Genomic DNA, 138554 nt, shown 5'->3' with positions numbered 1-138554 from the left:
GTCCTGGGGCCTGTGTTGTTCAACATATTTATAAACTAGTAATCAAGCCCGCTGTACATAAAATACAGCGGGCGCTAGGCATGGGAGCCCCCGGCAGCCGCGCTCCACGCAACCGCCAGGGGCTCCCTTGGTCAGTGGCCTGACGCGGCGCGTCAGGCCGCCAGCAAAGTGCCAACTGTGAGCCTCACTGCGCACGGCTCTCAGTTGCTCTGGCAGGGGCTCGGAGGGACCAATCGGCAGGCGCTCCGCGCCTGCCCATTGGTCCCTCCAGTAGTCTGTCCAGAGGAAGGGGCCAATCGGCACCCTTCCTCATCACGGACACATCCCGCCTCCCAAGCCCTTATCCTTTTATTTAGTCAGCGGCGCGGGCTGTGTTAAGATGATTTGGATAAGGGATTAGTTGTTGTTATTGTTGTTAGGTGTGAAGTCGTGTCCGACCCATCGTGACCCCAGGGACAATGATCCTTCAGGCCTTCCTGTCCTCCAACATTCCTCGAAGTCCATTTAAGTTTGCACCGACTGCTTCAGTGACTCCATCCATCCACCTCATTCTCTGTCGTCCCCTTCTTCTTTTGCCCTCAATTGCTCCCAGCATTGGGCTCTTCTCCAGGGAGTCCTTCCTTCTCATGAGGTGGCCAAAGTATTTGAGTTTCATCTTCAGGATCTGACTTTCTAAGGAGCAGGCAGGGCTGATCTCCTCTAGGACTGACCGGTTTGTTCGCCTTGCAGTCCAAGGGACTCACAAGAGTCTTCTCCAGCACCAGAGTTTAAAAGCCTCAATTCTTTGACGCTCGGCCTTCCTTATGGTCCAACTTTCACAGCCATACATTGCAACTGGGAAGACCATGACTAGACGCACTTCAGTGAGCTACGCAAGCCCCCTCGCCACGTCAAGGTAGCGATCCTTGAAGGGGTGAGGGATTAGAGGGGATACTTATTAAATTTGCAGATGATACTAAACTGGGAGAGGTAGCAAACACAACTGAAGACAGCAACAGAATACAGGATGATCTTGATCTGATAACCATCTTCAAGTATTTAAAAGGGTGCCATATGGAGGATGGAGCAGAATTGTTCTCTCTTACTCCAGAGGGACAGACCAGAACGAATGGGATTAAATTAATTCAAAAGAAATTCCCTCTAAACATCCGGAAGAAGTTCCTGACAGTCAGAGTGGTTCCTCAGTGGAACGGGCTTCCTCGGGAGGTGATGGGTTCTCCATCTTTGGACATTTTTAAACAGAGGCTGGAGAGCCATCTGACGGAGAGGCTGATTCTGTGAAGGCAAAGGGGTGGCAGGTTACAGTAGATGAGCGATTGGGTTATGAGTGTCCTGCATAGTGCAGGGGGTTGGACTAGATGACCCAGGAGGTCCCTTCCAACTCTATGATTCTATTTTACTTACGGTCACCCCCTAGGGCAGCCTTTCTCACATCTTTTACCATTGAGAGACCCCTTCTTTTGAGAAACCCCAGAAGTGGCACAATTGTACAGAATACGGTTGGGAAGCAGAATGGTCACGCCCACCCACGCTCCTCCCCTTTTCACTACCAGCAGGACCATCATTGGCCATTGGGGGGGGGGTTGACAGAACCATATATGGTCATATCACCTGATAAATGTTTAACAAATTTTAAAAATGCATTAACTCCCACCCATTCAGGAAACCCTTCCAGGGCCGTCAAGAAACCTCAGGATTTCATGAAACCCTGGTTGAGAAAGCCTGCTGCATGGTTTTCCAGGCAAAATATGGTTTGCCATTGCCTCCCTCTGCAGAGCGACCCTGGAATTCCTTGGTGGTCTTCCATACAAATTTAGATGGCTTGAAAAGGGGATGAAATGCCCTGAGAGAGGATATACCAATTAATGGTTACGCCACCATTGCTAAGCAGAACTTCCAGGTTCAGGTGCAGTGTACCTCTGGGTACCTTCAGGTGCAGTGTACCTCAGTGTACCTCCAATATCTCTTCCACTGACCTGCTTTCCTGGACTCTCATTAAATAATTTCCCCTTAATTTCCCATCTCTGGTAGCTTGTTAGTGTGCCTGATCTATGTTTGTCTATGTCTGCTTTTATTTTAAAGACTGCTTATGATTTTATTTTACTAAATCGTTTGTCTGCCTTGAGTTCTTAAGGGGATAATTACCTGGTAAACATGGGCAATTTGATCCTTCGTTAAGGTTACCTGACCTCTTGCAAGCCATTCACCACTTAACACGTGTCTCCTGATGCATATTTCAGCTTACAGTCAATAAGGCCCCAGGCCAAAACATTTTTCCACTTAAGCTTTTAACTTAGAGGTCTTGTCTTCTTTAAATCTGTTCCATGCTCTGCTCCTAGGCTGAGGACAATTTCACTGACTTTTTTCTAGACCGCTCATTGATTGCTTTGTGCTGCTCTTAGGACCTGACACTTGATCACTGAAGTTGCCTTTAGGACTTTATGCTGAAGTTACCTTTAGGACTTTAGCCCATTTATTTATGGGCTGCTTCAAGCATGACTTTGAAAGGGTGGCGAATAAAGACATACAAACATCAGAAGAGCCCAGCAGGATCAGATCAATGGCCCATCTAGTCCAGCATCCTTTCTCACACAGTGGCCAGCCCATTCCTTAGTTTGAAGGGTCAAGTAAAGGGTAGAGTGGCCTTGGCCTTCCTAAGGACATCAGAAGAGCTCTGCTGGATCAGACCAAAGATCCATGCAGTCCAGCCTCCCATCTCACACAGGGGCCAGCCAGTTCCTCTGGAGGTCCAGCCACAGGTCTTCCCCTGATGTTGTCTCCTCGCACTGAGACTTGGAGGTTGACTGCCTCTGAGCAAGGAGGTTCCCTTAAACTTCATGGCTAGTCGCTACTGACAGACGCTCTGTTCCACGAATCTCTGGCTACCACTGCATCCTCTGGCAGCAAATTCCACATTTTAATCACTTTTGTCCATCCTCAGTCTACAGCCCGTGAACTTAATGGCATGTCCTATACCTTCAGTCTAATCCACTAAGACTTAAAAAAAATGTTTGTGAAAAACCTTGTGGACTAACAGACACCGCATATAGTAGGTGAAACAGTGATGACAGTATTAGAATCAGAGTTGGAAGGGGCCACACAGGCCATCTAGTCCAACCCCCTGCTCAACGCAGGATCAGCCCTAAGCATCCTAAAGCATCCAAGAAAAGTGTGCATCCAACCTTTGCTTGAAGACTGCCAGTGAGGGGGAGCTCACCACCTCCTCAGGCAGCCTATTCCACTGCTGAACTACTCTGACTTAAGAACAGCAGTCTCGTGGCTGGTTTATCCTGGAACTTGGGAGCATATTGCCTGAATTTCGTATTGTGCCTTGGTCTGCCCATCTGCATAACCTAGACACTTTCCAAGTGCCCCTGTGCTTCTGGGTAAGTATAGACAAACTGAAATAGAGGGTATAGATACACCTCATCATGTACAACAATCTGTAGAGGGATGCTGTTATGTGACTGGTGGTCACATGTTCAGACCCACCAGTGCATCATTAAAATACTAGACTCCTAAAACAGAATCCCTTGAAGGCCAAGATTCTTAGGACTCTGAACCCTTTGCCCAGTATTCTTTGCTAGGAATCTGCTCCCAGAGGATGCAGCGATAGCTACACACACAGAGATGGGTCTAAAAGGTTAGATTAATGGAGGAACAGTCTAGCAGTGGCTACTAGACAGGATGGCAAAAGGGAACATCCTCATTCAGAGGCACTAAGCTTCTGAATCCCAGTGCCAGGTGGCGACATCATGCGAAGGTGGCAGCCTGTAGGCCCTGCTGTTGGCCCTCCAGAGGAACTGGCTGGCCCCTGGGTGAGACAGGATGCTAGATGAGATGGGCCCTCCCTGGCCTGACCCAGCAGGGCCCTCCTGATGTCCTTAGGAAGGCCTCAGCCTCTCAGCCCTGTTGTTGTTCCTCCAGAGGAACTGGCTGGCCCCTGCGTGAGACGGGAGGCTGGATTAGATGGACCCCCATGACCCAGCAGCCATCGTCAGCTTGGTTTCCCCCCCTCCTGCTCCTGAGATTGGGCTGGCGGGTCCCGCCTGCATTGATTGTTGAGACAGGATACTGGACTAGATGGACTAGATCAGGGGTAGTCAAACTGCGGCCCTCCAGATGTCCATGGACTACAATTCCCAGGAGCCCCTGCCAGCGAATGCTGGCAGGGGCTCCTGGGAATTGTAGTCCATGGACATCTGGAGGGCTACAGTTTGACTACCCCTGGACTAGATGGGCCGCATGTCTCATTCAGCAGAGCTTTCTATTTTACCAGCTTCTACATTAGTGCTGCAAAAGTAAAATAACAGAGTGTCACTATCTTGTTTTTATAGATTAGGAAACAGCAGCCCTTGAATCTGTTATTAAACCTGTTCCACCACCCTCCCCAAAAAGTTTGGTTGCCCTCCTCTTTTCCTCCACATGTTCTCAGTTTCCAGCACCGCTTGGTACGATAAGAAAACACTGAATACACACATGTACAATGCTTTAGGATAAAATATATATATAATATATATAAAATATATATATATAAAAGTCACAAATACACATTAAAAACGAAAAAAGATATAAAAATATCTTGTAGAAATGATTGTTCCTCGTAAGCTGTGGAGAAAGGCGTGACGGTTGTAGTACCTGGTTGGAAGACGGAGAGCACTCCGGCCCCTCCGTCTGGATCCCATCAGGGAGAAGACAGTGGTGGGAAGGAAGTGCTGGCCCATCTGTTGCCATCTGTGAAGCAATCTCTATCTACGCGGACATCAAAATGTGGTGGATTCCGCTTTCGTTATAAGGAAACAGGCCAAGTGGCTGAGTGGGGAGAACTCCCGGCTGCTAACTCCTTCACCCACCGGACTTCTCTGAATAGGATGCCCCGTGGATCCTGAGGTGCCCCAAACATCCTTTTGGGAGAGAATAAGGAAGGGGCTGCTCAGTGCTAGAGCAGAAGGTCCCAGGTTCATTGCCTGGCACCTCCAGTTAAGAATCAGATAGTAGGGAATGTGAAAGACCTCTGCCTGAATCCCTGAAGAGCCACTGCTACTCTGAGCAGACCGTACGGACTCTGATGGACCACTGGTTAAGATTCAGTGCAAGGCAGATTCACATGCTCAGTGGTGAAAGGAGTCGATTCAAGAAGTCTGACCAGGACACACTGGCTGCAGGGCCTTCCTAGCAGACTTGTTTCGTTTAAGGAAAAGAACCAAGTTTATACCACAAACTGGGACGGAATTGGCATGTTCAGCCCCCACACCAAAGCCCTAACGACACCCACGTCAACCTCATTCATTACCCAAGTTCCCTCAACAATCCATTTGGATGTGGGGCGGGCAAACATTAATACACATTCTTTTTTTTTTAATATAAAAACTTTCATTTTTTTTATCTTCGTGATAAAAAGAACATTAAATATAAAAGGGGATTAAAGAGCTGTCACTGAGTTACAGAAACGATTGGGGGAAGAAGTGGGTTTTAAATGCTTTCTTCTAAAAATAGATTAAATATATATATATGTTTCTCTCTCTCTCTCTCTCTCTTTTTTTTTACATCAGGCCACTTGTGGAATTTATTATCCGTAGGTTTTAGAGGAAACACTGGCCTCGAGATAAACTTATTCAGGATGAACTCAACTTTGCAGTCCTATTTTGAAGGGGCAATAATACAGTCACATCTAAGGTTGTGCGCAGTGGCATCTGAATCGGCTGTTCCACGCCGCCACACACAACTCTAGTCACATCCAGTACCCTGAAATATATAGATCATAAAGCAACACTCCCTCCCAATATATGTATGATTCCTTCTCTCAACTCCAAATATAGGCATCAATTCGCTTAGAGTTCACTTTATCCTGCCTTCAGAAATTGAAAACCTGCAGCTAAAGTCAATTTTGTCTGTACCTTTTAATGGTAAGTTTACCCTATATTAACACACTTCTGCACTGTGTCTATTGAAGTTTTTTGCAGAGGTGACTTGCTATGGCTTTCCTTTGCTCAGAGCCATGGTTAAGAGAGTGGTTAAGAGAGGTGGCCTCTATCTGGAGAACTGGGTTTGATTCCCCATTCCTCTGCGTGCAGCCAACTGAGTGACCTTAGGCCAGTCCCAGTTCTTTCAGAGCTTTCAGAGCCCAGTTCTTTCAGAGCTCTCTCAGCCTCACCTACGTCATAGGATGTCTGTTGTGGGGGAGTGGAAGGGAAAGGCTTTTGTAAGCTGCTTTGGAATTCCTCCAGGCTCTGAAAAGTGGGGTATAAAGCATCAGCTCTTCTTCTTCGCTTCTTCATTTACCCTAGTTTGGCCACTCTTCTACCCTGGCCTAGATAGACAAAGGAGGTAGGAATTTAGTCAGCAATTTCTACCCTGAAGGAATTAAACACACCTGTTCCCTATTTCAGGACTGTATCAGTTTTTTAGTGCCAATTTACAAGGCACGCCCAGCGGAGGCGCACACAATGCTTGCGGACTGCACTGCAAGTCCGCCCATGCCCCAAGCTCAGCAAGGATGAAAAGATTCTCCCTTCCCCTCTGAAGTGGGATCCGGGCATCAGCCCAGCAACTGAGCCCCCCATCCCTAGCACCATATTTGAGGGGAAAAGGACAATTCTCCTTCTAATACATGCTTCTCTCCCACACGTGCACACTGCAATGGTTAACACAAGATCCCTAATCTTGCGTGATGCATCACAAAACGGAAAATTTCTAATAGCCACAGAGGCTGAGCAGGGAATGAAGGAAGGGCGCCCTTCTCCTTGGGGGAAGAAGCACCTTCGTTATCCCGAGACTCCCAGCAAAACTGGAAGCAGCACTTTAATGGCGATCAAATTAGAAGCAGTGCTTTAACGGCAGCTGCAAGGTGTCATTCAGACAAGCTGTTGTGTGTTGTTGGGTGCGTGGGAGGCCATTTCCCCTGCATCCCTTGTGCTGTAGTGTAGTGTTTGTCCCCCCTACAAAACGATGCCTTCACTGTCCTAAAAAGAAGGGAGGGAGGAGGAAAGCATCTAGGAAAGGTTTTTTTCTTATCAAGGCACTTCTGTCATTCCCAAATCAGCAGCCAGTCTGGGCACCGGCAGGAGTGAGAGTGCAGGATTCAGAGTAAGGAAGCAGTTCCACAGGTGAAGCCTGGGGGCAACTGACTTTGCTCGAGTCTGCCCGTTTTCACAAGTCCAGAGGCTCTTCCACCTGAACTGACTGCAGCTGGGTCAGTACCTTCTCGTCAGAGTCGAGGGATTCTGGATCCATGGGGTCACTGCCAGAGGCATCCAGCAAGAGGCCCTCCCCATCTGGGAGCCGAAGCAGACCCCCCTGCTCCTCCATGGGACCCTTGTCCATCTCAAACAGCCCCTCGGAGGTGGGCCCTTGGAGGTCCATGCTGACCGGGCTGGACCAGACCACCTGCTGATGGGACATTGTCAGACTGCTGGGCTGAGAGAAGCTTGAAAGGAGGCTGGTCTGGCCAGAGTCTGTGCTGAACGCCAAGTCTGGTGGCCCGGGGCTGTCCGAGGCTGAAAGAGAGGGGATGGCAGAAGGCAGGATGGGGCTGATCCCAGGAAGTAGCATGTTGCTGGCTTCGTTGTCTTCCAGAGCCGCCGGAGGGGTGGTGGCCGCTTCCTGCTTGATGGGCAGGGCCAGAGAAGGGGCTGCGGAGCCTGACAGGATGGGTGCCATCAACATGCTTGCGGGAAAGGTGGCCGTCAGGATGAGTTTGCCCTGCTGCAGAGCCATGCCAGTAACAATGGTGCCGCTGCCTGTAACTGGATTCGTCAAGAGGATGTTCCCTGGGGTGGAGGGAGAGAGCACAAGGGAAGAAAACAACCTGTACCTCAGGCAAGGAAAGCAGCCCAGAAATCTGGCTTCCAATAACTCCCTGGCCACCCACCAAACACCCTTCTTTAGCCTCCACCTGTCCCCACCAACTTTTAACCAATAAGGGCTCAGTCCCCTTATAGTCTTTCAGCAGGCAATGCCGGCGGCCTGATCTAGAACATTCTACATCCAAATTTGAACCCCTTAGCTCCTTTGAGATCAAGATTTCTTATTTATTACACTAGCTTCAAAGCCCGTTCCTAAGAACGGGCCTTGAAAGGGCCCCCTCCACTGGCCAGGCAGCTTAAGGTGGCTTTGGGCTGCAGCTTGCAGCCAGATCAAGTGGGGTGGGCGGGGGCTGGGCAGCTCATTAGCAGGGGCGGGATAGAGCTCCATAGCAGGCAGTCAGCAGGCCAGGATGCCCTCGTCAGCAGACCCAGCCTAGCAGGCTAAGAGGCCCTCATTAGCAAGGCCTCCACCATGACCTTTTGCCCAGGCCCTCTCCCCTTACCTGCTGCTGACTCCAGGCACTGAGGCGTCTGAGAGCAAAGAGGGCTGAGGGCGGGAGCTGCAGGGGCAGGACAATCAGGACAAAGCTGGCTGCACCCTGATTGGCCCTATCCTAACTTGGACAGCCAGTCTCATCCCACCCCCTAGGCTGTTTCACAAATATATAGAGGAACAATGGATAAGGATTTATATACCACCCTCCCCGGAGGAGATGATGTTCAGGGCATGAGCATTCAACAGCTTTGTTTTTGGGGTATGTGTTTTGAATGGTTAGCAGCCCCTTAGAGACTAGGTTTGAGTTTTCAGACAGAGTCTGGTAACACTTTACAAGATTTTCAGTTACAAGATTAGCAATTTAGCAGCAGAGAGGTTAGAGCAGCCACTGAACTGAAACTGATAATGACACTCAGTTTTGGCTGGTCCTAATCTCTAGCTTTTGGATTTTGCTTTGCCTACCTAAAACTCCAACCAATTATCTGAGAAGGCAACTAGACCTCCCTTTTTCTCCCCCAGTGCTTTTAGAGTTCTTGGTTTAGTGCCGCAATCCCAAGAAATCCCTTTCCTACATCTTCCCTTCCTGCCAACCTTCCCCGACCCTCCTCTGCCCACCGTGGTTACCTGCCGTCGTGGCTGGAAGCTGAAGTGCTGTCATGCTGACGTTGGTGTTGATGAGATGCACGTTACTGTGGCCGAGGTTTCCACATGAGGTCGGTGCCTGGGGTGCCCCTGCCACGGCCCCCACTTTGAGGGGGGCAGAGGTGGTCAGGATCTGGATTGGGCTGCCCATGCCCTGCTGCAGTGTCACAACTTGTGAAGTGGGCACCACTTGGGGGAGAGAAATAATCTGGGATCCCTGGCCCACTTGGGGGAGGGAGACGAGCTGAGGGGCGGAGGCCCCCTGGGGGACGGTGTAGATCTGTGTGGGGGACACGGGCACCATTTGAGACGGGGAAAGCACTTGGGAGCCTGAAACAGGCTGGGACAGAGGCACGACCTGGGAGGGAGGGGAAACCTGGGCGAGGGGGAGCAGAGCGGGGGCAGGAACATGGAGGACCGTAGCCTGGGCTGGAGAGGAGCCCGGAATAGAAAGGAGGGGTGTTGCCGCCATGGGGGGAGGAGGTGTCGGCAAACCAAGCTGCCCGTCAGCTGCTGCCACCGCCACCGGGGGGCTGGGCAGGGCCTGAGTGCTGGGGATTAGTTTAGCAAGAGGAACCATCTGGGGGCTGGGTGTCGAGGCTGGCTGAGCCCCCAGGGGCAGCTGAGCCCCCGCAGGGGTGTCTTCATTTGATGGGACAACTTGGGACATGGGAACGGCGGTCAATATGGTGGCTTTGTGACTGGACAGGAGCGTGGAGGCATCTGAGAGAGACAGAAGAGGTGGGGCAGCCACGGGCCCATCCTCTGACTTCATTTCCACGCCAAAGGCCAGCGCCTCGGCCGCTTCGGACTTCACCTCCCCTGGAAGAGCCGCGGGGCTGAGGATGACGGCAGCTGAGGGAAGGGACTCCTGTGGAGCCTTGGAGGCCTCTGGGCTGCTGGCCACTGACGTTTTGCCACTCAGCATGGTGGCAGAGCCATTCAGGAGGACGGGTGGGCTGGGGGCTGCCACGGGGCTAAGGGTAATGGTTTGGTTGTCCCCGAGAGCCAGCCCGTTCAGGATCACGCCTCCGCTGGGGGTCTGGATCACCGATCCTCCGTTGAGAAGCATGGTCGGGGAGCTGGCCGTGATGAAGTTGCCATTCAAGAGGATGGAAGAGGCACTGGAGCAGGGGGTGGGCAGGAAGAGGCTGCTGGAGGCAGGAATCCCTTCAGGCACAGCCGGGGCTGCTTCCGTTTCCTCCAGGCCACGGCTGGACTCATCCTCCGTGCTGGGATTCCCGTCGGATTCGCTGCAAGAGAGGAAGGGCAAAGAATTCTGAAGGAGGAGCGGGAAAGGCTGAGCCGCCTGCAGAAATGAAGGAGGAGTCGGGACGGGGAACGTTTCATTTGGGTTAGTAAACCTTTGCAGGCCTTTTAGCTCATGAACAGATGTTGAAAAAGAGTGGGGTTTTATAGTCTGCTCTTCTCTACCTGAAGGAGCCTCAAAGCAGCTTCCAATGGCCGTCCCTCCCTCTCCCCCCTGTGATGTAGGTGGGGCTGAGAGAGCTCTGAGAGAACAGCGACTGGTCCAAGGCCACCCAGGTGGCTCTCTTAAAAACAGCAGGCACACCCAAGGGAAAATTTCTCCTGCCACGGTAGCAGGAAGCTGGTGTCTTCCTGTGAGTGATACCAGAGTACAACTTGTTTCACCCACACCTTACTGAAGTTTTCAGACAAGCTTTGTTGTTATACAAACCAGCAAACTCCTTTACATTTTTTCCAGCAAACCACAGTTTGCTCTTCTCTCCAAACAGGCCCTCTCTGCTTCGCGTGTTCCCAGCCAAACAAGATCCCAAAGTCTCATTTAATCTGTTCTGACATAACAGGCAAGCTACGGAATGCTGCAAAAATGAAGCTTTTAATTAGTGGAGCGATGGCGGGGCCTCAGGGGGCAGGAATTCCCCCCTGACAGGGTCTGCTCGAGGGTCAGGGGGCCCGCAAGAAGAGCACCTGGTGCAAAGTAAGGGTCAGGACTCGGCAGAACCATCGTGTACCTAAATGTCTTTCATGGTTGGAAACGTTTGTTCTGCAAAGCACAAGAAGGGGGAAATCTGTAAGATCTGATAGTTTTCAGATTCTGAGCAGGGAGCATGCTGGCTGCCCTGTTTTGCACAGATGCAAATAAAAAAGCAAAAGTCACCAGCAAGGAAATAAATACTAGAGCGTATAAAGGCTGACATTTCACTGGAAGGCAAAGGCACCAAACTCCGGCTCACTTGCTTTGGCCGTATCATGAGATCCAACTCAATGGAGAGAGGAATTATGCTAGGATTGGTCAGTGGACAAAGGAAACCAGGATGGCAAAGAACACGGGGGTCAGAGACGATCTAAACGGACTCTGGTCAGAGCATCATGCAAGCCAAAGAAGTGGTGCAAGATGAAAAAACGTGGCCACACTCGAGCTATAGAATCAGGACATAATCCTCGGGTAAATGTAAAGGTATCCCCTGTGCAAGCACCGAGTCATGTCTGACCCTTGGGGTGACGCCCTCCAGCGTTTTCATGGCAGACTCAATACGGGGTGGTTTGCCAGTGCCTTCCCCAGTCATTACCGTTTACCCCCCAGCAAGCTGGGTACTCATTTTACTGACCTTGGAAGGATGGAAGGCTGAGTCAACCCTGAGCCGGCTGCTGGGATCGAACTCCCAGCCTCATGGGCAGAGCTTTCAGACTGCATGTCAGCTGCCTTACCACTCTGCGCCACAAGAGGCTCTTAAACCTAGTTTTTCAGCACCTTTATAAGCCCTCCTCGGCTTATACGATTGAAATCAAAGCCTTCTCCAGCCAGCCAATCTTTGCATTGCCTTTTGCAAATGTGTACTGCAAGCTGACCTTGCTCTGACTTGTGTTTGTTTTAAAAGTTGATTTTTACAGTTCTTTCAGTGTTCAGTTTTATACAGTTCTTCATATCAGTGTTTTGTTCTGGGGGGAGCACTGCAGTTGTAGTTAGAGTTGTCCATTCTCTGTTTGGTAGCTGTTGTAGTAGGTTGCAAACTTCGGATACTGTTGTTCTGCTCTGGTTTGCTGGCCTAGGGGGCACTGTTTGGTTCTCCTGCCAGAGCTGTTCTCACAAAGCAGTTCTGTCAGAGCTCTCTCAGGGTGTCTGGCATCAAGAGAAGAAGGGAAGGCAATTGTAAGCCGCTTTGAGACTCCTTTGGTTAGTGAAAAGTGGGGTACAAAAGCCAGCAGCTATTCATCCTCTTGACTTTTCTGTATTTGTTGGAGGGGAGGCTAGGTGGGAGAACCTGTAATGATGGAACATTTCCCACCCTCGGCTTATATGCGAGTCAATAAGTTTGCCCAGGTTTTGTGGTGAAATTAGGTGCCTGGGCTTATATACAGATCGCCTTATATACGAGTATATACGGTAGGATCCGATTGTGTAATTTTTGCACCATAGAATCCTAGAGTTGGAAGGGATCTCCAGGGTCATCTAGTCCAAGTCCCTGCAAAGTGCAGGAACTCACAACTACCTGCCCTCCCACTCACAATCTGCCTAAGTTCATAAAATCAGCATTTCTGTCAGATGACTATCTCGCCTCTGTTTAAAAACGTCCAAAGAAAGAGAACTCCTCCTGGATGTTTAGCTGAAAATTCTTTTGAATTAATTTCAACCTATTGGTTCTGGTTCGACTCTCTGAGGCAAGAGAAAACAACTCAGCTCCATCTTCTGTATGACAGCCCTTCAGGTATTTAAAGATGGTTATCATATCCCCTCTTAGTCATCTTCTCTCCAGGTTAAACAGACCAAGCTTCCTCAACCTTTCCTCATACGATTTGGTCTCCAAACCCCTCACCATCTTCGTAGCCCTCCCCTGGACTCCAGTTTCTCTCCATCTTTCTTCAGTTGTGGTGCCCAAAATTGAACACAATATTCCAAGTGAGGTCTAACCAGAGCGGAGTAAAGCGGTAACATCACCTTGCATGATCTGGACACTGTACTTCTTTTAATACAACCCAAAATCCCATTTGCCTTTTTAGCCATCGAGTCACACTGCTGACTCATGTTCAGTGTCTGGTTTACTGAGACCCCCAGATCCTACTGCCAAATCTCACCCATCCTATAGTGATGTATTTGATTTTTCCTACCTAAATGGAGAACTTCACATTATTTATTTATTTATTTATTAATTATTCAATTTAGCCCAATTTTCCAGTCTGTCAAGATCATCTTATATTCTGATTCTGTCTTCTTTTGCTTCTATTCCTTTATCCAAATCATTTATAAATATATTGAACCACACAGGGCCCAGGACAGATCCGTGAGGCACTCCACTCATCACTCCTTTCCAAGAAGATGAGGAACCGTTTACAAGCACCCTTGTCAACCTGTTCTCGATCCACCTAATAGTAATAGGATCCATACTGCATTTTACCAATCTGCCAATAATAACATGAGGAACCTTATCAAAAACCTTACTGAAATCAAGGTAAACAATGTCCACAGCATTCCTAGCAAGGTAGTAACTTTCTCAAAAAAGACATAAGATTAGTCTGACATGACTTGTTCTTGAGAAAGCCATGCTGACCCTTAGTAATTACATCCATCCACTCTAGCTGCTCAAGGACGATGACTCTTAAATCAGAGTCCAGTAGCACCTTTAAGACCAACAAAGATTTATTCAGGGCGTGAGCTTTCGAGTGCAAGCACTCTTCATCAGACACTCCTCGACAGCTCACGCCCTGAATAAATCTTTGTTGGTCTTAAAGGTGCTACTGGACTCTGATTTTATTGTGCTACTTCAGACCAACACGGCGACCCATTTGTATCTATGATGACTCTTAGAAATTACAGCCATCTGCTCTAGCTGCTCAAGGGCTGACTGTTTGATAATTTGTTCTAAAATCCTACCAGCTATAGACATCAAGTTGATGGTTTGCAGATGGGGACATTTTCCTGCCTCCAATTTTCTGGCACCTGTTCTCCAATAACTGTCAAAAATAATGGACAGAGGCTCAGAAACTACATCTCCACGTTCTTTTAGTACCCTTGAATGCAATTCATCTGGCTCAGGGAATTTGGTTTCATTTAAAGAAACTAGGTGTTTATGGACTACCCCCTACAGTGATCCTAGACCACAACTCCCATCCCTCATCACATGAAATGATTTTGCCATGTTGAGCACGATTCCCCTCGCAAGAGAAGACTAAAGAGAAGTAGGAACTGAGCAATTCAGCCCTCTCTTCATGACCTGTTACAATGTCACTTTCTGGTCCCTACAATGGTCCTGCCATGTCCCTATTCTTACGTTACTTTGAATATAACTAAAGAACCTTTTCTTGTTGTTTTTAGCATTTCTTGCTAGCCTAAGCTAGCACTTTCCCTACAAGCCTTGGTTATTTGTTTATATTACTCCTTGGTTATAAGGTCCTCCTTCCTTTTCCTAAATGAGTCTTTTGAAAGTCGTTTATGGAGCCATCCCGGTTTCTTTAGGTTCCTCCCAGTTTTCCTTCTCAGGGGAATTGTCTGTGATTTTGCCTTCAGCATTTCACTTCTGAGAAACTCCCAGACTTCTTGGACTTCCATCTCCTTAAGTTTTCTTGACCATGGGATTCTACCCAACATAACTAAGTTTGTTAAAATTTGTTCTCCTGAAGTCCAGCCTGTAGGTAGGACTATGTGCAGCTTTTCTCTTCCCCAAGATCATACAGTCCAAAATCACATGGTCACGACTACCAAGCTCACCCAGAACTTTTACCTCATCAACCAGTTCTTCCCTATTGTTGAGAATCAAGTCTAAAATACCAGGCCCCCTGGTTGCCCCTTCCACTTTCTGGGAAATCATAGAATAGAGAGTTGGAAGGGGCCATACAGGCCATCTAGTCCAACCCCCTGCTCAAAGCAGGATTAGCCCAAAGCATCCTAAAGCATCCAAGAAAAGTGTGTATCCAACCTTTGCTTGAAGACTGCCAGTGAGGGGGAGCTCACCACCTCCTTAGGCAGCCTATTCCACTGCTGAACTAAAGTTGTCAGCAAGACAAGTCAAGAATTTATTGGTCTTTTCATTTTTAGCCAAGCTGGTCTTCCAAAAGATATCTGGGTCATTGAAATCTCCCATGACCACTATATCATAATCTGGTCTAGGAGCATCTCATCCAAGTCCTGTGTCTGGCCTGGTGGTTTTATGGGTTACGTTATGGGATCCACTATGCTTTGATTCTCTCTTTTAAAATTTCTGGCTGGTTCCAGATCCCAATGCATCATTTGCTGAAATGTCCCGTCCTGTTGAGTGCATTGTATTGTAATCCGCCTGGAGGCCCTGTGATAAAGGCAGACTATAAATAAGGTAAATCTGCTTTACACAGGTAAGGCAACCCTTGAAAATCCTTTGGGAAATGCCAGTGGTGCATCATGGTCAACTCATACTATTCCAATTTTGTGGCCGCTGCACAGGCTGTCAATTGGTTTCTGGATCCAATTCAAGGTGGTGGTGAATGTAAGAAAAGCCATGTTTTTAAATATATATATATATATTGCCAGTTGCTGGAAGAGAGACAGAGTGGGGCTGTAGTTAAGAGCAGTGGCTTCTAGTCTCGTGAGCCGGGTTAAATCCCGTACTCCTCCCCATCCAGCCGGCTGGGTAAACTTGGGCTAGTCACAGTCCTGATAGAGCTATTCTCACAGAGCAGTAATGTCAGAGCTCTCTCAGCCTCACCTCCCTCACAGGGTGTCTGTTGTGGGGAGAGGAAGGGAAGGTGATTGTCATCCACTTTGAGACTCTTTTGGGCAGTGAAAAGCAGGGTATAAAAACAACTCTTATTCTATATCTGTGGTGACTAAAAAACTCCCAATTAAAGACTTGATCTCAAGGAGGTAGCTTAACTGTATCTGGGCTATACCACTTCAGATGACAAGCAAGGACTCATAGGTGCACATGCATCTAATATCTTGCCTTAAAAGAACTAACACATGATGGTTAAGCCTGTGCTAGGACATTTCTGCTTGAATTAACTGCGTTTTCCAAGGGCTGGGAATTGTTATGACACAATCTGCTCTACCTGCACTCCAAAGCACTCCAACTAAGCGGCCAAGGAAGCATTTGGCATTCTTAAGGCAGTGTGGGTGGGTGTGTTTGTGTGTGCGCACGCGCACACACACAGAGGGAGAGAGGGAGGAAGCCGGAGGAAGTTCAGACCCAGCCGGGATTCACATTTCACAACAAAGGGGAAGAGTTGGGGCCCCCCCATTCCACGTTGCTGCACAGCGCAGCTGTCCTGGAACAGAGAAATATGCTAGGATTTGGGGGGCAAGGGGGGGGAACCCAGCTGCAGCAACATCTGGATAAGCCTGCTCCAATTCTCTCCCCCACACCCCTTAAGAGCGGAATGAGCTGAAACTCTCTGGAAGTTAAGTGGTTTCTCCTTTTTGTTTGCCAAAGGAGGGAGAGCAGGCTAGCAAAACAAGACCTTTTGCCTCCAGGGCATGTAGCTGGGAGGAATCCCCCCCCCTTTCCAGGATCATGTACTTCTTTTGTATTCTTATAGGTGCATCTTCCTCCTAAGTCATCAAGTACACAGGGTCTCTAATTCCTTCCTTAGTGACCCCCTGTGGATTGGGCAGAAACAAAATTCATTTGTTTGTGAAGGTCAGTAAAACAGGAGGGAGCAGAGGCTCAGGAAAGACAGCAACATTTTGCCAAGTCTCAAGCTCAGCTCTCCTTAGGGACATCACCTTGATTCGTCCAAGTTCTCTTATTACGGCATGGCACAGTGGTCGAACTACAATCTGGGAATTTCACAGTTCTCCCCTCCTTTCCGCTACGACCTCCCAAGGTGGTCTTCACACAAGCCCCTCTGACTTCATGTTGTAGTGTACAGGTTAATAGTAGCTGGCCAGCTTTGCAGGGTTGTTGTCCAGAAAGCATTGAAAGTGATATACAAATGCCATGAGTTGGTTTGTTGTTAGGTTCTGACAAGTCGTTTCCGACTCATGGTAGCTTTATGAATGAAGGCCTGCCATCTGTTGTATGGGTCGGCACTGGACGTTTTAAGAGCAGATGAAGAACGCTTTGGCTGTCTCATGGTAGCTTTATGAATGAAGGCCTGCCATCTGTTGTATGGGTCGGCACTGGACGTTTTAAGAGCAGATGAAGAACGCTTTGGCTGTCTTCCACGTGCCGAGTGTAATTCTGGGTATAAACTTTGTGTGCATGCACACTCCTTCAGATACTCCGAAAGGAGACTTTCTTAACTATCATTGTGTGGGGTGAAATGCATGAGCACACGACACCTTATGCCCAGAATTCAACTGTATCTGTCTTAAAAGTGACCCTGGACTCAACCTTTGTTCTGATGCTACCCACCTCAGCCTTCCTTCAGTGCTGTAGAATAAACCTTTCGCTGAGGATGCAGAATTCAGAAATCTTTCAAAAGACACTCCCTAAATATCAGGATCCTCTGCGTGATTCAGATTTACACTTGTGGGAAGGGAACTTACTGATTTGTCCTGTTTGGGGCAAGAGGGCAAAATCTGAGGTCTCGCCATCAACTTCGTAACTTGACCTCTCGAGCATGATGTCAGGGGTGGCCAAACTGTGGCTCTTCATGTGCTGTGGCCAGCATGTGCTGGAAAGGGCTCATGGGAATTATAGTCCGTGGACGTCTGAAGAGTCAGTTTGGCCAACCCTGGTTCAGAGACCCAGAAGCCTTGAAAAATCTCTTCTGGAAAGCCCTTGCACTGAACTGCCTAGAATTCAGGAATTTCCCTTTGCTCCCCAGCTCTAGACTTTCCCTAGAACTTGGGAAGACGCTGTTACCCTACACAGCAACTGAAAACATTTCCAACTATGATCACCAGCCTCCTTGAACCACGAGGAAAAGTGGGGAATAGATTGTTTAATAAATAAAATCAATAAATTCCACGCTCCCCCCAAGCCCTGCCCTGGGAACATTGAAGTTCAATCAAGTGACAGCTATACCCCCTAAATCTAGGGCAGCCTTTCTCAACTTTTTTACTGTTGAGAACCCCTTGAAATGTTCTTCAGGCTTTGAGAAACCCCAGAGGTGGTCCAATCGTGCAGAATTTGGTTGGGAAGGACAGCTGTGGACACATTCATCAAGGGCTCCTCCAGGCCATTTTTGTTTCAACGTGTCCATATATGGTTATATCACCTGCTAAATATTTAACATATGCATATATATCTAATGTGTATTTAATGTGTAATGTATTTATATAAATTAATTAATTACCACCATTCAGGAAACCCTTCCAGAGCCACCAAGAAACCCCAGAGTTTCATGAACCCCTGGTTGAAAAAGCTTCATCTAGGGCAGGGGTAGTCAAACTGCAGCCCTCCAGATGTCCATGGACCACAATTCCCATGAGCCCCTGCCAGCATTCGCTGGCAGGGGCTCCTGGGAATTGTAGTCCATGGACATCTGGAGGGCCGCGGTTTGACTACCCCTGATTTAGGGTTTCTACAGAGTGCGCATAAGTATGAGCCCTCCTCGCAGACTGGCTATACCTACCTGATGAGCTTGAGGAGACCCCTAACAAATTTAGGTGGGTCCAGGGCCTCAAGCTACAGGTGCCCAACCTTCTGATTTTAAACGTGTGAATTTGGATGGGCACATCCGCAAGGGCTGTACTGAATCTGCAGCGGTCGACTGAAAGCCCCTAAAAGGCTGGCAAGCAGAGCCCTGAGAGAGAGGAGGTGCTAGTGGTGCAGTGGTAGGAATGTCAACCACTCAAATTCCCTCCACAAAGGTCACTAGAGGGTGCGGTGGAATGATGGGGGAAACGTGCTAAGGAGATGTGGCACAGTGGTAGATCATCTGCTTGGCATGCAGAAGGTCCCAGGTTCAATCCCCAGCATCTCCAGCTAACAAGACCAGGCAGCAGTCAATGTGAAAGACTTTTCTCTGCCCGAGACCCTGGAGCGCTGCTGCCAGTCTGAGCTGGTGATACTGACCTTGCAGGTCTGCCTAATGTAAGGCCACCTTCCTGTGTGTATTCTTTGGCTCAGTGGCAGAGCATCTCCTTGACCTGCACAAGGTCCCAGGCTCCTCTCAACAGCAGCAGGTGGTAAGAGCTGAGAAATAACCTGGCACACTTGAAAGCAGCTGCCAGTCTGAGTAGAAATGCTAACTTTGAGGGACCAAGGGTCTGATTCAGTAGATGGCAGCTTCCTGAAGGAAGATCTGCTTGGCAGAGGACGCCAACGCCCCACCACCATCTCACTGGCATCCAGAGGCAGACCACCCCTGGAGAGAGTGGCTGCCAGCCAGAGCAGACAACACTGATGGACACTATAGGAGCAGGACACTAGACATCAGTGCCAATGTGCTAGGGCAGTTGAAGTGGACAGGCCAGGTCCCTCAACGTCAGCATTGCCCGCTCAGACCGGCAGCAGCTCCCCCTCCAGGTCTTTCTCAGGGCTGAGGACTGATCCTTGATTGGACCCGGCACCTTCTGCGCACCCAGCCGAGGCTCTGGCCCAGGGAGCTTCTGCCGGGGGCTTTCCTGCCCCCTCCCCGCCTCACCTCTTGCTGGGCGTGCTGGGCGTGCCCCCGCCGCCGTTGCCCGCCGCCGCTCCTGCTGCTGCTGCCGCTGCTCCGCCGCCGCTGCTGCGGTCCCTCTGGCGCCGGTTCTTGAACCAGTTGCTGACCTGCGTGAGCGAGAGGCCGGTGTCGCGGGCCAGGCGGCGCTTCTGCTCGGGGCTCGGGTAGCGGCTGCGGCCGTAGGAGTCGCGCAGGGCGGCCCGCGAGCGGCGCTTGAAGCAGTAGACGGTCTCCTCGCCGTCCCAGATGGTGCCGGGCAGCGGGAACTTCTTGCGCAGGCGGTACTTGTCCACGGCGCCCAGCGGCCGGCCCCGGGCAGCCTCGGCCTCGCGGTAGCGCGCGCGCAGGTAGAGGTCCTGCAGGAAGGCGTGGTGGGGCGCGCCGAAGGGCCGGCTCTGCACCAGGCGGTACAGCTCGCCGAAGTCCCCGCGCGCGAAGGCCAGCAGCGCCCGCGCCTTGGCCAGGCTCTCGCCCGCCGCGCCCGCCTGCGCCTCCAAGCGCCGCGCCTCGCCCGCCGCCAGCGAGCCCACGAAGCGGCCCAGCCGGCCCGGGTCGCCCGCCTGCACCAGCGCCTCGCACACGCACGAGACCTGCTCGGCCGAGAAGCGCGGCGGCGGCGGAGACCCCGGGGGGCTGCCCGGAGACGCCCCCGCCGCCCCCTCGCCGCCCCCGCCGCCGCCGCCGGGAGGAGCCTGGCCCGAAGGGGCGGGCGCCAAAGTTTGCACAAGTTTGCGCGCCTCGCCCCCGGCCGCCTCCGCCGCTGCCTCCGCCTCGGCCTCTCCCCGCCCGGGCGCCTCGGCGGGCTCCGCAGGGAAGGAGGCCATCTTCGGGCCCGATTCCCCCTTCCCCCCCCCGCTCCCCTAGCCGCGCGGGTCTCCTCCCCCTCCTGGGCCGCCGGCCCCTTCCCCCATCCTAGAGCGCACGAGCCTCGCGCCCGGCCCCCGCGCCCCCGCGGGCTGCGGCTCCCAAGCCCCTTCCCTCCCTTCCCTTCCCTCCCCTCGGCCCTCCCCCCTCCCCCCGCTAACTTTTCCCTTCCCCTCCCCTCCCTACGCCCCGCCTCCTTTTCCCTCCCGGCGCCGCCCCTTTCGCTCGGCCAGCCTTCCTTCCCTCTCTCTCCTGGCGGGGGGGGGGACCCCTGGGCACCCCCCCCCGCGCCCTTTCTCCCTCCCGTGCACAGTAAGAAGGCCTCTTGCAAAAGTGAACTCTCTGGTCCGAAGTAGCAGCAGAACAAGCACGGAGTCCGGGCAGGCCCCTTGAAGGCCAAGCAACGTTTAGCGAAGGGGTGAGCTTTCGTGGGCTCCCGCTCTTCCTCAGGCGCCAAGCCCCGGAATGCAAGTCATGGGTTCAAAGTAATGAGGCAAAGTGCAGGAGTAAGTTTACACACAGCGTAATAAAACGGCCAGGAAAGTGCCCTCTCTCCCTATCTCCACGAAGGTTAGATAGGGGTGCTCTGTAATGGGGTGCTCTGTTAGGTCCCTCGGTTGGAGGAATCCAGGAGTTCATTTCAACTCCTTATTGGGACAACAGCATCATAGTACAAGAGTCAAAAGTGATCCAAAGAAAACCCACAACCAACCCCAAAAGCCCCAGACTCAATCTTCCCACCAGGGCATGCGATTGGTCAGTTTCACTTTAAACCAGGGCTTCTCAGCCTGGGGGGTCGAACAACCCTTTCATGGGTTGCGGCTGGGCGAGCAGCTTGGGGGGGGGGGGGGGAGGTTGCCTCTGGACTCAATTTTTGTTCTTCCAAATCAGGGGTAGTCAAACTGCGGCCCTCCAGATGTCCATGGACTACAATTCCCAGGAGCCCCCTGCCAGCATTCGCTGGCAGGGGCTCCTGGGAATTGCAGTCCATGGACATCTGGAGGGCCGCAGTTTGACTACCCCTGTTCCAAATCATTGGGGTTTATTAGGAAGAAGAAGAGTTGGTTCTTATGTGCTGCTTTTCCCTACTCGAAGGAGGCTCAAAGCGGCTTTCAATCGCGTTCCCATTCTTCTCCCCACTACAGACACCCTGTGAGGGAGGTGAGGCTGAGAGAACCGTGTTATCACTGCTCGGTCAGAACAGTTTTATCAGTGCCGTGGCGAGCCCAAGGTCACCCAGCTGGCTGAATGTGGAGGAGTGCAGAATCGAAACCAGCATGCCAGATCAGAAGTCCGCACTCCTAACCACTACGCCAAACTGGCTCTCAGTTACTTGGTTCATACCCCGTTCTTTTCTCCAAGGGGGTCCCAAAGTGACTGACATCGCTTCTCTTCCATTTCATCTACACAACAGCCTTGCGGGGTAGATCAAGAGAGCGTCCATCTGGAGCTGCAGAAAAGAACGATATCGGCATGCTAGGACAAGAGGCAGAACAGAACTGAGAAACCCCAGGGGAAAAAACAATTTCTATACAGTCCTGAACAATGGATCTTCACGTCATTGGTCAGTGTCGGTTTAATTTCCGTGAAAGAACCCTTGCATAATTTCATGGTTGGGGGTCACCACAACACGAGGAGGGTCGTGGCATTAGGAAGGTTGAGAACCACTGCTTTAAACTGAGGGGATCTGGCAGACGTAGGCACACATGGGTCAGTTACAGGGCAGGTTGACAGTCCTGCCCGGGACCTCCAGCTTGGTCCTTGGCAGAATTACAGACACAACAAAATGATTGGAAAGATGCATCAGTCAAGAGACGGGGTTTGCGGCTCCTACGGTATATGGCCACCTATCAGTGTACCTATGCTGCAAACCAGGTAGTTTCTACACAACGTAGCACAGTTAAGGGTTGGTAATCTGCTTCAGCTTTGTTTGAGGTTTCTCTTTGTTTCCTGGTTCCTGTAGTCCAAGTCCTCTTGCAGTCTTCACCAGAAGGCCCACCCTGTTCATTGTCCTGTCTCAGCAAGAAAGCTCAATTTACCCCTCAGGAATTTGCAAAAAAAAAAAAATGACACCTTGTGGGATCGTAAGCAGATTTGTTTATGGTATAAACTTCGGCTGGGTCTACTTGATCACATGAAAGGGTATTTTGGGACTCTGGCAGAGAACCACCCAAAGCAGGCTTGAATACACACAAACTGAACATGGCAACTCTATCGCTAGGCAGACACAATCTCCCACACCTATATGTAGGGATAGCAACGACTGGGAAAATTTGGTTTGTTTTGTGGTTTGGTTTGTAAGCTATGAACCAGCACAAACTTTTAGGTATCAATGAACTGGGTTGGTTTGTAATGTGGCAGAATGGACCCCCGGTATGCTAAAGACGCCAAACTCACAGGGGATTCTGACAGGCTCTCTTCTACCCGTCCAAGTTTGGTAAGGATTGGATTTACGGGGTCTGAGTTACCAACTGAGTTACAGCCCCCCAAAGAAGGTGGTTCCAGGAAACTGTTTTCTGGGGAAATGACGGGGCCAGTTTGGGAGTGCATAGAATGGCCCCTGTGCAAACCAGAGACTCCAACCCCCCTATCCTCCTACTTGCCCTTAGGAAGTCTGAGTTGTGCCCTTCCAAAAGGTGCCCCTGAGAATGTGCTTTTAGAGGAAAGGTTAGGTGGGGGTCCAGAAGTGCAAAGAATGGACCCCTAGCAAGCTACCCCCATCAAGCGCACCGGGAACCTCACCCTGCCTTTGAGGTTTGGTAAAGATTATGATTGAGCAGAGACTGTCTGGAAACAGTATCCCACTTGAAAGTTTGTGGGAATTTGTTCCGGTTGGCCTGTCACGAACTTCAGTTTAGTGAACCACGAACCAGCCAAAATTTGTCACAAACTTTTGTTTGTGAGCCAGTTGGTGCCCATCCCTACATCTTTGCACGTGTTTTCAGTCCTGGAGTATGCCCACACAGCTACTTTGCAGCACCTCTACGTTGGCCTTGGGGTGGGTGTGGTCGCTGTGGCTGTTGTGTGCGAAGTGCTGTCAAGTTGTAGCCAACTTACAATGACTCCCTACAGTTTTCAAGGCAACGGGTGTTCAGAGGTGTTCGGCCGCTGCCTGCCTGCGTCTGCGTAGCAATCCTGGGCTTCCTCGGTGGTCTGCATCTAAGGACTAACCACGGTTGACTGTACTTAGCTTCCAAGGGATGGAACGTGTGTTCAAATCACAGCTTCCTTATGGTGACTGTTAGATCTGTGGTGGACCTTGCGGGTCAGTGACTCACAGGCACTGGAATCTCTGCAGCTCTTTATTGGTGCCAGAACATGACACAGGCTGCACCAAGACTGCACTGAGAAACCCACCCAGAACAACTCCGCTTATATACACAATTGACTCAATACACTTCGGTGTGGCTGCGTGTCATTGGCCACATTAGCTCTGATTGGTTTAAACTGATGGGTCAGTTGTGCGTCTGCTTGGAACCTGCCTTGAACTTCAAGCTCAGTCCTTGGCAGATCCACATACACAACACCCCTCCCCCCTAGACAGTCCCTGATCAAATGATGCATGAAGTCCTGTAAATCAGGGGTAGTCAACCTGTGGTCCTCCAGATGTCCATGGACTACAATTCCCATGAGCCCCTGCCAGCGTTGCTGGCAGGGGCTCATGGGAATTGTAGTCCATGGACATCTGGAGGACCACAGGTTGACTACCCCTGCTTTAAATAGCGGGGCATCCCAGGGTGGCGTTCTTGGCATGTCTTGCAGCGGCGGACCCAGGACTCGTCGTCAATCCCAGGCCACCAGATGTGCTGCATGTTGGCACTTTCATGTGCACAATGCTGGGCGCAACTGGAGGGGCACCACGGCTCAGTACCCCCACAGTAGAGAGTCCTTGTGCGCCAACAACTAGGTTTGCTGGGCTATGAAGGGCATGTTGTCTGAGTCCTGTTTGCCAGTAGGCCACCCGGCGAGCATTGGGGACCGGCTCAAGGACGCCTTGCTCAGTTAGCCGATCCAGCTCCACATCGATCTTAGGGGACATGTTGAGCCTTGAGCCGGATTGGGGTGACTTGCGGGTCGAAAGTGAGGGAGACCAGTGGGCTGATGTAGCGTCCCAGCGACCGAGCAAAGATTGCTGGGAACTCCTTGCAAACGTCCATGAGCACGGCAACCTGGAGCTGTTTGATGCCTGTGATGAGAACCCCGAGGTGTTTCATCCCCTCGAGGCCGAGGAGACTGGCGCACTTCCCCTCAGCCACGACCAGCCGCACTGGGCCAGAGAAGGACGTGTACGAGACGAGAAAGTCTTCGATGCCACAGACTGGTACCCGGTTACAGGGGAAATGCTATTCAAACAAATTTCTAAGATGACTTGACTCTGGTGGTAACAAAAGAAATACATTCCACTTACAAAAAAGAAGCCCAGCTTACATGACATATTCATGCAGGTACATCGACTCAAAGAATTAAACACTTGAATTAAGATTGGAGGAAGGAATATAAATTAACCTTCAGTATGCTGATGATACGACCCTCCTCCAGAAACTAGGGAAGGCCCAGAACAGCTGATTACAAAAAATCAGTGACGAAAGCAAGTTCTTAAACATGAAAAAAACAGACTGTCAGACTGGAAATAACTACTTCTATTGAAGAAAGCATTTTATTTTCCAAGCAGATCGATACCTTAGACCAGCGGTCTCCAACCTTTTTGTGGTCGAGGACCGCCTCCGGGGGTGGGAATAGAGCCGGTGGCCTGGGCGCCACGCATGCGTGGCAGCTTGCGCGCAAATGTGCTTGTACAGTTGCCGCACATGTACGTTTTTGCCAGCAGAGGGTGCTAACGCGCATGCACAGGGTTGCTGCGCCTGCTCGATTTCGCCAGCAGGGGGAGCCAAAGCGCATGCACAGCAGCTCCGTGCATGCGCGTTTGCGGTGCTGGCACGCCATCGGCCACACCTGCCTCTTCCCCTCCCTCTCGCAGCAAGAAGATCGCGGGGCCGGCCTGGTGAGCTTCTCGCTGCAGGGGGGGAGGCAGGCACAGCTGCCGGCGGCCCGGTACCGTGGCCTTTGTGGACTGGTAACGGGCCGCCAACCGGGGGTTGATGACCCCTGCCTTAGACGTTCAAGGCTGAAACTGGCTTGCAGTTTCACAATACAGTATTTTTACGCCAAAGTTTCCCACCCAAAGATGTTCTCACTCCCGGAGAGGGCTCCCCTCCCAGGTCCAGGTGCCATCCGGGAAAACAGCCAAGACGATAACCCAAACCTCCACGACCTTGATTCCACCAGCTACAACCACTCACAAAGATAACACTGCCTGGTAATGTTGCAAAGAAGAACAAAACGCATCAGAATTACAGTTCACAGAAGGCCAAAGCAGACAAGCCGGTTATACAAAATCAAAGATGGTTATACTTTGGTTCTCCTAGACCCGGGCAGCCACCACGTGATTCTGACCCAGGCATGTCACAGTAGCAATGGGTGGCGAAGAGTTCAAATATCTTCAAGAATTCATTTTTCCTGGCTCACAAGTGGATCTGAGCGGTGGGTACAGTATTGAAATAAAATGTAGAATTGCCCCAGGTCGCTCAGCTTGAACCGACCATGGAAAGGCAAGGACAGAAGCCTGATCACCAAGTGAGGACTAGTTTGACCTTTCCTATTCTCAATAGCCCCTTATGGCTGTGGAAGGAGGACGATGAAGAATGGGACAGGAGGAGAATGTATTGATTTGGACGCTGGTGCTGGAGAAGGCTTCTGTGGGCTCAAAAAGTCACCAGCGAGGAAATAAATACTAGAGCGCATAAAGGCTGACGTTTCACTGGAAGGCAAAGGCACCAAACTCCGGCTCACTTGCTTTGGCTGGATCACACGACCCAACTCAATGGAGAGAGGAATTATGCTAGGCCTGGCCAGTGGACAAAGGAAACCAGGATGGCAAAGAACACGGGGGTGAGAGACGATCTAAACGGACACTGGCCATTTAGAGCATCATGCAAGCCAAAGAAGCGGTGCAAGATCAGAAGACATGGTGAGCCGCGAGATCGCCAAGAGGCAGACATGACTGAATGGCTAACATCACACTCGACTTATTTTGGACAGAGTAAATTTCAGGAAGGTTAACTTGGCCCAGGTCCGAGAGAGAAGGGAGGTCCTATATATAAGATGAAAAATAGAAGCGAAACCAAAGAGGCTGAACATCTAACTCAGGGGTGGGCAAACTGTGGCCCTCCAGATGTCCATGGACTACAATTCCCATGAGCCCCTGCCAGCATTTCCATCCTAAGAGCACATTTGCTGGCAGGGGCTCATGGGAATTGTAGTCCATGGACATCTGGAGGGCCACAGTTTGCCCACCCCAGATCTAATTGATGGTGAGGGGAGCAACTGCCAAGTGTACCCAAACAGAGAATAGCCCTTTCCCTCCCATAATCTCTTGTGTGTAGAGCTGCCTTCCTCAACTTTTTTACCCTTGAGAAATGCCTGGAACATTCTTCAGGCTTCAAGGAACCCCACAAGTGACACGATGGTGCAGAATAGGGCTGGGAAGCAGAGCTGTGGACACGCCCACCCAGGTCCCTCCGCTCCCAACCCCCTCCAGGCCCCTCATTGACCATGGGAAGGTCAACATGACCATATATGGTCATATCACCCAATAAATGTTTAACCATTTTTTAAAATATATACAAAGTTAATTAACTCCCACCCACTTGGGAAACCCGCTCAGGGCCATCAAGAAACCCCAGGACTTCACAAAACCCTGGTTGAGAAAACCTGGCCTAACCACTATGCCCCACTGCCCCATCTGGGGGCAGCCCAATCCCAGCAGATCTCGGAGGTTAAGCAGGGTTGGCCCTGGCTAACACTTGGAGGAGCACCTCCCCCTGGAATGACAGGGTCGTGACACGGGGGACAGGCAATGGCAAGCTACCTCCAAGCTCCTCCTGCCTGGCTGCTGGACACTGCTGTGGTCTCCTGCCCCCATGGCACACCGGCTGCACAAGAAGAAAATACGTCATGCTGGTTCCAAGCTTTGGTTGCACCTCAGTTAAAATTCAGGCCTACAAACTAGATGCCCCCTGTTTAAAACTCATTTCTGCTTTGAATTCAGTGTGTGGCTTTAAGGAACTTGCTGTCCCTGTCTCTGCCAACCAATACCTCAGCAAATCTCTGTAGCAGGCTTTCTCAAACAGGGTTTTGTGAAACCTCTTCATATTATTCTATGCTATTGAACCTGGGCTTTCCTGATGGCCCTGGAAGCATGCCCTGAATGGGTGCGAGTTAATTAATTTTTTTACATATTTAAGGAGGGGGTGGGAAGGGGAGGGGCCCTGGAGGGCGTGTCCACAGCTATGATTCCCAGCCCTGTTCTGCAGGGTGGTGCCACTTTTGGGGTTTCTCAAAGCCTGACGAATGTTTCAGGTATTTCTCAATGGTCAAAAAGAGGAGACAGGCTGTCCTAGAGACTAGTAATAGTACTCATCGAGGCAAATTTCCTTCATGCCAGACTAGCCAGGGATCCTGGTTGTGTGTGTGGGTCGGAGGCATTGAATTTAGGCCACTGTGAGTGGGCAGGTAGTTTCTTGCATTGTGTAGGGCAGGGGTAGTCAAACTGCGGCCCTCCAGATGTCCATGGACTACAATTCCCAGGAGCCCCTGCCAGCATTCGCTGGCAGGGGCTCCTGGGATTTGTAGTCCATGGACATCTGGAGGGCCGCAGTTTGACTACCCCTGGTGTAGGAGGCTGGAGTAGATGACCCTGGAGGCCCCTTCCAACTCCATGTTTCAATGGAATGCATATAAATTCTCCAAATAAAACGAATGCGAGCCTACCTTGCAGGGATGCTAAAAGGGATTCATGCAATAATGTAAGGGTGGTAGCTTAGAAGGGCTACATCAATGATGCATCCTGCATTTGTCCTCTGACCTTTCCCATAACCTTCCCATAATTTGAAGGTGGCTTGCAATTTCTAGAACAGCCGCAAGGTGCCGCTGCTGCACACGGAAGCTGATCTAGAGTCAAAAACTTGGAGAGGTGCTCTGCAAAATCTAAGGAAGGGCCTCGGGTAAAGGTAAAGGTATCCCCTGTGCAAGCACCGAGTCCTGTCTGACCCTTGGGGTGACGCCCTCCAGCGTTTTCATGGCAGACTCAATACGGGGTGGTTTGCCAGTGCCTTCCCCAGTCAGTACCCAGCTTGCTGGGGGGTAAACGGTAATGACTGGGGAAGGCACTGGCAAACCACCCCGTATTGAGTCTGCCATGCACAGGGGATACCTTTACCTTTACCTTTCCCCAGTCATTACCGTTTACCCCCCAGCAAGGTGGGTACTCATTTTACTGACCTCGGAAGGATGGGAGGCTGAGTCAACCTTGAGCCGGCTGCTGGGATCGAACCCCCAGACTCATGGTCAGAGCTTCAGACAGCATGTTGGCTGCCTTACCATTTGCGCCACAAGAGGCTCATCAGTTTATCCTCAGGTAGCCACCTCTATTTTTCCCTGCAAAATCACAATCGGGGGGGTAAAAGAGCAGAATCATAAGAGCCCCTGAAATGCCTAGCATTGCTGACTTATTTTATGATTCATCCACGCTATTTATTATATTCCCAAATATACCTGTTGTCAGTCAGGAAATATGTCTCCTCTTTTTTTGCTTTGAAAAATATGGTAATCATCTTGTGTGCATGAAGATGCCATCTGTGGAATCAGACTAGTAGTCTGTTCGGGGTCTTTTCGTTCACCTGCAACTTTTCACTGACGATGCCAGGGACTGAACCTGGGACCTTCTGCCTGCCAAGCAGAGACTCCGCCTCTGAGCCACGCCCCCCTTTTCCTGCTGCTACCCTTCCCCAGGTAGCCCATCCATATCCCAAATATGGGGTGGGGGGTGGGAACGATTCAGGAGATGGTGTGCCTTCCCTATGGAGACAGGTTACAGATGTTACGGCTCTTTAGCTTGGAGAAACAGGGATTGAGGGCTGACGTGACAGAGGTTCACAAAGTCAGGCAGGGGAAAGAGAAGGCAGAGAAAGAAATCTTTTTCTCCCTCATGGGCACTCGGTGAAATTAAGGAGCAGTAAGCTTAGGACAGGTCAAAGCGAGTTCTTCTTATTCTTAAAGAATAATCAACACGTGGCACTCGCTGCCACAGGAAGAAGAGGTGGCTACAAGCAGAGGCGGCTTCGGGACTGGATGAACATCTGGAGCAGAGATCCCCCCCCCCGTGGCCATGAGCCACAAGGAACCCTCTGCCTGGGGCAGGGATGCTCTGTCTTCCTGGTGCTTGGGGGGCAACAGTGGGAGGGCTTCTGGAGTCCTGGCTTTGCTGAGGGACCTCCTGACGGCCCCTGGGTTTTGGTCACTGGGTGTGACACAGAGGGTGGGACCGGATGGGCTATTGCCTGATCCAAGATGGCTTCTCTCATATTCTTAAAAGGGTTTTTACTGCTTGCTGTTCACATTGTTCCCCTTTATCAGACCAGGTCTGAGTTATCTGGAAATCTGTGACTATGATGTGGTCTATCTTGCAAATAAAATGGACATCTTTCATTCATGACTCACCGGACGGTAGGCACAGGGAGGAACTGGGACACAGCAAGAGTGAAGGGAACAGCAGGGTTGGGAAATGCCTTTAGATTTTGGAGGTGGCGCCTGGGGCAGGCAGGGAACAAGGCCAGAGAGTTCTCCCTCCAAAGTAGCTACTTTCGCCAGGGGAGCTGATCTTTCTTTGGAGTTCAGTTGTAATTAGGGATGCCAGCCTCCAGGTGGGACCTGGAGACCCCATGGAAATACAGCTCATCTCCAGGCAACAGAGATCAGTTCCCCTGGAGGAAATAACCGTTAGCAGGTGGACCACATGCGTTATACCCATTGGAGCCCCTCCCCTCCCCTAATCCTGTCCTCTGCAGGCTCCCCTCCCAAAGCCTCCAGCTTTTTCCCAACCCTGTTTGGAGATCTCCAGGCCTCACCTGGAGACTGGCAACCCTGGCAACAGCAGATAAGTAGTGATTTCAGCAAAGGAGGGGTGTAGCTGGGGGGGGGTCGTCACTGGGTCCCTCTTACGATCTGTGACATTCCAGGGTGAATGCAAACCTTGTGCTGAACGGACCAACCCAGGTGAGCCTGACCTTCTCAGGTCCTGGTTAGTGCTTGGATGGGAGACCCCCGAGGAAGTCCACGGCTGCTACGCAGAGGCAGGCCACCTCAGAACCTCTCTTGGCTTGAAAGCCCTCCGGGGTCATCATCAACTGACAATGACTTTATTTCTTTGGCATTCCCCCTTTCTCTCCAGGGGGGTCCTAAGTAGCTTAGTCAACCTGCGGTCCTCCAGTCCATGGACTACAATTCCCATGAGCCCCTGGGGCTCATGGGAATTGTAGTCTATGGTCATCTGGAGGACCACAGGTTGACTACCCCTGACTTACAGCATTCTGCTCTCCTCCATCTCCCCCTCCCAGCAACCTCGTCAGGCAGGTTACGCCAAGAGCGTGTGGCCGGCTTAGGGTCACCCCTGAGCTTTCATGGGACAAGCGGGCATTCAGACATGGGTCTCCCTGGCCTTAGTCCTGTGCTCTAACCCAGTGGTCCCCAACCTTTCTGAGGCTGGGGACCAGCAGGGCAGTGGGCCGCGCATGCGCGAATGCGTCATGTGCGGTCGAAATCGCGCATGCGTGGCACTTTTGCGCCACGCATGCGCGATTCCGGCCGCACATGGCGCATTCACGCATGTGCGATGCGCAAGCGCGGCCCTGATTTCCTCTCCCCGCCCTCCTGCAGTAAGAAGCTTCCCGGGCCGCAAGCTTGCGGCCTGGGAAGTTTTTTACTGCAGGGGGGGCGGGGAGAGGGAGCCGCGGCCCGGCGCCATGGCCTTTGCGGCCCGACACCGGGCCGCAGCCCGACACCGGGCCGCGGCCCGCAGGTTGGGAACCACTGCTCTAACTGCTATGTCAGATTGCCTCTCTAACTTGACACCACCACCCAAGGGTGCCTGTGAAGGGCCCTGTGCCCAGAAGGGAGACCAGGCCTTCCACAGCGGCTGGAACGTCTTTATTTCATGTCTGTATTTCTGCCCTTCCCTCCTTCCTTCCTTCCTTCCTTCCTTCCTTCCTTCCTTCCTTCCTTCGCAGGTGGGCTCAGAGCCTCTGCAGTCGTGCCAAAGTGCTTCCGGTCTCAAGCGGATGGGGTTCCCTGCAAAGTTGGAAGGTTTCAACACGTCCCGCGAGTCCTGCCCTCTGCCAGCCAGAAGGCCAGGGAGATAAATTTAAACCAGCTGGGGGGGGGGCAGTGAGCACGAGCTGTGCCCCCAGCAGACAAGAATCCAACCCTGGCCCCCCTGCCAGCTCCGGGAATGTCTCTGTTGTGCTAAACTTAGCTCCATGGAGGGCAGCCAGAGGGAAGAGACAGGTGGAACGGCGGCGGCCCCATTGGAGCAGATGGGGCTCCGTCAGGGTTGCCAGTGGTGGGTCAGGAAATTCCTGTAGTTTTAGGGGGGAGGGGGGAGCCTGGGCAGGGCAGGGAGGGGGGAGGGGTTGGGGCTCTGCCTCACATGATGATGCCCTAGAACCTGCCCTCCAGGGGAACTGACCGTTGTGCTTTGGAGGTCAATGGCAGGAGGTCTTCAGGCTGTGCCTGGAGGTTGGCACCACTGAGATCCTTGCCGGTGCTCCTAGGAAGGGCCAACCCACCCTGGGCTCAGCCTTCGGGAAGCCGATCTTCCTTGGTATGTGGCATTAATTAGATTTTAAAGAATCGGTTTACTTTATTCATGACCTCCCTGTCTTCCAAAGGGGTCTTATGTCTTACGGCGGTCTCTTCCCCTCCATTTTATTCTCACAACAATCCTGTGAGGTAGATGAGGTGGAGTGCGCATGACCAGCCCAAGATCACCCAGCAAGTTTTCATGGCATAAGTGGGGATTCGCACCAGAGTCTGTCAGATCCCAAGACAAGAAAACTGGGGGTACAAATGTAGCAAATGCAATAAACGCCGCTCAGTCAATTAAGAGCCTTGCCCCTCAGTGCAATCCCCCGCAAAGGGGCTGAAAGATACCCCCAAGGGTCATCTAGTTCAGTGGTCCCCAATCCCCAGTTCAGGGACCAGAACTGTAACTGGTCCGTAGATCAGTCGGTACCAGGCCGCGGCTCCTCCTCGTCCTCCTCCCCGGCTGCTGCCTCGGGGGCTGCCCTGCCACTCTGCCGCCAGCTCACCTTTGGTGCTCTCCAGTGGCCGCCTTGGCTGGGGCTCCCCCTTGGCATGGCACTGCTCAGCTGCTGCTGGCAACACCCCCCAGTGGGCGGTGGGAAGTCAGAGGTGCCAGCGGGGAAGCAAGTGGAGCAGGGGCTCAGGCGGCAACGACATCCCTCGGCAAAAGACTACCCCCCCTCAAAATTAAAAGCAGCTTTAAATTAACGTAGGTGATTAGAATTTGTAAACATCTTTTCAAGGTGACAATTATTGCTACATTATTGTTTTTATATAGGAGGTTACCTGCCCTGAACCTTTTGGGAAGGGCAGATTATAAATTAATTAAATTCTTATTCTTATTCTTATTCTTATTCTTATTCTTATTCTTATTCTTATTCTTATTCTTATTCTTATTCTTATTATAATATTTCGAACGGGTGTTGTGATGATTATTCGGATAGGGATTCGTTCCTGTTGAGCTCACAGATGCCACCTCCAGCCATGCGTATTTCAGAAGTCGGCCACAGAGAACCAGGGCTGGCCCACAAGACCAACCCCTGCCTGTGGACAAGGGAGGGATCCTCTTTTGCATTCATGGTCCTGGGTGCAGAGCCGGACGGAGCCGAAGACCAAAGGTGGCATGGAGGGGCCCTTGGCTGGGCAGTTCACATTTGAGGTGGAGCCAGGAGGCCTGTGCTAAGCCCGGGATGCTCAGGGGGGCTGGGGAAGAGGCCCTTCTGCTTCGAGCTCAGGCGCAGGGAAGGAAGGAGTTAAGCCGGGGTGGCTGGTTCCTCCACTCCCTCCTGGCCTCCAGCTCCTTTCCCGGGACCTTTACATGGGCATCGGGCTGTCTTGCGCCCGCCCGCGGCTGTCCAGCTGCCTGGCACAGGGAGGTACCCCTGGCTAGGGAGAGAGGAGAGGAGGGGAGGCAGGGGAGGCCTGCGGGGAGGAGGGCTGAACTGGGGGCACACCGAGCCCCACAAGAAAAAGGAAACGAGAGGGAGTGCGCACTTGTGCCTCCAAAGAAGAGCGAAAGGAGGGAAAGTGGGGCTAGAGGGAGAGGGAGGGATTGGGGCGTGTGTGTCTGTGTGTGTCACACAAATGGGAGGCAGCCAGTGATGGGTGTGGATCTGCCTTCCAGGGAGGAGTGTGGGTGTGTTTGTGGAGCGCTGGAAAGCCAGAGAGGAGCCGGCCAGCAGTGTGGGTGAAGAGGAGAGCCTAAATTCAACTTTGCAAAGAGCACAACCCCCGGCCTGGAAGAGGGGAGTGTTTGCAAGAACTTAGGGATAAAGTCGGGAAGAGAGAGAGAGTTTGTGTGTGTGTGTGTCTGCGCGCACGCAGGAGAGGTGTGCTGCTGACCAGGCAGCTCCAACTTTTGCAAGAACAGTGCTGTGGGCAGTTTGGGAACCAACCCAGAAGACCAGCCCCCTGCGCATCCAAGCAGGAATCAGCCCCGTCCCTCCGCGCTACTCTGGAGCAGCTGGTGGGCTCGAAGAAGCCGGGTTGACCACCCAGGAAGGAGATGACTGTGCCCCCCGTGGGGCAGGGGGGCTCCAGCCCATCATAGGCCCCAACGGCTCCAGCCAGCCGCTGCTGGATGCAGCTGGGGGCGTGGCCGCCGGCGGGGTGCCCCCCGACCCCCCTGCGCCCTGGGCCATGGCAGCCGAGGTGCGGCTGAAGAAGCTGGAGGAGCTGGCCCTGGACCGGCGGGTCGTCGGCTTGGAGACCTTGGTGGATCTTCTGCTCTGCGTGCAGCATGAGTTGAGCACCTCGCCTCTAGCCCAGGAGAAGTACATAATGGAGTTCTTGCAATGGGGTGAGTCTGCGGGGCACTTGGGCCCAGGCCTGGATGGGCCTTCTGGTGGCTCTACTGGGGTGGCACAGCTTGGTAGGGTGACCAGGTCCCTCCTGTCCCCCTGTGATGGGGGGGGGGGGTTGTGAGATCTAGGCTGGGAAACTCCTGGAGATTTGGGGGTGAAGCCTGGGGACAAGGACCTCAGTGGAGTAGATTGCTATGGAGTCTTCCCTCCAAAGCATCCATTTTTCTCCAGAGGAACTAGAATCATAGAGTGGGAAGGGGTCAAAGAGGCCATCCAGTCCAACCCCCTGCTCCATGCAGGATCAGCCTAAAACATCCGGGATCAGTATCTGTCCAGCCGCTGCTTGCAGACCACCAGTGAGGGGGAGCTCCCCACCTCCTCAGGTAGCCAATGTTTGAACTACTCGGACTGTGAAATTTCCCCCCTCTATTATCTTGCCGATACCATTCTACACGTAGCTTAAACTTCGTGACTGCGGCTCCTCTCCTCTGCTGTGGACCAGTGGCTTTCGTAGGCCTAGTTGAAAGCCAGCGTTTTAAGCAGTGCTGTGGAATGGTACGTTCTACCTTACAGGGTTGGGTTACAGAGATCACACAGGAGTGGCTCTGAATGCTGCGGATCAGGATCAGTGCTTTTAGCTGAGTGGGGCCTCAAGTGATGGGATTCAGAGGGTGAGCGCAGGAATCTTCCCTTCTTCCCTTGTTCCCTTTCCAGCACACCCTGCTTCCAATCACACGCAGGAATTCCAGTGGCAAAAAATCTTGTTTCCAGAGTGGGGCTTCCAAGACAGCGTTCAGGGACAGGTGTCCATACGAAAGCGCATCGAAGCAGCCCAGGAAACAGAGGCTCTCTTAGTCGAAAGACAGTGAAAGGGTGGGTGGGGTCGCCTGTGAGTGGCTTCCCGAAATAGACTACTAAGGGTAAAACCAACAAGGACAAGGGTGGGACCTCCCCTCGTGTTCCTGTGGGAGACGATTATTTCATGCAAGGTTAACCATTGTCCAGGCCCAGAAAGGAGAGAGGGGATGATCCCATCTTCCCAGGTGTGAACCTTCAGCAGTCTAAATAAAAGGCCTAATTTTGGGCACGGCGGAAGTGTGATCTGCAGCACATTTTCATGGGGTTGTCCTCCCGTGCGCGAGGAGATTGGCTTCCCAGGAGGCATGCCCATCCTGAGGCGCACCAGGGTTCCCCAGGCTCCTGTGACACCAGGGCATGTCCCTTCGTAAGAACAGCTGGTCTGCTGTACCCAGTTTGGAAACATGACGGCTCTTCCATTCCGCTCTTCCCTGCTTTGTTATGGACAGATGAGGCCCGAGACTTATTTCCCTGGGCCTAAAACAAGCTAGTAGAATCTTCCCCCCCCTCTCCCCATGCCTGTCTTTCCCCTACATATTAACTGTTTTGTTAACTCTATGAACGATTTTTTGGGGAAAAAATGACCTGGTAACTTTTCCTGTCTTTGGCACATGATTCAACCTGGTCCATCCCCCCTCGGAGGAATCTCTGCTATGCAAAAAACCTTCCCCCTCCTCCCTTATATACACAGACCCCTGGGAAAGGGGGGGAGAAGAGTTTGCCCTTTTAAAAACTCTTCCTGCATGGAGGAAATTCTTTCTCCAACCCCAAGTGAATATCAATTTAACAGCATGCATTAAGGCAGGGGTAGTCAAACTGCAGCCCTCCAGATGTCCATGGACTACAATTCCCAGAAGCCCCTGCCAGCATTTGCTGGCAGGGGCTTCTGGGAATTGTGGTCCATGGACATCTGGAGGGCCACAGTTTGACTACTCCTGCATTAAGGGGTGGAAAGCTACCCCCCCCCCTCCCAAGCACCTTTCAGTTTGTTCAGGAAATCAACCAATTCTCCTGGGAAATCCCGGCTGAATTTAAAATGCATTCCAGAACGGGAGTTTCTTACCACAGAAAAATCTTTTGCTGTAAAAGGGATCAGTTTGTGCAGGAAACGCATGCACAGGTCAGGCGCGATGGGGATGTTGAATTTGACTGGAATGTGTGCAGAGAGAGGATTTGGGGCCTTCGTTCATGAGGACAAAGTTCAGTTTCCTAATCCAGCTGAAAAGTACGGATGTTTCAACCGTGAGGACTAGAAACCTGAGCATTCTTTTAGCTGCTCCCTGTGCAGATTCGACAAAAGTCAGGTTAATAGAATTTCTGTGGCTGGTTCTCCGTGCTGATGGGCCTCCGGATGGCCCCTGGGTTTTGGCCACTGTGTGACGGAGTGTTGAACTGGATGGCTTCTCTTAGGTTCTTACTAGAAATAAAGCCCGCTGTCCTCTGAATACAGTGGGTGCTAGGATGTGTAGGCTGGGGGTGCGGGTGGTTGTTGGGTGTAGACTTCAGGGGCCATAGGAAGGGGGTGGAGAGGGTGGCTGGGCGTCGCGGCACAAGTGTGCACCAGTAGAGGCCACAAGGTATAGAGCAGGGGTAGTCAAACTGCGGTCCTCCAGATGTCCATGGACTATAATTCCCATGAGCCCCTGTCTGGGGCAATGATGCTGTGTATCCTTGGCACTTAGGGGCAATAGTGGGAGGGCTGGTGGAATTCCAGCCCTACTGGTAGACCTCCTGATGGCCCCTGAGTTTGGGCCCCTGAATGACCCAGAGTGTTGGACAGGATGGGGGTGATCCAACATGCATTTCTTATGTTCTTATGTCTGGGGCAGGGATGCGCTGTCTTCTTGGTGCTTGGGGGACAACCAGGGAGGGCTTCTGGAGTTCTGGCCCCACTGGTGGGCCTCCTGAGGGCCCCTGGATTTTGTCCAATTTAGGACACAGTGTTGGGCTGGAGGGGCCACTTGCCTGATCCAGCATGGATTCTCTTATGTTCATATTGGCTCTGCTGAAGTGATCATCCATTTTGTGGCAATGACCTCGGCTTTAACCTTTGGCCCTCTTGCTGAGTGGGGGTGGAGGAGGAGAAACAGGAAGGGAAGCTATTAGGCTAAAAAAAAAATCAAAACTTTTATTATAGGCCAAAGGCTTGAGTTAACCGTTGCAATCCTTGAGGGGGGGCATATTAGCCTACTGCACCAAAATGAAAACAGAAGCCAAGTGGTACACAGGTGGGTAGCCATGTTAGTCTGAAGCAGCACAACAAAACAAAATCCAGTTGCATCTTTAAGATCAACAAAGATTTATTCAAGGTGTGAGCTTTCGAGTGCTTGCATACCTTGAATAAATCTTTGCTGGTCTTAAAGGTGCCACCGGACTCTGATTTTGTCTTCAAGTGGTGCTGTTTCGGCCTACCCCTGGATTTTGGTTTTGAAGCCATTCCTCATCAACGATCCACTGGCCACAGCACAGCCTACAAAAGGAGCCCCCGACCCTTTTGAACCTGTGGGATCCTGACACCATTGATGGGCACAAGCACCCAATGGCCACCATGGGTGGCAGCTGCAGCCACAGAGAGGCGTTCTTAGCACGGGCAGAAGAGGGACCATCTTAAAAAATACACCGGAGAAGGGACTGGATCAAACCAACACTGTAATGATTCTCTCTAAAAGCTCTACTGGACTCGGTGGTCAAAGGTGCTACAGGGCCAGTTTCTAAAAGCAGTTGGTGGGCACCAGGAAAAGTGGTCAGCATGATGGCACCCATGGGCACCATCTTGGGGACCCCCAGCCTACAAGGCTGAATGCTCCTGGGCCCCAAGGGGCACTAATTATCCACCTCTGCAGAGGTTTATTTCCAAGAACTGGCTGATGCCAAAGTGAGGCATTTCTGTGTCTTTAATAGCTCTGAATAATTCAACATTTTTGTAGAGATTTGCCTTGAAGTGGTGGATGCGTGTGGTGACAGTTGAGGATGTGATGTTTTTTTAAGTCAAAATGGAAAACAGCCTTGTTTTTGCACAGATCTCTACGAGGCATATTTTGTGTGTTAGTTTCCGAAGGTGATCATGCTGGCCTGCAATAAGACACCTTGATATGAGCCCCCAACACCTTAGGGCAGGGGTAGTCAAACTGCGGCCCTCCAGATGTCCATGGACTACAATTCCCAGGAGCCCCCTGCCAGCATTCGCTGGCAGGGGGCTCCTGGGAATTGTAGTCCATGGACATCTGGAGGGCCACAGTTTGACTACCCCTGCCTTAGGGACAATGATATTTTCACAGTACGAAGCATCCTATAAAAGGAGCCTTGACTCAAAAGTTCATACCCCCAAAATCTTGTTCTTCCCCTGGACTCGAAGTTAGCTATTTTGTGCGTTGGGTTTAATTTGGGATTAGGGGAGGATCCTTATGAATGGATAGAAGATGGGGAGGAAGGGAAACCTCTTGGCTCTAGAGTCCAGCAGGAGGTATCTTGTCTCCTTTTTAAGCTTGCAAGTACCTACATTTAGGACCTGAGAACAGTCTAGCTAAACAGCACTTTGGGTTCAAGCATGTCTGGATATCGACCTTTCTGACCTGGGTGCTCTCTTCCCAACTCCAGCAGGGTGTGTGTACATGATATAGAGAAGGAGAGGGGAGGTAAATCTGCATTTTCTCTAGAGAACTTTTTATGGCTTCCTCTGTGTTGGGGCTTGGCACTGATGCCGTGTACCCTTGGGGTGAGGCACAGTTATCAGGGGCACTGGCTAAAGCATTTTTTTTAATGCTCTGTTTTTTGCCAAGGGAGTCCACCCAGCGTCCGTAAACCCCCCTTTGCAAATTCAGACTGCGTTAGGACTTTTGAATACTTCCTCTAGCAAGCTCTCTGTAGTGGCACTGTGAAAGAGAGAGGGGGAAATCGAGGGCATACGGATTGTTCTGGTAGCTTCCCCTTCAGTGCTGCCACAACAAAGCGCGCACACAGGATCCCACCCCTTGGTGGTGCACACTGCCTTTTGTGGATAAGATGGCATAGCCCTCCCTACGGCCCCTTCCCAGGGAGAGCTGGCTATGTGCGTGTGTGTACTTCCAGGCTTGTGTGATACATTGCTTGGTTGCTGGAACTTCTGCGAAATGCCATAAAAGGCCTGCGTTGCTTCGGACACTGCCTGCCCGCTCTCTTCCTTCTCCCCCCATGCTACTTACCGGGGGCCCAGTTCTAGGCTGAACATCCTGCCCCAAAGCTCGTAAGACACTCATGGCAAAATCGTATCCTGATTTGAGGGCAGCCCGCAATTCAACAGGATATCTAAAAACAGCTGTTTGGATACCTGTTGAAGGGCAAACAAGACTGTCAATTGTTCCGTTTATTATCTGCTATTCCAGATTTTCTCCCTTGGGCACTGAAACATCTTGGATCATCTGTCAGGCAAACTTGGTTCTGTGTTCAAGTGTCGCTTCCTTTGCCGCATCTGTTCACATACACTGGCCAGGTTTACAAAGCGGGTGGGGGGCCTTTCATAGCAACCTGACAAGCAGTGTTGCAACAGATGAAACCTTTCCCCAAGTGGCATCTTTCTGCCTAGAAAGAGTTTAACCTGTTGAATTTCTGCCTGTTGTGGTTAAGTGAATGGGCCTCTCTTTCTGTTGGGGGGTGTCTTGTGTCATCATCAGTCTAAATTCTTTATGCTGCTGGCTTGTAATGGAGCATTTTTCAAATGCATTCAGTGACCGTTTATGCACTGGAGGTTTCATGCCGAGGTGCAGGCTGGAGCTTTAGTCATGGCAGGTTGCCCCACCTCTTCCTTCACCCACATGGGGAGCATTTGGCCCAGTGCACCTCATCTGCCCCCGATTTGTGCTCCTCCATAAGTTCCCAGTGCATAAACAGTCAACGAATCCCTTCCATGATTTTAGGCAGTTCAGAGATTTGACTGCTCAAGGGGAGTGGTGGAATTCTATGAGAAATCTGGAAGTTTCACAAACGTTATTCCGTCCAATCAAAAGGGGAACATACAGTGGCTTCTTGACCTGTTGTGCACGTGTGGCAGGGACAAGGAACGGACCCATTTCAAACTCAAAAACAACCCCAATGGTTCTGGCTTTGGGGTGCCCAGACCCTGTTTCGAGTTCCCTAGAGAAGTCTTTCTCAACCTTTTTACCATTGACAAGTCCCTGAAATATTCTTCAGGCTTCCCTTCAAGAACCCCCAGAAGTGGCGCGATTGGGCACAGTATGGTTGGGAAGCAGAGCTGTGGCCCCTCCCCTTCCCACCCTCTCCAGGCCCATCATTGGCCATTTTGGGAAGGGGGGGCAGGTCGACATGACCATATATGATCATATCACCTGATAAAAGTTGTAACAGTGAAAAAAATGTATTAAAAATTAATTAACTCCCACCCATTCGGGAAACCCTTTGAGGGCCATCAAGAAACCCCAGAGCTTCACAGAACCATGGTGGAGAAAAGCTGCCCTGGAGGCTGTGGGGCTGGGCTAATGGTAACACCTGGTAGGATGTGGCTTGAGCATCCACGGAAGTCCCAGGTATCTGAAAGAGCTCCCCCTTGCTGAGGCTGAATGGACAGGACGTGGGCTGTCTGTATGGGGAGTTCTTGATTCACACACAACCTTTGACTGAATCTAACCTCCAGCCCTTCAAGGTCAGCATTGTCCACTCAGGCTGGCAGGTCCTCTCCAGAGTCTCAGGCAGAGGTCTTTGCCGTCTCCTGTTACCTGGTCCTTTGAACTGGAGATGTCAGGGATTCGACCTGGGGCCTTCTGCGTGCCCTCTCTGGCTCTGGAAATTAGCACCGGGATTGGATCTGGTTTATTCCATTTTTCATTATCGGGAAAAGGGAAATTGGAGACCTTCCTTGGTTTATTTTGGGTGACTAAAAAAGCTGGCACATAGGGCCCTCTGCACGTGCTCCAAGGGCCCTGTACCTGTTATGGTAAAGGTTCCAGAGACCTGGTGCTGGAAAACTTCTGGAGACGGATCCCTCCTGGCCACACCAGCGTTGCTTCTTCCACTTGTGAACCGAAAAGTTTCCATTTGTGGCGCGAGAATCTTTTACGCCCCCCCCTCCTCCCCGAGAATAAGTACTCAGTCTCTGAGGGCCCTGCCTGGAATCTGAGAATCGCAGCAGATGCAGATTCCCAACCCGCCTGGTGCCCGAAATAGGAAACCCACCCAAAGGGACTCGTCGGTTCCAGCAGAACCTGGCAAGAGCCCCGGGCCGGCTGGCAAAGACGTCTCTCCTTGTTCCGAGTTGTGAGGGCGGAATGGTTTCATTATCATATATTTATACTTAAAGTGGCCCTAAATATCTTTGCTTTCTGAGTAATTGGGCGCGCACGTGCTTTGCTATCCGTTGAAGGAGGGAGAAGTTAGCTAACTAAGCAGGGTGCAAACACCGGCAGGAGGGGATTGGGGAGACGGAGGGGGCAGAGGTCCATCACTGGCTGCGTGACGCAAGGGACACTCTGCTGGAGGCAGGGAGGCTCCATCTCCGTGGTGCTTCGGGGGCCACAGTGGGAGGGCTTCTGGAGTCCTGACTCTGCTGGTGGACCTCTGAGGGCCCCTGGGTTTGGGCCACCGGGTGACAACAGAGTGCTGGAGTGGATGGGCACTCTGCACGTGCTCCAAGGGCCCTGTACCTGTTGGTCTGATCTATCTATCTATCTATCTATCTATCTATCTATCTATCTATCTATCTATCTATCTATCTATCTATCTATCTATCTATCTATCTATCTATCTATGGGATGTAGGGCACTGCACTGGGTGGGCCGTGGCTTCTCTTATGCTCTGAGATGCCCCGTGGCTAGGTCTCAGCTTCCAGGCTGTCAGCTCCTGTCAATTAGGATCTTATGAAGGAAAAGAAGGGCACTGTCCCTTGATCTAGTCAGAGCGTGGGAGTGGGGTTCTCAGGAATGCTCCTAAGGATGCAAAGCTACAGTGAATACTTTCCTCCGCATGATCAGAGCAGTGGGGAAACGCTCAGGGGCAGAAAATCCAAGTCAATAGAAACACAGTAGAGCAGTAGTCTCCAACGTTTTTCGGGCCAGAGAGAGGGAGAGGGAGGCCCGGAGACCGGGGTAAGGCACGGGCGTGCCAGTGGGCACAAACGCGGAAGCGTGGCAGCTCCGTGCCTGTGCGTTTGCGCCCGCTGGCACACCAGAGCCCACACCTCCCCCCTGGAGCATGGCGCTTGCTGTGCCGGACCACAGGGGGGAGGAGGGAAGCGTGCCCACCAGCTCCTGCGCCGGTACCCGCTCCTTCCTCCCCCTCCCACCGCAGCTCAGTACCGAGGGGTCCACAGCCCTGTACCAGTCCGCAGCCTGGGGGTTGGGGAACACTGCAGTAGAGATTAATACCATGGATTTCAAGCAAATTGCAGCTACTGTGCATCCACTTCCTAAGACAGCTCTGTATTTGCTTCATTTGTTTTACATACACATGTATTTCAAAACAGTGGTATCTGACAATCAATGCTATGTATTTGGCACAATATCAGACAAGCCACTGGTAAACACTGTATTTCGAAATGTTCTTTGTCAGCAGTAGCCTAAAAACAACAAACATACATTCAAACAGTCATAAACACAACTCACAAAACACTAGTAAACACGCCGCTACGATTTCCGAATGCAAAAACAGAACCCTTCATAGGGGAAAAACCCATTCGGCTCCAAAAGTTATTTGTAATTGTAACATAAACCTTAACGTCTCTGAAAGCAAGCTGTTTGTAACATAATATATTTTAGACTGCTCAGAAATATATCCTTGCCTGTGCGACCCAAATCGCTACATGTTTGCAGGACTGACAGTCATCAATCCTACAGGTTGGTGCCTGATATTGTACCTGTGTATCAGCATTTATATAAAACATTGAAGCAAATGCATTGTATTAGGAAGTGTATGCACCAGGGGCGGCAAATTACCATCTACAGTGAGATAAAAACCCAATGTCTTGATTCAGCCCAGGGTGCGCATGTCCATTGTTCTGAACTTGCAGTGGTGTTATTTGCTTCCCCTTCTCTGTTCAGGCACCGGTGCTTTTTTGCTTGTTCTTGACCTCCTCTGCCCCTTCCCATTAACCAGGGAGCCACGTGTTAATCTGAAACTGAAAGATCAGGCTTCAGCCAAAGCACACCGACCAGTCAATTAAAACTTGATTTTCAGCCCCCTTTCAGCCTAGGCAGTAGGGTCTTGCCATGCAGATCCCAGACTAAAGCAATTGGAGCCTAGGTCCTCTGGATAGTTGGATATACATAGCGCCTGGTTAAGAACACGTTGTTAAAATCATTGGAACTGAAGAAATATATGCCACTGAGGAAGAGATTTCTCTCTGAAAATGCGCTAGATACCGTATCTCATTTTGCCTTGGCTTCCAGTTCTGAGAATGAAGAAGATTCTCTGTTTCTCTGTTTGTATGGAGCTTCTGCCTTGGCTGAGATGCTTCAGCAGCTCCTGGGGGCTTCCTGTTGCACGTGGGCTACTGCCAGTCACACTGAGGCCCATTTAAGCAGGCGTCCATGGAAGACATAATGGGTAGAGGTCCATAGGGCAGGGGTTCCCAGAGTGGGGCTTGTGGGTGCCACTGATACCTCTCCTGGCACCGGCAACCTATTTTGGAAAGTGGGCAGAGCAGGATGGGGTTTGGTGTCATGGTTAAGAGCAGTGGGCTCTAACCAGGGCTGATTCTGCACTTACTTTGTTTATTCCATTGTGGATTCTGCTGAATTCAGATTGATTTGAACTTGGGTCTTCTTCTATCCCCCCCCCCAATTGAAATAGAAAGTGTTCTGCCCTCAATTGGGGAAGCTTGGGGCAGGGGAGGCAAGCGCAGCAGGAGGCTCTTTCTTTTCTTGAATGCAGGGGGAGGGGGAGACAGCAGAGGGGGGGGGGGAACCAAGAGGCAAATTTCTGCTGAGAGAAGTTAGGGCTTCTGGAGCGCAGTCACTTTAAAACAAGCCTTGTAACCAAGAACTGGGAAGTCTTTGAACTGATGCCCTGGCCAATCAGGGAAGACTGCTTTGCTACAGCGTTGGAGGCACGAGGCAGGAAGGTAATTCACAAAATGCAGAGATCTGCCCATTTACTGATGCCGATTTTTCAAATAACGAGGGTTATGTTCACTTCTGGATACCGTGGAGGAAAGGTAGGGTCACTCTGGATCACTCATGCATGTTGCAGAGGGAAAATTTAAAGTGCCCAAAATCAAAATGCAAATTGAATTCAGTGTAGACGGGAGGGATTCATTCGAACTGGGACTGGTTAAAAAGCCCCATGCAGACTGCACCCTGGAGAACCAAGTTTGATTCCTCGCTCCTCCTCCACACGCTAGCTGGCTGGGTGACCTTAGAATCATAGAATCATAGACTCCTAGAATCCTAGAGTGGAAAGGGGGCCATACAGGCCATTTAGTCCAACCCGCTGCTCAACGCAGGATCAGCCTCAAGCATCCTTGGGACAGTCACTGTTTTTTCAGAGATCTCTAAGAGCGTCTGATGTGGGGAGAGGAAGGGAAGGTGATTGTAGGCCGCTTTGAGACCTTCTCAAGCAGCAAAAAGCGGGGTACAAAGAAACTTGCCAAGCAAATCTTCAAATTGGCCACTGGCTGCACAGACTTTAAAAAACATTGCTTGGGTAGCAGCTGCCACCCTAGCACCGGGCTCTTCCCTGTGGGGCTGAATATAAGCTACAGCAGCCATTTTGTCAGAATTCCAAAGGTGCCCGCAATGTCAAAAAAGGTTGAGGATGCCTTCCTTGCGGCGATCAAGCACCTTCCGATTTGAGTGCTTGTCAACCTCCAGGTGGTGGCTGGAGATCTGGAATTACAACCAATCTCCAGGCAACAGAGATCAGTTCCCCTGGAGAAAATGTCCGCTTTGGAAGATGGACACATTGAAGTCCCTCCCCTCCCCAAACCCCACCCTCCTCAGGCTCCACCTCCAAAATCTCCGGCTATTTCCCAACCTGGAGACAATATTAACCCTTGTGTGTAGGACACTGCTCTTGGGGGGCCTTTAATAGGCCTAGGGGCTGGGATTAATGCCTGAAGGCATGGTAGACTTAACATTCCAGTGGTATTCAGGGCAGGCCAAATGGTGGCTCTGCAGATGTCCATGGACTACAATTCCCATGAGCCCCTGCCAGCATGGGACATCTGCAGAGCCACCGTTTGGCCTGCCCTGAACAGGACTTACATGTTTGGCTACCCCTGATGTAGGGGGAAAGAGAAGATAGGGGGGCTAGACAGAGACCCCACAGCTTCTGTCTACTTAACTTTCTTTACTCTGCCCTTCCTGTAAAGAGCTTGAGGCAACCGTGTATGGCATTGTCCTCCTGCATTTCCTCTATACAATTACCCTGCGAGGTAGGCTTGGCTGAGAGAGGCTGGCCCAGGGTAACAGCTCAAGCCAGGCAGTAGGAAGGCCAGCCTCCAGATGGGACCTGGGATCCCCCAGAATTACATCTCCTCTCCAGGACACAGAGATCAGTTCCCCCAGAGGAAATGGGCACTTAGAAGGTGGAATGCATGGCATTATAGTCCACCAAAGCCTCTCCCTTCCCCAAATCCCGACCTCTGCAAAATCCACCCCCAAAGTCTCCAGGTTTCCCCCAACCTGGAGCTGGCAGCCCTACATGGAAGAGTGGGGATTCCTATGGCCAAACGGTGGCTCTGTGGATGTCTGTGGACTTCACTTCCCATGAGCCCCTGCCACAGTTTGGCCGCCCCTGCCTAGTCCGACACGACTAATATGCTGCACCCATATAGCCAGAGGGCCTGAGGCTAGCTCACTGCCGCCTGCCTTTTTATGGGCCTTTTCAGAGATCCCCCCCCCCTTCCTGGCGAAGTTGCTGTTCTCACCATCTCGTTTGAAAGGGGGCCGTGTCTGCAGACTTGGCAAGGCAGGCAGGCTGTCCTCAAGAGACACGCCTGGCTCCGGAAGATTTTCCATGAAGGTTTTTTTGTTTTTGCCATGCCCACATTGGATAATGCACCTTCCATGTTTCCAGTGTGGGACAGGGAAATCGACTTCTAAGACAGGGGTAGTCAGCCTGTGCTCCTCCAGATGTTCATGGACTACAGTTCCCAAGATGGGAAGGTCTTTCCTGAGCCGGTCTCCCTTCTGTCCCTCCAGCTGAGGATCCAGTTAAATTTCCCTCCTGTATGTACTCTGGTTCCCCATTGGTCTAAGCCAGCCTTTCTCAACTCCCTTACCCTTGAGAACCCCCTGAAATATTCTCCAGGAAACCCCACAAGTGGCACCAGCGTGCAGAATACGGTTGGGGAGCCTAGCTGTGGACACGCCCACCCGGGGACCCTCCCCTTCCCACCCCCTCCAGGCCCCTCATTGGCCATTGGGGGGAACGGTTCAACATGACCATATATGATCATATCACCCAATAAATGTTTAACAACCTCATTTGGAAAACCTTTCCAAGGCCGCCAAGAAATGCCAGGATTTCACAAAAGCTTGGTTAAAAAGACCCCTTGACAGTTAAGTTCTGCTGCCTTGGATCTGAGCTGGCTCAGTCCAAGCAAAGCCCTTTGCAGATGGCGGATCAATAAGTCCTCCTTAACAAGAATTAGGGTTGCCAGTTCTGGGTTGGGAAACACCTGGAGAGTCTGGGAGGTGGAGCTTGGGGGGGGGGGCGGGGTATGGAGAGGAGAGACCCAACAGGGTGTTTTGCTATAAAGTTGGCCTTCTGTAGCAGCTGTTTTCTCCGGAGATCAATCATGACAGTATCCACCTGTTATGATGGATCTCCAGAGACATTCCACCTTAGCAGAAATTAGACAAACTTTACTAAAAGTCAAGCTGATAAATAACAGAGCTAAGATCTTGTCACAGAATTTACAAGACGGTAGCTAGCTTGGTGTAGTGGTTAGGAGTGCAGACTTTTAATCTGACGGGCTGGGTTTGATTCCTCGCTCCCCCACATGCAGCCAGCTGGGTGACCTTGGGCTACTCACAGCCCTGATAAATCTGTTCTGATGGAGCAGGAATCTCAGGGCTCTCTCAGCCTCCCCTCCCTCACAGGGTGTCTGTTGTGGGGAGAGAAAAGGGACGGTGACTGTAAGCCGCTTTGAGACTCCTTCGGGTAGAAAAAAGCGGCATATAAGAACTGACTCTTCTTCTTCTTCAGTAATCTCAGGGCTCTCTCAGCCTCCCCTCCCTCACGGCATGTCTATTGTGGGGAGAGGAAAGGGAAGGGGATTGGAAGCCGCTTTGAGACTCCTTCAGATAGAGAAAAGTGGCATATAAGAACCAACTCTTCTTCTTCTTCTTCTTCTTCTTCTTCTTCTTCTTCTTCTTCTTCTTCTTCTTCTTCTTCTTCTTCTTCTTCTTCGTTTCTTTACTAACAGACTTGAAGTAGACAATGCCCGTATTATTATTGTTGTTGTTGTGGTTATTATTATCCCTTCTATCCTAGGGATCCCCAAATTGTTGGAGCCTGTGGGCACCTCTGGAATTCTGGCACAGTCTGGTGGGCATGGCCACAAGATGGCTGACGCAGGAGGCGGAGCCACCCCCCCCCCCAAACTGGCTGCTGCAGCTTCCCTTCAGTCACACAGTGAAAGTCTTGTGGTGTGAAAGCAACATTTCAAAATGCCAATCAAGTTTCAAGTGGCCAATCAGGAGCCTTGGCGGGCACCAGGAAAGGTCAGAGGGCGCCATGGGGGCTGCCTTGGGGACCTCTGAGAGACAGAGTTGTGCTTTAATGCATCAGACGTTTTTTAAAAATGCAGCATGCGTTTAGGCAGGCGATGAGAGGCTTAATGGAGGCATTCAGGTGTTTATCTGAACGGAGCAGAGAAATGCGACATGGCTGGCCTGTCTCTGGACGAGGGGTTTTAAAGGGGTGGGAATAAGGACCTTTGCAGGCCAGTCTGTTTCCCTGCAAGTCAAGTCCCACGGAGACCAAGGGGGGTTAAGTCTCACTGGGCCGGCCGGTGAAGCAGATTACCCCAAAAGGAGAGCAGAATGGAAAGTGGGACACCACGGAGAAGAAGGGCTCCTTCGCTGGTCCAGAGGAGAAAAAAAACAGAGAGCAGAAGATTAGCCCCTTGCCATAATAGTTACATAAGGCACTGAAAAATGGACAATAATGGTGTTGGCTTGACATGTGTGGAGACTTTGGATATTTGAGACTTGAAAAAGTGAATTCTTGGTCTACCCTCTTGGCTTCTTTTCCTCGTTTTTCTTGCCCACGCTCCGTTTTGATTGTTTCGGTCATGTCCCTTGTCCCCCCGACCAAGCGGGAGTGTTTTGCTGCTGTTGCCTAGCAACTTCTGGTGTCCTATTGGGTTGCTTGGGAAGGTCTTCTCCGGTTGCTAGGCAACCACAAAGTGCGCCTTCGATTTCTTCCATCTTTCTATTTCGGGGTTGTCATCTTGGCTAGTCTCACCGCCACACTCCTTTGCCAGGTGTGACATAAGGAACTTTAGCGTGTGAAGGAGTCGGTTTAGGAAGTGGTGGTGGGAAAAACTTGCCAATTCCCTGCGCATCAGGCAACGGGCAAAGGAGCATGTGAGCCGGTTCAGAAGATGGGAACCCCTTTCATGGGAGCCAGCAAAAACAAGGATGCCAGTCCCCAGATGGGCCCTGGGGATCCCCTTGAATTATAGCTCCCCTCCTGACTAAAGAGATCAGTTCCCCCAGAGGAAGTGGCTGCTCGGGAGGGGGGACTCCACAGCATTCAACTCCGCTGGGGTCTCTCCCTGTCCCCAAACCACGTTCAATTTCAGCTCTTCCCCCAAATTCTCCAGGTATCTACCAATTCACTGCCCTAAGACATCACAGCAAGCGGCAGTATATACATTGAATGAATGAATGAATGAATGAATGAATGAATGAATGAATGAATCAATCAATCAATCAATCAATCAATCAATCAATCAATCAATGAATTGGCAACCCTAGCAAATTAGATTCAGGTGGATAGCCAGGTTGTTCTGAAGTAGCAGAACAAATTTAGAGTCCCGGGGCACCATTAAGACCAACCAAGTTTTATTCAAGGTGTGAGCCTTTGTGTGCACATATGCTAACTCAGACAATGGGGGCCACCAGACTAGTCACTTCAAGCATTTGACAGCATTCCAAGAAGCAGGGTCCTCTCTCCTATTCTGTTTAATATCTTCATGCGCCCTCTTGCTCAGCTGGTGCAGAGGTTTGGGCTGGGTTGCCATCAATATGCAGATGACACCCAGCTCTTCCTCCTGATGGAAGACTCTTCCCCAGAAGCATTAGTCAGCTGCCTGGAAGCAGTGACGAGATGGCTCAAGCAGAGTCATCTGAAACTCAACCCTTCAAAGATGGAGGTCCTGTGTTTGAGTAGGAAGAGACCATATGAGGAAGTGCATCTGCCCACCCTGGACGGTGTGCAGCTCCTAGTGACTCACTCTGCCAGGAACCTGGGCGTGATCCTGAATGCTTCCCTTACAATGGAAGCCCAGGTCACAAAGGTAGCATGGCAGGCCTTTTACCACCTCCGCCAAGCCAAGCAACTAGCGTCCTAATTGGCACCAGAACACCTAGCCACAGGGATCCATGTGATGGTCACCTCCGGACTGGACTTCTGCAACTCCCTGTACGCAGGCAAACCCTTATCCTTGATCCGGAAACTACAACTGGTATAGAATGATGCGGCCAGGATTCTCAGACTCACAGAATCATAGGGCCATTCCACACCAGGATCAATGTGGCAAATTGGTTTCGGAAAGAAAAAACGCAATTTTAAATTGTGGAATTCGTCATTATGCATACCTGCCTTTGTAGTGGAATCCAGTTGCGTTTCAATCATTTCCCACAGGTTTCTGGTCTTGGCAAAAATCGCTAGGAAGGGAGCAATATTTGCCGAGCTTTGTCCCGCCCCTGGCCGTCAATCAAATGAGCAGCCAATGGGCGGTTGTTACCAAGCTCCTAAAAAGCCCCTTTGCCTTTAAGAACAAGGTTAAAAAAAAAAGAAACACGTTGCAACGAAACTGCGTTGATTCATTGAGAGACCTAGCTGGCAGGTGGTGTATGAGCTGGCGATTCATCGTTGCCACGCTCCCCTGAGTGAACCCCCCCCCCCCGCATGGGCGCGATTTTCTGCCGAAAATAAAGGGAACTAGCAAACAGGGGTTGGGTTGTGCTTGGTGACTTTAAGAGGCGAGCTTTAAAGCAGCTCTGTGTAGGGACTGCAGCCGGAGAAGCCTCGCTGGGTGAATGAAGGCTCGCCGGTTCGTTGCACTCCGCTCGCTCCGAGAAAAAAAAAAGGCGATCGCCGGAAGATCAGAGGAGAGAGCCAGGGAGAGGGACTTTGCAGAAACCGCAACAATGGTAATGCACAGAACTTTTTCGCTAGGGTTGCAGATTGGTTGCAAGAGTGTAGTGCTTTTCGGAGGGTGAATCCACTTTTTGGGATTTCCCTTTAAGTGCTACAATGAAGCGCTTTTTGCTGATTGGTTTCAGGAGTGTGGCAGATTGTGTGCGACGTCGTGCATAACTGCAATTTAGTAGCAATTACAATATGCCACACTCCTGCTACTTTGAACTCGTGCAGAATGGCGCAGAGTTGGAAGGGGCCATACAGGCCATCTAGTCCAACCCCCTGCTCAACGCAGGATCAGCCCTAAGCATCCTAAAGCATCCAAGAAAAGTGTGTATCCAACCTTTGCTTGAAGACTGCCAGTGAAGACTGGCACTCACTCAGACATCATGGAGATCCCACATCTGGCCAGTTCTCCAACAACTCAGATGGCTCCCAATGGAATTTTGGATCAGGCTTAAAGTTTTGGTTCTCACCTTCAAGGCCATGTGCAGTCTAGGCCCAGTGTACCTGAGGGACCGTCCCTCTGCCTACACCCCCAAAAGAGCCCTACACTCCGCCAACACCAACCGGCTAGTTGGCCCCAAAGAAGCATGTCGGTTCTTCTCTGTCCTGGCCTCCACCTGGTGGAACGAGCTCCCTGGGGAGATCAGGGCCCTACCTGAACTCCCACAATTTTGCAAGGCCTGCAAAAGGGAGCTCCTCCACCAGGCATTCACTTGAGGCCAACCAACCCAACAACATCTGCTGGTGTCCCCCCTCCCCGGACACCCCCTTCCACGACTGAATCTGACCTACCCAAGGGTTCCATTAAAGTTACTGTTTCTGTTGAAATACTGTTCTAGTTGATATTGTTATATTTGTTATGAGGTTCCATGTAATTACCCTATGACGTTTTATGTAAGCCACCCAGAGCCCTATGGAAGGGCCGCATAAAAATCTAAATAAATAACTAAAGGCTAAATAAATAAGCATGGGTCATATACTTTAAAACAAACACTGCAGAAATCAAAATGAAACACAGCAGCAAAATCAAAGGGAGCTGCCAAGACTTCTTGAAAGCAACCCATTTGTGTCACCTGGCACGCAAAACTAGAGGCTGCGGTGCCAATCTGCAGCGGGAGGGGAGCATTCTGTAGATGTGACACTGTTTTTTGTTATTTGGTTTATTATTTGAGAAGGTCACCACCCACTTCCGAGAGGCTGGGTTGCCTGGAGAAGGAGCCCTCCAGGAGATCAGTACAAGTTCCTTCAGGAGGTAGAAGTTCTTTCCGGACCATCGAGAGTCAAAGCAAAGGCCCCTTGGTTGTGTCCAGGAACAAAAGGGTGGTAGCCTCTGCAGTTGTCCCTGCAACCTGTCAACACTCTTGACCGTGTGCTCTTTTGGGGCATGCCGAAGTCCCCAGGGAAAGTGCAGAGAGGCTCCATGTGGCCAGTCAGAAGCCCTGCGAGACAAGAGGCCCATCTGACCCCACCTGCTCTCTAAAAGGAGTGGATGAGCACCAAGAAGGGTGTTGGTGGCCACTGGGGTGTCCAGGGGGGGCCTGAGAGGCCTGGCTGCCATTCCCCCATTCCCAAGCCCTACTCCTGGGGGCTTTAGCAGCAGCCTCATCCAAAGGCAAGCAATGCCCAAGGCCTCGTATCTCGGATCTCGTATCATTGGGAAGACCGTTGTTAAGTAATGGAATTATTTGGGGAAGCAGTGGGGAAGCAGTGGGGCTCTGAAGGCAAGGGAGTAACTGAACAGGACCTCCCCCTCTGGCCAAGGGCTATGTGGTCACCTCTCCTGTTGCCACCTCCCCAAACAAGCCACGATCCCACCCCCGTGGGTCACATTCTCTAGCTATTTATAAACCAGTTCTCTCCCCTTCCGGCTTGTTCTCGCTGCCAAGCCGGCTGAGAGCGCGTCTCGCTTCCAGCTTGGCTTTATCGTTCCGTCGCCATGTGAGGGAATAGCTGAGATCCCTCGGATAGCTTTTGTTCTTCCAACTCCTCCCCCCTCCCCTTCCAACACCGTCACCCCGAATCAGCTGCAGCCGGCCTCGGCAGGGCCTGAGTCACCAGCTTGACGCCGGCTGCTGAGGTCACTTGGCCCCGTTGGCCAGCTGTGCATCACGTGCTCTCCCCGGCCGACCTTGCCCCCCTCCCCAACGGGCCACATGTTTATTTTAAGGCCTATTTACTCCAGCCCGGGGCGGGGAGGGCCTCCCCCGAGAAACCTCTGAGTCATGCCTCCCTCCTGCTCAGCTAGTAGGCATGGCTGTATAAGGGAAGCCATTGGCAGCTATTAATATTCAGTCCGAGGAGCCCAGCTAGGGCCTGCTGGGAAGGGGGCCGCAGAAGACGCTTCTGGCCTCTTGCTCAAAGGACCGTCCATCTTGGAACAATCAGAGCATGAGACTCAAAAGGGCTGACGGGGGAGTGGGGGGAAATCGTCCCATGTTCTCTGGCCACTCACGATAATGTCCAGTATTCATTCTTGCATATCCCCCCAAGCCCTGCTAGCCTGATCATGAGCGATCGTGGAGAGCCAGCGGGATGTCATGGTTAAGGAAAGGCGGACTCCCACCCAGAGAACAAAATCTGAGTCCTCATTCCTCCACAGGCAGCCAGCTGGGTGACCTTGGGCCAGTCAAGGTTCTCTTAGAACTGTCCTTGCAGATCTCCTTCAGCCCCACCTGTCTTACAGAGGGGGTTCTGTTGTGGGGAGAGGAAGGGACTCTTTCTGGATATCGAAAAGTGGGGTATAAAAAAACAGCTAATCATGGTTGGCCCTGGTTAGTTGGATGGGAGACCATCAAGAAAGAATAGGCTTGCTATGCAGAGGAAGGCACATAAATCATGGCTAATAGACGTGTTTGATTCTACGAATTTAGAAAAAGAAGAGGTGGCTTTTAGACCTTTTTTCACTGCCTGAAGGAGGCTCAAAACAATCGCCTTCCCTTCCTTTCGTCACAAGAGAAGTAGGTAGGAGAGGTAGGAGGGGCTGAGGGAGCTCTGAGAGAACTGTGACTGACCCAAAGTCACCCATCTGGCTGCAGGTGGAAGAGGAGTGGGGAATCACACCCGGTTCTCCAGATTAGAGTCCATCATTATGAAGCACTACACCAGAGCTGGCCAAACTGTGGCTCTCCAGAGGTCTATGGACTACAATTCTGTTCTGAACTCCTGGACCACACTGGTTCCCGTATTTATTTACTTCATTGATGCTCCTCTGTTTAGTTCAGTTCAGAAGACACAACTCAGGGGTGGGGTTGACAAAGATGATTTTTTCTCCATCTTCAAAATACTAGAACTTGAGGGCATCCAAGGAAGCAAATGGGCAGTAGGTTCAGAATGGACAAAAGGAAATACTACTTTACACAGACAGGGATTAAAAGGTGAGATTTGCTGCCAGAGGATGTAGAATCATAGAATCATAGGATCATAGAGTTGGAAGGGGCCATACAGGCCATCTAGTCCAACCCCCTGCTCAATGCAGGATCAGCCCTAAGCATCCTAAACCATCCAAGAAAAGTGTGTATCCAACCTTTGCTTGAAGACTGCCAGTGAGGGGGAGCTCACCACCTCCTTAGGCAGCCTATTCCACTGCTGAACTACTCTGACTGAAAAACTTTTTCCTGATATCTAGCCTATATCGTTGTACTTGAAGTTTAAACCCATTACTGCGTGTCCTCTCCTCTGCGGCCAGCAGAAACAGCATCCTGCCCTCCTCCAAGTGACAACCTTTCAAATGCTTAAAGGGGGCTATCATGTCCCCTCTCAACCTCCTTTTCTCCAGGCTGAACATTCCCAAGTCCCTCAACCTATCTTCATAGGGCTTGGTCCCTTGGCCCCAGATCATCTTCGTCACTCTCCTCTGTACCCTTTCAATTTTATCTACGTCCTTCTTGAAGTGAGGCCTCCAGAACTGCACACAGTACTCCAGGTGTGGTCTGACCAGTGCCGTATACAATGGGACTATGACATCTTGTGATTTTGATGTGATGCCCCTGTTGATACAGCCCAAAATGGCATTTGCCTTTTTTACCGCTGATGTCCTTAGGAAGGTCTCGGCCTCCCTGCCCTGTGGCTGGCCCTCCAGGGGAACTGGCTGGCCCCTGGGTGAGACGGGAGGCTGGACTGGATGGGCCCTCCCTGGTCTGACCCAGCAGGGCTCCCCTGATCTCCTTAGGAAGGCCTCGGCCTCCCTGCCCTGTGGCTGGATCTCCAGGGGAATTGGCTGGCCCCTGGATGAGACGGGAGGCTGGACTGGATGGGCCCTCCCTGGTCTGACCCAGCAGGGCTCCCCTGATGTCCTTAGGAAGGCCTCGGCCTCCCTGCCATGTGGCTGGCCCTCCAGGGGAACTGGCTGGCCCCTGGATGAGACGGGAGGCTGGACTGGATGGGCCCTCCCTGGTCTGACCCAGCAGGGCTCTCCTGATGTCCTTATGAAAATATTCCAACACTCCCTTTTGTCAGTTTATCCTGAGAACTGGTTAGTTTTCTGATGTTCGGTTCAGGATCTTATCCCTATCTCTCCCCCCCCCTCTCAACCCCCTTTCTTTTCCATCAGCGGAACCAGTGACCTCGCGGCTGAAAGAACTCCAGTTGCAGCGTGAAGATTTTGACATCCTGAAAGTGATTGGCCGAGGAGCCTTCAGCGAGGTGAGGAGAAGCGGCACAGGGCTAACCTCATGGGCTTCTGTGCTGTGAGCATCAGCGCTGTCAGTCTGCCAGATGCTTTCCTGTGAGGTCACAGGGCAGTGTTGGTCCCGATGGGAGCCACAAGCACAGGGGAGGGGAAAGATTGCACTGCCATGGCCACATCTAGGCGTGGGACATCGGACTGAGCATAAAGAACATGCCACAGCAGGACCTGCAACCCTTTGGTGGAGCCCGTGGGTGCATTTGGAATGCTGAGACAGCGTGGCGGGCCCTGCAACAAAATGGTTCCCACAGGAGGCGGAGCCAGAGCCAGCCACAAAACCATCGCCCCAGCTTATCTTCAGGTGCAAAGTGCAGATTCCTTTGCTGTGGTGGCAACATTTCAGAACATCTGACATCTCCAATAGCCGATCAGAAGCCTTGCTGGGCAGAGGCCCCACCTGACCATGCCCTTGGCAGGTACCAGGGAAGGTACTGGCAGGTGCTGTGGTGCCCATCCCTGCACGAAGGAGCTAAGCAGAATCCCCACGACTTGACAGAGGTCGAAGTTTTGGAATAGTCTGTTTGTTGAAGCACTTCATTTAAAATCAGCCTTTCTCCTTGAGGCTCAAGGTGGATTACAGAATTAATTAATTAATTAATTAAATGTATATAACACCCCTTAATGTAATGTCTTGAGGTGGTATATAAATTAGAAATTTATAAATTGATATAAATTATATAAATACGAGTGGCAAAGCCCATTGCATTCAGGAATACAACAGGCACTAGATTGGGGTGGAAGAACTCTGTAGATGGCCTCTCCTTCTCCCCAGGACCTGGAAAGGCTGCAGGCAGCTGTTGGGGAACTCACCGGCAGGGGGAGCTCTCATGCAGCAGGGATCTGCAGCCTCCGAGCCTCGGAGGGAAGTGGAAGGAAGAGGGGGTGGTCAGGGGTGGGGGATGGAAGGAGATTGGCTGGCTACTGGACAGACAGGCAAGCCAGTTGGAGGAGGAGAAGGAGGCACTCAGGTGCGGAACAGCCTCCCTGATTGGATGTTAAGTGCTGAGTGGCACTTAAGCCATGAGACCAGCTCCTCCTCCAAGGCCTTGCCAGAAATATATTATGTGCAACAGGTAATGTATATACCCCCCCTCATTCCTGCATGATGCTGGCTTTGAGGGCCCCCTTCAAAGCTGCCTTCCTCAAACTGTGCCAGGAGTGGAGTGTACCCTTCATGCCCCTGGTATGCCCCTGGCTACCCCTTTAGGCACAGAGGGGTCAATTTATGCAGGGGGTGGGAATCTTGTACCCAGTTTAAGGATCTTGGCCACCTTCTTGCTCTTGCCGAAGCACGCAGTCCTTGACGACTGTGAGATCTCTACAGCAGTGGTCCCCAAACTTTTTATCACCAGGGACCGGTCAATGCTTGACAATTTTGCTGAGGCCCGGGGGGGGGGGTAGTCTTTTGCAGAGGGACGTCGCCGCTGCCTGAGCCCCTGCTCTGCTTGCTTTCCTGCTGGTGCCCCTGCTGCCCCATGTTGGCTGCTGGAGAGCACCAAAGGTGAGCCGGTGGCAGAGTGGCAGGGCAGCCCTCGAAGTAGCAGCCGGGAAGGAGGACGAGGAGGAGCTGCAGCCCGGTACTGACTGATCCATGGACCGGGACTGGTCTCCAGACCGGGGGTTGGGGACCACTGCTCTACAGGATGTGGTCTCTGTGACTCCATCTGTGCTGATCCCGCACTGACCCAAGGAGCAAGCGAAAGACCAATCCCCTTTGCCTTTGCTGTTCTTTGGGACCAAAGTGGCCTACTGCGATGTCAGTGGCTTATGCCATTTCCGCCTGTGTCTTCTTGGTGTAGGTCGCCGTGGTCAAGATGAAGAGGACTTCTCAGGTGTACGCCATGAAAATCATGAACAAGTGGGACATGCTGAAAAGGGGCGAGGTAGGAGTGCGGATGGGATCCCTGCCGGACAATCAGGCTTGCTCCCGTCTCTCCTGGAGGTTGGAGGTGGCCTTGCGACAAGCAGGGAGTGACGTGGAGTGCCAGTTCTGGGGGGAAGAGGGATGCCCGGGCTTGTTCTCTAGTCAGCCCCCAAAGTGACTGCTTGGGGCAGCATGGAGGATGCTGGGGAGGGGCCAGGACTCGGGGCACACAGAAGGTCCCAAATTGAATCCCCGGCATCTCCAGTCATGGAGGACCAGGCAGCAGTTGATGGGGAAGACCTCTGCCTGGGACCTGGAGAGTCGCTGCCTGTCTGAGTAAATAGTGACATCAATGGGCCAATGGAAAAGAGCAAGAGTCCAGTATAGGGGTGCCAATCTCCAGGTGGGACCTGGGGATCCCCTGGAATTACAGCTCACTTCCAGACTACACAGATCAGTTCCCCTGGAGAAAAGGGCTGCTTTGGTGGGGGGACTCCATACCTTTATCTTCCATTGAGGTCGCTCCCCATCCCAAATCCTGCCCACTCCCAGCTGCACCCCCAAAGTCTCCACTAAAATGCAGGTAAAACAACAAGAAACGTAAGCAGCATGAAATCCTCCCACAGCACCTCCCAACTCCCCAGTCCAGCATGGCCCACCACCGACAGGCCCTCCAGCCTTAGATGTTCAGGGCATTCTGAGGAGGGGGCCCAGATCTTGCAAAGCCTGGCTCAACCAAATGCTTGGTGGAAGAGCCCCGTCTTGCAGGCCCTGTGGAACCGTGATAGCTCCATCAGGGCCCTCAACTGTTCTGGGAGCTCATTCCAGTCTATGGGGGCCAGCACTGAAAAGGCCAGGGACTATGAGCAGATTCCAGCCTGCAGAGTGAACTGGGGGAAGTTATAAGGAGACAGGCAGTCCTTCAGATATGTGGGGCCCAGACCGCAGATGGCCTTAAAGGTCAGCACCAAGACCTGGAACTTGATTCGGAACACAATTGGCAGCCAATGCAGCTGCCTCAATTGGCGGGGGGCATGGTGCCCACGGGCACTGTGTTGGGGACCCTTGACCACTTGAGAAAGCAGCACTCTCATAAGAACCACAAAGAAAGTCCTGCTGGATCAGATGGATGCTCCTTACTGAACATCTCTCCACAACAGTCTTGCAAAGGAGGCCACTGTGTTTCTCAAAGATCACTTCCTGCCCTGTGGCTCTTCTTTCATTCCAATGATGATCCATCGCCAGGAACTGCAGAAGAGCAGGCACATGGGGCCCGCCTGGCTGAACCCTTCCTGCTCCTCCCACCAGGTCTCCTGTTTCCGGGAAGAGCGGGACGTCTTGGTGAACGGGGACAAGCAGTGGATCACGCAGCTGCATTTTGCCTTCCAGGATGAGAACTACCTGGTGAGTGCCGGCTGTGAGGCCTCAGTTCGGTCGTAAGCAATAACCAGAACAGTGGTAGATATGAAACTCTGAGTTTTTAAGCAGGACACAAAGCGATGTAATACCAAATTGACAGCTAGAGGGAGCAAAACACGTATAGAATAGACCCCACCCCCACCCCCTCCCCGAAGCAACAGGAATTTACAAGTGAGGAAAATAAGAATGTGGAAAAGCCCAGTAGCTATTGATAGGTTTACATTTGATGACTTACAGAAGAACATCAGCCCTGCTGGGTCACACCAGGGAGGGCCCATCCAGTCCAGCCTCCCGTCTCACCCAGGGGCCAGCCAGTTCCTATGGAGGACCAGCCACAGGGCAGGGAGGCCGAGGCCTTCATAAGGACATCAGGGGAGCCCTGCTGGGTCAGACCAGGGAGGGCCCATCCAGTCCAGCCTCCTGTCTCACCCAGGGGCCAGCCAGTTCCTCTGGAGGGCCATCCACAGGGCAGGGAGGCCGAGGCCTTCATAAGGACATCAGGGGAGCCCTGCTGGGTCAGACCAGGGAGGGCCCATCCAGTCCAGCCTCCTGTCTCACCCAGGGGCCAGCCAGTTCCTCTGGAGGGCCATCCACAGGGCAGGGAGGCCGAGGCCTTCATAAGGACATCAGGGGAGCCCTGCTGGGTCAGACCAGGGAGGGCCCATCCAGTCCAGCCTCCTGTCTCACCCAGGGGCCAGCCAGTTCCTCTGGAGGGCCAGCCACAGGGCAGGGAGGCCGAGGCCTTCCTAAGGACATCAGGGGAGCCCTGCTGGGTCAGACCAGGGAGGGCCCATCCAGTCCAACATCTTCTCATAGAGGGCATGGAGGACGAGGACTTCCCCTGATGTTGCCTTCTGGATCTGGGAGTCAGAGCCTTAGTGCCCATGAATATGGAGGTTCTCTTCAGTCACCATGACTAGGAGCCATTGATAGACTTCTGTTAATCTATCTAATCTTCTTTATAGCTGATTATTCTTGTGGCCATTACTACTTGGCTGGACTGGATGGACTGGGATGCTAAGATGGATGGGCCCTCCCTGGCCTCACCCAGCAGGGCTCTGATATTCTTATCAGGGAAGGCCTCGTCCTCCCTGCCCTGTGGCTGGCCCTGCAGAGGGACTGGCTGGCCCCTGGGTGAGGCAGGAGGCTGCACTAGAGGGTCCGCTGGTCTCTTCTGGGCTCTTCTGATGGGGTCTCCAGGACAAAGTGTTATCAGGGGCCAGAAAAGTTGGCTGGTGCAGAGAACAGCATACTCTTGGGCTTCTGGAAGTTGCCGCCATCTTGTCACACGTCTCACTTGCCCTGCAGTATCTGGTGATGGACTACTACGTTGGGGGTGACCTCTTGACGCTGCTGAGCAAATTTGGGGACCGCATCCCTATGGAGATGGCCCGGTTCTACTTGGCCGAGATGGTGATGGCCATAGACTCCATACACCGCCTGGGCTACGTGCACAGGTAAGCGGGCGCAGAGGGAGGCTGCCACTACAAAATGGCTGCCACGAGGAGGCGGAGCCACACGCATATCTAGACGAAATCCAAGAATGGGGGAGAAGGGGAGTCCCGTGATTTAATCAATACACTCGGAAACAGGAGCACAAGAGAACAGAACGGACGCTGCAGGGACAACTGCCATGACAGCATCTTAATTTTAATCTGTGTAGCTCAGGGGTAGTCAAACTGCGGCCCTCCAGATGTCCATGAACTACAATTCCCAGAAGCCCCTGCCAGCATTCGCTGGCAGGGGCTTCTGGGAATTGTAGTCCATGGACATCTGGAGGGCCGCAGTTTGACTACCCCTGGTGTAGCTCATTGGATCTTCAGTGGCCAATCAGCAGCTGTGTTGGGCCAAACCCCCCTGCACCCAGCACCCTGGGACTTCTTAGCGCGTTCCGGGCCAGATCTGCGGCTGCGGTGAGCTCCAAGCCCTGCGCCTTACTCGGCCTTAGACCCCTTCAGGTTCACTGGGGCAGGCTAAGCCAAAGGACCTGTTTGCTTCAAAGGCATCTCCATCTCAGGACTGTGGGGACAGCAGTGCAAAGAGGCCCTCTGACCATGTGCAGAGTTCCATCTCCCTCCATTTCACAAGCAGGTTCCTGAATCTGAGGATGAGGGAATTCAGGCAGCCCTTTGTTATTAGCAGCACCTCGATTCCTCCCTCCCTCCCTTCTCCTTCAGCTCTTCCCGGTTTCCATTCTGCTGTCCCAAAAGGGGCAGGACCTGGATCCGGGATCTGCAGTTTGCCTCCAAGCACTTCTCAAGCGCTCCCTCTCCCTCCCTCCCCGCCTCTCTCTCCTCTTGTCCTTGTTTCTAAAATAGCATGCTGGAGTTTACTCTCAGACTCTGGAATTTCAGTATTAATCTCCTTGCAAGCAAACTCCCAGGTTTACGGAATGGAGCTGAGGTTTCCCCCAAGTCCCTCCAGTTCCTGCTGGGGGTGCCAGGATGGAGTTCGGGGTGGGCATCGTCAGCAGAGCCTTGATCAGCCAGGGGAGTTATGAAATAGGGGGGAGGGCCGAGAAGAGAATTCCTCAACATTTGTGACTTGCCTTATTGCATCCCCCCTCCCCCCCCCCAATTCTGGGTCTCCGCCGGCGTGTGCATAACGCTCTTTCCTGAGCCAAAACACCCATAAACATCGTCCTAGATTCCTAATCGCCTAATTCAACTCATGGCCGAGCAAGACAGGCTGGGCTGCCCTCCAAACCACATGAGCCTGAGAATGCAGAAGGGGGACGGAGGAGGGAGGGAAATGCATTCCGGAGGGGGGGGGGAGGCGGAGGGAGTGGGGTAAGACGGGGCCCAGAAGGAGGCCGCAGTCGGGAGCAGGTGTCTTCCAAGGGCCTGGTCGGCCACCGAATCTGTGCCTCCTGCGGGGGTCATGTCGGCTGAAAACCTGCAGGGCACGGGTGGCCAAACGGTGGCTCTCCAGATGCCCATCGACTACCATTCCTATTCCCAATTCCCAGGGGCTCGTGGGAATTGTAGTCCTGTTTTCAAGACAACAGGCAAGCAGGAGGGGTTTGCCATTGCCTGCCTCTGGGCTTCCTTGGTGATCTCCCACCCAAGAGAACACAGAATAAACACAGTATCCTCAAGGAGGATTAGAAAGTTTCATGGAGGTTCTACGAATGGCTACTAGCTTGGGGGGGGGGGCTGACACGAACCTTCATTTTCAGATAGATTCAGGGAAGAGTGCCTGCACTCGAAAGCTCATGCCTTGAATAAATATTTGTTGGCCTTAAAGGTGCCACTGCCCCGTCAACCAAGATGCAACATCAGGGGGAGGCCTCAGCCTCTCTGCCCAGTCGCTGGCCCTCCAGAGGAACTGGCTGGCCCCTGGGTGAGACAGGAGGTTGGACTGGATGGGCCCTCCCTGGTTTGGCCAAGCAGGGCTCCCCTGATGTCCTTAGGAAGGCCTCGGCCTCCCTACCCTGTGGTTGGACCTCCAGAGGAACTGGCTGGCCCCTGGGTGAGACAGGAGGTTGGACTGGATGGGCCCTCCCTGGTTTGGCCAAGCAGGGCTCCCCTGATGTCCTTAGGAAGGCCTCGGCCTCCCTACCCTGTGGCTGGCCCTCCAGGGGAACTGGCTGGCCCCTGGGTGAGACGGGAGGCTGGACTGGATGGGCCCTCCCTGGTCTGACCCAACAGGGCTCTCCTGGTGTCCTTAGGAAGGCCTCGGCCTCCCTGCCCTGTGGCTGGCCCTCCAGAGGACCTGGGTGAGATGGGAGGCTGGACTGGATGGGCCCTCCCTGGCCTGACCCAGCAGGGCACTTCTGATGTTCTTATGTGTAGTCCTGCTTTGCTTCTGCAGTCTGACTAACACAGCTCACTGTGCCATGGCAAGTAGCCAACCTTTCCGGAAAACTCATTGAAGAATTTCCGGTTACCTGCTGGGAACCTCTGGAAGGCAGTCTGGAAACATGCCGATCTAGAGACCCCCCCCCCACTCCCCCAGAAAAATTTAATTCCTGATAAATTATGCAGAGTTGTTCTCACTTTGCATTAAATGTTTTGCCTTTTGGGATAAAAAAAAGACTTTCCTTTCCGACTGCATGAGGCTGAAGAAGACCAAAGAATTGCCCCCTAAAGTTCTCCCCCTCCCCCTGTGCGACCGAGGGAGTCTTCCCTGCGCCACCCTTGAGGCATGCTGGCTTCCGAGCTTTTGGCAGGTGTCCCTCCCGCGCTTCCAAAGAGCTCAGAAACCTGCATCTACAACATACAACCAGGGATCCTCAGGACAGCGAAAGTTACCTTTCTGATCCCATCTATACCAGACACCTTTTCCAAGGAGCTCGAAGCTGAGGGAGTGTGGTTCTCCTTTCCTCTTTGCATCCTCACAATGACCCTGTGAGGTAGGAGAGGCTGAGGGAGAGTCGCTGGCCCAATAAACGTCAGGGCTGTGGGGATTTGAACCTGGGGCTTCCAGATCCTAGCTCAGGGGTCTGTGGGCCCTTTGGGAATGCTCACACAGGGTGGAGGATGCAACTAGAACTCCAGGACTGCACCCCCAGGGGAAGCCCCAGTGCAGGGGAGAACAGAGAGAATTAAAATATGCCCTCTTCATGGGTGCCAGGCAAGGGGTCTGTGGGCACCGACTTGGGGACCATCCCTTGGCGTAGGGGTTCAGAGTGGCGGCTTCTTCTCTGGGGAGCTGAATTTGATCTCCGTGGGGTGCCCGTTCCTCCCACGCTCCCTCTCTCTGCCCTACTTTGCCTCATTACTTCTGAGTGAGTGGCTGCCAGGCTGCTGGGCCGCGTTTTCAAACGGGAGAATGAAACAGTGGGCCCCATCTTTTTGCGTATTATATTTATGAAAACATTTATTGCCCGCCTTTCCTCGGGGTTTATAGTCCACTTTTTCTCAAGGCCATTCACAGTAACAGTTTAAAACATTTCCAGTTAGAAAGCAATATGAATTAGCACCCCCTATATCCCCCCACTCTCTTAAAAGATACCTGTCATTCAGGAGCCAACCAAAGTAGGGCTGAGCACTTAAGCGCCCAACCCTAAAGCCCTGGCAAACAGGCAGGCCTTGTCCCAGATCTGCAGGCGGTTTCCGTTCCACCAGGACTCGTCTCAACAGTTCAGCAAGCTGTTCTCCAGTCTGCCGTGCATCATCTAGACATGGAACTGGGGTGACTGTGGGTGGGCAGGGAGTTGTGAATTTCCTGCATTCTGCAGGAGGTTGGTCTAGACCAGGGGTAGTCAAACTGCGGCCCTCCAGATGTCCATGGACTACAATTCCCATGAGCCCCTGCCAGCATTCGCTGGCAGGGGCTCATGGGAATTGCAGTCCATGGACATCTGGAGGGCCGCAGTTTGACTACCCCTGGTCTAGATGACCTCGCATGTGCCTTTCAACTCTATGATTCTGTGATTCTCCCTTTCCTGGCAGAGACATTAAACCAGACAATATCTTGCTGGACCGATGTGGACACATCCGGCTGGGGGACTTCGGCTCTTGTCTCAAGCTCCGCAAAGACGGAACGGTGAGGATTCGGTGGGGTTGTGGGTCCTGAATTTGTTTTCCTGCATAAGGCTGAACAACAGCCATGGAAGGTTCTTCTGAGGACATACAGAGCAATATTCCCCTTCTTGTGCCAATAAAGGCCTTTGATTGATTGATATTCCCCCTCCCATTAACAACAAAGCAGCCCAACTACACAGCGGCAGATACCTCTGAATTGTACGGGGCATCCCTGGAGAGCTATACTATATGCTTTTCTGCATTCTAATTTTTCCTGCTTGTAAGTTCCTGTTTCTTTTGGGGGTTTTTTCTTGTTCTGCATGTGTTTGCTCTCTCTAGTGGTCGATTCGATATTACACCAGCTTATGTCCAGCATGTTAGGTTTTTATGCAAGACATAACCCTATGTAATATTGAATTGACCACTGGAGGGAGCAAAAGGCAGGCAGAATAGGAAAAACAAACAAACCAGAAGAAGCAGGAACTTACAAGTGAGGATAATGAGAATGGAAAAAAATTCTTGTGACAGACCCAGTGCTACTGGCAAAGATGGCAGAGAGTCAGAACCAAGCTGGAAGGGTCCCTAGAGGCCATCCACTCTAACCCCCGCTCAATGCAGGAACAGCCTAAAGCATCCAGGAAAAGGACCGTCAGTGAAGGGGAGCTCCCTACCTCCTTAGGCAGCCCTTTCCACTGCTGAACTACTCAGACTGTGAAATTTCCCCCTGATATTTAGCTGGCACTATTCTACTTGTAGTTTAAACCCTTTGCTGTAGACCCTATCCTATCCTCTGCTGCCAACAGTCTGGGACCTGTGAGATTCCTATTTATCCCCCAAAGGACAATAAGAGCGAATCAGGAAAAAAAAGGGGAAATCAAACTGGCCTCAACCAGAGCCAGGGATTTTTTGGCTCCAGCCCCAGCCTAGTGAGACCAGAGCCCTGCAGGACCTTGGACATTTCTGCAGGGCTTGTAAAAATGGAGCTGTTCCACCAGGTCTCTGGTGAATAAAATGGATCTCCCTTTCTGAGCCCCATTCATTGCATCTGGGGCTGGCCAAACGTCACTGCCCTCCCCCTCCTGCCAGTGAAAGATCAGAATAGCCAAGGAAGGGCAGAACTGTTTTAGCTGTTAAGATTTTTATTATTTATTGTTCATTATGTTGTTATATATTTTATCCTGATAGGTGTTATTTTGATTACTCTGCCCAGAGTCTGTAGCGAAAGGGCAGGTAACAAATGTAATACACAATAAGAAGGAATAATATTAGAAACAGGAAGCGCTCCCTGCCCTCCTCCAGGAGACGGCCTTTCAGACACTTCAAGAGGGCTATCCTGTCCCCTCTCAGCCTCCTCTTCTCCAGGCTGGACATTCCCAGGAACCTCAGCCTTTCCTCCCCGGGCCTCTTGGCCTCTTGCTGCTCCTTCCCAGGAGTGAGTGATCGGGGGTGGAGGTGGGGCTGACATCCCTCTGAGTCTGTAGGGGTGTCATCTCCTTGAATAGGATGCCCCTCCTTGCCTTCACCTGGGAGCTCCTCTCTGTTGTCCTCTCTCTTCACATGGCCTTCCTGTCAAGGCAGCTGGACAAGCTGGCCATTTGCGACAGGGAAAGGACTCTTTAGGTTCGGTTCCTTTCCCCCTCCTGCTGACTTTAACCTGAATGTGAATGGAATAATTACCTTGCTTACAATATACTTCTTGGGAGATTTATTCACGCTTCTGTAACTGGGCAAAATGCTGGTCTCCTAACCCAGCATCCCAGTATCCCCAACCTTCTGATCAGGAGATTTTCGTTGGCTGTCACGGGTGGACAGTGTCACATCACAGGGCAGGCGACACCCCAAGGGAGAGAGCGTGACACAGGGATGCCGTTTTAGGCAGCCGTCCCACATCCCTGAACTCTGTCCTCCGGCCCCCAAATCCCCAGCTAGGTGGACATTTAGGTTTGGGTCTCAAGCCCAATGCTAGTTGCTGCCTCTATTTCCCCTCCTCAACAAAGAAGAGAGTGGGGCTTTTAAAGAACAGGAACCCTGCAGCAGGCTCTCTTTCTGCTTCCCCGTCCTTCTGGCCGCAGGTCTGCTCAACGGTGGCGGTGGGCACCCCCGATTACCTCTCCCCGGAGATCTTGGAGGCGGTCGAAGACGGAACCCATTCCTACGGCACAGAGTGCGACTGGTGGTCCCTGGGGGTGTTTGCCTACGAGATGTTCTTTGGGCATACGCCCTTCTACGCTGACTCGGTCGTGGAGACCTACGGCAAGATCCTCCATTTCAAAGTACGTGGATGATAGCGGGGGAATGTTTTTCAGAGGGAGTGTCAAGGTCTCCTTTAATGCCATCGATGCTGATGTCTCTCAGTCTCTGGATATCTGTCTTCTGGGGGCATGTTTCTCTTTTGTGCTCAAAAAGACACATGTTCGTTTCCTCCAGTGGCCCCTCGGAACACTAGTCTGGCCTGGCCTTCTTTCGTAGCGCCTTTGTCCAGCGGGCAGGGCTGTGTGTGTGTGTGTGGGGGGGGGAATTGAAGCCTGGCTTTGTTAGCCTCAAATAGTGCGGCTTCAAAGATAAGCATTGAAACTCTGTTGTCTGCTGTCCTCTTGGTTCAAGGTGGCTCACAACAACAGCAGGAGCAGCCCCAACTAAGAACAAAGATAAAACAGCAACCCCCAAATGCCTTCTCCCTCTCCTTGGAAAGATACCTGCCCTTCAGCCTCCCCTCAAAGCCCTGGCAAACAAGCAGGCCTTGCAGGACCTCCCTTTTTTACTACCCAAAGAAGTCCCAAATCTTGACTCTCTAAGCAGAAAAGAAGAGCTGTTTTTTTGCGCCCAGCTTTTTACTGCCCGAAGGACTCTCAAAGTGGTTTACAATCGCCTTCCCTTCCCCTGCCCACAAGAGACACCCTGGGGGGCTGAGAGGCCCTAAGAGAACTGTGACTGGCCCAAGGTCACCCAGCTGGCTGCAGGTGGAGGAGGAGTGCGGAATCGCACCCGGTTCTCCAGATTAGAGTCCGTCATTGTTAAGCACTATACCAGGGCTGGCCAAACTGTGGCTCTCCAGATGTCTATGGACTACAATTCCCATGAGCCCCTGCCAGCATGGCCCAGCATGGTCCACGGACACCTGGAGAGCCACAGTCTGGCCAGCCCTGCATTACACCACACTGACTCTCAAGGGAACCCCGGCATGTTTTCCTCTGAGTCACTATGGGGAAGCTCTCCTGTGAATTCCCACCGACAGTCGGTGCGATGCAGACCGGACCGTTTCAGGTTCAAAAACACCCAGAAGCCTCGCCCGCGTCTCTGCTGTGTGTCTCATCGCCCACGTCTCCTGCCACGCGCCTCACCATGTTTTGTTTCCGCCCCCAAGGAGCACTTCCAGTTCCCGCTGTCGGCGCCGGAGGTGCTGCCGGAAGCCCGGGCCTTGATCGAAGGGCTGGTCTGTGTCCGAGAGGCCCGGCTGGGGCGGAACGGGATCCGGGACTTCCAGGAACACCCTTTCTTTGCGGGCGTCGGCTGGGAGGGCCTGCGGAGCTGCACCCCGCCCTTTGTGCCTGAGTTCGCCAACGCCACGGACACGTGCAACTTTGATGTGGTGGACGATTGTCTCACTGACATGGTGAGCGGGGGAGGGGTACGTGACCTTTTTCTTCTTGCCCCCTTTGGCCCCTTCGCTCGTCCGATGCCGACTCGGGGAATTTGGGCGCAGCAATAGTTTCCCAGCCTTTCGTCTCTGCGGGGAGGATCCGGGTGTCACAGTGACGGGGTCCCATCCCGGCTCAGCTTGACGCTCGGTGGGTGCCCTTGGACTGGCCGCTTTCTCTCACCCTGAGCTACCTCTTGGAAGGGGAACGAGTAGAACGTGGAGGGGGAAAAGAACTGCAAAGGAAAGGGCCGTGGCTCAGTGGCTGAGCATTTGCCCAGCATGCAGAAGGAGCCAGGTGTGATTCCGGCATCTCCAGTTCAGTAGACAAGGGGGGAGGCAGCACTAAAGACCTCAGCCTGAGACCCTGGAGAGCAACTGCCAGCCCCGATTATGAAGGACCAAGGGCTCAGCTCAGCATCAGGCAGTCGCATGCTTCATGGGCAAACAAATGGATCAGTGGTGCACTGCAGTAGCCTCTGGGAGCATGTTCTAGGAGCATGCTGGCTCTTCACATAGGACACTGGCTGACCATGTAGGTCATCAGGGGAGCCCTGCTGGGTCAGACCAGGGAGGGCCCATCCAGTCCAGCCTCCCCTCTCACCCAAGGGCCTGCCAGTTCCCCTGGAGGGCCAGCCACAGGGCAGGGAGGCCGAGGCCTTGTTAAGGACATAAGGAGAACCCTTCTGGGTCAGGCCAGGGAGGGCCCATCCAGCCCAGCCTCCCGTCTCACCCAGGGGCCAGCCAGTTCCTCTGGAGGGCCAGCCACAGGGCAGAGAGGCAGAGCCCTTCCCCTGAGAAGACCCTCAGAAGAGCCCTGCTGGGTCAGGCCAGGGATGGTCCCTCCAGTCCAGCCTCCCGTCTCACCCAGGGGCCAGCCAGTTCCTCTGGAGGGCCAGCCACAGGGCAGAGAGGCCGAGGCCTTCGTAAGAACATCAGGAGAGCCCTGCGGGATCAGACCAGGGATCATCCATCTAATCCAGCCTCCCGTCTCACACAGCAGCCAAGTTCCTCTAGAGGCCATAGAGCCCAAGCCCTTCTCGTTGCCTCCTGGCTACTGAGATCCAGAGGTTTACTGCCTCTGAACATGGAGGTTCTACTTACTCACCATGGTGAATAGCTGAGCATGGGAGGGTAGTGAGGCTGGGGCTCTGCTTTGTCTAGGAGGCACAAGGGCCCCATCAAGAGGAAGAGCTGGCAGCTGTACCGATAGGGGTGTGTGATGCCCCGCGAAGGTGGGACCTGGGGAATTAAAAGCTCATCTCCAGGCAACAGAGACCCACTCCCCCGGAGAAAACAGCTGCTTAGAAAGTGGGGTGTATCTCATTGCATCCCACTGAAGTCCCTCCTGTCCCTCTGCAGGCTCCACCTAGAGAGCCCCCAGGTTTTCCCCAACCTGGAGCTGGCAGCCCTATACCCGGCCTCTTCCTTCTCTGGGTAGGACGGTTCCCCCCCATTCTTTGTCCTTGTCCTCCCGTTTCCTAGGAAACCCTGTCAGATGTGATGGAGGACTCTCCGCTCGGGGTTCATCTGCCCTTCGTCGGATATTCCTACACCTACACGGCAGTGAAGTAAGAAGCCCTTTCGGTGCCGGGAACCCGGGGTCAGGGTCGGAAGTCGATGGCGTATCCCATAATCCCGAGCAGCGGCTCGTCACGTGTTTCCTGACCCGCGTTCCCCCAGGCCTGCAGGAGAGATAGCTCTGTGCATGTGCAGAGTGCCTTCCCATCATCCCTTGGGAAATCTAAAAATCTAAGAAAGAATCACGCGCACAGAACGCCTGTCCCCCATAATCCGGAGGCAGTTCCCAGGATTTTGGAGACACGGAGGGATCCGGTTGGTAGGATAAAATTGGTGCTGTTAGGTGTGGCTGGCAGGGGGAAGGCAGCCATTGGCAAAACCGAAATCCAAGCGGGCAGTGCCACAGGGCTTCATACAGCCCCCTCCTGGCACCAGCTGAGTCACCCCAAGCAGCGGCCTCTGGCTCAGGCACCTTGCCCTGTAAGTGGGAGGAGGTAAAGAGGGAGGAAGCCAGGCAGTGAGGCCACCCAGCTGGAACTTCCTCTTTAGATTTGGTTTCTTCCATTGGGTAGGAAGGTTCAGACCCTTCTCTGTTCAGACCCTTCTCTTATTTATGGACTTATTCAGTAATGCGTTCCCTTCCCACTGGGCCTTGCAACGAAACTTACAAACATTTTCAGTTCCGAACAAAAATGTATTTGCTTTTTCCACGCCTCAGCTGTGGCCGGTTGACTAGAGCTGCCAGGATTTTGAAGCCAGACAGGGAGGGGTGGCACGTGCTGGGATCTCTGACCGGGGTTTGCTTTTTAATTTATTCTTTTACGCCTTCTGCCTGTCTTAACTTTGGCCAATCGCTTTTGTTTACCTGACACTGTTTTCTTCTTCTCGTAAGTGGCCCGAGGTGGGCTTTTGAAGCAAGGCACAAATAAATAAGAATTGGGGACCCAGTTCACCTGTCACCTGCGTTGGCCCTTGTGCTTACGTACCGAAGGAGTTGTCAGCCCAAGCCCAGCCCTGCCTTTTCGGCAAGAGTCCCACCTGCCATTGGCTGCCTGGGCCCACTAGGGCCAGTGTCCTTTCAGCCCTGCCGGAGAGCAACGTGACCAAACTGTGGCTCTCCAGATATCCACGGACTATAGTTCTTATGGATATATAGAGTGGCCACTGATTAGCCACCCCTGCCGTAGAGGAAGCCGGACCGGCAGGCAGGAAGTGTTCTCCTTGCTCTGGCGACAGGGTTTGTGAGACTCTCCCTCTTTCTCAGACAGAATGAGCCAGAGGAAAGGGGCTGCGGTGAGATCAGCATGGAGACTGACTGTACCAGGAAAACCCCGTCCAGAGAGCAGACGCCCGAACACCCTCCTGAGGAGCTGGTAGGTGGGGAAGGCGAGAGGCTGGGCATCAGGAAGCCCGAATTCATTTTTGCTGCACTTGATTACGACAAGAATCCCCAACATGGCACCCACCCAGGAAGTGGGAGGGACTGTTGCAAGGCAGGGCTTGTTATTGGCTGTCCTCCTTCCAGTGGAAGGCATTCCCACTTGAAGATTGGTGCTGTTGCACCTTCTGGGTAGGCATCTTCCCAGGAGATGTGAGGAGGGAGGTATTCCATTTGGCTCCACCTCTGGAGGCAGCCATTTTGCACTTGGCCCCTCCCCCTGCAGCAGCCATTTTTGGGCGGCACCAAATCAACATTCCAAAGAGGCCCTCAGATTTAGAAAGGCCGCGACCTCGGATGCCCTGTCTCTCTGCTAGGCATGCATGTTGCCAGACGGGCAAAAGCTGCACCTTGCCACCTTTCTGGAGCTGCAGGCAGCGCTCAAGGAAGAGCTGAGGAGCCGGGAGAGGCTGTGTCAAGAGCTCAGCGTGGTCAAGGTAGCCAACCAGACCTTCGCCAGGTAAGGGGGAATGAAGGGCGGGGGAGGCCCATTGGGGACCTTTGCTTCCTCCACCTCTGACCAACGGCCAAGAAGCTAGAAAGGGGCAACTGGTGTATGTGGGAGTCACTGGCCTGGAATGGGCCCAAGTAGGGTGGTGCGCTTTGGCCACTTTGGCGGCTGTTCCAGCCCGAAGCACACAACCCTAGGCCCACTCCTGATCCAGAACAGCACAGGAGCACATGAAAGGGGGTGGGAGGTTAAAGTGTGTGATCACAATCGTGAGTATCCTGCATAGAATCATAGAATCATAGAGTTGGAAGGGGCCATACAGGCCATCTAGTCCAACCCCCTGCTCAACACAGGATCAGCCCAAAGCATCCTAAAGCATCCAAGAAAAGTGTCTCTCCAACCTTTGCTTGAAGACTGTCAGTGAAGGGGGTTGGACTAGATGACCCAGCAGGTCCAACTCTGTTATTCTGATTCTATGAAAATTATGTATTCCAGAAAACAAACAAAACGATACCTATGTATACATGTATGCAAATGAAGCATAAGTCCAAGGGTCTTGTTTATTTCCTGTTTAAATCTTGGTGTCTTAATATGCAATGAGAGAAACCCAGAGGAAATTGCCCAGAGAGGAATATTCTCCCAAGAAGTGATGAATGCCGGCACAGTGCTGGGACTCCCTTGTTTCGCCCGAGGTTTTCAACAGTGAGGCCTCGAGGCAGTGCAGAAAACAGAAAGGACTTCCGGCTCTGAAACGGATGCTGAATCCTGATTTTTGCTTGCGAAGGCGGCCAAATTGAGGCGCTTCTGCCAATCGTGCACCAGCCTCTGGTCTCTCTTCAGGACGAGTGATGCAGGGGGGAAAGCAACCCACAGATGAGACCAACCCAAGAACTGCCTCAACACATCGCATAGAAATACCTGCAAATTACCAAGCATCCAGTGCCACCAAGGCCTTCTTGGGACTGGGAGGAACACACAGAGCAGTCTTCTATTGAGGGAGGCCAGGTTTCACGGCTCCACATGACAGAGATCAGTTCCCCTGGAGAAAGTGGGGCTTCCTGCAGGGCCCTTTTAACTAGAGATTGGGGGGGGGGAGGTTTGAACCAGCAAGCAGACTGAATCCATCTTTAGAACAAATGTGCCTTTAATTTTGCCGCCTTGATTATTAAAATTGGGGTCTGCCACTCAACAGGAACTGCTGAGGCCATTGCTTTATGGGTTGCAGCAGAGCCCGGATGGAAGCCCTCTTCCCTATGGCAGTGCCAAAGGGAACTTTGACCCTTGAAAGGTCATCCCCCCAACCCCCCCCCTCCAAAGTGCTGACTCTAGTCTAGCTGATATCCTGCAGGTCAACATGTCGTCCCCCCCCCCCCCGGGAAACAGACTGGTGGGTCCAGCAAACCCCGTGGCCAAGAGTCTCCCCTGGCGGCTTCCTTCCTGCTACGATTTGGAGCCAGGCTTTGGGCCCACAGGTGGCCATTTCGCGGCCAGCCCCAGAGAATGGAGGTGTGGAGGGAGTGGGGGGGACGGGGATGGGACCTCCTCTTGACTGTCTTGTCTGCTCCCGCTTAGCCAACTGAAGGAAGCCGAGAGCCGCAACTTGGAACTGGAAACTCAGATCAAACGTCTGGAGGAGCAGATCGAGGGGATGAAGCAAGTGAGCGAGGAAGGCAAGTGTCTGGGGAGGGGGGGCTCCTTCCTGCCCTTCCCTCTCCATGGGGGCTTTTGTCTCTCCCCCCCCCCTCTGTTCCCGGCTTGGAAGAGAGTTTGCCTGCAGGCAGCGAGCAGGAGAGGGGCAGACCCACCCCTTGGAGTCAAGACGGAGGAGGGCTCAGCCAAGCAATGAAAGGCAGGCTGGGACTGGTTTGGGCTCCTCTGGCTTCATGGGGGGGGGGGGGTCACCAGCCTCCAGGCTTTTACAGCTCCTCTCCCCCAGAGAAAAGGGCCGCTTTGGAGGGGGGACTCTGTGGCATTCTGCCCCACTGAGAGGCCTTCCTGGAGGAAAACAGCTGCTTTGGAGGGGGACTCCACAGCGACCCATCAGGCTGGGCTCCACAGTGACCCTCTCCATCTCCAGATGCTGCCTCTCCTGGGTGCCAGGGCCAGGAGGACTCCAGGAACCTCCCAACCGAGAGAACCTAGGCCAGCCTGCCCCCCCCCCCACTCCCCACTCCAGCCCATCCTCCTCCTGGTACCTTGGATCTCCAGACCTGCTGCCAGGCCTTAGGGGAAAAGGAAGGCGAAAGCAGACTGTGCCAAGGAGGGGAGGGATGCCTTCACCTCTTCCCTGGGAGCAAGAAGAGGCTGTCTCTGGATGCCCACTCCAAGCACTCGCCAGCCCCCTTAAGCAGTGGCTTTTCAGACTCTCCCCTGGAGGAAGGCCTTGCCCACACCGGCTGCCTCAGATCCCTTTTACGGAAGAAGAAGAGCTGCTTATTTGTAGCTGGCTTTTCTCTCCCCGAAGGAGGCCCAAAGCAGCTTCCAATCAACTTCCCTTTCCTCTCCACACAACAAACACCCTGTGAGGTCGGTGGGGCTGAGAGAGCTCTGAGAGAACTGGGACTGATCCAAGCCACCCAGCTGGCTGCCTGTAGGAGAGGAGTGGGGAATCGAACCCGGTTCTCCAGATTAGAGGCTCCCACTCTTAACCACGACACCAAACTGGCTCTCAAATCAGGCGTTCGACCACTGACCTCTGGCCCAGTGATGGAGAAGCCACCTTTATCCTCCTTTCAATGGTCATTCTTACCTGCCTGACACATTTGTCTCTCCTCCTCCCTGAGAGAGCTCCAGCAGCAGTTCAGCACCAGAACTTTATTTAGGATGGATTAGGCCACCGCTCCAGAATCTTGCTCACGAGTAAAAATACCCTAAAACCCTCCTAAATTGGTGGTAGAAAGCACCACCTCCTTATGGTGCTTGGGATGCCAGCCTCCAGTGGTGTCCTGGGGATCCCCTGGAATTACAGCTCACCTCCAGAGACCAGTTCCACTGGAGAAAAGGGCTGCTTGGGAGGGGGGACTCCATAACCTTGAACTTCTCTGAGGTCCTTCCCTGCCTCAAATCTGGTCCACTCCCAGCTCCACCCCCAGCATCTCCAAGTATTTCCCAACCCAGAGCAGGAAACCTAGATGGTGACCCAGTTGGGTTACAAGGCAGGAGGTGGGGAGAGGTGCTCACCATTGGCTGCGTCTGTTTAGTGACCTCAGATTTCCTTGGGGGTCTCCCTGCCAAGGACGGACCCTGCTTAGCTTCCCACTTATGGCCACCCCAGCCAGGGGCTCTCCAAAGGCCAGGGAGGAGCAGAGGGGGCTGGCCCTGCCTTCCTCTGCACAGTCTTCCTTGGGGGTCTCCCTGTCAAGGACTTACCCTGATCTGAGGAAATGGGGCTACAAGATGCTTCCCCCTTCCCCGTCAAATGTTGCTAATCTTAGAACAAAATAACGCGTTTGATTCGTGTAGCTCTTAGCTGGCCTAGTTGAGCCACGATCCCATGTGGGAATGCAGCAGGCGCTGGGACAAAGGGCACACTCCCCAGCACACAGCAGCAGAGCATGTGGCAGGCGCAGCAGTATGCGGGTCTGCGCTTTCCCAGCTTTGGGCAGCTCCTGCAGTGACGCACCTCATTCCTGCATGCCTTGGAGACCTGTGTCCTCTCCCCCCCTCCCTCCCTCCCTCCCCCCCTCTGAGGAAAACTGGTCCTACATTTCTCTTTCCCTTGCAGCTGCTCTGGGGTGGAGCCCTACCTTATGCTGCGTGGAGCACCCCGCTGATGTAAGCCCGAGTCTCCAGGTTGCTGTGCTGACACGGGGTGTGTGTGTGTGTGTGGGGGGGGGGTGCGTGAGTGTTTGTGGGACATGCAGGGGGCAACAAGGAAGTTAGAATGGACCACTCCCCTCCCTCCTTCCCCATTTAGGGGTGGAAAGTGCAGTGGGAGCCAAGCGTTACGTTTTTGAGGCAAGAGCAGTTCAGAGATGGTTTACCTCTGCCTGCCTCTGCAGAGCAACCCTTCATGGTGGTCTCCCAGACAAGAGGGGTTAAAAGTGGCAGCTTCTAATCTGGAAAGCTGGCTTGGACTCTCCTCCACATGCAGCCAGGTGGGTGACCTTGGGCTCATCACAGACCTTCTTACAGAGCAGTTCTCGCCAAGCTCTCATGGGTGTCTGTTGCAGGGAGGGGGAAGGCGATGCTCCGCTCCTCTGAGACTCCTTCAGGCGGTGAAAAGCCGGGTCTAAGAACCAAGTCTTCTCCCTTTAGAACTGGTTTTCTCCCAGTGGAAAACGTCCATCCTCCTGTATGCAAAGGCCCAGGAATTCTGTGGCCAACCATTTCTCTTCCCACAATGGCACATTTTAAATAAATTATGCAGATTCCATAGCATCTGAATGCCTCTGCAGAAGTCTGCTTTCCCCATTCCCAGCTGCTTCACACCCCTCTAGACTGGAGGGGTCCCCCTCCTTTGTGAACATGGGGCATCTTTGGAATTCTGGCACAGGATAGCGGGTGCAACCCCAAAATTGCCACCCTGGGAGGCGGAGCCAAACCTAAAGTAGCCTGCTGCTGGAGGCTGAGCCACATAGATAGATCCCTGGGAACCTCAAGAGCAAGGGAGAAAAGGACTAAGTTTATCAAATTGCACTGGGGAAGAGGAATGAATAAAGCCAGCAATATGACAACTGCTGCCAAAATAATGCATTCATTGAAATCAGACCTGCAGTGGCCAATCAGAAGTCCTGCTGGGCAGGAGTTGGTGCCCACCTGGGAAAGTAAGGACAGCAGGGCTTCTTTGGACACTGGAGGCATTGTAGGTGCCACAGTGCCCACGGGCACGAAGATGGGGAATCTTGCTTTAAAAAGAAAGACAGAAGCAACAGTTGGGAAAAGATGGGGAAGGCAAGCAGAAGGGCTTTATTTGGCAAGGAGACCTAGAACCTTGTTCTGTAGAAGCGGAGGGCTGGAAATAAAATCCCACACCATTGGGCAGGAAAGAGTCTTCCCGGCTGGCCCGTCATGCGCTCCCCCCCCTCCGCCCCGCACTTGGCCTTGCTGACCTCTGCTTTCTCTTTCCAGCAAGGCGGCACCATGGCGTCTCGGCTCTGTGAATACCCGCTTGTGGTACCTCTGTACCGACACTTGCTCCTCTTTTCCAGGGTACGTCCGCTGTGCACCGCCCCCTTTCTTTTCTCTGGCCCTGCCCACTCAGCCGGTGCTGCTTGCTTTGCCTGGGACGGGTGCTGGCCCTTTCAGTCCCCCCCACCCACACCTAGGCGGGAGGGTGTCCAGTAAGGTGCAATGGACAAGAGGCAAAGCAGAATAGCAAATCATGCAGAGGGGCAGCAGGCAACCTGTTCCGTCAGTGCGCCCAAAAATCTCCACTCAAAAAATGAATGTGGGTTGTGTGTGTGTTAAACTTTCTCCCTGACATGCTTCTTTTTTGTCAGCGAGGGCATCCCCCACCAGCTCCTGGCCTCCTCAGCCAAGGCTGGGCTGTGCCTTGGCATATCTGGCCACTCCACTTGCTAAGGGAAATCCCCCCCCTCTTTTCTTGCTGCAGCTCCTCTCTGGTCAGGCTACACCTGGAACCTTTGGCCCACCCATTTGGGCAGGCAGTGGTCCTCCTTTTCAGCTGGGGGGAGGGGGGGACTGAACCGGGACTCGTTCTGTGTGAAGTCTTGGCCTGCTGTGTGCTTTGCCCTGCTTGTTGTCTGGGCCCCCTTCCGCTGACCATGCCCCACCTCCTGCCTGCCTGACCAGCCCTGTTTCTGCCCCCCAGGTCCATAGGCCCTGCATCGTCCAGGTGGGATACCTGCTCCTGTGCACCGGCGGGTCTGTGCTGGAGGCCTCCCCCCGCAGCCTGGTGGAATTGGTCTGAAAGGGCGCCGGTGAGACCCTGGGGCTTCTCTGCTGCCAGCGACTTCCGAGGAGGCGGCTTCTGAGGCGGGCCTGCTGGTCCCAGACGGCGCTGGGAGCTGAGAGACAGGACACCAGAGTTCGGTGCCATTAGAGCCTTACCCAGCGGCTGACTGACTGGCTTGGCTGGGCCTCCACTCGCTTGCCTGTCCGTGGCCCCGCTCCTTGGGCTCCCCCCTCCCATTTTTACGAGGCTGATAGCCACTGCCCCATAGCAGCACCCACCAGCTTTAGTTTGTTGTTGGCAAAATGGACCCGGAGCAGACCTGATTCTGCTGTTGCCCTCAGACTGCACCCTCCTCCGCTTGTGGGCAAGAGACTCCCTCGCCCCTCACTCACCCTCCGCCCCCCCCTGGAGGCTTGTCCCGTTAGCCTTGACGGGAACCCAGGAGCCCCGGCTGCTGAACCTCATGTAGGACGAGAGCCCAGTGAGTCTCAGCTTGCAGCCCCTCTTCAGCTTGGGTTGCCTTTCCAGCCGGTGAGCAAGAGGTGCAGGCCGGGGGTCATGTCATTTTCGGTAGAGGACAGTTTCTGGAACTCCAACCCCTGGCTCTGCATGAACAGGTAGGAACAGCAAACCTCAGAGGGCCAGCGTGGGGTGGTGGGGAAGAGCAGCGGCCTCTAACCTGGAGAACTGGGTTGGATTCCCCACTCCTTCTCCATATGCAGCCGGCTGGGTGACCTTGGGCTCTTCACAGTTCTCTCAGAGTTCTCCCAGCCCCACCTACCTCCCAGAGTGTCTGTTGGGAGGAGAGGAAGGGAAGGGGATTGTAAACCACATGGAGACTCCTTTGAGGCGTGAAAAACAGACTATACCGAAAACACTAGCTCCTCTTCTAGACCAGGCATTCCCAAGCAGGAGTTCATGGACATCTGGGGGTCTGGAAGCTCTGAAGTGGGATTGGTGGGGGGTGGGGGTGGGTCTGGGCTGTCTTCTCAGCTCCTGCTCTTCCTTCCAGCTTACATGAGGCACAGCCACCATGGTGGTAGTAAAAGCAGGCAGTGGGGCAAAAGGAGGGCCAAGCGTACGCAGTGATGTCACTCCTGGGGTCATGGCAGGGGGCGTGGCCATCTGACATCACTTCCGGGGCTCCTTGAAATCTGAAACATTATTCCAAAATCAAAAGGTTGAAAAAGGCAGTTCTATCCCCCCGCCCCTCCCTCTTGGCCTTGGCATAATAAAGAAAAGCCAGGGCCAGAGGAAGCCAACTGAAGAGGCCTGTCCCCCCCCCCTCTCCACAGAGGGCAGCCACTGCCCAGGGAGCCTCTGGACCAGGAGGTGGCCAAACTGTGGTTCTCTAACTGACCGTGGACTACAATGTCCATGAGCCCCTGCTAGCACCATGCTGGCAGGGGTTCATGGGAATTGTAGTCCGTGGATAGCTGAAGAGCCATGATTTGGCCATCTCTGAGAGAGAGGGATGGGAAGCCTGCAAGGAGGTTCTGACCTCCACTGGGGCCCTGTGATGCTCTGCTCCAGCTGTAGGCGGAGGATGCTATGACCAGGAGGGGCAGGGTGGGGAGCCCTGGCTTCCATCTCCTGCTCCAGGGCCCAGGGGTGCCATGCAACCCTTCTTCTCGCTGTGGTGCTGCCACGGTCGACTTCTCCCTGTGCTTCCCCCGTCGGTAGCAGCAGCCGCAGCCGCAGCCCTTCCTTGCTCCACACGTGACACACCTAGGGTCTCTGCCACTGACTGGGCACTGCGGTGGAGAGTTTTCAGAGGACCCCGCCCCACTGAGCACCAGGCTGCCTTCGCTCCCCCCCCCCCCAACCCTGGCCAGACAAGGGAGATGCCCGGGGTTCCCCCTGCTCTGAAGGAAGGAGCACACGGAGCAAGACTTTGCTTGGGGCGGGGATAGCCACACTCGCCTGAGGCTGTGCCCTCTTGGCCTCCCCACACTGTATTTATGACTCCTTCCCCTTTCCCCTCGCCCTCCGTTGTGGATTGGCTGCATGAGAATGACACTGTACATTTTGTGACCATGTGCGTTTGGGATGCGTCCTTGTGATGAGAGGAAATAAACCATAAGTCAAGCACATGGCTGCCTTCCAGGAAAGATGGGGGCAAGGCGGTGCCCTCCCAAAAGTGAGAAGACTTCTGAGGAGAAAAAAAAAGAGTTGCCTGTGTGTGTTGGGGTGTGTGTTTGTGATGCTTTGCAAGGGACACAGGCATCATTTGCACCATGGACACAGAAGCTACCAGGGGGTTCGTGGTCTGACGCTTTGAGGCTCTCCGAACCCAACACGTGCCCCCCCCCCCCCCCGTTCACGAACAGTTTGCAGGGGAAGCCGCAGTGTGAAAACGTTCTCTTTAGTATAAATAAGGAGGTCACGATTCTATAATTTAAACACTTCCTGGAGACACAACAAGTAACAAACGTTCCGAGAGCAGGTAGTAAAGTGACGAAGGCACCGGGGGGGGGGGGGTCAGCAGGTTCTGGGCGTGATCTTCTGCAGACCTGGGTGCGCAGGGGGTGGGGAGGGCAGACTGCCAGATGCCAATGGACAGCCGAAGGCCCCCAGGGGCCCGATGGAGCGCAAGGGCGGTGTGCAGCGGGGGGATGGAAGAAAAGCGGAAGTCATGCTGTCCTCCAAAGTCCTCAAGTCCCGTCGTGAAGCTGGTTCCCAAGAGGTTGGAAGCCAAGCCGGCTTTCCTCCCCCAGCTCCCGCTTATCGCTGTGACCAGACTGGGAGGAGACACAAGTCGGTATGGAGCGGGGCTGGATCCAGTATGGCTTTTTTTTCCTGGGGGAGGGGCGCCAAGTTGCACGGTGCCAAGAAATTCCCAATACGCCCTGTGTGAAAAGAGTCTCTCTGGCCGGCTGGGATGGACTTTGCAAAGCCAGAAGGGCTGGGAGCCTGTCTTGGGGGGCTGGGCACTCAACTTGGGAGCCAGGGATTCCCCCCCCCCCCAGCCAAACTGGGATGTGTCTGGAAGGCGGGACTTCGCCTGGGACATGCAAAGCTCTAACCAACAACCAGAAACACGGTTCTAGCAACTAGCAACTGAGTGGAGAACGGTTCTCCTGCGTCCCATCCGTGGCCAACACAGACAGAGGCCCTTTAAGCTCCTGCCAATAAGAGCAGCTTTGACCTGAAAGGTGCTGTTGTGCCCAAATACTATCGCAAGGGGCCGGGCTGCTCCTCCGGGTATTTAACTGACCGCACCAGACCGCCTCTCCCGGGTCAAGGGCTTGAAATGTTGATGCCTGGGCAGGTGGAAGCAGCAAATCCGTTTTGGGACTGTTTTACGGGTTACCAGCCTTGCCTTGAGGGTGCTGGTGGGAAAATCTGAGTTGTCTAGGTCAGCTATAAGATTCAATGGGGGAGAAGGGGGGGGAGACAGACTCAGAGAGGCGGGAGGAGGGAAAGTGAAGGGTTGGTCAGGGGAAGAAAGATTTGGCTCCCAGCCATCTTCCAGCTCAAAGGATGTCCTGTTCAGTGCCTGAGAGAATCGTCCAGAAGCCCCAACCCAGTTCAGAGACACGGCCCTTGCACCTCGGAGGATGGGCTCTCCCCGGCAGTAGGTTGCTGGATAGTGAGTGGCACATTGGAGGATCCGTGAGGGGCTGCTTTGGGGGGTGGGGGGGTTGTCCTGGGACTGAGGGCTGCAGAGGTTCTGTGCCTCTCGCCTGGCCCTGCGCCCTCCCACCCGCAGAACAAATGGATATTTTGTGCAAAATACCAAAAAAAAAAAATCCCACTCCAAAGACTAATTAAAAAAATGAGATGCGGAGGTTACAGATAAATTTCCCCTGTGCAATAAAAAGGATTCCATTTGCTTTCTTCAAGGAAGCGGGCGAGGGTCGTGGTCAAAGTATGTTGAGTCCCAGGGCAGCACAACTGAGAGGCAGCGGGGGATCCTGGAGGGTGTCGGGGCGGGGACAGGGAGAGGAGAAGGGGCGCAAGCTCAGTTCCCCCTTGTGCAAACCTGCCCCCCCTCCAGCGGCCTGTGCTAGGGTCATTGCCATAAATAGGGTTCATTAATTAATACTTTTAACTAGCGGAGGAGAGCTACCAGGCTCCTGTGCTATGTCGCTCTCAATATATTAACTCTGTTAGTGTCTCTCTTCGCGTACGGTTAGCGTCGCCGGCAGAAGGAGGAGGAAAGAACCTGTACATAGAGCAGATGTCAGAAGAACTGCGCTGCGCTTGGCACGACGGGCTCGGCCAGTGGGGAGTCGGAGATGCCGGCCCGGGAGGCTGGCCGGCCGGATGAGTGGGGACGCCCGGTTATACCACCGTGCCGCTGGGTGAGCCACCATTTTGGGAGTTCACGGTCTGGAAAGACAACATTGGTGGATGAACCAAAGCGCCAGGGACCCTGAGCTGAGAAGCCAGAGATGCTACGGCCACTTTGTTCAAATGCTGCCTCAACCCACCCCCTTTTCTGCAAAGCCTTTCATCTCCCCCCCCTTTCTTACTAAAAAGAAGTCTAAGCATGCCTGACTGGAATTGTCTTTTCAGCATGCAAGGGGCCTCTTTGAAAACACCCCTGCATGCACACGGGCCAGGAAAAGCATTCATGACTCATTCCCCGCCCCCTCCCCCAATTCATTGGCTCAACTAACTGTCTGTTACACCAGGGGAAGAAAATCCAGCAGGAGGGCAGGGCTGCTCAGGCACTCCAGAACAAAGGGCAGGGTGGCAACAGCTGCCCTCAGCATGCCCACACAAGCGTGGGGGGGGGGCACAAGAACTGCCATGAAAATTCACACCCATCAACTGCCAAGCTGCTTGGGCACCCCAGCACAACTGGGGGGAGGGCTAAAGGGGAGGGGGCACACCAATTTTGCGGTGGCTCGTTTTTATGGCTCCACCCACTCCTGCTTTATCCAGGCCCACTTAGAACCAGCCCCAATCATTTAACCCCTTTCCATAAATAAAAAAGGTCAAAGAAACCATGCGCCACTGCAGCCCCAGGCTCTGAAAACACGCTGCAGCCCTCCCCCCCTCCCACCAGCAGGGGGCGCCACGACACGTACCGCTTTCCCCGGCCTCGCCCAAGTGCAGATGAGCCCTTCCTGGCAGGCGGTAATGATACAGTCCTCCAGGAAGAGCAAGACGGTCAGCCGCTCGTGGGCGATCTTCTTGCAGACCAGGGGCTCCAGGAGGGGGACCTCGTTGATGCGGGGGCACAGGGCGGTGCCCAGGACCTTGGCCGTGTCCAGCTTGCTCTTGGGCACCACGTTGAGCTTGTCGTTGCTCTTGCTGATGTTCCCCAGGCTGTGGTAGCGCTTGTGCTCCCGCTCGGCATTCTTGTCCTTCCGCTCCTGCAGGGTGAGGGTGGCGAACTTGCCGATGCTGAAGGGCACGGCCCCGTCGGCCACGTGGCTCTTGGCGGCGCTGGTGACGGCCGGGTGGGGCAGGCTGTTGGAGCGAGACAGCGAGCGAGGCAGGGCGCCGCCTCCCCCCGATTCGGCGGCCAGGTTGCTCCCGCCACTCCCAGAAGGCGGGATGCCGGCGCTGAAGGTGTTGGTGAGCGTGCGGCCCCGGGAGAGCGGGGGGTGCGGGTACAGGACGTCTTCCGTCAGGTCCCAGAGGCAGAACTGGGTGTCCTGCCCGGCGGACCCAAAGCGGTAGGTCACGGACGGGGTGCTCTTGGTGCTGTGCTTGGAGAGGTGGGACAGGGTGCTGCTCGTGCGCACCCGGCCGAAGTTCAAGGAGTCCTGGACGTCTTCGTCGCTCCCGCTGAACTCGCTGGCCTCGTCCTCTTCCGTGCTGGTGGTGAACGGGTCGAAGGCCACGGCGTTGACCCAGGACTTGTGGCCGTGGCCCCGGGCAATGACCCTGCCCTCAGCGAACGACCAGACCGTCACCAGGTCATCTTCCCCGCCCGTTACGATGTAGCGCCCATCGGGGCTCCAGCAGACGCACAGCAGCCCCCCGAAGTAGCTCTTCATCATGCCCTGCAGGAGCATGGAGTCAAAGTGGAAGACCCGCAGGCAGCCATCTTGGCTGACACAGGCCAGGGAGCGGCCGTCGGGGGAGAAGGCGAACTCGTTCAGGGCCCCTTCGCCCACCGCCCACTTCAGCAGGGGGTTGCGGGCGTTTTTGCTCTTGCAAGCGTAGACGGTGAAGCCCTCCCCTTGCTTGAGGAGCGTGTACTGGGGCGAGGCCGAGCCACAGGGGTGCTCCACGTTGTACAGGTACAGGTGGCCGCTGGCATGGGAGGCCAGGAAGAGGGACTCCGTCTCTGGGATCCATTTCACAAAGGTCACCTTGGTCTTATCGATCAGCCTCTGTGGGGGGAGGGGGGAGGAAAGAGGGAACGGGCAAGCAGCATGAGCTCCGCATCTCAGGTGGAGGGGGAGAGACAGCACCGCAACACAGGACACACCCAGCACCTAAGCATGTCACCAAAGCCGTGTTGGACAAGCCCAATTGCCCATTCAGGCCAACAGTGTTAGGGTTGGGTGCTTCAGCGCCCGAAGCAGCCGTTGCTCCCGCCGCAGCACAACCCTACCTGTGTGATGTGGTGGGCAAAGCTCCAGAAGCCCTCCCACTGTGGCCCCCCAAACACCATGAAGACAGAGCCCCCCTGGCCCAGAGAGTGCAAAGAGCCACGGATGAACTCCTGCCTCCATGTGCTTCTCCAACCCCCCCTTGAAGCAGTCTAGGCTTGCAGCCACCCCCACTTCCTATGGCAGAGTCAGTGTCTGTTACTCTCTGGGTGAAGGAGGACGTCTTTTTATCTGTTCTAAGCCTGCAGCTCATTCACTCCGTTGAATGCCCATGAGGGCTTGCATTGTGGGAAAGGAAGAAAAGGCCTTCTTTCTCCATCTGCTCTATCCCACACATACTTTTGTACCACTCTGTCAAGACACCTGCCCTCCGCCCCATCACCTGTTTCTCCCACAGGGCTGTTAAAGGTCCTAAGATGCTCACAGTAGAACAGAGCGCTGCATGAATCTCTAGATGGGACATAAACCAGGTGGGGCTGCCACAGCAACCTCGGCACAACTCACAGAAAGGAAGAGAAAGGCTTTCAGGATTCGTACCCAGGGCCTTTGTGCTGAGGGCCCCGGTCAGGCCTGCCACTCACCTCCTCATTGAAGAGCTTGCTGGTATCTTTCTTGATGAGGTCCAGGTACTGCACTTGTCCGGCCGAGAACCCAACGAGCAGAGAGATGCTCTCCGAAGCGGCGGTGAACTGGTTGAAGTCGTGGCAGGTGGGCTGCGTCCCCTTGTAGATCCGCTTGTCGATGGGTTTCTTCAGGTCGATGGACTGGAAGCGAAAGCCAGAGGTCAGAAAAGGGGGCAGGGCAGAGAGCAGATGGCGGAAGCCAAGGGTTCGAGAGCCGGCCAGGGATGCTGACATACAAGCTGCTGATTCTGTTCCTGGAGCCATGTTAGAGCTGGCCAGCTAATGAGTGCAGGATCCTCGGCCTCCAGCATCTGCAGTCCTTCGCCCCTTTTTAGATCGGCTAGGAATCCCTGGGCAATCCTAACTGTACCCCGTCCAGCGGACCATGCTGGCCTCACCAAGTGAGGATAGAAGCTACTCCTGCCACCTGACCTGCGCTTGGATGCAGAAACAGCAAAGCCCCCTTCCCCAGAAGACTTGCTCGCCTGGTGCCCTGGAAGCTAGCCTTCCTCGCCCCAGGTGACCGCATGTCACAAACCAGGCAGACGTGCAATATTCATGGGGGGGGGGGTGATTTTATACCTCCAAGGTAATTGTGAGGCAGGGTTACCGTTATCTTGAAAAGCAAAAAAGAGGACACATTTCCTGACTGGCTGCTTTGAACAAGGTATCATGATGGCAAACCTCATTTTAGATACCACTCCTGCTGCTTAAGCCACTAATGGGGAATATGCCTAACCTTCCAACCCCAAAAGGAGGCATTTACATCTGTTTTTTTTTGTCTTTTTAAAAGAAAAGACCCCTAAAAGGAAACACGTCTTCTACAAAAGGGACATCCGGGAAGGCTGGATGTACAAGGCGACCCATCCCTCCGCCCCTTGCCAAGAGTACAGCCCCCCTCCAGCTTCTGAGATCAGCCCTACCAGCTCCCTGAGCCTCAACCGGCTCCGTCTTGCCTTCCTCTTCAGACCCCTGCTGGCTCTCCCCAAATTCCCCAAGCCCCTTCCCAATGCTCAGCAGTGCTCCTTGCGCCTCTCCCATGTTCCCCGGCTCCCCCCCCCCCCCCCCGGCAGGAGGGCCGGATTCTCCCTGGCCCCAGTGGGGGAAGGGAGGGTAGAATGAGCAGGCGGTTTTGGAGCTGGAGGGCGGGGAGCTCTGTGGGGCACAAGGCCAGGCACTCCAGGCAGGGGGAGTCAAACTGTGGCCCTCCAGACGTCCATGGACTACAATTCCCATGAGCCCCTGCCAGCATTGGCAGTTTGACTCCCCCTGCTCCAGGGGCACAATCTCTGCCGAGTGGCCGCCATCCCCATCCTCCCCGCGGGCGGCTCTGGGCTGGGCAAGGGCTGGGCCCGGGTGGGCTTAGGGGGGGAGCTCCCCCTCTCCTCCCCCCCCCCCCCCCGCTCACCCTCCTGCCGCGGCCGGGGGCTCCTCCGGCGCCCGAGTAGAAGTAGAGCTCCCTGCCCAGGTTGAAGCAGACGCGGCTGCGCTCGGCGGCCAGGGGGGCGGCGGCCGGGGGGGCGGCGGCGGGCGCGGGGGGGCCGTCGGGGGGCGCGTCGGGCGGGGCGGGGTCGGGCTCGGGGGGCGCGAGGCGGACGAGGGAGAGGCGGACGGGGGGCAGGGCGGGGGGCGCGGGGGCGGGGGGCGGCAGGGCGGGGCCGGCGGGGGGCGCGGGGGCGGGCCCGGGGGGGGCGGCGGCGGCGGCGGGGGGCGGGGCGGGCGCGGGGCGGGCGCGGGGCTCGGGGCCGCCCAGGAGGCGGTAGGCGCCCTCGCGGGTCCGGAACTGGCTCTTGATCTCGTGCGCCGGCGCCGGGGGGGACGCGGAGGGCTCGGGGGCCGCCGCCGCGGGGGCCGGGGCAGACAGCGCCGCGCCCACCGCCGCCGCCATCTTCCCGCCGGGCCGCCGCCGCCGCCGCCTCCTCCTCCCGCTGCTGCTCCCGCTCCCGCTGCTGCTGCTGCTGCTGCGGCGCCTGCCGGAAGCCGGGCCTGGCTGACCCGGAAGCCCCGTTGCCTGGCAACGGGAGGGCGGCTGCGGCCCTTAGCGACGGCCGCCAGGGGACCTTGGCAACGGGAGGCGCGCAGGAGGAGGGGACCGCCCGCCCCCCTGGGCGCATCACCACAGCCCTGCGAGGTAGGCCAGGGGAAAACGGCGCTTTAAGTGCTTTTACGTTTTAGGCTTGATGGCGTGGCTGTGCTGTATTTTTAACTTCACGACTTGCTTCAGTCGCCCTGAGACTTGGGGAAGGGCAGGGTACAAACACACAGAGAAATGAATAGAATAATAGTTCGCTTTTAGACTCCACTTTTCACTGCGTGATGGAATCTCAAAGCAGTTTCCCTTTTTCTCCCCACAACAGACACCCTGTGAGGTAGGTGACATTGAGAGAGCTCTGAGAGAACTGCTCTGCAAGGAGAGCTCTAGGAGGGCTGTTATTGGCCCAGGGTCACCCAACTGGCTGTGGAGGAGCAGGGAGTCAAACCCAAGCTTGCCAGATCCGAGGCCACCACTCTTAAGGTCTGTAGCCACCACTCTTAGGGTCTGTAGCCACCACTCTTAGGGTCTGTAGCCACAGGGCACTGCGGGTGTATTGGGGGAATGGGCTTGCAGACTCTGCTGAAGATTTAGCCCGTGTGTCTATGACAACAGGGAGGAGGGGGCTTTGCACAACCCCCCTACAATATAAGTCAGGTGGTTCGTGGAAACTGAGACCCCGGGCTTAGCCCCTCCTGCGCCCCCTTCTCTCCCTCCTCACACTCCAGCCGCCCAAGGAGTGTCTTTCCCCCCAGTTTAAGGGTGCTCTGGGTGATTCTCCCATGTTTTACCCTCACGACAACCCTGCAAGAGAGGTTAGGATTAGAGGGTGGGATCAGTCCATCAAGTTTCCATGGGAAGTGGGGGGTGGGTGGGATTTGAACCCTGATCTCCTTGTCATTATTGCATGCTGGATAAAACGGAGGGGTGGAAGCGGTATTCAAGGCAAAAGACAGATCAAGATGGACTGCTCTATTTGTCTGTAGAGGTAGAAAAGAGCTGAGAGTCCAGGGGCACCTTAAAAGACTGACAAACTTTGTTGCAGGGTGTGAGCTTTTGGGAGTTGCTTCTAACATCTTCAGATACAGTTAGAAGACACTCACACTCTAGCTAAGGAGTGGCCAAACTGACTCTCCAGGTGTTCAAGGACTACAATAACCATGAGCCCCTGCCAGCACCACACAGCACAATGCACCCTTACCGGCAAATGCAGCTAGAGGTCGCCAAACTGGTTCTCCAGATGTCCAAGGCCTACAATTGCTACAACTTGGAAGATCCAATGGAAGCTAATGTGCAGTAGGTTCAGGGCGGAAAAAATGAAATACTACTTTACACACAGAGGAATTCAAGTGGGGAATTGGCTGCCATAGGATGTTGGGATGGCCACAGGAATAAAGAGCTTTAAAGGGGGATTTATATAGGAGAGGTCTAACAGTGGCTACTACTATGCGAACTAAAGGGAACCTCCACAATCAGATGCAGTTAGCCTCTGAATCCCAGAGCTAGGAGGCAACATCAGGGGAAGACCTAGGCCTCTATAAGGCCTGTGGCTGGCCCTGCAGAGGAACTGTCTGGCCCCTATGTGAGATGGGAGGCTGGACTGGATGGGCCCTCCCTGGCCTGACCCAGCAGGACTCTCCTGATGTCCTTAGGAAGGCCTCTCTGCCCTGTGGCCGGCCCTCCAGAGGAACTGGCTGGGCCCTGATTGGGACGGGAGGCTGGACTGGATGGGCCCTCCCTGGTCTGACCCAGCAGGGCTCACCTGATGTCCTTAAGAACACATGCCTGATTTAAACTCCTTTGAGCTAGCCGTAAGTTCAATTTCCTGCTGTGCTCTACAGACATTTTTTTTGGGGGGGGGGGGAAAGTTCTGCTCACAAACTGGGGTTGGGAGGTGAGCAGGGGTTAGGAAAAAAAGACCCTAAACAGAAGGACTAGCTGAGAGGCTCTGAGATTCTTTATTTAGAAACCTAAAACTTAAATTTCCTCTTCCAACTGCAATTTTCTCTTTGTGATGCAAACCCCTTTCCCCCCATCATCCAAGTCCCTTTCCAATCCACGCTTCTTTGGGGCCTCCCTCTGTGGAAGCCTCAGCTCTCTGCTTTCTTTTCTTGGTCTGAGGCGGGCTTTGGCGGCGACGGCTGCTCCTCCCCTGGGGTAGGTGAGCTTGGGACAGCTGCTTGCACTTCCTTGGCTGGCTCCTCTGGAGAAAGGGCTCCCTGCTTGGCTGGGGCCGGCTTGCTGGCGGATCCCTCATCTGAGCTGCTGCTGCTGCTGGTCCCACCTTCCTTGCTCTGCAGCTCCTAGGGAGAGACGGGGAGGAGTCAGGAGGGCAGAAACTCCCAGGGCGAACCAACCGGGCAACTCTCTCCCAAGATGCAGTTCCTCGGTTTGTTTTTTATTAATTAAAAATTAATTCAAACTAAATATATGACAGTGGTGGTGAGTCTACACATAAATGAGGAAATTTCTAAACATCAGAACAGTCTTTCTCAACCAGGGTTTTGTGAAATCCTGGGGTTTCTTGATGGCCCTGGAAGGGTTTTCTAAATGGGTGGGAGCTAGTTAATTTCAATTTTTTTATTTTAAATTTCTTAAACATTTATTGAGTGATATGACCGTATATCGTCATGTCATAGAAACACTGAGTTGGAAGATATTTCCGGGGTCATGTAGTCCAACCCCCTACACAATGTAGGAACTCACAACTACCTGCCCACCCACAGTGACCCCAATTTCATGCCCAAGTGATCTTCCCACCAAAAATCTCCAGAATCCAGCCTGGCCTGGAGAGAATTCACCTACCATCTCACAGTGGTGATCAGCAATTCCCTGGGGAGGCAAGGAAAGGCCACAAGACACAAACACTGGCACATCCCTTCCTATCTACCTACTCACAATTTGCCTAAGTTCATAAAATCAGCATTTTAAGCCTCTGCTTAAAAACTTCCAAAGAAGGAGAATCCACCACCTCCCGATGAAGCCTGTTCCACCGAGAAACTGCTCTAACCATCTGTCTCCCCCCACAATGGCCAATGGTGGACTTGGAGGGGGTGAGAAGGGGAGGGGCTCCAGGTGGGCATGTACCCAGCAGTGCTTCCCAACCATACTCTGCAAAACCGTGCCACTGCTGGGGTTTCTGACAGCCTGAAGAATGTTCCAGGGCTTTCTCAATGGTAAAAAGGTAGAGAAAGGCAAGTTGGCCCCCTCTTCATCGTTGTTCAACACAGCTTGCCCTCCTCTTCTCCCAGCTGCCCATCCCCAACTCCCGCAACCTCAGGAGGCAGGGATCAGAACCCCTTGCGCGTCTGAGTCGCTCTTCTCTGAACATCTGTTAGCAGCTGAGACTCAAGTCCTGTGGCATTTCAGAGACCCGCAAGATCTTCCTGGTATGAGCCTTCTAGCACCGGAGCTCTGAGAAAGTGTTAAATGGATGGAGTTTTGACTGTCCCAAAATTGTACCACAAAAATCTAAGGGTCTGCTGGACTAGGAATACAAAAAACATTTCTCTACCAGGGGTAGTCATACTGCGGCCCTCCAGATGTCCATGGACTACAATTCCCATGAGCCCCTGCCAGTGAACGCTTCCGTGCACTGGCTTATGGGAGGTGGGCACTGAACTCCCCGGTGTTGGAACAGAAATCCTTTTTAGCTGTGGGAATGGCATGGAGGGTCCATTTTTGCTGACCATCTTTTAGCTGCCAGGAAACAGGTGAATGGTTTAATCTCCTGATTAAAATAGGCATTGCCTATTTTATACTCAAGAGAAGGTTGCGAGGTAGGTCAGGCAGAGAAAGCTCAGAAGAGCTCGTGAGCATCTTTGCAACTGCCAGGCTGCGACGATTCTTAGATGCTGCACGGCAAGTTCTGCTCAGCCAGAAGGAAGCTGGCCCTCCCTAGCCTGAAACAGGTGTGCACAGTATCGCCCACTGCTTCTAGTGGTGAATGCCCAGAATCAAAGGCAGGAGCTTTGATCGGTCTGCGGCTGGGTGGGGCGGGGACTGATGCCCCCTGGACTGGTGGCAGGAGAGGGCAGGAGCACCAGAGCGGGGCTACCTTAGTAGGCCAGGGCCCCTCCAGGCTGGAGTCCAGCAGAGAGCTTTCTCCCCCGAAGCTCTCTTCTTCGTCCTGCATGCTGATGAAGATGGTGGGCGTCTCCACCTCCGGTGCTTCCTCGCGGAAGTCCAGGGACCCCTCAGTGGGGAGCGGAGTGGCCGGGGCGGCTGGGCGGGGCGGCTGGTGCTGCTGCTTCAGCTTCTGCTCCTCTTCCAGCTGGCGCTTGAGGGCCTTTTCCTGGGCCAGGCGCAGGGCGATCATATCCTGTGACACTCGAGGCAGGAGGGGGTGGGGCTCCAGCTCCTCCTGGGGCGGGGGAAAGAAGGGACTCAGTCAGGTCTTGCAAAAAAGACCCCCACATACCCCCCCCAGACAGTCCTCATTTGGACCTACAGACCCCCGATGCCCATCTGGGAGGAGCCACGCCTTGGCGGCCAATATCCTTGGCGTGCAGAAGGGCCCAGATTCTCCAGTTAAAAGGACCAGGCAGGAGGGGGTGAGAAAGACCACCCAAGAATGTGGAGGGCGCCTGCCACTCTGAGTAGCCAGCACTGACCTTGATCTGAGTCAGAAGGCAGCTTCAGGGGGTCACGTCTAATGCTGCTTGGGAGAACCTCTGCCTGGCATGCAGAAGGGCCCAGGCGCAACCCCTGGCATCTCCAGTGACAAGGGCCAGGTGGGAGGGGAGGGGAAAGACCCTTCTCTGCATGAGACCCTGGAGAGCCTTGGCCAGTCTGAGCAGACCAGATGGGCTTGGACGGAGCGAGAGTCTGATTCAGGATGAGGCAGCTGCAGGGGTCCTCTGTTTGATGGGTGCTTCTCCTCCCGCCCCCTTTTGCAGTCCCCTATTCAGTACGATAAATATTATCCCTTCCTTTGTAAACTCTCCTAGGATGTATGGACACGACAAAGAAACGGCATCTTCTGTGGCTGGCATCGCTGCCAGCCCTCCAGAGTGCGGCTGCCCCCTGCCCATCCACCATGTTCTTTGTCTATACAGAAGATGTGGGCTTCCAAAGTCCAAAAGTCACCATTTGCAAACGTTTGGTTAAAAGATTCCCCCCCCCCTTCACCCTCACAGCAATCCTTCCCCACTTGTATTTGCACACCCCCCCCCCCCCGAAACATGCCTGTGTTGCATTGCAGGCCCCCCGAGGTGCTCTAACCTCTCTCTCTCTCCTCAGGGCCTTGCTGCTCCTGGATGGGGCCGGGCCTCTCGCTTCCTCCAGCAGCTGTGGGTCTTTCCCTTCCAGGTCCGGTTTGCCGCTGGCTTCCAGGATAGCCATGGTGGAGTTGGGGACGTGTGCTTGCTGGAGGGGGGGGGGGGGGACATGCAGAGAGCATCAGCCATGTTACAGACGTCTGACACCAACACGACCGCAAAGGGCGCCTACAGCCGTCGTGGTTAAGAGCAGAGGACTCTGATCTAGAGAGCCAGGTTCGATTCCCTACCCCTCCTCCTCCCCACAAGGCCTGCTGGGTGACCATGGGCCAGTCCCAGTTCTCTTAGAGCTCTCTCATCCCCACCTGCCTCACAAGGTGCCTGCGGTGGGTAGAGGAAGGGAAGGGGATTGGAAGCCACTTTGAGACTCCTTCGGGTAGAGAAAAGCTTGAATCTCAGTCAGAAGGGCATATGAAATTTGATGCAGAGCAAACAAAAATATTGAAAACTGAACTTTATGAGAATTTAAAGTTTGGCAGTCAAATATCTTTAGGTATGTGATATATGATGAGAAAGATAAAAATTCATCTCCCTGTCCAATCCCTCCCTCCGATCTAGTAAAGTGTGATTGAGTGACAGCTGGCTGACGGGTTTTGGAGGCAAAAGAGGTTCTGGGGTCTGCGGTTACCGTAATGACCCGGGACCTCCTTGCCAGTCTCCTGTCCAAGTACTGCCCAGGGTGCCTCTGAGCATCTTTCTGCTCTGCCCACCGGAGGAGCGCACCTTTGGCCCTGGCCCGTACCTGGTGTGGGGTGAAAGAGCGGACGTGGGCCAGCAGGGGCTCCCGCAGCTCCGGGCATTTCTCGAAGACGGCGTTGAGTTGCTGAGGAGGCAGCTGGAGGATGACCTGGAAGGACTGGGGCTTGGTCCGCTGGCAGCACTTGATGAAGCCCTCCCACACCTTGGGGTACTTCCACACCTGGGGAGGAGAGCAGAGGAGCAGTCAGGGAGAGCCCCCTCACCCTTTCCAGCCCAGCCCAGCCCCAAAGGAAGAATGGCCCTGCCGGATTAGCTCAAAGTCCACCTGCCCAACAGGGGATGGCCAAGGAAACAGCCCCTTCTTGTACTGGGTGGTGGTCATGGAACATGTCCTCGGTCAATTCTATGGCCATTATGTGTTTCACTAGCCATGCCTCAGAAGAAGGGTGGGATTTCAAGCTCAGCAGGCAAAATGTCTCCAACCATTGTTTTAAAAATTAAAAGTTTTAAAAAGCTTTAAACAGTTCCACAGGCCAAGACAGAGCTGTTTCGTCAGGCTATGGTTCAGTCCTGAAACAGCACCTAATCCAACGGCCTCCCTATCACTATCCCCCAAACCAGACTCCAGTCAAAGGGCCCCTTCTCCTCTTGCCCAGATAATATCGACGGCTTGGGCAACTTCATTACCATTTCTTCTGTTTTTCATCTTTTCAAAGAGCCAGCTTGCCGTTGTGGTTAACAGAGGCGGCTTCTAATCTGGCAAGCTGAGTTTGATTCCCTGCTCCCCCCCCCCCCCCGGCTGAGCAGCCTTAGGCTCACCACAGCAATGAGAAAGCTGTTCTGTCTGAGCAGTCAGAGATATCTCAACTCTGCCTCCCTTACCGGGTGTCTCTGGTAGAGAAAAGCAGCATTATGAGAGCCAACTTTTCTTCTTCTAAAACCTCATTTCACTTAAATTCCTATTTTGTATTGGTAATTTTTATAAATGTAATTTTCTGTTGTAATCTGCCCTGAGTTCTTGGAGAGAGGGCAGAAAATAATCCTAAAAATAAATTAATTACTCCAACAGCTACCCAAGCCTGGCACTCCTCCCTTCTTGGGCAGCAGCCCACCCCTCCCCCTCTCCAAAGACGAGCAGGAGATGCAGCCTGGCTGTCCTGTCTTCGCTGGCAAATCATTCCTTCTTGGAAGATCACCCGCATGTCTCAGGAAGGGTCATCTCCAATGTGCCAGAGACCGTGTGCTGGGTGGAGGGAGAGCAAAGGACGCTGGGAGCCCTGGCTGTAGGAAACGGCCTCGCCTGACACCTTCCCCCACCTGCTTCAAGATGAGGCGGGAAAGGATGTTCATGACGAATCCCCCAAGGCGCGGGTACATGGTCAGCGACTGGATCACCGTCCGCATGAGAAGCATGGGCAGCGGGTTCTGCTCCATCAGCTGCTGCATCACCACGGCCAGGACCTCCGAGGTGTAGACGTTGCGCTCGGCGAAGCACAGGTTGGTCGCTGTGGAGTGGGGGAAATGGGGAAGGAGGGTCAACGGCCACGAGACGGGAGAGAGACTTCGGAGGTGAATCTCCAAGCTGCCAGCCAGACGAGAGACAAAGGAATAAAAGCCCCTCGTCCTGAGTGAACGGACAGAGGAGGAAGGAACAAAAGTCCAGAACTCTGCATTCTGCAGGGGGTTGGACTAGATGACCCTGGAGATCCCTTCCAACTCTATGATTCTAACTCTAGGCCCTGTGCTATCCTCCAAACAACCACCCACTGGGAAATGAGGATTTCTTCCATGGTTGTAGCTTTCAGGACAACACAAGTGGGAGAATCAGGCATCAGCCACCCCAGAAGTCAGCCATGGTGGCCATTCCGAAGGGGGCCACGGAGTCCGTTCCTGGGGAGGATAATCCCCACCGGAGTTTTTGTCTGCCGATCTCTTTGGGGTATCCGTGCCTCCAGACAGCCAGGAGAGGCAGCCTCACCTTTGATGATGGACTTCATGTCGCACTTGGTCGAATCTATGTTGTGGAGGGCAATCAGCAGCTCTCCAGGGTTCAGTGGGGAAACCGCCGAGTTGCCTTCACCTGTCGGTGTGGGGGAAGGAAGAAGCATCAGCGGGGGCACCTGCCAAGTGCACCTGGCCTCCTAAAGGCTAGCCTAACCATTCAGCCGGTCTCTCCCCACTCTTCTCAACCCCTCTGAGCAGGTGTCCCAGGCACTGCCCGCCCGCCCCCCTTACCGTGCTGTGTCCCCAACAGGCGGTTGAAAACCTCTTTCACAACGATGGGGTTCAGTTTGATGAGTTTCGGCAGAGCCTGGATCACTTCCTTCTAAAGGAGGGAGGCAGAGAAGAAACTCAAAGGGAGTTTAGTTTGGAGGGGAGTCGTGTCGGTCTGCAGCAGGGAGCCACATTCAAGTCTGGCAGCACCCGAGACACCAAAAAGATTTTCAAAATACAAACTTTTGAGAGTCAAAGGTCTCTCAATAATTTCTGCCTCGAAATTTTTGTTGATCTCCCTGGTGCTCCTGGATTCAAAGCTAGCTGTTCTGATTTGCTGGATGTCAAGGTGTTTCCCTACTGCCCCCATTCCCCAGGAAGGGGCAGCCTTGCTCCATGTCCCCCCCCCCTCGGTTAAAGCCTCTCTCTGGACCACTCACCAAAGCCCCCCCCCCCCCGACTGGCAGCAAATCTTGGGCTGCCCTTTCTTTCCACTCCCTCAGTCTGTCCTAGATACGCTGTGGGCCTCAGCAGACTACCTAAGGCTGCATAATGCCTAAAAGGAACCCCTCCATGCGCATGTTCCTCAGCCCTTGTTCCTTCATTCCGCGCAATGAGGGAAAATATTTTCTCCCCCCAACCCCAGGCAGCTAATCGAAAATCTGCTGAAAAGACTCGAAACTGAAGCAGCAGCGAAAAGACAGGGGGCTGCACACAAACAGCGAGAAAAGCAGCCAAGGCCTCAAAATATGCAGAGAAAAATAACTTTTTTATTCTAAAGAGTGTAAACCCCTAATGTGTTTTGAGATCTTCCCCTGGGGAATTCTGCGGCCCAAAACATACAGATGTTTCTTTGTCATTCAGAGGAGTTCAATACATTTGGCATGACTCCTCTTCGTCACAAAACACATTTGGAAGGGACAGCCAGCCGAATGAAACCTGGAGAGTTCGAGATGGGAAGCCAGCTTCTTCCTGCCACCCCCCCCCCCCGAATGGGATACCTTTTCCAAGCCATTGAGGACAGGGATAAGAAACCGGACATCTGGGAGCCTCTTGTGGTACAGGTCTCGAACGCGCTTCACCAGCTCCGGAGACGGGGGGACTGAAGGAGGAAAAACAGATTTGACTGCCCAGTTTGCACCTCAATGACGCTTGGTGCCTCCAAGGTCCAGGGGACCCCTCGATACTCTCCTCTTGGGGCAGTGTGGAGCATTGGGAGTAAAGCCAGTAAAACCCCAGTGAGGCATCAACACTGCTAGAAGCTAACATGAGATCCCTGCACAGCCTTTGCTTGTTGGTTCCCCAAAAATCCAAATAAATAAATAAAGGGGAGGTTGGGGAGGCCCATCTGGGGTTGGGGAGGCCCATCTGGGGTCCTCATCTTCTGGACCTACTGGTCTCAACCATATGCTTGGCAGAAGAGCTCTGTATTGCAGGCCCTGCAGAACTGTGCTCTGATGTTCTCTGGGAGTTTATTCCATCAGGAAGAGGAGGGAGGCCGATTCTCTTCCTGGTCACTTTCTCCATGCCATGCAACTTCCATCGCCCAGTTCAGGCAGCCCCCAGGAATTCAGTGTAGCCCTGAAGTGTCTCCCTAACAAGAGAACTTCCACAGAGCTGCAGAACCCAGGGGTGGGGTGGGCTGGTCTGCCGGGTGGAAGTGCTAATAAAAGAAACTCGGAGCGATTTCTCCTACCTTTATCTGTCAGACTGTGCAAGCAACGGGTCACCAGGGTCTCTGCCCCTTTAGGGCAATTTTCAACCAGAAGCAGCAGCTCTGGGGAGTTCATTCCCATCCCACGGATCTGGAGGAATTTGGGAAGAGAGGAGCCGAGAAGGTCAACAAGAGGAAGAGAGTAGAAATACAGCTCCAGCTGTCTGGAGTTCGGGGAAGGAGAATCCAGTCCCTGCTCACCGGCTGCTCGATAACCCTCAGGACGGTGCGCTTGATGTCCGCGATGGCCTCGGTGTAGACAGATGCCAGCTCGTGAATCAGCTTGTGGTTCTGGGGGAGCAGGGCCAGGTAGAGGTAGAGACATTGCTTGATGGTCTCCTCCGTCCAAGGGGCGGCCACCTCTGCAAGGCAAAAGGAGGCTGGAAGGAAGGTGGCCACCGGGCGACCGAGAGCTCAGAGGGAGGAAAGTGTTTCTTCAGCCGGATCCACCCAGCCCCACCCCAAGTTTAAAGCCCCCTGCTAGGATTTCCATCTTATTTAAGCAGGTCCCACATCTGCAGGAGACTGAAGGGGGAAACTAGCTTAATCTCCCAGCGGCAGACAGCAACAAGAGCACAGGGCTAGTATATTGTGAACCTGGAAGGAGGCAAGGAAGACAGCTGGACATTTGATTCTGGCTATGCAGTGGTTGGAGTCAGGCACCATGAACCAGCCAGGCAGGACTTCCCTCCCCTCCAATCTTTACACAAAACAGATTGAAGATATCCTGGTTCAGGAGACCCTTGACCCAACTGCAAACTCAAATGCATAAAGAAACAGAGGCTTGGGTTCTGTGTGTCCTCCAAAATCAATCTTAACTTCAGGTCTTGCCACCTGGGTAGTATGAAGAATTCTTAGACCCGCCTGTTTCAACCTTTTCACCATGGAGGAACCCCTGAAATTATTTTTCAGGATTTGAGGAGCCCCAGAAGTAATGTCAGCTGGCCATGCCTCTCTGCCACGCCCCCAAAAGTGACATCACTAACCGTGTTATCAGGCAAGTTGAAGACTGCTGGGGAGGGCAACAACAGAAGGTGGTCTAAGGCGGAGTGGGTGTTCAGCCCCCCCCCCTCCCAGGCATAGAAACGACGAGAGAACTCACACTGGCCCATGGAAGCAGCTGGTTCCCTAGCTTGTGGCTGAGCCCATTAAGGCTGGAGGGGAAAGGCTGCGGACCCCCATCAGAGCTCAGTTGAGCCCTGGTTGGGAATCCCTGTCCTAGACCAACAACTCTTTTAAGTCTGGCTCTGTGCCAGCTTGTGAACTTGAGGGATTCAGGGTCATTTGTATGGTGAGGAGCTGCAGCTCATTGCAATGTCTGAAATCCAGCCCCAGCACTCCCGGAATGAGTGTGGACAGCACCCAAGAGAGGGGACAGGCGTCCAAGGAAGGGCAGGAGTGCTCCTACATGGGCGCCAAGAGCATATGCAACTGCTGGCAGCATCTCCACGTAAGCAATTTCATGGGTGAAGTGAAGAGGAAACGGTTTGGTTTCGGAGCAGCCCGCGACTCCTGACTAAGGATCCCTGCCCCCCTCCCCCGCAGCTGCCAGCCTCCAGAGTCACCTGTGTCTTTGTCTGCTCCGAAAAGGACCGAGGGGGGGTTGGGATGCACCAGGAGCTGCAGATAGTTGAGTGCAAACTTCTCCACGTATTCCCGCAGCTGATCTTTCTCGTACATCCGCTTGATGAAGAGCAGTGCCTGCTGGCGCACCTGAGAGGCAGGAAGAGATGGGCTTTGTGAGGCAGCACCTCAGTCCAGCAAGGTCGGTATTGTCTACTCAGGTGGCAATGGCTCATGAGGTTCTCAGGCAGAGGTCTTTCACATCACCGGTTGCTTGTTCATTGTTTAACTGGAGATGCTGGGACCTTCTGTCGGGGAATTTGGGTCCCTTTGGGTCACGTGCAAAGCCAGCTCATTCTGAACCAGATCCTCGGTCCATCAGAGGCAGTATTGCCTGCTCAGACGGGCAGCAGCCTTCCAGGGTCTCAGGCGGAAGTCTCTTTCACATCACCTCCTCCCTGACCTTCTGCAGGCCAAGCAGAGGCCACAGGTCGCATTACAGCCCGGGAGAAAGTTTCAAGAATAATCCCCAAATCGAGGGAGAGCGTCAAAATCTGGCTTATTTCTCACCATGATCATATTAGGTACATGAAGCTGCCTCATACTGATCCTTCAAGGGCAATATCGTCTACGTAGGCTAGCAGCAGGTCACCAGGGCAGCCTTTTTCAACTTTTTAACTATGGAGGAGCCACTGAAATAATTTTCCAGACTTCAAGGAGCCCTGGAAGTGATAGCTGACCACGCCCCAACACACCCCTGGAAGTGACATCACTCCCTGCACCCTTAGCATTTCTTTGACTCCCTCCACCTGCGTTTACTACTACTATGGCGATGCTGCCTCATGCAGAGGAGCTGAGAAGGTGGCCCAACCCCACCAATACCACTCCCATGGACCCTCTTCAGAACTACCACAGACCCCTGGTTGGGAACCTCTGCTCCAGGGTCTCATGCCGAGGTCTTTCCCACATAATCTCCTGCCTAGTCCTTTTAACTGGAGATGCCGGGGATTGAACCTGGAACCTTCTGCATACTGATAGGGGAGGAAGAATAAGCAAGAGAGGAAAGAAAACAATGGAACTGGATGGGAATTAGTTTCCCAGAACAAGCCAGAACAGAGAGACCAAGGGATTTTTGTCAAGTCTCAGATGGAGGGGGTGTAATTCAAGAGCCCTTGTTGTGCCACAATGCAGTTCCATGGTTCAATCCCAACATCCGCACTTTAAAGAAAGATCTCTGCAGAAGACCCACTCTGCCAAACTGAATAGCACAGGGCTGAACAGAATATTAGACTCATAAAATCCTAGGGCAGGAAGAGGCCGTCCAGGCCATCTAGTCCCACCCTTTGCTCCATGCAGGATCTCCCTAAAGCATCCAGGATAAGGATCTGTCCAGCTACTGCTTAAAGACTGCTAGTGAGCCCTTTCCACTGCCGAACTAGACTCACAGAATCCTAGAGGGGGAAGGGGCCCTCCAGCCATCAAGTCCCAACCTCTGCTCAGTGCAGGATCAGCCTCAAGCATCCACGAGAAGGATCTGTCCAGCTGCTGCTTGAAGATGGCCAGTGAGGGGGAGCTCCCCACCTCCTTAGGCAGCCCATTCCACTGCTGAACTAGACTCCTAGAATCCTAGAGTGGGAAGGGGCCATCCAGGCCATCAAGTCCCACCCCCTGCTCAGCTTGAGGCTGACCCTAGCCTCAAGCATCCAGGAGAAGGATCTGTCCAGCTGCTGAAGACCACCATCATTCCTTCAAGCCAATTCCCTATATTCACAACGTGTGTCCGTATTCTGTATGGGCACCAGCCCCAACTGAATGGAGATACAGCAAACCAGCACACTGTGAAAACAGACCGGCATCTCTCTCCTACTCTTTAAAAGAGTCATTTCCAAAAGTAACTTGCGTCGCAAGGGTCAGTCAGACTAGTCTGTGGCATATCTTCCCAGCTGCTCTGCAGAGGACTCAGTCTGGGTTTGCTGCTGTGGGACACGGGCAGGTTTAAGCCTCACCTTGTCCTTCTCATGTGAGCTGAGGTCTAGGAGAACGTGCAGGTAATGGAACTGTCGAGACGGGCGCTTAAAGATCAGGTCCCGGAGAGTCGACATGCCCAGGTAAGTCCGGCTCTGCAAGAGAAGCATGAGGACCTCAGAGCACACCCCGAGTTTTGCAAAGAAAAAACATCTCAGAGGAATGAGCTTCAAGGGAAGCACAACGGAAATTCAGATGGTTGCAAACCAAAGAGCCTTCCAGAGAATCATTAACAGCTGACGTGGTAGGAGGGATGCGACGTCTGGTTGTCATGAAATGTTCCCCTTCCAGCAAGCCAGCACCACACCTACTCTCTGCTCTCAGGCACACCCCCAAGTGTACAATGATTGCCCCAACACCCCCCACTCCACCACAGCTCTCCCCGGACCTCGCCCTCTTGGGGACAGACCTCGTCTTCGCAGTACTTCCGGATCACTTCCAGGGCGCTCTCGGTGAGCAGCGGGGCCTCCAGGACCACCTTCGTGAATATCCTGGAAGGGATGGAACCAGAGGGCCAAGAGGCAGGGTCAAAAAACCTTACATTCAAGCACACGGCCACCACTGGGAATCGTAGAGGGGAAAGGGACCATAGAGGCCATCTAGTCCAAAACCCTGCTCAGTGCAAGATCAACTAAAGCAGCGTGATGCCTGTGGAATACCTTCTCTTTCAAGACACTGTTTAGCTTGCAAGATCCCCAAGGGTGGCCAAACTGTGGCTCTGGTATTCCCTGGTAGGGGCTCATGGGAATTGTAGTCCATGGACCTCTGGCGAGCCACAGTTCGGCCACCCCATCCGTGTCTCCGCCCCCCACCCCGGGCAAAGGGAGGTTAGAACAGAAAGCCTGATGGGCATCCTCCCCCGCCCCTCGAGAGCCCTCCCGACCCACCCGTCCTTCTGGTCCGGCTTCTCCTGCAGCCCTGAGAGCAGGCCGATGAGACACTCATTGTAGTTGTTGAGCGAGCCGGTGGGGTAGTTGGTGAGGTAGGCGTTGTACTCCTGGTAGAGCCACGCGAAAGCCAGGTCCAGCCGGTTGCGGATGTCGTCCAAGAGGAAGGAGAGGACCTCACTCTTCAGGGGGACCTCGAACTGGGTCACCAGGGATGAGAGGATCTTCACCCGCGCCTACAGGGAGAGGAGGGGAGAGGAGCGAGGAGCTGGCTATGGCACACACACACACGCACCCGGCCAAGCCACCCGCAACTGGGCCGCTGGAGAGCGCTTACGTGAGCCGCGCCGCTATAGGCCACTGCCTTCTCGGAGCGCAGGATCCGCTTCACCGCGGCCAGCTTCAGCTTGTCCATCTGCGTGTCCGTCAGGGGCTTGATCACGTCGCTCAGGCGGAAGATCTTCTTGCGCCCGCTGGCCCCCGACAGTCTGAGGAGAAAGCGCTGTTGTGCTGCCAGGCCTAGACAAACGGCTCAACTTGGCCATGGCTTCGACTAAGCCGGGTATCGTGCAAAGCACAGCCTAGCATGGGGGTCCCCAACGTGAGCTCGTGGGCAGGGCCACAAGGAGCTGCGGCCCAGCAAGGATTCTGATTGGCCACTGTAGATTTAACTGCTCATGTAGATTGTCCAATGCGGTGGTCCCCAACCACCGGGCCGCAAATGCCCTGGAACTGGGCTGCGGCTCCGTCTCCACCGGGCTGTGCATGTGCGTTTGTGCCATGCACAGCTGCAAACACGCATGCGAGGCACTCCCGCGCATGCATGGCCGTGTCACAAATGCGCGTTTGCGCCATGCGCTGCCATAAATGTGCATGCATGGGGGGTTCCACGCATGGCCCAAACGTGCATGTGTGACCCGGCCTTGCATGCACAGGAGTGCCGCACATGCGCGGCCAGGCAATCGCCCTCCCTGCCGCCGCCGGTCCGCAGCCTGAAAAAGGTTGCGGACCACTGGTCCAATGCATTGCTTGGTCAACAGCTCCCATCACAGCAGAGGGATCTTTACTGTGCGCGGCAGCCATTTTTGGGCTGTGCCTACCACACTTTGCTGGAATGTCAAAGGTGCCCACAGGCTCAAAAGGGCTGGCCTGACCAATCCAGAGAACGCCTGGCTACTGGGAGCAGAAGGTGCTAGGAGATTTGTGGGCGGGGGGGGGATAGAGTCAAAGGAATCCCCCCCTTTGCATTGGACTGCTCCTGGCATTTGCCCTGAGGGCTGTAGGCCTGAGGTTGCACTGGCCAAACTCCCCTGCCCCCCTTGAGGAGTTGTGGTCTCACCTGGGCTGGGTGGCTGGGATGATGGGCTCTGGCCGCCGTTTGGCCTGCGGGGGCCCTGGCTCAGTGGTGCTGGGGGCAGTGGAGCCTTGGGCCCCCACCACCGAGATGGCCTGGCCGGGGTTGAGAGCAGACAAGCGCCTCTTGATCAACACGCTCTCTGGTTTCGAGAGTTTTTCTTCCTTGACCTCTTCCTTGGCCTGCTTGATCTGTTCCACACCTACAGGACAGAAAAGAGCATTGGCCAAAAGAAGAAGAGTTGGGTTTTATCGCTTGCTTTTCGCTATTCAAAGGCCCCAAGTGGCTTACAACTGCCTTCCCTTCCTCTCTCAACAGATACCCTGTAAGGTAGTTGGGGCTGAGAGCTCTCAGAGAACTGGGAATGGCCCAAGGTCACACAGCTGGCTGCATGTGGAGGAGTGGGAATAAAACCAGCTTGCCAGACTAGAAGCTTTTGTTCCTAACCACTACACCATGCTGGCTCCCCCAAAGAAGCCCCCCCCCCCCCCTGCGGTACCCACCCTGGAGAAAACTATCCACCCTGTTGCATGGACGGAACAGCATGTAAAATCAGGCCGCTTTCTCTCAGTGACCAGGGACAAGACAAACTTGCAGGCCAGATGCAGCCAGCTAGAGGTGGGGGCCGCCCTCAGGAACCCACAGCAACTCCTCTGGGGGGCTGTCTGCAGACATACCAGGCCCCAATCCAGCAGCAGTCATCTGGGTGGCCATGAGCCGGGCAAGGTGCTTGATCTGGACCTCTGTGCCAGCCGACTCCACTGGCGTGTAGGTTGCTTGGAACGAAGCAGGCATGTTTTCGGGCAGGTACACCATGCTGATGAGCACCTGGGGGAAGCAAAACTGGTTTTAGCCCCGACTTTTCACTCCCCGAAGGAGTCCCTAAGCAGCTTCCACTCCCCACAACAGGCATCCTGTGAGGTCGATGGGGCACTGTGAGAACTGCTCTGCGAGAACAACTCCAAAAGAACTGTCACTGGCCCAAGGTCACCCACCTGGCTGCATGTGGAACAGTGGGGAATCATACCTGGCTCACCAGATTAGAGTCCGATGCTCATAACCACAACAACACATTGGCTCTCCAAAAGAGATATGAGCCATGGTGCAACAAGCATCTAAGACACTGGATAAGAATACACACCTCACTTAAAATCATACCTAAAATTATAGAGTACGTTAAAAAGTTATACAATATTTTGCACTACTGCACATCAGTATTTTGGTGCCAGTTTAGTGTAGTGGTTAAGAGTGCAGACTTCTAATCTGGCATGCCAGGCTCAATTCTGCACTCTCTCACATGCAACCAGCTGGGTGACCTTGGGCTCGCCACAGCACTGATAAAACTGTTCTGACCGAGCAGGAATATCGGGGCTCTCTCAGCCTCACCCACCCCACAGGGTGTCTCTTGTGCGGAGAGGAAGGCGACTGTAAGCCGCTTCGGGTAGAGAAAAGCGGCATATAAGAACCAACTCGCCTTCTATTTTGCACTTGCCTTGAATGCTGAATTCCATAAGTCTCTATACATTCCAATCCCAATGGAGTAAATCTCAAATCCCGCTCTCTGCCACAACATTAAGTTTCCCTTAATGTTATGAAATCATAACAGGCACCTTTAAGCACTTATGGAATTTAATATTCAATATAAGGACATTTCTGAACTTATATGCCCCAAGTGCAAATAATTTGTTTCAAATGCACAACAAATGTGAGAAGAATTCAGCTGATGTGTATTATCTTTGTATGTGCAGTTGTGCAAAATGTTGATGTGCAGATGTGCATACCTCTTTAGTGGCCTCCTACAAATTTAGGTCCTGTTTTAAGTGAGGTGAGCCCCCAAGAGCAGCAAGGGAGAGGAGTCGGGAGGGGGTGGGGCAGCTGATACCTCTCTGATCGAACGGGAAGATGCTCTCCTCCGCATGCGGTGTTCTGGCCCCTTCCTGCTCCCCGCCCATCCAAATCCCCAAGCAAAGATGGTGGTGACTGAGCGGCTTTTGCAAAGACCCACCAGGTTAGCCACGTTATCTGGAGTCAGGAGAGGCTGCAGGAACTCTGCGGTTATGTCGATGTCCGACTGCACGCTCATTTGAATGGAGGGCTTCTGGGCCGGGACGACCACCTGCTCCAGGTCCTTGTCCTCATCATCCTCCCCGAGAGGGGGCTCTGCAGCCGGGGGAGAGGGGGGGGCATGATCACTTTGCAACTGATCCCAGGTCGCCAAAGTGTCAATCCCGGGCAGCCTTCCCCTGCTGGCTCACCGGTCTTGATTTTCTTGGAGGCTGGGTCGCTCTCATCCCGTGGGCGCTTGCGGAGCTCCTTCAGGTTGGGCATGTTGCGGGCAATCTCGGCCTGCTGGGTACCCAGGTCCATCAGCAGGGTGGTGATCTGGGCCTGGAACTCCACTGAGGCTGGGTGCTTCAGCACGCTCAGCAGGTGAAGCTTCAGGTTCTTCCGGACGCTGCTGACCTGGGACTTGGCCAGTGTCGGAGGAAGGTTGGCTGTCAAGAAAGGGACAGCATAAGAGCACTGAAGACCCCGGTCAGGGATTCCCAACCAGGCCTCCAGGGGACCCCCCAGGGGTTACAGGGGAGCTTCCCAGGGGTTACATGGCCTTTCCCAGAAGTTCAGATGACCCCTGACATCACTAGATGTCACTGGAGCCCCTTCCCCTGTTGCTTTACAGGCCCAGTCTTTTTCGCAACAATGGAAACGGTAAATCTGGCGAGCTGGGTTTGATTCCCCGTTCCTCCTCCACATGCAGCCAGCTGGGTGACCTTGGGCTTGCCACAGCACTGAGCTGTTCTGATGTTAGGGCTTTCTCAGCAAAACCGAAAAAGGGAACCAAAACTCAACCTGAACAGAAGTCAGGAACCCAAAAGTTGAGCTGCAAACACAATATTAAAAAATCTTACTACTATTTATTAAGCTAAGTGTGCTGATATATATTAAAAAGAGCTTTGAATGACAAAGCTTTTTCTAGAGTAGCCATGTTGGTCTGACGTAGCACAATAAAATCAGTCCAATAGCACCTTTTAAGACCAACAAAGATTTATTCAAGGCGTGAGCTTTCGAGTGCAAGCACCCTTCGTCAGACTATGATCTTCTTACATGACAGGGACTATGTAAGAAGATCATAGTCTGACGAAGAGTGCTTGCATGAGGAGGAGACAAAAGCTTGACTTCCTCAAAGCACTCGGCTGGTGCCAGGAAAGCTACTGGTGGGGAGTCTTGGCTCCTACGGGCACCATGTTGGGGATCGCTGCTGTAACAGGCTACTCTTTCCCCCGGTTTGTTTGTGTCATACCTTCAGGCTGTCACATTTGCTTCAATCTTTATAAAGTTTACTAAAAAACAGGTCTGCATCCAGAGACCAGCCCACTTTCGGGCCCCTTTGGCTTACCGTGCAGCGTCTCGTAAGCCTGGATCACTTCTGACATGAACATGGGCCGCTGGCGGGCGATGGAGGCCAGGGATCCCAGCGCTGCGGTCAGGTTGATGCTGGAGATGGCCGGGTGCACCATGAACTTCAGGAGCTGCTCCAGCGCCATCTTCCCCTCTTCCCACAGGAAATCTGGGGGGCACAACGGAGGAGGCAGAAGAGAAAATCAAGGCAATGGGCTGGACCACCCTTGCTTTGTGGGTCTCTCTTTTAGAACTCCATGGCCCAATCTTTCTCAACTCTATTTGACCCAATTCATTCAGAGCCAGCTTGGTGTAGAGAGCCAGCTTGATGTAGTGGTTAGGAGTACGGACTTATAATCTGGCATGCCGGTTCTATTCTGCACTCCCCCATATGCAGCCATCTGTGTGACCTTGGGCTCACCACGGCACTGATAAAGCTGTTCTGATGGAGCAGTAATATCAGGGCTCTCTCAGCCTCACCCACCTCACAGGGTGTCTGTTGTGGGGAGAGGAAAGGGAAGGCGATTGTAAGCCACTTTGAGACTCCTTCAGGTAGAGAAAAGGGGCATATAAGAACAAACTTTTCTTCTTCTTCTTTCCTCATACATCTTGGTCCCCAACTCCTCACCATCGTTGTTGCCCTCCTCTGGCCATGCCCCAGTTTGCCTACATCCCTCTTCAACTTGGGTGCCCAAAATAGAACACAATACTCCTAGTGAGGCCGAACCAGAGCAGAGTAAAGCGGTACCATCACCTCCCGTGATCTGGACACGATACTCCGTTTGATACAGCCCAAAATCCCGTTTCCTTTTTAGCCACTGAGTCACACTGCTGATTCATGTTCAATGTATGGTCTACTAAGACTCCTAGATCCTTTTTGCACATGCTACTTCAGAGACGCTAAGACCTTGATTAAGAACCTAAAAAGATGTGTGTGCGTGCGCATGATAAAGCCAACAAGCATGAGCCTTCGGGGGGGAGGCGGGGTATAAATATAAATATAAATATAAATATAAATATAAATATAAATATAAATATAAATATAAATATAAATATAAATATAAATATAAATATAAATATAAATATAAATATAAACATAAACATAAACATAAACATAAACAATAACAATAACAATAACAATAACAATAACAATAACAATAACAATAACAATAATAATAGACTCGCTGGACCTTTCCGAGCCTCTTCTGCACTCATTTGTGGCCTACTCGGGAAGGGGGGAAAGTGGGAAGGAGAAAAGGCAGCAGCATTGGCTTTGCTGTACCCCGTTTTCAACTACCTGAAGGAGCCATCAAGTGGCTTCCAATCGCCTTCCCTTCCTCTCCCTACAACAGACACCCTGCGAGGAAGGTGGGGTGAGAGAGCTCAGAGAGAAAACAAATAGGTTAGTCGATTGGGAGTGTCCTTTACTCCCCACAGGAGCAAACACCAGCGGCCACTGACCAGACCAGCTGCGATGGCTCCCTCTAGGCAGGGCATGTTATGGGCTCTCTCTCCCCGGGCAGAGTGCCTTGTCAGCTGCCGTGCAAACAGGAAGAAGAGACAGCTGCAGCCTGAGCCAAGGAAATAGTGGCACAGCCCCCCCCCCCAATCTTCTCCGTGACATTTTCTGCTCACATGCACCACTCCCCCCCCCCCCCCCGTCGCTTCCCAACATGTTTCTTCATGAGGAGGAGCTTTTTGCTCTGGCCTGGCCCAACACAGCTTGGATCACTTGCTTGAGCTATGCTGTTTGCCATCTAGCCCCTGCTGTTCAAGGCACAGGACACCCCCACCCTCCCACCCCCGGCTGAGCATGTTGGCACTTTGGGAAGCTTGAGAGGGATGCCGCTGGGGAGGGGGAGGACCAATCACAAAATGGGGAGTGCTCCTTGCTTTGTGGGAAGAAACGCAGCTTGGCTTCCGTTTCCAAAGTAAGAGGGGAAGTCCCCGGAAGGGGTTATCAGCACACTGAGACAAGAATGGCCGTCTCTGTGGCCACTACAAGGCACCTGCACGAGATGATGCCGGTACTTTATCAGTCGGTCCGTGCAATCCAAGGCTCTTCTCCGTTCCACTCAAGGCACTTTGGGTTTGAGACCCAAACGGCAGGCAGGCACTGGGGAGAAGGTGCTCTCAGGGATATTCAGGAAGTGGAGGGGTGGGCAGTGGATCCTGAGCGCAAGGCTGGGCTTGGCAGGAAGCTGGACGCTTCTAGTCCTACAGTTCCTCCCTGGGACAGAACCACCCCCCTCCCATCTTCATAGCACCCGCACTTTAGCACAGGGGTCTCCAACCTTTTCACAAAATGGCTGCCAGGGGAGGCGGAGCCACAGACAGAAGCAGCCCAAATGCAGAGGGAAACAAGCAATAATTTTAAAGAACAAGACTGTGGTGGGAGCATATGTAAAAGAGCAAAACCAAGTCTGTTGGGGCAGCCACCACCAAAGCAAGTGTTCATTAAAGCGGCACAGCCCATGAGATCTCCGGTGGCCAATCAGAAGCCCTGCTGCTCTGGAGCCCCATCCATTTTCTAAAAACACCTGGTGGGAGCCCTGGTGCCCCTGAGCACCGTGTTGGGGACCCCTGGCCTAGTGGATAAATCAAGCCTGGATGGCAGGCCAGCAGAACGCCAGCATCACCTCCCACTTCCTCACTGTCTTTGAGGTGGGGCCCACGAGGACCGTGTTGGGGACACTGCCTGAGTGGTTAATCCCTCCCCCCTTCCTCACTGTATTTGATGTAGGGGTGATCCTTGGGGACCCGGTCGAGGCTGACGTCGTTCTCGTGGCGCTTGGGCACCTCCGAGTCGGGCACGCGGGGTGAGAGGGTGATGATCAGCCCCTCCACAAACTTGATAGCGTGGGTGCGGATCCCGTCGTTGTCGGAGTCCAGCAGCTGGATGATCTCGCTGGCCATGGCGGACACCATCTCCCAGCAGGCCTCCTGCATGTCGTTGATCACGCGGGATTTCACCATCCACTGCAGGGTTTGGGTGGGAAAGGAGGGGACACATGAGCGAGGTGGAGAGGAGCAATCCCATTGTTTCATCAAATAATAAAATTTGTTGCACATGGCCAAAGGCCGTTGCAATCTTAAATTAAAGCTACATGCCATGACCAGAGAGTAAAACTGACGAAAATGAATAAGAATTACGAAGCAGAGATAGCCTGGCCTAAAGTTTTGGTCTTTCATATTTTCAAGGGTCAGCGGCCTTGTGTTCTGGGAGAAATGTGAATGCCTAGGGCAGGAGTAGTCAAATTGCGGCCCTGGGGATCATGGGAATAGTAGTCCATGCCTCCCTAGGGAGCCAGACCGTTTGTCCAGCAAGATTATTCCTGTCTACACTAAAATAGAGTCCAATGGCACTTTTAAGACCAACAAAGATTTATTCAAGGTGTGAGCTTTCGAGTGCAAGCACCCTTCCTCAGACTATGAACTGACCATCATAACAGTAGGAATATCTACTGTTATGATGGTCAGTTCTTAGTCTGACGAAGGGTGCGTGCACTCAAAAGCTCACACCTTGAATAAATCTTTGTTGGTCTTAAAGGTGCTCCTGGATTCTATTTTTGTTGTGTTACTTCAGACCAACATGGCAACCCACTTGAATCTATCCCATCTACACTGTTTGGCAGCAGCTCTCTCCAGGGTTTCGGCTGAGAAGATCTCCCGCATCACCTACTACCTTTCAGGCCGGACCTAAAGGGCTCATCAGATCTCAGAAGCTAAGCTGGCGGGCAGGGCACAAAACCCCCAGTATGATGGGGGGGGGGGAGTGGCAAAATGTTGCAAGGAGGTATAAAGGGCAAGGAGTCATTTAAGAATGTGCATGGAACTCAGCCTCCTTCAGATTTCAAGAAACCTCAGAAGGGGTATATCTGTTCAGAATATGTTTGGGAAGCACGGCTGTGGACATACCCACCCGAGGCCCCTCCCCTTCCGGCCCCTCCAGTCCCATCACTGGCTATTATGGGGGTGGGAGGGGGTCGACATAACCAGGTATGGTCTTATCAACCGATAAATGTTAAACGAATTTTAAAAATATATTAAAAATTAATTCCCTCCCATTCAGGAAACCCTTCCAGGGCTGTCAAGAAACCCCAGGGTTTCACAACCCCCTGGTGTAACTGGTCAGAAAGTAATTAAAATCAGAGACTGTGCTTTCTTAGAAGCTATACTTGGAAGCATAATGGGAAGGCATTTTGCTTCGTCCTGGACACGAATGGTCAGAGAGGAGGATCGATCAGCAAAGAAGGAAAAGCACTCCACATGCTGCTCATGCGCACAAATGGAACGCTGTTTTACTCGGCATGAGCCACAGCTGAGCCTCAGCTTTGCCCTTCTGGCTTTCCAAGGTCAGCCTCCAGTTCCACCTGAGCAGCAGGCAGGAGACATCCTCGGCAGGTAGGGAAGCGGCTCACCTGCAGCGCCACCTTGTACAGCTGGGTCATGGCCAGGATGGCCTTCTTCACCACGTTGACGTTCTCGTCCCGCAGAAGCATGTTCAAGTTGGCAATGAGCTTGAGCAGCAGTTCCGTGTCCCGCTTGCTGGGGGCAGGAGGGGGCAAAGAGTGAAGAGGAGCTAAAGAAACTGTGCCATCCCCACAAGTGTCTGTTTAAGTCTGCTCCGCCCCCACTAACCACGGGAGGGAAAACTCTCTGCTCATCTGTTCCCCCCGAGAAGCCTTTTTGTAGCACCAATGAAAAGGAACAGAGGCCACGCCAAGGCACAACGAAGAGAAGGAACCAGAGTCGGCCGGGTTTCCTTTTCCACTGACCAGTCCTGGCATAATTGCTCTCTCCACTGAGTTGGATCGTGTGACAGTTTATTATGTAACAACGAATTACAAGTCTGTACGTGCCCTGTAATTCTGGAGAGTTGGAGACTGGGGATCACATGTCAGTCAGATGTCCATTCTATATCCCAAAACCAAAAAAAGGAACACAACCCAACAGGTAGGAACTCAGAAGTTGAGCTGTACCTTCTATGATATAGGTTTAGGGTCACCACTCTTCGCTATTATGTAATTCTGTGCTGAGAATGTATCTCATGTGGTCAGAAATAAGATGGTCTCCAAAAAGGATAAAATTTACATATATTAGTTGGAGCCATAATTTACAGATCCCATTCAACCTCTCAGCTACACTTTATACCGGTAGATATTTTATAGAGAGTGTATTGTCACAGTTCTGACCACTGAGGAAGACCCAGTAGGGTTGAAACGATTTTGGTCTTATGTGCTGTTAGGTCTGTATAGTTTTTATGAAGTTTTTATTCTGTTTTTAATTGTGCACTATAATAAATAATCAACATTTTTACTTTATTTTATTGTACAGCTCAACTTCTGAGTTCCATACTATATCCCAGCCAGAGCTTGTATTTAGTAAAACTGGTGCTACTTCAGTTCCTCCTGTAGCAAGGGAAAGAGTCTACTTTCAGGCTTGTTGCCTTTGGACACAGAGCACGCCCAAATAGATAACGCTGTCAAAAGTGGGATTCCATTATTTAAAACCAACTTCAGTCTATTTACACTGTTTTCATACTGTGTTTCTTTTAACTTTATTATTATTATTATTATTATTATTATTAATAATAATAATAATAATAATCTATGCATGTAAATTATATTCTGGCAAAATGCTGCATTCAACAAATTCTGACTGGAACGCAGTACATGGTCTGTGAAAATGTCCTGTTATTTTTTTATTATGTATATTTAATATATTTAATGTTTTATACTATTTTAGTACATTGCCCTGATGAAGCTGAATGCAAAATGTAAAGGGGTTATTCGACTATTAAAAATATTTTCTCTTTTCCACCATTTGTTACTTTCTCTTATTTTTTCTTAGTGCCAAAAATGTGTTTGGCACAGTGTGCTGGAATGCTTCCTTAGTGTTGGACTGCAAACACCCTCCCTATTCTGCCCCTAGGAGTGAAAAAATGGACACTTGTTCTGCCCTTCTGTAGAGCTAGAAGGAAGATATTTGTGCTGGAGAGGCGGCTGCCACCAAAGCAATGCTTTTAAAAATCTGCACTGCCAATCAAATCCCCAAGGCCAATCAGAAGCCTTACTGGGCAAAAGCCCCACCTGCTTTCTAAAAACACCAAAGAGTTGTTCATGGGCCACTCCCATGGGCATCATGTCGGGGACAACGGAGTTTAGCCCCATTGGCTACTAGAAAGCACGGGCAGTGACCAAGCCCAGCCCCTGGGAACACCTCCTGCCCTAATGCCCCGAAACCACGAGCAAGAGGGTATACTGAGGAAGGGAGCCAAGCGTACCAGGCTTCTTCAATGAACCCAATGACAAACTTCCGCACTTCAACAGATTTGTCTGCCTGGAAGGCGATGATCTCCTGCAAGGTAAGAAGAACACACAAGTCACGGCTAGCTCTGCTTCTGTGCACTCTCAAGCCTGCCAGGCCCGGAGGCAGAGGAATCCCCCTTCAGTCCCAATGCTGGGCCCAGCCAGGCCACAGGGAGCTGAAAACCTGGCGAGACTCACATCCAGGAAGTTATCCAGCAACGTCGGGTCCTTGTTTATAATTAACTCCTGGACCTAACAAAATAAGGGGAAGAAGAGTTAGTAGTTGTGTAATATGCAGTATTCCTCTTTTCAAGAACCTGAAAAGGTCACCACCGTGGAAATGAACTTAAGCCCTTGCAGACTTAATCTTGCACCAGGATTTATCGATCAAGTTAAAAACCCAAGGCTTTTGGCACAGCCTCAATAAAATCAGCGCATACCGGTGCCTCCACTGACCAGACGCATTTTGGCGTAACCGCCTTTATCCATGGTCAGGCAGCAAATAAAACCAGCAAAATACACAATAAATGCAATAATTGTTATAGCCAGTTGGCTGCTCTACATTAAAAGATCTATTCAGAACACTGTGGACCAATAGTCAGTTCTGTGGACCAGATAAAACTGGTCCAGATAAAACTACTGAGTTTCAAACACAGGCCCTGGTCAAGGCCAGCTAGTTCAGGGTCCAGTAAGTGTCTGTTAATTCAGAGCCAGCCTTCATCCAGAGGATGCTGCAGGTGAAAAAATTATCTTTTCTGGGTACAAAATTTCTATGTAATAATAACTTTTTGCATTCCACCCTTCCCTGGCAGGCTCAGGGTAGTCCACATCAGGCATAAAAAGGATACCAAATGCAAAACTGCTTTGAACAAAACCCAGAAGGACATTTATGGCTTATCAATAGGCAATCCCATTACCCCCTGGGCTTGCTGTGTGGGCCCCAAGCTTTTGAAGAGCCCAGAGAACCAGGCGGTGGGAGGGAGGCTGGACTTGAGACAAGAGTTCTAAACCAATTGTTTTCAAGGGGTCACACGAAAGCAGCACCCTCAAGACAAACAATATTTCATTCCTGCATCAGTGCTAGAAGAGGAAGAGTACAGTCCAGGGGTGGCCAAACTGTAGGTCTCCAGATGGCCATGGACTACAATTCTCATGAGCCCCTGCCAGCATGCAGGGGCTATAGTCCAATCCTGGCCATAGTCCTGGCTATAGTTAATCTTGTAAACTAATTAGGTCAGTACTTGGAAGGGAGACCACCAAGGAAGGCTCTGCAGGGAAAAGCAACGGCAGACCGCCTCTGCTTCTCCCTCGCCTTGAAAGCCTCTTGCTGGGATCACCGTAATTTAGCTGCTGCTTATTTTTGGTACAACAGATTTGACACAGCTTCTCCCCTTGCTTGTGAGGGACCGTGTTTATCTTGCACAGCCTACAAATTCTTGTCAGCCTACCAGACATGGATCTTGGTTCAAGCATCAACCCTGGTAGGTCTGTTTCCTGTAGGGGCAGCAACGCTCACCTGCTTGAGGATAGTGATCTTAGAGTCGTTGCTGATTAAGGCGGCCTGGTTGAGCAAATCCACAACCTGTTTTGGCATTAAATGGAAAAAGTAGCCAATGTTAGATGTACAGAACCCACCTTGCAAGCAGATTATTGGCAAACAAGCTCTAGCGTTGTTCTCTCCCCCGCCAATGCCCTCCTGCACCCTAGATCTTCTGCTCAGTGCCATTCTCCCTTCTGCCTCTGCGCCCTGGAACTCTTACCCTCTCGGACGTTGTCATGCTGTCTATCCCTGTGGCCTCCTCGCCAGTAAAGAATTGGGAGGCGATGCTCATGCGTGACAGGCCAGGGTCTCGCATGCCACTCCCGCTTGCCATGGCTGCTGGAGCTCGATTCTTTCAGTGGATGGAATCTGGTGGGTAAGAGATAGACCTAGGGAGGGAGCACATGGGGTGGTTAGAACAAGACTGAGGCATCCAAAGGGAAGTCTTTCCAAGTCTCCAACTGTAAGATTGCATCAGGGAAATGGCCTGCTCTGGTTACACACCTAACCAGGCTTTTGGTTGGGGCCCATAAACGACTAGCCACAGCATCAAGTGGACCCACCCTAAGACTAACCCACCCCTGGAGATGGAGGGGATACAATAACAAATGATTTTGAGCTTCTGCAGATTGATGTATTTTAACTTTTAAATTGGTAAATATGTCTGTATTATTGATTGATATTGATTTGAATGCTGTGAACCACCTTGAGTAGGTTATACTAAGGGAAGTGGTGTGTGTGTGTATAATTATTATTATAAATAAAAAATAAAATAACTGTTTGCACAAGTCAGCCACTTTGCTCAAAAATGAGATACTCCTTTTCTTCCCAAAGAATATTGCATAACTTATGGGTATGTGTACTCTTTAAGATCGCTTTAACAGTCTTCTCCTCTTTGAGGGTTTCGTATTCACCAAAAGATAGCTTATCACATACACTGTCATGGGGTAAGGATCACCAAAATTATTTCACTCTTTACCAGCTTAGAACACATAGACTCAGTTTCTGTCCCCCTAACAACAGCTCTGGAAGTATGGCTGGCCTGAAAAACAAACGGTGACCATCACAACCCACCAGGATCCGAACTCTAGCCCAGCATCCTGTCTCATGCACTGACCAACCAGTTCTGCTGCATGGCCAGGAACAGGGAAGAGAAGTTGAGGCCACAAGAATATAAGAAGAGCCCTGCTGGGTCAGACCAGGGAGGGCCCATCCAGTCCAGCCTCCCATCTCACCCAGGGGCCAGCCAGATCCCCTGGAGGGCCAGCCACAGGGCAGGGAGGCCGAGGCCTTCCTAAGGACATCAGGGGAGCCCTGCTGGGTCAGACCAGGGAGGGCCCATCCAGTCCAGCCTCCCATCTCACACAGGGGCCGGCCAGTTCTTCTGGAGGGCCAGCCACAGGACAGAAAGGCTGAGGCCTTCCCTGATAAGAAAAGCCCTGCTGGAGGGCCAGCCACAGGGCAAGGAGGCCGAGGCTTTCCCCTGGCGGTGCCTCCAGGCTCTGGGGTTCAGAGACTTAGTGCCTCTGACGAAGTAAATTCCCCTGAGCCACTTCCTCCAATAATCTATCTAATCTCCTGTGCACTTTGTCACATCTCCTTTAAAAGTTGTTTATTCCTGTAGCCATCATTACAGCCACTGGCAGTCTCTTTTCTAAACGGAAAAAGAATCCCAGACTGTGCAGCCTTTCCTCTGAAGAAAGGGGCTCCAAGCCCCTCATCACCTTGGCTGCTCTGCTCTGCACTTTCCTCCACTCTGCAATGACCCCATCAAATGCTCTCAGGCTGAAAAGGGAGGCAGGCCTCTTCTCGTCCGACAGGCGGCTTGTGAGTTTGCTGCTTCCAGCATAATTGTAGCCTCTTGGTCTTAAGCCACAGGAAGGAAATCCTGGATTAAGGCCAAAGCAAGGTGATCTCGTGGTTAGAGCCTGGGAAGGAGGCATGGGGCTTCCTGGGTGCCTTTGGGGTGAGTCATATGCTCTTGGCCTCACCTACCTCACAAGGCTGTTGGGAAGACAACATGTAGGAGGCAGAGAGGGATGAGACAGTCTGTTTGGGAGAAGGAAGGAAGAGAAAAAGCACAACAGGCAAATTATATCAGGGCAGGCTGCAGGAATTCCAACTGATCTCGAGACGACAGAGAACCTCTCCTGGAGGAAAAAGCAGCTCCAGAGGGTAGGCTCTATGTCTGGATGCCAGCCACCAGGTGGGGCCTGGAGATCCCCTGGAATATTGCTCAGTTCCCCTGGAGAAAGTGGCTGCTTTGGAGGGGGGACCGCCAAAGCACTATCCTCCACTGAGGACCCTCCCCGCCCCCAATCCCACCCACTCCCAGCTCCACCCCCAAAGTCTCCAGACTTCCCAACCCAGAGCTGGCAACTTTAGTTCTATGGCAGGAGTGGCCAAACTGTGGCTGACCATGAGTCCATGGACCCGGAGAGAGCCACAGTTTGCCCCCCGCCCCGCCTGCTGAGGTCCCCCCTTCCTAAGGTGACCAGATTGTCCCACTTTTGGAGGGACATCTGGGGGTACCTGGCAAATTGTACTTATGTTGAAATTGAAAAATATATATCACAATACTAATTTTGCATTCTATGTGTTCTATATAGACCAAATTTTAAATCAAGAACACCCTCGGTCAATGGTGTGCCGCTTTACCAATGCTAAAATCTGGTCCCCTTACCCCTTCCCCTCCCCTGGTTTTGCCCCGAAATCCCCCAGCCCAGAACTGGCAACCCCGGGGATGAAGCTGGTAGGAATGGGTCTGGGTTCAAATCCAACCCAAACACGCAGCTCTCTAGCAAGGCCGGGCCCATGGCGGCCTCCCTTGGCTGCACCGACCTCACAGGGTTGTTGTGAAGACAGAACGAGCCCCCCAGGAGGGAATCGAAACGGAGCAGGAGGGTCGCCGCGCCACCCTCCCGCAGCAGCCCCCCCCCGTGTCGTCATGACAACCTCCTCCTCCCGCCCAACCCCCCGTTACCAAGGCAACCACTAGGCCCCAGGCGGCCCCCAGATTACCCGCTGGCCCCAGTCAGGCGCGGTTTCCTCAGCGCACAGAACGCGTCTACTTTCCACCCCGCTTCCTAATTCCCGGCCTAGTGGAAGCCGCCATGTTGGAAAAGCCAAATTTCTCTCATTTTTTTTGGTGTGAATTGCTGCGCGTGCGCACAGAGCGGAGGCTTTCGGAAATTGTAGTTTTTTCTTGCCTCCTTGAGGCCTTTGCCCTGCCGGCCATGAAGGAAGGAGAGCGCGGTGTGTTCTGGGTAAGGCCGTTGAATGTTGCCTTGTTCTTTTTCTTTTCTTTTTTTAGAAGTCGTCAGCGGGAATGGAATTAGTTCCGGTTGGCGCGGTTATTTATTTGATTGTTTTTGTACACTTCCCGCCCTGTGAGATTCTCGCGAGGGATCGCGTCATTACAGGCAGTTGTGGGGAATGCTGGGAAACGGAGTCTCTTGAAACCTCGGCCTTTCCTTTGAACTACAGTTAAATGGGCTTGAATTCAAATTCAGTTATTCGCTCTTTGGGTTATAACAATCCTAAATGGAGCACGATTTGTTTTGCTGTGTTTTTTTTTTTTTTTGGACTATCAATTTTCTTTTCCCCCCTCTCAACCTAAAAGGGGACATCTAACTTTGCATAGATTTCCAATCATTTAACTTATGCCAATAATTCACCAGCTGATTTCATGCCTCTCTGTGGTTTCTTTGATCCCCCTACACAGGCTTCATTCATTCATTCATTCATTCATTCAATTTGTATGCTGCCCTCCCCTGAAGCTCAGGGTGGTTTACATGGAAAATAAACAGTACATAGGCCGTTGTTTATGCTTCACATATAAGATGGAGTACAACAACGACAACAATAACAACCATAACCAAAGGTAAGAGTCTAATCAGAATAATGACCGAACAGGTCCAACGTTCAGATCAGGTGTAGGGATTCCTGGGAGTGAGGTTTGTGTTGCCGATTCCGGTAGACTTTTGCATCCCTGATCTCCGGGAGCTCATTCCACCAGGCGGGGATCAGGACAGAGAAGGCTCTGGCTCTGGTTGAGGCTTCTTTGGGGCCAGAGATCATTAACCAGTTGGCAGTGGCAGAGCACAGAGCAGTCCCTTAGGTACACGGGGCCCTGACCGCATATGGCCATAAAATTGATTACCAAAACCTTTAGCCTGATCCAAAATTCGACTGGTAGCCACTGCAGTTGATGGATTATGGGCCTAATGTAGGACCTCCATGGTGTTACTGTGAGGACCCTGGCGGCTGTGTTTTGGATCAGCTGTAGTTTCTGGATGAAGGTTAAGGCTTGCATAGAGCAAGTTACAGAAGTCCAGTCTGGAGGTGGCCATCACATGGATCCCTGTGGCTAGGTGTTCCGGGGCCAGGTAGGGCGCTAGTAGTTTGGCTTGGCCGAGGTGGTAGAATGCCAGCCGCGCTACCTTTGTGATCTGGGCTTCCATGGTAAGGGAAGCATCCAGGATCACGCCCAGGTTCCTGGCAGAGTGAGCTGTTGAGAGCTGCACACCATCCAGGGAGGGCAGATGCACTTCCTCACATGGGCCCTTCCTACCTAGCCACAGGACCTCTGTCTTTGAAGGGTTGCACTTCAGAGGACTCTGCTTGAGCCATCTCGTCACTGCTTCCAGGCAGCTGGCTAATGCTCCTGGGGGAGAGCCAGGGTGGTCATCCATCAGCAGGAAGAGCTGGGTGTCATCTGCATATTGATGACAACCGAGCCCGAACTTCCGTACCAGTTGGGCAAGAGGGCACAAAGATGTTGAATAAAATAGGAGAGAGGACTGCACAAGCTAGCTGTTGGTGGCTTGATGCTCTCTCTCCTATTGCTATTCTCTGTTCTTGACCCTGGAGGAAGGAGATCAGCCATTGAAGGGCTGTCCCCCATGTTCCGCTAAAAGCTTATGGTTGACTGTCAAACGCTGCTGAGAGACCCTTGGTCCATCTGGTGATAGAAGTCTTCCGTCAGGGCGACTAGCACAGGCTCTACCCTGTGGCCAGGCCAGAAGCCCAACTGGGATGGGTCTAAGACTGAAGCTTCTTCCAGGAATGCCGATAGTGAGACGGGAGGCTGGACTGGATGGGCCCTCCCTGGTCTGACCCAGCAGGGCTCCCCTGATGTCCTTAGGAAGGCCTCGGCCTCCCTGTCCTGTGGCTGACCCTCCAGAGGACCTGGCTGGCCCCTGGGTGAGACGGGAGGCTGGACTGGATGGGCCCTCCCTGGTCTGACCCAGCAGGGCTCCCCTGATGTCCTTAGGAAGGCCTCGGCCTCTCTGCCCTGTGGCTGGCCCTCCAGAGGACCTGGCTGGCCCCTGTGTGAGACGGGAGGCTGGACTGGATGGGCCCTCCCTGGTCTGACCCAGCAGGGCTCCCCTGATGTCCTGAGGAAGGCCTCGGCCTCCCTGCCCTGTGGCTGGCCCTCCAGAGGACCTGGCTGGCCCCTGGGTGAGACGGGAGGCTGGACTGGATGGGCCCTCCCTGGTCTGACCCAGCAGGACTCTCCTGATGTCCTTAGGAAGGCCTTGGCCTCCCTGCCCTGTGGCTGACCCTCCAGAGGAACTGGCTGGCCCCTGTGTGAGACGGGAGGCTGGACTGGATGGGCCCTCCCTGGTCTGACCCAGCAGGGCTCCCCTGATGTCCTTAGGAAGGCCTCGGCCTCTCTGCCCTGTGGCTGGCCCTCCAGAGGACCTGGCTGGCCCCTGGGTGAGACGGGAGGCTGGACTGGATGGGCCCTCCCTGGTCTGACCCAGCAGGGCTCCCCTGATGTCCTTAGGAAGGCCTCGGCCTCTCTGCCCTGTGGCTGGCCCTCCAGAGGACCTGGCTGGCCCCTGTGTGAGACGGGAGGCTGGACTGGATGGGCCCTCCCTGGTCTGACCCAGCAGGGCTCCCCTGATGTCCTGAGGAAGGCCTCGGCCTCTCTGCCCTGTGGCTGGCCCTCCAGAGGACCTGGCTGGCCCCTGGGTGAGACGGGAGGCTGGACTGGATGGGCCCTCCCTGGTCTGACCCAGCAGGACTCTCCTGATGTCCTGAGGAAAGCCTCGGCCTCCCTGCCCTGTGGCTGACCCTCCAGAGGAACTGGCTGGCCCCTGTGTGAGACGGGAGGCTGGACTGGATGGGCCCTCCCTGGTCTGACCCAGCAGGACTCTCCTGATGTCCTTAGGAAGGCCTCGGCCTCCCTGCCCTGTGGCTGACCCTCCAGAGGAACTGGCTGGCCCCTGGGTGAGACAGGAGGCTGGACTGGATGGACCCTGATCTGACCCAGCAGGGCTCCTGTGATTTCCTTAGGAAGGCCTTGGCCTCTCTGCCCTGTGGCTGGCCCTCCAGAGGAACTGGCTGGCCCCTGTGTGAGACGGGAGGCTGGACTGGATGGGCCCTCCCTGGTCTGACCCAGCAGGGCTCCCCTGATGTCCTTAGGAAGGCCTTGGCCTTCTTGCCCTGTGGCTGGCCCTCCAGAGGAACTGGCTGGCCCCTGGGTGAGACAGGAGGCTGGACTGGATGGACCCCTGGTCTGACCCAGCAGGGCTCTTCTGGTGTTCTCACACTTAAGAGTTTTGTGGGCATCTTACAGATTAACAAGTGTTGATCCTGACTTATGGTCAGACAGATGCAGTGCTTCCAGTAGCTGGCAGGAGTATTAGATATGCACGTCCAGATGAATTGTTTCAACTGGCATCGGCCTGGATGGAAAGTGAATGTATTTATTTATTTAATGGCTGCCAAATCGCAGCTAACTTATAGGAACCCTGACAAGTTTCCAAGGAAAGAGATTGCAGAGGTGGTTGGCCATTGCCTGCCCCTGTGTGGCAGTCTCAGACTTCCTCCGTTGTCCCCCCTCCGAGTACTAGCCTGGGCCAAACCTTCGCAGCTTTTAAGATCTGACAAGAAAAGGGCGGAAAGATCCTGTAAACTGCTAAAAAGAGACAGTGACTTTTCAGCTCCTCTCCTGGGGATTAGAATGGGAGGAGGTAATTTGATAATTGTCCCTCTGCTCTCGGCTTTTGTATGTGTGTGTCTTCTGGGCCTTTCACTGGCAGCTAGGTCAGGTGTTCTCCTGCTGATGCCAAGAAAACCAGCAGTGATAAAGGGAACCTCTTAGGAAATATGATTTGAGGCTGCTTCCTCTTGGTCTCTTTTGAGCCCAAATATATGGATTGACCCCAGTGATATGAATTTCGGCTCAGCAGTTGGCCGCTGGAGTCTCCCTTTGAAGCCGTCTTGCTGTATCAAGCGAAGTATCGTGTCCAGATCACGGGAGGTGAGGGTACCGCTTTAATCTGCTCTGGTTCGGCCTCACTTGCAGTCCTGTGTTCAGTTTTGGGCACCCCAGTTGAAGGGGGATGGAGACCAACAGAAACGTGTCCAGAGGAGTGCAACAAGGATGGTGATGGGTTTGGAGACCAAGATTTATGTGAAAAGGTTGGGGGAGCTTGGTCTGTTTAGTCTAGAGAGGAGACGACTGAGAGGGGATCTGATAACCATCTTCAAGTATTTAAAGAGGTGCCATATGGAGGATGGAGCAGAATTGTCCTTTCTTTCCCCAGAGGGACAGACCAAATCCAATGGGATGTAATTAATTCAGAAGAAATTCCATCTAAACATCCGGAAGAAGTTCCTGACAGAGCGGTTTCTCAGTGGAACAGGCTTCCTCAGGAGGTGGTGGGTTCTCCGTCTTTGGAAATTTTTAAACAGAGGCTAGGTAGCCATCTGACGGAGAGGCTCAAGGGGGTGGCAGGTTATAGTGGGTGAGCGATAGGGTTGTGAGTGTGCTGTGTTAGGGTTGTGAGTGTGCTGCACAGAGCAGGGTGTTGGACCAGAGGAGGGCCCTTCCAACTCTATGATTCTAAGTCAGGGGACTCGAATTCTGGATCTGTTAGGCAAGTTGGCACTCCTTCTCCTGATTCCCTCCCTCCTTTTTCATAATTTTAATTCCATTATGTTTTTTCATTGGTAACACCCTTTCTCCCCAGTGGGGAGCCAAAGCAGCTTACATCATTCTCTCACAACAACCCTGTGAGGTAGGGTAGACTGAGAGAAAATAACTGGCCCCAGGTCTTCCAGCGAGTGTCCAAGGCACATGTGGAGATTCGAACCCAGTGCTCCCAGATCCAACTCCAACACTGTTTCTTTTGGAGAAGGGCAGGGATCTCCAAATGGTAGCGAGGCTCTGTCCTCTGAGAAATCGGATTCCTCTGGTTTCTGGGGTTGCCACCCTCCAGTGGTGGCTGGAGATCTCTTGGTGTTACAAATCGGTCTCCAGTCGACCAAGATGACTGCTTTGGAAGGTGGACTCAATGGCTTTAAACCCCGTTGACATCCCTCCCCTCCCTAAATCCCACCATCCTAAGACTACACCCCCCCCCCAAATCTCCAGGTATTTCCCAAACCGTTACTGGCAACCCTACTGGTTTCGGAGGCTGCCCATCATCCTTGTCACCATGAAGGGGAGAATCTTTTAACGTGTTTAAAACTTCCGACCGCCCGTTCTGGCCTTCTGCAGAATCACGGATTGTGCAGGGAAGCCAGGAGGGCGTTCCAGAGATTCTGCAGGAGTGGAGAAGACGGCCAACTCTCCCCTGCTGTTTTAGCAGAAGGCTGACCTTGCGAACTTCCCCCCTGCTGCCAAAATAACCCTTTAAAAATCTGCACAGCCAATGAAATCTCCAGGAGCCAAACACAAGCCTTGAGGAGCAAACGCCCACTGAAAACACTTGCTGGGCACCAAGAAAGGTGTGGGTGGGAAGCTGTGGTAGTGCCCATGGGCACCGCCTTGGGGACCCCTTCTGTTCCCAAGCAGCCTGGCTCGTGCCAAGGCCCAACTGAGATTCACATCCCCTGGAGAAGGGTGTTTTCTGCCCCCCCCCAGGCCCCCCGGCAGACGTTCCTTTGCGGACTTGTGACTTCCGTCTGGTTTCCCGGGTGCTTGATTGTATAATGGGGTGCGGCTGAGGTTGGGTTACGTGGGGATTAGAAGGGGAGGCGGTCATTAGTTAATTGTGCCTGCCTTGCCAGGGTTTCTTTTGTGCCTCTTCTGGGCCCTTAATCCTGGCACCGGCAGCTGGATCAGAGGTGCTCCTGACAACGCCATGGGAACCAGGCCATCAGGCGTAACAGGAGCCTCTTGGGAAACTTGATTCGCAGGGCGGGGACAAGGACGGGCCATGGAGGGAGGAGGAGAATGGTGGAAGGGGGGATGCAAAGGGCTGGAGAGGAGCTTGCCCCCCAGGAATGGCTGTGGGGGTTGAGTCTGGGGTCCCTGTTTGGCTTGGGAGGTAATGCCTGAAGTCCTTGCACCATCTACAAGGACTCCCTGGGTCCTTGCACCATCTACAATGAATGGCCTCATCTGCCCCTTTGCAGTGGGGCAGAATCTCTCTCCAGCAAGAGTCAAGAAGATGGCACTGGGTCCTCACAGGGGTGGCTCTCAGGCGGTACTATCTGGGGCAAGGTGGTACCACAGCTGGCAACATTGGAGGGTGGACTCCGGGGCCTGACACCCTGTTGAGGTCCTTTTCCCCCAGCCACCCCACGACCCACCCCTATATATCTAGCTATTTCCCAACCTGGAAATGACAATCCTAGCCTCGTTATCTTCAAAACACCATTGCCTTCATAAGAGGGGGCCACATGTGTTGATTGTGCCTTGAGTATCTGCTTGTCATACTGTCCTTAACCTTAATCACTAATCTGGACATTTTTATTCCCTCTATTGTGTTTTTCGAACTGGAGTTGAACCCAAAGGACTGATAACCAGAAAATCTTATAGACTCAGCTTGTTTTTTAATCTTGAATCTGATAAACATTTCATTAAACATTGGACGTTGTGTTGGATATTTTCATGATGTTGTTTACTAATTTACTGCTAATTTGTTCCTTCCTTATATGTGTAATCTGGCAATTTCATTTAATTGCCTGAGGAAGTGTGCATGTACACAAAATCTCACACTGCAAATAAAACATGTAGCACAACAGTTCTATTTACATTAGCCTGAAATGCAATACAAAGATTACTTGGGAAGGACCTTCTCAGCACACAGAATCAAAGAATCATAGAGTTGGAAGGGGCCACACAGGCCATCTAGTCCAACCCCCTGCTCTACACAGGATCAGCCCAAAGCATCCTAAAGCATCCAAGAAAAGTGTGTATCCAACCTTTGCTTGAAGACTGCCAGTGAGGGGGAGCTCACCACCTCCTTAGGCAGCCTATTCCACTGCTGAACGACTCTGTGAACATTTTTTTCCTGATATCTAGCTTAACAGCTTAACAGGGCTGCCAGTTTGGGGTGGGGAAAATACATGAAGATTTGTGGGGTGGAGCCTGAGATGGGTGAGGCTTGAAGAGGGGAAAGACCTCAGAGAGCTCACCCTCCCAAGCAGCCCTTTTCTCCAGGGGATCTCTGTCGTCTGGAGAGCAGCTGTAAGTACAGGAGATCCCCAGGCCTGACCTGGAAGCTGGCAACCTCATGCATGCTAAAATCTTCCCTGTGGCTTTGGCCAGTCATTCCCCACAGTCATCTGATGCCTCCGCAGTGGGCCCTGGAGGATGACCGATTCCTAAGGCATGCACGAAAAAACAGGATTTCACACACAGCTGGCCCTTGGCTGCAGAGCATGTCCTGGAAGCATGGGAGTGGGACTCCCCCCAAATCGAAAGAATTGCTTCAGGGCATGTGCAGAGTGGGTGAATTTCCAGACTGGCTCTTGAGTCCAGCGTTTTTCCCCGATGTGCCAAGCCAAGTTGCGAGAGGCCTCCGCTTTGACGGCCTCCAGCGTCCTTTGACCCAGGGGGATCGGGTGTCCTGTCTGGAGCCCCTTCCCTGTAATAGGAGAGGTTGTCTATCCGGGAGGGGCTCTCCCATCCCTGCTCTGTCAGACATGGCCCGCATCAGATGATCTTATCGCTCCTGAGCAGGCCCATGGATTGGCCCCGCTAAATCCTCCGCAAATCTCTCTGTGTCTCTGCTAAGCTCAGCCCCTGGCAGATAAATAGACAGTGTGGGGACCCCTTTGCCTGCACCAGGCACAGAAGAGTCCCTTCGGCCTTCCAGAGAGATGGCAAACGTCAGCCTGTCTAGTTTCAGCAGCCTCCGGGTCCTTCCCATTTGGCCCTTCTCTGGCAGAGAGGGGCTCCCCACCTTCCCCTCCTCGGATGACCCGCAACAGAGGGGTCCCTCTGCCCTGCCGAGGACAAGACCTTCCCGCCGAGTGGTGGATTTCTCCATCCGGTCCCTCCTTGCCCTGGAGAGTTCCGAAGGGGGGAAGGCGCCCCAGGACGACCCACCGGCGGTCACCACGGAGTGGGGTGGGGCCCCTCAGGGCTACGCCTGGATCCGTTGCACCCGCTTCAAGCCACCGGCCCTTCCAAGTAAGGTATCCGCAGCCGTTGGTGGCGCAATTAATCCAGCAGCAGTGCACAATCTGGATAAGGAGGAGAGGAGAGTTTATTTAGGACCTGAGATTCTTGATAGGAAAGAGAAGAGGCTGGTTCCTAACGACATCTCTAGCTGAGCGAGAGGGTGAGATGGAGAACTGCTCTTCTGAGAGGAAGAGGGACATTGCCCTGAGAGTAGCAATCTGGAGACAGGCAAGCCGCTAACTTCTCTAGCTGATCTGATTGTCCTCTTGCTGCCCCCTGCAGGCCCTTCTTCTCTTCTTCTTTGCACCACCTTTCCCGACTCCCTCTCAAGGTCTAGTATACAAAGTCCACAAGGTTTACCTTCTTACATAGACTTTCAAAGTTTTCTCCAGAAAGCCAGTTTGGTAAATACATCTGCTATCATCTCCTCTGTAGGACAGTATTTCAAGTCTACAAGCCTCTCCTCTTGCATGTTTTTTTGCTAGGAGATGCTGTGCATCCATGGGTCTGGCCCTTGAATTGGTCTTCTCTGTTTTATGCATCCTTGGTTGCCTTCAAAGAGTTGTATCAGTTTGGGTTCCTCAATCTCAAAGTCTTGTGCTAGTTGCAGTCTCCATTTCGGTTGCCTGCAGGCTTCAGCTGCAGATGCATTCTCAGCTTCATTTGCTGCTGGCAGCTCCAGCTGAGCTCTCCGTTGCTAGAGAAGAATATACGTCCACTGGTTGACTTTCTATTTGTATTTTCTCCTCAATCTGCATTCATGTATCCCACTAATCCGGGATCGTCACTTGATGGCCACTTCAGCTTCTGATGTGCAGTGCTGGCAGGTACTTTGCAGGTCTTTCCACGGTGTTCCAGTTCCTTTTGCTTGGCAGTTCCATCTTTCTGTGTAACATGCCCAGAGCTGCTGTGATATCTGGACGCATTATTGTGGCTTATGTGCCTCAGTTTTCCTGTTGCTTCCCTGCATTGCTTTTTGTCAGGCAGAAATCCATTACTTCTTGCTGGTTTGGGGAGGTTGTTTCCAAAGGAGTGCATGCTGGATCAGTTGCTTTCATATTCATGTAGTCCAAAAATCCTAAGATTTTCTGCTTTTGATTGAGAACTTCCATTTTCATCTGATTCTACTTGTATGCTATTTTGCAGTGTTGATTGCATCTACCTAGAATCTTGTCAGAAGAAGAAGAGTTGGTTCTTATATGCCACTTTTCCCTACCTGAAGGAGGCTCAAAGCGGCTTACAGTCGCCTTCCCATTCCTCTCCCCACAACAGACACCCTGTGAGGTGGGTGAGGCTGAGAGAGCGCTGATATCACTGCCCGGTCAGAACAGTTTTATCAGTGCCATGGCGAGCCCAAGGTCACCCAGCTGGTTGCATGTGGGGGAGCGCAGAATCGAACCCGGCATGCCAGATTAGAAGTCCGCACTCTTAACCACTACACCAAGCTGGTAGTTCTGCTTCAAGGAGCATATAATACATCTCAGTGTGAGAGCAATTTTTCCTTTCTGCCACACCGTTCTGCTCCAGAGTGTATGAGATGTAAGCTGATGCTCTAGTCCTTGTTCAGCCAAATATTGGGTTTGATTCCCCAGTCCTCCTTCTCATGCAGCTAGCTGTGTGACCTTGGTCACAGTTCTCTCAGAGCTTTCCCGGCCTCACATACCTCACAGGGTATTTGTTGTGGGAAGAGAAAGGGAAAGCAGTTGCAAGCTGCTTTGAGATTTCTTCAGGTAGTAAAACGCAGGGTAAAAAAAACCCAGCTCTTCTTCAAAAAAAGTTGTTGATTTCATGTCCCACATATTTTCCTCTATTGTCACTGCAAATTGCGAGAGGCTTTATTTGAAATCTGTTGCTGATCATTGCAAAGTCCCAGAGGAGCTGAGGGTCTAGAGACCACCAGGAGTTTGGTTGAGGCTGGGCTGAGAAAGATATAGCCCTCCCCCACCCTGATGCTCAGGCAGCCTAGACCAGGGTTAGTCAAACTGCGGCCCTCCAGATGTCCATGGACTACAATTCCCATGAGCCCCTGCCAGCATTCGCTATAGCTTTTTCTGACGCACGTGAGAACACACTCTGAGTACAGAACTTAATGATAGCGAAGAGTGGTGACTTTAGGGACATAACATAGGAATTGGTCTACAAAAAGGTTATAATTTATTCATATTGGTTGGAGCCATAAGTTACAGTCCCCACTCAACCATTCAGCTACACATTATGGAGAGTGCTATATAGTGTATTATTATAATTTTGACCACTGAGGAAGACCCGGAGGGGTCGAAACGCGTTTGGTCCTATGTGTTGTTAGTTCGGTATAGTTTTTAAGATGTTTTTACCCCTGGCCTAGACCATCTTCCCTGGTTACTTGGAGGTTTAGTGGGAGTGAAGGATTGGGGGTGGAGTTTTTTTTGGGGGGGAGGTTTTTTTAAAATAAATGACTATTGATTATATTGTATTTTAACTGATGTTATGAGCCGCCACAAGCTAGCTGGCTAGGAGCAGCCAAGAAGTTAAATAAACAAACAATAACAATTGCTTTCATTTCCCCCCCAGCGTTTCTTTTTTATACCTTGGTAAGGCAGCACATATTTATTCCCACTGGGGCAGATTAACGTCTTCCTTTGTCTTCCCTGCAGAGGTGAAGCGCTCAGGGGGCTCCCGCCCCCCCTCCCGCAGCCCCCGGGTCCCCTTCTCGGCCACTCAGCTGGGGGCTCTGGAGACCAGCTTCCAACAGACTCGGTACCTTAGCATGGGGCAGGTCCGGAACGTGGCCCTGCTTCTGGGGCTTACTGAGAACCGGGTAAGCCTCCTTGCCTCCTGCTCAAGCAGGGATTGGGACCACCTGCAGCCTGCAGAGTTGGGTGGTGTTTGTGTGCATGTGTGTAATTTGCTAGGATTGCCAGCTCTGGATCAGCAAATACCTGGACATTTGGGAGGGTGGAGGGTGGGGTGGGCAGGATTTGGGTCAGGGAGGGACCTCAGTGAAGTATAATATTCTGGAGTCTACCCTTCAAAGCAGCTATTTTCTCCAAGGCTGGTTCTGCATTCCCCCCCCCCCCCCCCCGTTGTCGATCTTGCTGAATTCAAATCGATATGAACACAGGTCTTCCTCCTTCCTTTTTCCCGAATTGAAACAGACTGCCTTCTGCACTTAATTGTGTGGCTGCTCTCTCCTTCCCCGTTTGACTGGGGAAGCTCCAGCCAGCATGGAAGGAGCACAAGTGTGGAGCTGGGTTTATTTCCCGCCGCTGTTCTACAGCCAAAGCAAGCTGGGGCGGGGGGGGGGGGGAATTGGAGCATGAGGCTGCTTGTTTATTTTTCTTTTCCTGAGCAAGTGAGTGGGGGGAGAACAAGGGAGGGAAAGAAAATCCGAAAGGCACATCTCGGCACTTAGAAGTGTGGGCTTGGAGCACAGTCACTTTAGAAATGAGGGCAAAAATAAGTCTTGCGAGGGAATGGCAACCGGGAACCAGGCAGTCTTTGAACTGGCGCCCTGACCAATCAGTGACAGGCTGCTTCGCTACGTCAGCGTTGGAGGCATGGGGGAGATAATCTGGCAAAACGCAGAGATCTATACTTAATACTAGGGCTTTGGGAGCAGATTCCTCAAATGTAGTGAGTTATATCCGCTCCTGGATATCACGAGGGAAAGGTAGTGTCACCACAGATCAATTATAGATGTTGCAGAGGGAAAATTTAAAGCCCTAAATATCAAAATGGAAATCAAATAACGTGTAGATTTTAAAATTTGTGGTCACTGGGGATAAAAAGTGCAGATTCAGCCCAGGGGAATGGATCTTGGTCACCTAGAGATCAATTGTAGTAGCAGAAAAAATCTAGGGGCCACCTGGAGGTTGGAAACCCTACCTGCAGCCATAGAAAATTACTTTTGAAAAGGTGGTTATTTATATTTCTATCTTGCTTGGGCTTCTAAAGCATCTTATAGGAATAAAAATCTAATACAAAAAGCCAATGGTACAAAAGGTAAGAAATTCCAGATGTTAATGACTCTTTGGGTAACCCTACGACTGGCTCAAGACTGCAGTCTTTGATGGTCCCATGGATGGAAGTTTGAGGGGGGGGGAGAGAGAGAGAGAGAGAGACTTCTGCTGCATGCTAAGTTGCCAACCTCCAGACAAGCCCTGGAGATCTGGAAATTCAACTGTTCTCAGGCAAAATTCAACTAGCACAGGCAGAACAGAGGGGTGTGTGTCTGGTGCCCCCTGCATTCCCTCTGGCACCCTTTCATCTCAGGCACAGAGATCCCGAACTGTTCCTGGACCTCTTAGATCAGGGGTAGTCAAATTGCAGCCCTCCAGATGTCCACGGACTACAATTCCCATGAGCCCCTGCCAGCGAATGCTGGCAGGGGCTCATGGGAATTGTAGTCCATGGACATCTGGAGGGCCGCAGTTTGACTGCCCCTGTCTTAGATCTTTGTTTAGCTCCATATCACTTACCTGTTGGGGGGAGGGAAAACCTCTGCTTGAACCAGCTTTGTCGGAGATAACCAATCTTGTTCTTTTGTGAACTCAGGAGAGTGCACTGCCCTCATCCCCCCCCCTTTTTATCAGCCCCTTTCTGCATTATCAGAAAAATGGGTTGCGGTGTGTGTGTGTGTGTGGTGAGGTGTGGCTTCCAAGAGCTGGAAAAGCCAACAATGTCTCCTTTTTTCTTTCAAGGTGAAAATTTGGTTCCAAAACCGGAGAGCCAGAGAACGACGGGACTTCTTGAAGCAGCAGCCCAACCGCCCTGTTGACGCAAAGGGAGGCCCTTTGCAGGATCAGTCCCCTTCGGGTTGGTGCGGAGTCCAGAGGCAGGGCTGAAGGGTCAGGGTTGGGGTGGAGGTTGTCGGCCAAAGAGTCGGGAGCTTGTCTGAAGCATTTGGGGATCTGGTCCTGCAGTCTGGAAAGCCAGGAAAACTTGGGTTTTGCCAGGTTCTTTCCGTAAGACCTTCTGGAGGTCGACCTGGAGGTCGAGGGGAGGAATGTGCAGCTGAAACTGGACTGACCCCGTTCATAAGCACTGGGTGTCGGGAGCCACAGAGCCGGGAACTAACTGGCCTGTTGTCCTGGAGTTGTTAAATGCAAACAACCACTAACAATAAATGATGTGGCTGGGAAACAGTTGTGTGGGTGTTGTTATACGTCCATGCCACCTGATCAGTCACGGCCTGTTATTCCTCTTTCAAAATCTAATAGGGTCTTCCCCAATCCATGCAGTTGCATTTTTTTGGGGGGGGGGTCCCAAATATGGCATGCGTGGGCACCATTGGTATCAGCCGAAACCTTTTCCGGTGCTGGTCAAGAAGTTTTGGACAGTGAGAGGGCCTTCTCTCCATCAAGGTTGGCTACTGGAAATTTGACGGCTTGTGCAGATTTTTTGGCATCTGACGGTCTGATCCAGCAGGGATCTCCTGATGTTCTTCCCCTCCCCCTCTCTGCCCACCTCCCACATTAAGGCAAACAGGGCCTCCTTGTTTGGGTTCAAAGTCTACCAGGATCGAGTGGCTCAGGCATTGGGGGAAGGAGGGAAGGTGTCTCTCCTGCTCCTGCCTAAATCTTCTCTCCTTCGGACCATGGGCGATCATCTGCCAAGAACACACAAGAATTTCCGTGGATTTTGTCCAGAAGCCTGGACTGCATCAGGAAGCACATAGGTTAGCCAGGCCAGGTGTCTTCCGGGGCTATGAGGCCAAGGGATGCAAGCTGTACGTGTCTGTTTTGAAGTGGAATATAAAGACACTGCTGGACTGGGGCACCGCTGGGACATGCCTGCCACATGGCTCTGTCTCAGGCAGGGGTAGTCAAACTGCGGACCTCCAGATGCCCATGGACTGCAATTCCCAGGAGCCCCTGCCAGCGAATGCTGGCAGGGGCTCCTGGGAATTGCAGTCCATGGACATCTGGAGGGCCGCAGTTTGACTACCCCTGGCAGGAGCGAAGGCAGGGGAAGAGGGAGAGGCAGTGATGAGAGGAGGTTTGGGGGCAGGGAGGGACCCCCGTGAGTAGAGTGCTGTGGAGCCCCCCCTCCAAAGCAGCCACTTTCTCCAGGGGAACTGGTCTCTGTGGTCTTGGGATAGGCTTTCATTTCAGGAAGCTGGGGAGCTCAGGTAAGGCCATCCCCTCAGATATCGGAAGCTCAGCGGGGCCCAACCTGGCTAGCATTCGGCTGGGGGCCTCGAAGGATTTAGGCGGCAATTTCACCAAGGAACAAGGGCAGGCAGCGCCAAGCCACCTCCGGACATCCCTCGGGCCCCCTGCCTACACGACATGTGCCATACAGTAAAGACATTTCAGGAGATCTCCAGGCCCTGCCTGTGGCTCAGCAATGGAGCAGCTAATTGGCATACTGGAAGTTACAGGTTCAATTCTTGGCCTCTCCAGCAAGGGTCAAGGGATGGGCGAGACCTCAAGCCTGCCCAGTCTGCGTAAGGAGCCGAAGGTGACCTGTCTGCTTCTTTCTGTCTACATCAGCGGCCTGGCACAGTGGGCCTAGCAACAAAATGACCACAACAAAATGCACCCAGAAAAGAACCTCCACAGCTTTTCGGTAATACAGTGTAGATCCTTCTTCTGCAGTGGCAGTTGCTACTACGGTTGTACGGTTCGGTGCGGTTCGTCTGCCTTGGTGATCACCAAAGCCCAAAGTGTCACATAGGAGTCCAGCGCCACGGCATGGAGAGGAGGGGCGGCGGCGGTGATGGCACGGCAGCCGGCAGGTGCCGGCTGCCATGCTATCACCGCCACTGCCCCTCCTCTCCAGAATGCGGTATGGTGCTGGCCGCCTCAGGCTTCAGTGATCGCCAAACCACGCCGAACCACTCCGAACCACACCGAACCACACAACCCTAGCTGCTACCAAAGTTACATTTTTTAAATGTGCACAGCCAAATCTCCAGTAGTCAAATTAGGGATGCCAATTCCTAAATTGGAGATTTGGCTGTGGGACCTGGGAAGCCCCCGGAATTACAGCGCATCTCCTGACCAAAGCGATCAGTTCCCCTGGAGGCTGGAGTCCATCGCATTATATTCCACTGACGTCCCTCCCTGCCCCAAAGCCCGTTCCTTCCTGCCCCAACTTCTGGCCCCACCCCCAAAGTCCCCAGATATTTCTAACCCAGAGCTGGCAACCCGAAATCAATCGGAAGCTTTGTGGCTCAGAAGCCCTCCCTGGTTTCACCCCCTTGCTAAAAACACTTGGTGGGCTCCAGAAAAAGTGCTGGTTGGCACCACCGCACCCATGAGCGTCAAGTTGGGGACCCCTGCTCATTTTATCCTCACAGCAACAGCCCCCATGCCTGCTACTGAATATTTCTTTTTATTGGTAGATCTGAACACTGGTGACCCAAGCAACATTGAGTTTTTACGGATTATTTACTGAAGACAGGTAGCCGAAAATATGGAGGGTCCCTGGATATGCAGAGAAATCTTAACAACGTTGGAACCGAGCGAGCTGTAATTCCATGGGATCCCCAGGTCCCACCGGGAGTCTGGCATCCGTGCTGGAGGCCTCTGGGGGGGGGGTCCCTAGGTTTTATAATTCATTAAAGTTAAAAATTAAAAGAAAGAAGACGTTCCCATCAGGGTCCAGCAGGGGGCGATGCTTCCCCGCTGCCCGGATTTCTCTGGTTCCCAAATCGGAGCGAAGTGGGTACCACAGTGGTTGGTTGGCACAGCGCAAAGACTCCGCGGGACAAGAGAGGGAGCGGGGCAAAGAGTTCCAAGCAGAAACCCTCAAAGTTTCCCGAAAGCAAGGTGCAAAGTCCTTTTCGGGAGGCGGGAAAAGCGGGCGGACCGTGTGTAAACCCGGTTCAGGGGAAGTGGGGCAGGTTTTGCAAGGGTTTTCTTGGGGAGCTCCTTCAGCAGAAGGGAAAGCAAGATTTACAGCCACGGTTCCCTTCTCGGGGCCCTGGAATCTCCCTCTAAAAATGCATTTTAAGAGCATGTGTCAGATTTTTAAGCGGATAGACAGGGCCCGGTGGGCAGAGGGCTGTTTGCATGCCCTGAGAAGCCCAAGGAGAGGAGCAAGTTCGGCTTTGCCACTGAACGCTGACCCCGCGGATCATTTTTTCTGATGTAACTTGGGGTGCCAACTTCCAGGAGCGACCTGGAGAACCCAATTACTGCTCATCTCTGGACTACAGAGTCCCCCTGGAGAAAATGGCCTCTTTGGGGGGGGGGGGGTTCTGTGGACCCCACTGAGGCCACTGCCTCTCCCAGGCTCCACCCCCAATGTCCAGGGGTTTCCCAACCTGGAGGTGACAGTAGACAATATTGATAATTTATTTACAGTTAAATTGATATCCCGCCCTCTCTCCACAGACTTCTGCCTAGGGCAGTAGGAAGCCAGGAGCCCCCAGGGGGCTGGGAAATCTCCCTAGGCCAGGGGTCCCCAACATGGGCCCCCTGGGCACCATAATGCTCAGGGACGCCTTCCTGAGTGTTATCAAGTGTTTTTCAAAAGAGGGCCATGCCGGGTGGGGCTTTTGCCTAACGCGGATTCTAATTGGCCACTGGAGATTTGATTGGCCATAAAGATTTTTAAAAACGTACTTTGACATCAGCGGCCACCAAGGGGCCTGCAGGGAAGTCTGGGTCGCCTTCTTGTGCCCGGCTCTCCCTCCTGGGGCAGCTGCTTTAGGGCAGCCATTCTGCGGCTGCACCTGCCGCTCTGTGTCCGAATTCCAGAGGTGTGCTCAGGCTCCAAGAGTTTCGTGGACCCCAGCTCTAGGCGAAAGATGGTTCCCTCTTGCCCCCAAGCCTGTGGCCCCCAACCCAGCAGCAGAGTTTCCAAGCTGTGGAGTTCCTGCAGCTTCCTACAGGAATGAGTTTATTGATGTGTCTGCCATCTTCCATAAAGTTGTGACCGACTCAGGGCAACCCCAGCAAGGGGCAAGTGAGAAGCAGAGGGGGGGGGTTTCCCTTGCCTTCCTCTGCAGAGCCTTCCTTGGAGGCCTCTCACCCAAGTAACCACCCTAGTTAGCTCCCCAGATCCAACAAAATTGGGCTACGACATGCTGTCTTCCTTTCCTGCAACCTGATAACCCAGCAAGGGCAAGTTTGAAGCAGAGCTGGTTTGCCCTTGGCTCCCTCTGAAAAGCCTTCCTTGGTGGTCTCCTATCCACGTATCAACCCTAGTTCGCTTCCCAGATCTGATGAAATAGGGCTTCAAAATGCTACCTTTCCTCCTGCAACCAGATACCCCAGCAAGGGGCTTTCAGGGCAAGGAAGAAACAGAGGTGGTTTGTTGTGGCCCTCCTCTGCAGAGTCTTCCTTGGTGGCTTCCCATTCCAAGTTCCCACAGACTTGGGCATTGTGCAGCCTCTCTGCCATGCAAGTGCCCAGAAAACTTGGGTAACAGAGGTCTTTTTTGTGCAAGAATCAGGAATTTAGAGGCACTACAGAATTTCTCTTCTAGCTTGGAAAGGACCATAAAGAGGTTTTTCTCTTTCTTTTTTTTGGGGTGGGGGGTGGGGAGTGTTCTTGCAGCAGATGGACAGGCCAGGTCCTGGGGCCCGGGGCCCTCTCCTTGCCTCCTGGCCTCATTCTCCGGCTTCCCCCATTTGGGTTTTTCAGCCATTTTCGGCAGCAAACAGGAAGTCCTGGTTAATCATCAACCGAATGGCACCGCCACGACAGGTGTGGGCCAAGGACAGCCAGAGATAAGGGGACAGACGGTGGCGGTGGAGTTGCCGAGGGGACCCACCCCACAGATAACACGTCCCTCCAGCCCTTAACCTGTTCCCTTCTGCCATTTCTCCGAGGCATATTTCAAAAAAGAGGCTGGAGGATCGACATCAACACGGATCCTAGAAGCGGGGGGGGGTGTGTGTGTGTGTGTGTGGAGTTGTCCTGGGAGGCAGGAGGTGGCTGTTGCGTGAGGCAAACACACCGCCCGCCCTGCACCTCTCTCTGGAGGTTGCCAGCTCCCCCTTGGAAATGGGTGTGAGAGTCCTGGGTTCGAATCCTGCTGTACCGTTTAGCCTAGTGACCTCGGAGTAGATCTCTTCAGGCCCCCTCTGAGATACTGCCATTGCAGTCATGTCTGATCCTGCCAACAGGATGTTTGAAACTTGACATTCTTCAAAGAATAGCCTGGGCTAGCCAGGTTTTGTCAGGGTCTGAAAACTGTGCAGGGCTGGCCCTCGTTAGCACTTGCACAAGGCTCCCCCAAGGAAGTCCGGAGTTGCTACGCAGAGGCAGGGAAAGGCAAACCAGCTCTGAAGGTCTCCCGCCCTGAGGGGAGGCTTGTCTGGTATCTCCTGGGGCCACACTGGATATTCAGGCGACAAGGATCCTTTGCTCTGGGGGCGTGGCATTAGTTAGGAAGCCCCACCCTCCTCAGCCTCCACCCGCAACCCCCCCCTCAGGTATTTTCCCAACCCGGAGCTGGCACCCCCACTTGGAAAACTCCGTTAAAGGGAGCCATGTGGATTGTCACTTGACAGCACGGCATTACTTCATCCTCAGCTGGGCGGCCCAGGCCAACCGAATAGCATGGAAGCTCATGAAGCTAAGCAGGGTCGGCCCCGGTTAGTATTTGGATGGGAGACCACCAGGGTTGCTGCGCAGAGGCACCTCTGAGCCTCCCTTGCCTTGAAAACTGGACCCAGGGGTGTCCCAAGGTCAGGCCCAGGGACTGGAAGCAGCCTGTCCAGGGCTCTCATGCAGCCTGCGAGGGACGGAACAGGCAAGGATGCCAGCCTCCAGGTGGGCCCTGGGGACCCCCTGCTTTGGAGGGGGAACTCTGTGGCATTGAATTCCACTGAGGTCCTGCCCCAAATCCCACGACTCCCGGCTCCACCTCCCAACCCAGAGCTGGCAGCCCTTGTGTGGAGGCAGGCCTGCAGTCCTGAGCTGGACCGGTCATTGGGGGGCCTGGGGCCTCTGCCACATTTGTGGCCTGGTGTGCGCGGTGCCCGCTCCCTCCTCTGATAACTCGCAGGAGGTGGCTTGAGGATCAACTCTGGCCTGAGCCGCCAACCTTGGCCCAGCAAGGGATCAGCCGGTGGCTGCAGCCGTGCGGCTCTCTCTGCTTTATGGGGCTTTGCTGGTCCTGGGCCCACTTATTATTATTATTATTATTATTATTATTAGTAGTAGTAGTAGTAGTAGTAGTAGTAGTAGTAGTAGTAGTAGTAGTAGTAGTAGATTTATTTCCCGCCTCTCCCGACAGGCTCGAGGCGGGTCACAACAACTAACCCCATTAAAATTCCCATTAAAACATCAATCTACTTGGCCCTGGGTCCTGCCCCACTTTGCAGGTGGGGGGTGTTAGTGCAGCCTGTCTTCCCAATCCCTTTTCATGGGGGCTTAGGAGGGCAGGGGGGCTTCGTGACCCCCAGCTGCTTCACATTTTCACCCTGGGGCCTGTTCTCACAGCACTGACGGCGGGACCGGCCTGGGGAACTGTGCCCCCTCCCTGCAATGCAGGTGCGTCTGCCCGCCCAGCACTGCATTGCTGTCTCTATAGTCCACACATGCGGGTTTTTCCTCAGCTCCTTCTCCAGCCCACGGGGGTCTTGCAAGAGAGGAGAACAGTCTCGGAGCTGACCATCTGCTGTCCTTACAGAGTTGATATTTCTGGTGCCTGGCATTATGTTTTATGGCTCACATGATCCAGCCCTCAAAACAAATGAGTTCAGCTCCTCTGCCCTACAGGGCTCCCATAAATGGGTTTGACTTGACAGCACATTCTCCTCCTCCTCCTCCTCCTCCTCCTCTTTCTTCTTTTTCCCGCCTTGTCTTCTCCTTCTCATCCTCCTTCTTCTTTTTAGTCTTGCCTTCTTCTCCTTCTCCTTCTTGTCCTCTGAAATGGATCGGAAATGTCCATTCTGTAGCCCCCCATCTTTCAGGCTGCCAAGAAATTCCCATGAAGTCAGGACACGTACAAAAGCTCTTCATATCCATTTCGACTGATTTGGACCTCCTAGAAAACAAGTTCCTATATTTTGATTCTTTTACTGGCTGTTGATCAAAAATCAGACCTCTGAAGACTTCCAGCATGTGTCAAAATGTGTCAGGTCTAAGACCTTGGATTGTATGGTGCATACGATATTTCGCGCCTATGTGTATGTTTTTTATGGGCTTTGTGTATATTTTTAACATTAAATGTTTAAGTCAGACACAATAAATATTTATATAATTTTATAACCCAGTGCCTAATTTTACAGACACCCAAACTTTCAGGTCCTAGCTAACTCCAGTTAGGTGTTTTTGATTTCTGTTCCACGTCGCCTTTCCCCTCTCTTGTTCTTTGTTCGATTTGGGGGTGGAGGACGGGGATGTCAGTGCAGTACAATAACACAGTGCCCCCCCCCCCAGCCCCGAGCATCCATTTCCCCCAGGGGGGACTGATCTCTGCAGTCTCAGTAGAGCTGTAATTCTGGGGGATCCCCAGGTCCCGTCTGGAGGCTGGCATCCCTAAGAGAACTGCTGTCTGGAAGTGGGCATTCCTGCATGGGGGGGGGGGGGGATTGGCCTCTGTGCCCAGATTGCAAGCTTTTGGGAGCATCGTTGGCTGCAGGATGCTGGAAGGGACACACCTTTGGCTGCTTTGATGTCCTCAGCAGGGAGCCAAGGGCTCTCCTGTCTCTCGCCAGCAAAAAGACCTTTTGACCTGTTGCCTCAGTGAACAACATTTAAGACAGGGGTAGTCAAACTGCGGCCCTCCAGATGTCCATGGACTACAATTCCCAGGAGCCCCCTGCCAGCATTTGCTGGCAGGGGGCTCCTGGGAATTGTAGTCCATGGACATCTGGAGGGCCGCAGTTTGACTACCCCTGATTTAAGAGGCGTCTATATTCCACCCCCCTCCTTCCCAGGCTACCTTTCAGGCAGAACTTTCCCATCTGTATATTTGCAGGTGAATAAAAGGAGCAGCAAGTGACACTCTGTGACGTGGTAGATCAGAACGGGGGGGGGGGGGGGAGGGATTGTCTAAAGACTAACAGATGCAGTTCTTCAGTGCTTCCCCGTCCCCAGGGTGGCTCCCAACGCAGGCAGAAGCTCCTGCTTCTCTGGCTTGTTTGCGATTTCTCACCACACGAGACCCTGGCCCGGATCCAGCTTGCTCCAGGCGGTGGACGTCGCCATTTGATTAAAAGCCGTTTATCGCGAAAGCGTTCCTTATCGCAATGAGGGAGCCGTGCAGGGCGGGAAACAAGGCCCAGGAGCTGTGCGGATCTAGAATCTGCGGGCGCTGCAAGGACTTCAATGAAGGCGGAACGAAAAGAACTCACACGAATGCTGGGTTAAAAGCCATTGTGAATCCCTCAGCAAGGGGCATTGACTTTGGATTCAACTTTACACACAACTTTACACACAAGTACTGAGTTCAAATTCCGACTCAGACCCCAAACCCCAGGTGCTTTTTTGCTTGCTCTTTGTTGCTGCAGGTGTTAAGTGCCACCAAGTCACTTCCGCCTGATGGGAACCCTTTGAATAAAAACATCACAACATTGCAGTGAAATGGAAAGGAAGACCAGCGGCATCCTAATGACTAACAAAGTTTATTCCTGCTGGAATAAACTTTGTTAGTCTTTTCCTGCTGGAATAAATGTTGACAGTATTTTTGGGTGCCATGGGACTTGCGTTTTGTTTCCCAGGGTCATTTTGATGTGCCAGCATAGACCAAGGTGGACCATGCGGGCATAACAATGCAAATTGTCACATATGTCAAAGGGCTTCCCCCTTGCCACAAAAACAGGTTTGCTTCAGACAAAATGTTCTCCATCAAGAATGAGGGAACATCAAGTGCTAAGCAGGCCTTAAAAAAGCAGCCATTTTACAAGACAATCATACGTGTCCCAAAAAAGTTCCACGCCTGAGTCTGAAAATGGCACCAGGAAAAAATACAAATGCAATAAACGATAACGTGCCATCTTCTACAGATTCTTTGGCAGCCTGAGGTGACTACCTCATGCCCCAGAAAATACGTCTCTCCCTCACAGAAATGTTCATTAGAAAAAGAAATCTTCACGCTGGCAGTTGCCCATCTTGTTGACCTATTCCAGTTCTCCTGGGAGTTCTGCTCCGCACCTGTTGCTTTAAGGGCAGGTCTGAAAAAGGGTGCCTTTATGGAGGCCTGACCCGGTGGGGGACTAGCCCTGAGGTAATCCCTCATGGCAAACACTGCCTGTGTGCACAAGATACAGGGCCCATGATAGACTCTTCGCCCTCCGGCCGAAACAGCCGGGCCTCTCCCACCA

At 53.0% G+C, this 138554-nt stretch overlaps 5 protein-coding genes across 18 annotated transcripts; 2 read left to right on the top strand and 3 right to left on the bottom strand.

Annotated features, from left to right (window-relative positions):
* Positions 1 to 4490: 4490 nt before the first annotated feature.
* Positions 4491 to 20292, bottom strand: SIX5 (SIX homeobox 5). Its single transcript, XM_077318437.1, has 3 exons — positions 19429 to 20292; positions 8926 to 10196; positions 4491 to 7769 (listed from the first exon to the last, which is right to left on the bottom strand). Exons 1-3 carry the CDS (start codon positions 20268 to 20270, stop codon positions 7150 to 7152), a joined length of 2733 nt encoding a protein of 910 aa, XP_077174552.1. The 5' UTR covers positions 20271 to 20292; the 3' UTR covers positions 4491 to 7149.
* A 13138-nt stretch (positions 20293 to 33430) lies between these two features.
* DMPK (DM1 protein kinase) lies at positions 33431 to 78907 on the top strand. 8 transcript variants are annotated; one of them, XM_077318429.1, is made up of 15 exons: positions 33431 to 34306; positions 55027 to 55118; positions 56961 to 57044; positions 58334 to 58429; positions 59753 to 59901; positions 63841 to 63934; positions 65985 to 66185; positions 67277 to 67525; positions 69035 to 69120; positions 70335 to 70443; positions 70826 to 70968; positions 72532 to 72629; positions 74684 to 74733; positions 76034 to 76110; positions 76733 to 78907. In XM_077318429.1, the coding sequence occupies exons 1-15, from the start codon at positions 34147 to 34149 to the stop codon at positions 76893 to 76895; spliced, it is 1851 nt and encodes a 616-aa protein (XP_077174544.1). In that variant the 5' UTR covers positions 33431 to 34146; the 3' UTR covers positions 76896 to 78907. The 8 variants fall into 8 exon arrangements, with proteins under 8 accessions (XP_077174544.1, XP_077174543.1, XP_077174545.1 ...); XM_077318428.1 differs by having other exon boundaries at positions 67277 to 67540; XM_077318430.1 differs by having other exon boundaries at positions 67277 to 67540; positions 74684 to 74770.
* A 258-nt stretch (positions 78908 to 79165) lies between these two features.
* On the bottom strand, positions 79166 to 85662 carry DMWD (DM1 locus, WD repeat containing; the record flags this gene model as incomplete). The annotated part of the gene is made up of 4 exons (XM_077318702.1): positions 79166 to 81151; positions 81856 to 83112; positions 83916 to 84098; positions 85366 to 85662. Coding segments are annotated over 4 exons (1785 nt in total), but the record flags the coding sequence as incomplete, so codon positions are not given.
* Positions 85663 to 87923: 2261 nt separating this feature from the next.
* Positions 87924 to 116344, bottom strand: SYMPK (symplekin scaffold protein). 4 transcript variants are annotated; one of them, XM_077318442.1, is made up of 28 exons: positions 116184 to 116344; positions 114970 to 115023; positions 113195 to 113363; positions 112951 to 113016; positions 111633 to 111686; positions 111410 to 111483; positions 109545 to 109671; positions 107853 to 108102; positions 105122 to 105292; positions 103980 to 104219; positions 103730 to 103884; positions 102402 to 102552; positions 101710 to 101926; positions 100708 to 100858; positions 100371 to 100606; positions 99893 to 99974; positions 99465 to 99578; positions 97461 to 97608; positions 96097 to 96257; positions 95878 to 95986; positions 95183 to 95283; positions 94203 to 94293; positions 93946 to 94047; positions 93285 to 93472; positions 92011 to 92187; positions 91213 to 91356; positions 90047 to 90352; positions 87924 to 88292 (listed from the first exon to the last, which is right to left on the bottom strand). In XM_077318442.1, exons 3-28 carry the CDS (start codon positions 113306 to 113308, stop codon positions 88080 to 88082), a joined length of 3942 nt encoding a protein of 1313 aa, XP_077174557.1. In that variant the 5' UTR covers positions 113309 to 113363; positions 114970 to 115023; positions 116184 to 116344; the 3' UTR covers positions 87924 to 88079. The 4 variants fall into 4 exon arrangements, with proteins under 4 accessions (XP_077174557.1, XP_077174556.1, XP_077174558.1 ...); XM_077318441.1 differs by having other exon boundaries at positions 115996 to 116223; XM_077318443.1 differs by lacking the exon at positions 116184 to 116344 and adding an exon at positions 115816 to 115839.
* LOC143828182 (homeobox protein GHOX-7-like) lies at positions 114477 to 129502 on the top strand. Of its 4 annotated transcripts, none has more exons than XR_013227548.1 (3): positions 114477 to 114801; positions 126979 to 127142; positions 129025 to 129496. XR_013227548.1 is itself a non-coding variant. In XM_077318445.1 (3 exons), exons 1-3 carry the CDS (start codon positions 124042 to 124044, stop codon positions 129166 to 129168), a joined length of 621 nt encoding a protein of 206 aa, XP_077174560.1. In that variant the 5' UTR covers positions 123706 to 124041; the 3' UTR covers positions 129169 to 129502. The 4 variants fall into 4 exon arrangements, 1 of the variants encoding a protein (XP_077174560.1); XR_013227549.1 differs by lacking the exon at positions 114477 to 114801 and adding an exon at positions 114821 to 114883 and having other exon boundaries at positions 129025 to 129497; XR_013227547.1 differs by lacking the exon at positions 114477 to 114801 and adding an exon at positions 116139 to 116240 and having other exon boundaries at positions 129025 to 129495.
* Positions 129503 to 138554: the final 9052 nt, after the last annotated feature.

This window comes from Paroedura picta, unplaced genomic scaffold (assembly GCF_049243985.1).
Source record: "Paroedura picta isolate Pp20150507F unplaced genomic scaffold, Ppicta_v3.0 Ppicta_v3_sca21, whole genome shotgun sequence".
NCBI classification, from domain to species: domain Eukaryota; kingdom Metazoa; phylum Chordata; class Lepidosauria; order Squamata; family Gekkonidae; genus Paroedura; species Paroedura picta.
Note: the sequence above shows the minus strand (reverse complement) of the source record. Positions and strands in the feature narration are given on the sequence as shown.

Bases quoted from the DNA above. Each gene is read 5' to 3' on its own strand.
- SIX5 (XM_077318437.1), bottom strand. From the start codon at position 20,270: ATGGCCTCCTTCCCTGCGGAGCCCGCCGAGGCGCCCGGGCGGGGAGAG. The intron at 10,197-19,428 runs GTGAGGCGGGGA...CCTCTCTTGCAG, and splicing joins CCCAGCACGCCCAGCAAGAG to CGAATCCGACGGGAATCCCA. The intron at 7,770-8,925 runs GTAACCACGGTG...CCTCCACCCCAG, and splicing joins GCTTCCAGCCACGACGGCAG to GGAACATCCTCTTGACGAAT.
- SYMPK (XM_077318442.1), bottom strand. From the start codon at position 113,308: ATGGCAAGCGGGAGTGGCATGCGAGACCCTGGCCTGTCACGCATGAGC. The intron at 99,579-99,892 runs GTCTGTCCCCAA...CTTCTCTTGCAG, and splicing joins GGAAGTACTGCGAAGACGAG to AGCCGGACTTACCTGGGCAT. The intron at 94,294-95,182 runs GTATCCCATTCG...TCCCTCCTTTAG, and splicing joins TCCTCAATGGCTTGGAAAAG to AAGGAAGTGATCCAGGCTCT.
- DMPK (XM_077318428.1), top strand. From the start codon at position 34,147: ATGGCAGCCGAGGTGCGGCTGAAGAAGCTGGAGGAGCTGGCCCTGGAC. The intron at 67,541-69,034 runs GTACGTGACCTT...CCCGTTTCCTAG, and splicing joins ACATGGTGAGCGGGGGAGGG to GAAACCCTGTCAGATGTGAT. The intron at 72,630-74,683 runs GCAAGTGTCTGG...TTTCCCTTGCAG, and splicing joins GAAGCAAGTGAGCGAGGAAG to CTGCTCTGGGGTGGAGCCCT.
- LOC143828182 (XM_077318445.1), top strand. From the start codon at position 124,042: ATGGCAAACGTCAGCCTGTCTAGTTTCAGCAGCCTCCGGGTCCTTCCC. The intron at 124,355-126,978 runs GTAAGGTATCCG...TCTTCCCTGCAG, and splicing joins CAAGCCACCGGCCCTTCCAA to AGGTGAAGCGCTCAGGGGGC. The intron at 127,143-129,024 runs GTAAGCCTCCTT...TTTTCTTTCAAG, and splicing joins TGGGGCTTACTGAGAACCGG to GTGAAAATTTGGTTCCAAAA.